The following is a 144179-nucleotide window of genomic DNA, read 5'->3' as shown; positions in this document are numbered from 1 at the left end:
ATAAGGCTACATCTTTTTTTTATTTATTTATTTAAAGATGAAAAAGAACAATTGCATCCAAATTCAAAATCCAGGAAACCTAGATTCTTGTTTCTTACATTTGTGGGACTACATTTATTTTTTATACAAATAATTCTTATTGTGTAAGACTGAAATTATTTGCAGGAGGTAATGTCTTTAGAAGCTGAAATGTCTCAGCAACTTATGGAACTGGATATTTAAAACTTTGTCCAAACAGAACCCTTTCTCATCTAATACTTTATCTCTAAGAAAAATCTGTTTATATGTACACAATCATTTACACTTCCTTTTGATAAGCTGAATATCTTCAGTCTGCAAATAAAGGGTATTTGCCTAGCTCTGAATAATATGAGTCATATTTCTTGTTTCTATTGTAATTTTTCTACAGTTTTTAGGGGTGTGAATACAAGAGCTACATGCAATATTCTAGTTTGGTAATGTATGATGAGGGAAAATATAATCTGTCAACTCCTCTCAAATACTGTCTTGCATTTACACTAACAAGTGATGTTAGGATATCATTCTGAGTGATATCCACACTTGCTTGTCCACAGTGACTCTTCATTTTTCGAGTTGTTGCTTTTTAGTATATAGTCCTCATTCCACATCTTTGTCAAACATGTTATTCCTTAGATGGATGTTCTTAAATAATTAGTATGAGTATGGCTTTCCAAAACTATTTACCAATATTAATTATAAATCAAAATTTGAAAATTATATCTGCAATATTATATGATTTATTCACATTAATTTCTGAAAGCACAGAAGTCACACTTTATATTTAGTAATGTCTCAACAAGCAGCAGCCAATTCTGAGTTAGTGGAACCTCAGAGTCATAGTTTAAGGGGTTAATCAACAATGTCGGCTCAAAAAATTTTACATCCTACATGCCTGTTTTTTCCCAGCCACACACAGGAACATGCTGCTCTTTATATTTTGTCAATTGTATCAGTGAATTCATATGGGGTTAAGATTACTCAACCCATTTTGTAAACTCAGAACCATGACTAAAACAGGCAGTAAGAACTTCTTAAGATGACCTTCCTCTCAAAGCCACTTCCTCTCAAAGTATCATGGAATTGACAATTCCTACTTCATTTAACATATGAATTATTGATATTTCATACTTAAAAAAAACCCTAAGATGTTATGCATATTTAAATTATTTTCCAGCAAATGTGATACCAGTACATAAACTGCATCGATGGATAACAAATGTCAACCCTTTTAGTTTCTCAGAAGCCCCAGAGAAATCCTTCATGGCTAAAAGGCTTGTTCTACACTGAGACATATTAACAAATTAACTTGTGTAAATTTGGACTGCCAATGTATTATTAACCATGTGAATATGTAAAGGATTTTTAGCTTAAATGGATGCTAGATCCTTTCATGGATGCTAGAAAATATTTCCTCTCTTCACTAAGAACAGGAAAATACATATTTAAAGGGTTAATAAGTGAAAAGGAAGGCTAAATGATAAAATTATGAATTACTATGGTATTTCATGTTCCCTATAATGTGTTAATGGTTTCCTAGTAACAAAGATAAAGTATTACTAGATATTTGAAATGGGATAGAATACTGTCTACTGTAATTAGCAACTATTCAGCTTCTTAGAAAATTGAGACCATGAATGCCTACTTCGTTTGTCTGCACTTGACTACTGAAGTATAACACATAATTTAGAGTTGTCTTTTATTCTATTTGCATCTGAAATACTATATGTTCAAATGATCTGAGAAGTTAAACTGCCACAGATAGCCTCAGTAAATGATGTGGAAGTAGCTTCTCTTCCTTAAACTATCATAAAATTTTTGGCATAAGTAATTTTAGATATAATATATATATGAAGTATAATACACATGAGGTATTATATCAAGCTTAAAATATTCTAACCCACTTAGAATGTCTCAAATTAAATGCAATATATAAGTGAATACTTCAGTTTTCTTTCATTTGAAAGCAAATTAAGGGCTTGCAAGAAACAATCTCATTCTGGGTATTTCTATATATATGATGTAGGTAAAGCTCAACTTTATTGAGAGTAGAAGTTCTACTCTGTTTTCTCTGGCAGAATGGTGTTAATATTAACATTTTATGCTTTACAGCATCATAGTACATAAGTTTGAGAAAGAGATATCCAGAAGTGAAACAAGGGCATAAGGATAATTCTACTTTTGGGGTTTTAAGAGTAAAGTCCTCCCTTCCTACTGATAAAAGGTCTTATAGACGGTGATCTCATTGTACTATAAAATGCGTCTGCATTTTCATCAATTTTGCATTTTTGTCCATAGCAAACTGAGCACAATGATTTCTTCATACTTCAGATTCTAATCTTCTCCCTAATATGTCCTGCTATTTACACAGACTCGTAGTTATAATGTCACAGACTATTAAATTAGCTTTATCATTAACACTCTAGTGACTAGACTGTGCACAGCTTTGGCATAGTGACCATACTAAACAAAATTCCCAGAATCCAAGGCAGTATCTATTGTTTTTTACTCCCTTGAAAATGCTTCTCATTTATTTTTGCTACTGTTTACACAGATTCTGTGGCATGTTCATTTGTCTTACCAATATATCTGTAAGGAAGGAGTAGAAACTCATCATTTGGAAATCCCAGAAATTCTCAACATTGGCACTATATCAAAGGCTAGTCTATTTGAAAATACATTTTTGTTCATGATAAAATAGAGGATCAGGGCGGATGATACAGACACACTAACATATGACTGATGAGGATAACTGAGACAGCAAAAAGCTTTGTCAGCTGATGCTTTGCTTTCATGGTTTGTCTAGACTCAAAGTCCTATGCAGGAGACTCAAACTGACTAATACTGACTGTATCTGAATGATAAACCCCCATGACATTATAATTACATTTTTGTGATATCCAGGAGAGGCATTTGCCAACTATGTGCCATATAAGGAAAGCTTGGAATCAGGCTTTTTTTAGCCAACTGTTTCATATTTTGCTATGTGACTGTGGAAAGAATGGCAGATTGCATTACCATGATAAACTTTGCATAAATAGAAAAAAAACCAAAGTGAGCTATACTTTTCAACATTCCAAGTTTTGAGAAAACTGTGAGACTGAAGGGAAAGTAATTGTCTGTGGAGGAGTTCAATTCAGTTGATGAAATCAAATGACTTTTTGCCCTGTGCTTATTTGCTACTTACTGTTCAAAAAGGTAAAGTTTTCACATAAGATACTTTGATTACTCTACTGCAGAGGTGTTGTTTGTGAGGGTTTTTTCCTAATAAATACAGCACTTTTGTTTGTATGTGCAGCATAGTCTTCTCTTTATACCCACATGGGCTGAGTTTTCTACCTGAAAAATTCTCTATTAATTTTTCAGTAGTATAGCAAAACACTATCCTCCTGTGGTGGACGACTGTTTTGACATAGTAGGATGTATTTAATTTTCTTATGTACACATCGTTTTAATTGTAAGATTGCAGAGACTGAATGCTTGCATTTTGTCCTCCATCTTGTTTTGAATCTCCAAATCAACATGTACACAACAGTAGGCCAAGAGCATTGTGAAGCATCAGATGTGTCAAAAGTTCATGTGATCAATAAAGAATTCAACTTACTCAAATGCTGACCCTCTTTGACAAGATATGCCTTAAGTCATGGATGGAAGTTACCTGAGGAAGGGAGGCCAGAAGTCTACTGAAGAAGCATCTGAACTCATTAAGCTGAATGTCAGATGAATACTGCAGTATCATTGCAGTTGGATCCACTGAACGTTGGATCAGACATCTCCCCAGTTTGCAGATGTGCAGGTTTGGGCTGGATAGGGTTAATTTTCTTCACAGTGGCTAGTATGGGGCTATGTTTTGGATTTGTGTTGAGCGCAGGGTTGCTAGTATAGTGATGTTTTCATTGCTGAGTAGTGCTTACATAGAACCAAGGCCTTTTCTGCTTTTCTTACTGCCACACTGGCAAGGAAGTTGAGGGTGCGTGAGAGGTTGGGATTAGACACAGACAGGACAGGTGACCTAAACTGACCAAAAGGATATTCCGTATCATTTGACATCATGGTCAGTATATAAAGTTGGAGGAAGAAATAGTGAGGGTGGTGGTGCTTGGAGTGATGGTGTTTGTATTCTCAAGTAACAGTTACGTGTGATGGGGCTCTGCTGTCCTTGGGATAGGTAAACATGTGCCTGCCCATGGAAAGCAGGGAATTAATTTCTTGTTTTTCTCTGCTTATGTGCATGGCTTTTGCTTTTCCTCTTAAACTGTCTTTGTCTTAACCCACAAGGGTTTTCTAGCTTTTACTCTTCCAGTTCTCTCCCTGATCCTGCTGGTGGGGGAGTCAGCAAGTGTCTGCGTAGGTCTTGGTGGCTGGCTAGGGTTAAGGCTTGACAACAGTGAAAGATTTAAATAGCATGCCTATGTATTATTTCCATTTTTCAGAATGCTCTGGTGCAGAAAGTTTTCTTCCTTTAGGAAATCTCTAATGTGAGAATATTACTGGTTATAGTGCATATCTCCTGAGTGTGTTAGTCCTCTAAAGTACTGAACAGCATGTATTAATTAAATGTTTTTGACTGACTACTCTGAATCGTCATCTCCTAAGAGTAAGCTTGATATACTTGAGATTAAACTTTTCCTAGTGACTGTCTGAAGAGCAATAAGGAATATCTGGAACAGATTTAGTCTTTGTGTACAGCCAAAGCCTTAGAGTAACTTTTTGAAAAACCACACTCAAAAGTCTATTTCAAGTTTTGCATACAGTCTAATGTGTTAAAGGACTCGGAAAGAACTTGATAATAGTATGTATGTGAACATGTCCATGTATTGTGACAACTTAGGGTTGAGTCATTCAATGGGTAGAAAAACACTCTAACAAAGGGAGGTACAAAATATTTTTCACAATCTGAAGTGCTGGAAAAGTTGTTCTTTTCATCATTCAATAGCTCTCTGGTTTTAAAAATATCTCAGGTAAGGCAGATGAGCCTTGAAAGATTTCAGATTATTTTGTTGAAAAAAAATCGAAAGAGTGGAGTGGAAGTTTCACTTTGACATCCACAGTGTGTATTTTTCAATAATCAGATTGTTGATCCTTTTTACGTATAAGGTAACAATGAGAACTATTTGTACAAATATCCATTGATATGTCCAAAAGGAGTTTGGAAAAGATACAGGATGCTGGAGCATATATCATAGTGTTCTGCTGAAGTCTCCAGATACTAAAAGTCTGTTGTGCTTGAAGTGGTGAAAATTTGGCAAAGAAATCCTATACGTATTCTCACTTGGGGGGAATCCATTTTAAGCATTTTCAAATCTATGCCTTCAAGTTATTCCTCTCTCAAGTCAATCAAGTCTCCTAGTTCCCACCTTTTTCCATGAAGGGAAAGCAAGGTGCCACACTCCTTATGGTAGGAGTCAGTTTCTGACTTTTTTTCCCCTTTCGAGTCAGTTTTCATAATTGTTCCTTAAACCAACTAGGCTTCACAGATGTGATGTCTCTTCTCAGTGGGTGACCCTTTTATTCCTTTTGAGTCCTAGTGGGGAGCCTAGGCAGTCACAGCAAGCATTACATACAATTCTACTTCTGAAGTCGTAGCAATATGGTGAAACTGTATATACACTTGCACACAATATTTTTAATTTCTGAATTAAAAGAATTTTAATTCCTTACATAAAATTCTAAAACTTTACGTTATATTAAAATTGCTCTTTATACCTGGTGAGGAGGAGCACAGATGCTAAAGTCATGAAAACAGGATCTGAATGAGAATTCAGGAGTCTTTTTCAGACATATTCCAGCTATACCCAAATCATAAGTTATAGAATTTTTTCAGACTTACACCTTAAAGAGTAACACTTAAAAACATTTGTTATTTTTATTTTTTTCTCTAATAATTTATATCCAGATTTGTAAATGAATTTTAACCAAAAGATATTAATTTAAACTTTTCAACATTCGAATTTATCTACATTTTGTATTCCTTTTGTAAGTGTATACATCATAACGGATTAATACAAAAAATATTCTCTTCTTACTTTACAATACTGACCGTAGTGTTTATTGGCCAAAGGTATCTCCATACAATTAGAATTAAAATAAAAGCACATGGATCCTCCTTCAATCACCTTCTTAGCACTGAAGTGGCTAAAAAGGTATAGATTAGGGTAACATAATAATTAGGTGTAACAGCTTAAAAACAGCTGGAGATGACTTGGAAATACAAAGCATGAAATAATTTATTATAATACTGATTGTGCATTGCATGTCCCCCCCCCCCAAAAAAAAAGTATCACCAATGTTAATGTATACATATATTTGCACATACCACTTACGTGTTTGTATAAAACTTGTTCCTCCAGTCGTTGCTGGCTGTAGCTCTGAGTTGTTTTGGCAACAGAAAGGGTCACTGCTGGTGTCAATAACTTTCTTGACACTGACAGGTCTTTGAGCTGGTAGAGTGTCAATGAGCATTCTATATACACAGTCACCTCTGTCAGTCAATTGCAAACCTGGTCTGTAAAAGACCTACCAAAATTTTTCTTGGGAAACATGTATAGACTTTCCAGGATTTAAGAAATACTGACTGTAAATAATGTCAGCTGCAGTAAGTCCATAGTTATTAATCTATGAAGTTTTAGGACCAAATTGTATTTGCAAGTGAATATGATTTCTCAAAGTGATAGCTTATATTTTTTTAATGACTTATACTATGTTATAGAATGTCCTTAATTTCCCAGAAATAGTTATATCAATATTGTATTTTTTCCTATATAAGAATATCAGGTAAAATACTGTTTTCAGCTCAATAAAAACAAGTGACTGCATTAGAATCTGAGCTGGATATAATACATCTTTATTACTAATGCCTTTAAGCCATCTTCACCATTAGCTGCTGTAAAATGAGTGTTTCTTCACTGCTATCTAAACAGGTAAACTGTGCAAGAATCTGCTTGCTTTCCCCAAGACTAATTTTTTCCCTTGTTTGACCTATTTGAAAGTTCCATGATTTTCCTTTCTGTCTCAAGAGGGTCTCAGAGATGTGAAAGAATGTGCATGTGGTATGAACCAAAATGTATCTTGTATCTTGCCCTGAGGGTGACCAACTCATCATTGCATGATCACAACAGTGGTAGGATATGTCATTGGAAAGGCATAAGCAGAAGATGCACTCATATGAATAGTAGCTCTTTTTTCCCATCGGGATAATAGAGGGAAAAATAAAGTCTCTGAATTGGACTAACATGAAGACTGTATGTTTGATCTTGATTGGCTTAGATATCCAAGAATGCTCTTGTCATCCAGTGTTTGTTAGGAGACAGGTTTCTGTACTGCACAGCAGTAGCCACCTCTATTTCAGACTTGATGGTTGCATTCCCCAGCATATTGTGTTACAGTTGTAACAGCTGAACCCAGAGAATGCAAAGCTGTGCATCATACTGCTCACATACTTTTCACATCAGTATCCACGCTCTGCAAAAATACTTTAAATATTTACAATTCTGTATGACAGCATCCCCCTATTACTTCAGGATTCCACATCCTTCTAAATACCAATTTTCTTTACTCCATTTTCAGGTTTTTTCCCCTATTCCTGTCCCTCAAATACTGAGGGAAAATTGCCTTGCAGGGAAAGGAGAAAATTTGCCAAAAATCTGGATACAGAATCTTAAAAAAATCACATCAATTTATAAGCCAGGCTAAATTTCTCTGACAAAGGCTTCATATACTGTAACATGAATTCAAGGCAGCTCTGCAGCCAGCATGTAAACTTGGATTCCCCTGTTGTTAATACATGAAATATATTGGTCATATTAGTTTGGACTAGCTCAGGCTGACTGCTATCTTTAAAATAACCTAACTCATTCAGTGTTTAAAACAGGGACATTACATTTTGTTTGTCCCTCTTTGCTATGAGGTAGGAAGAGAACTTTTATCCATGCTTTTATTCATCCAATTTATTCGTTAGTTATTTCATGCCTGAGCAAAAACTTAACTCAGTTAAGTTACTATAAACTCAGAGTACACAGATAACTGAAATGTAAGCAAATAACATCTCAAAAATCCATCATTTTTGTCTTAAAATGTGCAGGATTTTTTTTACATAGCTGTAAACCATTACTTGGTTACATTTCAATTTTTCTTAAATCCCATTTTCCTTAAATCCTGAATTCATACCACTTCTGCAGTGAAGAGTAGAATGTTTTGCTGAATTTGGTAAATCCATGGACAGTTTTCCTAATTATACTGCATGTCTTTCAGCAATAACAAGGATTCATAGGTGTTATTTTTCTGTATTTGTATTTTGCTTTTATATGGATGATTAACTGCTTTAAAACGGATGTTTTCTGGGCACACATTTCCAGCATTAATCTAAATTTATGTCTTGTAGATAATGACATTTTTTTCTGGAGGCCCAGAGTGCATCTCACAGCATTGTTGGTGAAAAGATCAGATTCTTATAAATTCCTTTATGTACTAAATTCCATAGGTCCTCTAGGGCCTTCCAAATAAAAGCTTAATGTGCATTAATTCCCCTTTGATGAGAGAGACCACTGATTTCTTACAGATAAATAATTTCTGATATTAGCATGAATTCTTCAGTGTAATATCTAAACCAGCTTTTTCTGTCTAGAAGGCAAGTGTATCACAGGTTGCCAAAGGCAGCTGCAGCACCATGGAGTTTGCATTACTCTGCTATGTCCTGAATCAGTGCAAGGTGATGAAAGGGAAGAAAGCTCACAAGTTCTGCATGAGAGACTGCCTGAATGTGTTCCTGGTGAATGAAACAGCAAGACCCATAGGACTTCATGCAGTGTCTGCCTAGTTTTCTGCTGGAGGACACCACCATAACGAAATTCTGTCAGAGCTGTTGTTGGTTGTATAGCAGAAGGGTTGACCGAATATTTGAACAAAATCTTAGAGAGTGTCATGCAGACTGATCATCCAAATTTTTGCAGGTGGGCTGGGAAACATTTCAAGGTGAGTTAATCCTTTGTGCATGGTGAAAACACCACAATTCTGCACTGCAGAGCTGTGACGGATGTGACTTACAGAAAAAGCTGAGATCCCCTATTAGCACTGGTGTCATTGACAGACTGTCACTCCTTCTAGAAGCACACAGAAGAATCACTGCTATACCTGGAAGCGTTGTCTTGAGTGACTGTGTCAGTTCATGCACACACATACTGGAGGCACTTTGTAGGTATAAACTGGAGCAGGTAAAAACATGAGGTAATCCATACATAGGTAATGGCATGGTACAGTATTGTCTGCCTTGACACACCACTGGCTTCAGCCTTTGGGTGACAGGACAGGGTGCTGCACAGCTGCTGCCTGTGGACTGTTCCCATGCTATCCCCCACCAGGTCCAAAGTCATGTGCTATTGTGACAGAACTTCTTAGAACAAAGTGTTGATTAGGTATTGAAATCCTCTGTTGATTTGGTATTTGCATAATTCTGTATTTTGAATCTATTAAACCATTACCAGTCTTAATTACACCATTACCATGCTTGATTTTCAATAAAATAATTAGTATTTGTTTACAGAAAAAAAGGATGATAAAAAAAATGTTGGCCCAGCTAAGGATGAGTACCGACTTTTTACTTTGACACAAAAGGTACTCAGGTTTTAATATAGTTCCAATTTACTTTCTTTTAAATCACAGTGTCCAGTTGCTCATTCTGTTTCTGCCGGTGGTAGTGATAACATTTCTAAGACAACCTCTTATTCAGAAGGCATATAAGCAGCAATTCATGGAACAAATCACAATTTTATTGCTGATTAGTATGACACAACTGGGAGAGACAAAGGTGTGAATTTAGAAATAATATTAGCTGTTTTTTAAATACCTCATGTGAATGCTCTTGTCTTAGAGGAATTGGCCCATGTTGCAAGCAGAAAGGATGTATCAAAACACATTATTTTTATGAATTTTATTAAAAAGACAAGCTAATCTAGAATTAAATATCTACAACACCGATTAAAGCTACTATTACTGTCTGAAATTAATTAATAATGGACTAATGGAAGAAATAAACCAAGGTAATAATTGAAATTGAATCAATAGATCAATGGTATCAGAATATCAAATCACTAAATTAATATATCTACTTGAATTTAATCATGAATTTGGTAGAAAAAATAAGCATTTGGGGTTTTTTTCTTTAGTTCTACCTTAGAAGCTGAAGGAGTTGTTTTCTTTTACTTGAGTCTTAAAGAATTATTAAAAATGAGCACTAATCTATTAGCAAACTCTTATGATGGAAAATTAACCAAGACAGGTTGTGAACTTAGTTTCACCAGTTTTACAGAAGCATAGAGACTAAAGTGATTCTTTTACCATTTATTGTTACTAGTTAGAACCCACAGCTGCTAAAGTAGTCATTTCACTTCAGTTCAGGTCTCTGTGCTTTGTCTGGTTATTTATTACAAATGTGATTATTTATTATGACTGATCTTTCATGCAGTGGTGGACTTAATATAGCAAATTACCCCTTCTTCCTTTGGAGATCTTGTCAAAATAATAAAAGAGTACCTCTCTACGATGTGGTCTTTACTGTTATAGAAAGTATATTTTACATTATTGAGGTATTTTCTATGTGACTTTGGGACTAAGGAGAAGGTTCATGAATTTTAGATACGGTCTGTCCCAAATCCTACACAGGGAGAAATCTTTGGGTTTTATTTCAATTTGTTAAATTCCACTCAAGAATTACAAGTGAAGTACAAAATCCATTATCAGAACATTATAATAAGAGGTATGAGACCTATAATGGAAAAACTGGAACCAATCTTCTATCTGGTCTATAAACCATGGAACCATTCTTGCCAGCTGTTGGAATTACTAGCAATTTTCAACATGTAGTTAAACGTGATTCAATTACTTAGTTACTTCCTTGCATCAGGTGATAAAATTATGGAAGCCATTATGTGGTTTCATTCAAGACAAAAATGTATGGATTGCTCTGATCACTTTTATCCTAACCACATACAGTGATGTCTGTGTCTCCGTATGGTGGTCCTCCTTTTACTGTAGAGCAAACTTGTCCTTTGCTGTGCTCAAATATGGACTTCTCTGACTGATGTAATGATACAACTCTGTCAAGCTACTGCCAACATGCTAGGCCTGACATGAACTATATAGTCCTAAGGTGAACTATATAATAGAGTTGACTATCATAAGGATGTAAATCAGCAACACATGTGGAAAGCCTACAAGTAAAACTTACAGTGATAAAACTTAGTAGTATACAAGTTTCCTCAGTTCTCTACTGTCAGTTCAGGCCTCCAGGGTTTAATAATTAGCTACATAAACCTTGTAAACAGGAAAGAAACATTGATTTGAATGAATTCAGGCATGCACTGAGGGCATAGAATTGTATGTCCACAGAGTGCTCATTCTTTTTTTGTCTCTGAATCACCATGATGCACACAGAATAAGATGAGCCTCTTACAATGCCCACCTCTACTGGCTAAATTCTGCACATTGCTCAGTCTGAAGTAGTGTGAGGTGGGCCGTGTAGGTGAGGATGAGCAACAGGCTGAGAGCTGTCGTGCAGTTGCTTCACTACCTTGCCTCTATGCATGGCATATCACTAGGCATGGCTGTGATCAGGGTAAGGAACATATGAAAAAAGACCCCAAACATTCCCAGATCATTTAATTGCATGGGCTGGTTTACGAGCTGCCAACTACCATGTTTGGCACATGAAAACAGCAATTTTGAGCTTACTGCAAAAGAACTGAAACTGTATGTGGTTGCTTTCAGAGATATTATAGAAAGCCTGGGTTACAAAATAGCTGAAATTCTCTGCATACGGTGCAATTCAAAACCAGATTTTCAAACATTTAAAACTGACAGCTATGGAAAAAAAGTTCAAGACATATCCTGCAGCACAAAGGGGAACTGATAAAGAAAAGAAGAGCATATAGACACACAATTATATTCATCCTCCTAGGAAACCATTCTCCTCATTAGAGAATTAACAACCACAGTTTTCCAGGAATTACTGAAGAAATTTCTTCTCAAGGCTTTAAACAATAGTGTTTAATAAATGGATTTAATGTATTATGTTGCATCTTGTCCCTGGTTTCCCTTGGCGTAGTGCTGTATAGAGTCCCTCTATACTTGCGCTGTGAATGATTTTGCTTTGGCCTGGAAAATCACCAAGGAATGAAAGTAATAGATCGACTCAAGAATACAGTGGCTTATTCTTACATTTGTGCACCGACACTCACAGGTGACCAAATCCTAATACACAGACACTTAAAAAAAAGAAGATGTGGATTTTTTTTAATCGCATAAAGTGTATGGAAGTGGCAATTAGACAGAAAATTAAACACTTAACATTTTTCAAAACAGTTATGTAAGTCTAAAATTATCAAATCTACACTACTGTCTGGAGTTTCTTATCTTTAATGAAGTACATTCAATTTTATTGAATTATCTTTTTCTGAGAAATTAACTCATCAACCTTCAAATTTCTAAGGTTTATTCATAGAAAACAGTAGACAGTAATTATTGGCAGGTTGAATTCTTACACTAAGCTGACATATGGTAATAAGGTTTCAAACATAGCTGGCAAACCAGAAAGAGCATTACCAAATAAACATCATATATAAGACTTATATGGTTGCCTCGTAACTACAGTGTGGGTCCTCCAGCCTTAGTAATACAGAACAAGATACATTTTGAAGGGCACTGCAGCTTCTACTTCCATTCAATGAATTTACTTCCCAGGCTGCCAATATTTCATGTATTTTTCTCTAAATGGATGAAACTGCTGAGTGTTTTATCTCATTGCCTCAACATGCTGTATAGACTTTTTATGCTGTCATTTTGAACACTAAATGAAATGCACTGTATTTGCCAAATTTCTAATGGTGGCTTTCCTTTCATGAGGAATTGACATATGTTTATGTTATTTTATTAGTGCTTAGAGAATATAGTTTGTTTGACTAGAAGTTCAAAAGCAAGACACAAAACAGACTATAATTCAGTCTGCAAAAAAAATCCCCTGACACCTCAATTTTGAGTTTGCTTAGGAATTGTGGAATTCAGGTCTTTTCCCTTCATATCAACAAAGCTGTAATGGTTTATTTCCACTTTGGATGTAACGGTTCACTTCTGACTTGTGTTTCTCTTTGATAGTCTACTTTTTAATCCCATGTGGTTAGGTTTTTTTATTTGTTTTGTTTTTAAAAAGTGCTTCCCGTTAGGATATACTTTATAAAAAACAGTTTTAATGTCTACAATTACTTCAATCGATGCTCAAAAAAATTGTTTTAAAGCAAAATATGCTAAAAATAAAATGAAAAAAACAAATTCAAATTTCTAAATCAGGACTTAGAAAAGTTATTACATTCCAGATGAAGCAGAAAGATGCCCAAGTAACAAGGAAGATTATAAATTACTTTAATCACTAAAAGGCTCAGTGAGGAAGTTGTTCATTATTGGTTAAATATATATGCTATTTTTCACTGGTCCAGGGTTTTGTTTTGCACATGTGGGTATGCAGACTGGAAAAATCAAAAAAGGATAACTGTGTCTTCACTACCACAGGGGAGACCCAAGCCCCAATTAATTCATATTAATTAAGTAGTTATTAATCATACTATTGGCTATAGTGTAGTTATTATTAGTGGTAACTTAATTATGTTAGTAGGAGAAGGCTATATATAGCTGGCAATTTTGGAGGAAACTTTGCAGTGAGGATGTCAGGCATAACAAATGATGTGGGGTCCTTTTGTAAAGGAAACCATGACCTTTCCTAGGAGCGATTTGATGTGCCGAGCCACAAGAGCAGGTGGAGTTTGAAGACACTTGGAACTTGGTCTGAATTTAAGCTATTTACAAGAACAGTCTGGACACTTGATACAGGATTTTGAAAAAAAATAAAGAAGAAGTACAATGTGATCATTGCTAAGGTAGAATTCCTGCCCACATCTCCTCCAGCAGTACAGTGGAACAGTGCATTCAGGCTTTCAGAGGATTTGGATACTATGACACAGTCCAGTACTAATACTAAATGACAGCGATTTTTGATCTTTTTCCTAGCTCTGTGTGTTCATGTTTCTTTTGAATTTCTATTTGTGTCAAAAACACATGCCTTTTGCTATTTTGGAGTTGTTGCTTCTGTTCACTTGTGAGCTACAGTCTGAGCCTGGGAGATAAATCCTTGGGAGAAGATAGTCTCCCCAGTCTATAATGGAAATTCTTAAAATGCCACAAAGTGATCTTCTGTAGGATGTACAGATACACACCCATCTATGAAATTATTGTTGCTTTTGTCAAAGAATCTCAGCTAATTCCAGGAAAATTTTCAAAATTTTTTACCTAAACAAAGCACACTACTACCCCAATAGACTAAGAGATCATTCATCAAATGCTGATTTCCTACAAAATATTTTCTTACTTTATATTTTAATTTACACTAAAGTGATTGATGCAGTTGTAAATTCTATAAATGCCTAAAATTATTAAAATTACAAAAATTATTAAAACACTGAAAATCAAACCCTTTGTTCTCAGGCTGCTGCTCCTGCTTGAAGAATCACATTATTAAAAATGAACAATTTGAGCCGCATGTCTTAGTACATGCCTGCTTGCTCATCTGCAATGTAATGAAGTTGTTTACTGTGAAGAAAACAAAAATACTGTAACTGGGAAGATCAGTAGCGCAAGTACAAGAGGTCTAACAATTAACTTCTTTCTTTAGCAAATCTTCATAAGAAGGATTCCAGTGAAACTGTAAAAGAAGACCGAGGTGAAAACAAAACAAATGTGTTCACAGAAGCAAAATTAAAAATGCCTGTAGCATGAAATTACTGGGTACCTCTGAAAGCCATATGTCTGCTGTTTCTTTTGGGATTAAAAAATGAAGAGGAAAATGAAACCATTGAAGACATCCTCACTGGATGACTTGTACCGTGTCTGGTGCATGTTTTGTCAGTAATGTAGCTGAGTAATAACTATTTCTCAGTTAAAAGGAGCAACACTAAATGATTCTGTTACAGATTTCCAAGGCTGCATTGATAAACCATTTGCGAGAAGTCAGCCTTGGTAGAAGTATGGTTGACCTCATCATAGAACTGAAGGACTTGGCTTATATGAAGGCAAAAGTCCAATTGGCTGATGCTGAAGATGCCAACATTTTCATACTGAAGCAACAGCAGTTTTGATGCTTTATTTTGTTTCCTGGCTGGATCACTGTATCAGCGAAAATGATCCGCATCTTGGAAATGGTTCTTATAGACATGGATCTGGTTGCAAAGTGGGATATCTTTGGCTGTGAACCTTGCATAAAGATTACCTCGTACAACAGTGCAACAGTTGGCACTGTTATCCATTGGAGGTGTTAATCAATCATACTTTGGAAAGAACAGGAGGGGAACTAGTTGTCACTTGATCCTAAGGCATCCATAAAGTGAATATAAGTATTTGGATAAGCTTTTTTACACAAATGAACAATCTTGAATTCAGTTTCCCATAGATTTTCTGCCTATAAGGATCTAACTAACTAAATCATCTGCAATTCTATGGGGAAGTGGTTATATCTACACCTTGCGTGACATGTTCAAGCACCAATATGTCAATGAAAAGCTGTGATCAGGGTAAGGAGCACACAACCCCTCCCCAAACATTCCCAGAATGTTGTTTGTGACTCAAGATGCAAACAACCACTGGATGCTCAGTCTATTTTGGGTACTAATAAAACGTGATGCACTCTTCCCCTTACATGGAAGTTCTTGTAGCTAAACTGGAGAGCACATTTAAAAAATGTGAGTTTTCACAAGAAACAAGGGAAATGAATCATCCTTAGCTCGACTATCCAAAAGCTGGAAAATCTGCACAACTTAGGCTCCTTTTTTTACTAGTGGAGAGAAAAAAAATTATGTCCTGTGAGCAGAGTTCAAAAAAGAGCACTTTAATCCTTATTTGATGGTGTCTGTTTTCCTCTCTTGATCACAAAGGATCCCACAGAGATTAGTTCAGGCTTAACGTCTCCCCTTCAAATATCTTAAGTTTGATAATATGGTCCCACTCTACAGATCCTCTTCTACAGGCTTTGTAGTATATGATTTGTGGAAGGAAAAACAAGAGATTTTATGCTTTAATTATATTGGTAGCCATATCTTGCACAGGTAGATAATTTTACTCTTTTTGAGGTTTTTCCTTCCTTAATTTTATTTTAAGTTGTATTACAGATGCACATTTTAACTGATTTAAGGCCTTATATATTGCTAATTTACTACTTTACTACAAAATGAAGTTTACATCTGTTCTTTATAAATATCAAATACAAATAAATGAAATAGTAAGAACAGCTATATACTATGACTTTATGCTCTGAAAAATAAAGTATGTATTTTATAGATAACATATACTATGAACACTATTTTCATTTTCCATTACCTCTATTAATGATAACCTGAGTGTGTCATCTTGAAAGTGTCTATCTAGTTTGTGTGCTAGAGAAATTCTTCTAGTCAATAACCAAATCCATCAAAGATAGTGCTGTGAAAAGAGATCTGGGGGTCCTGATCAATGGCAAGTTGAATATGAGTCAGTAGTGCCCTGGCAGCCAGGAGGGCCAACTGTGTCCTGGGGGGCAGTTGAGGAAGGGGATTGTCCTGCTTTGCTCTGCACTGCTGTGGCCTCACCTGGAATATTGTGTGCAGTTTTGGGCACCACAATATAAAAAAGATATTGAGCTCTTAGAGAGTGTCCAAAGGAGGGCAACGTAGATGGTGAACGGCCTTGATGGGAAGCCGTGTGAGGAACGGCTGAGGTCACTTGGTCTGTTCAGCCTGGAGAAGAGGAGACTGAGGGGAGATCTCATTACAGTCTACAACTTCCTCATGAGGGGAAGAGGAGGGGCAGGCACTGATCTCTTGTCTTTGGTGACCAGTGACAGGACCTGAGAGAATGGCCTGAAGTTGTTTCGGGGGAGATTTAGGCTGGATATTAGGCAAAGGTTCTCCAGCCATAGGGTGGTTGGGTGTTGGAACAGGCTCTCCAGGGAAGTTGCCAAAGCACCAAGACTGATAGAGTTCAAGAAACATTTGGACAATACTCTTGGGGACAATACTCATGTGACTCTTGGGGATGATTCTGTGCAGGGCCAGGAGTTGGATTCAATGATTCTTGTGGATCCCTTCCAACTTGGCATATCCTGTGATAGTAATATTTCCAATATTTTACTTGCTGTTTTATATTTCTCTAAGAAACTATGGGCATATGTCAAGTTCTTAGTCATGTATGCAGATGTAGAAATAATACAGCATCAATCAGACTTGGAAATTGAGTTAAAGTAGGCAATTTTACTTTTCTGTGAAGTCATTAAATATTTAATATTTCCTCTTGTCCTTCAGGGAATAAATTTAAAAAAAATTACTTCCCCTCTAAATGGTGTCACTTCTACCAAGTGCCCTAAGTAAGCCTTTCCTATGATAGATTACGCTTGGTTCCACACAGCTTCTGCTCTGTCTGGAGACAGTAATCAGGCTTGTCCAGATGTTTTTGCTTCCTTGCCTGCTTGATAAGGACTCTTTGTGATAAATTTCAAAATAGCTCATTTGCATACAAGGTCTTAGGTGTGTGTCAAAAAGCTGAGAGTGGTATACAATTTTAACAAAATATTTAAATTGAAGTACGTGCAATTATTTCCCTAAATTGTTTTAGGTGCAAGGAAAAACAAGGAATTGAAAATGAATGAGAAAAAAAATGTTTAGCATTATGGAGTGCTTCTCATCTATTAGGACACACATACTATTTACATTTCATTATGTATTTTACCTAGTGTAGACATACTGACTGTCCGTGAAAATATTCCTACTATACGCATTTTATAATTCATTTTTAGGCCTGGTTTTGAGTAAGATTAATCTATTTTTGCTAAACACTAGTATTCTGAAACACTGAATAGTGAAAGATGCAACATTTCAACACTTTCAAGTGTAATATAATTTTTATTATTATTATCATCTATTTTCATAGCTTTCTGTGACTGGAGAAGCAAATTTACATTATATTCATATGAAAGCTCACATAAAAAATCTGTTGTCAAGGTAAACTTAATTACAAATTAGAAAACATTTTGGAACTGTTCCTCCAGGTGAAAAAAATATATCATCCAATAATGCGAATGAAAAACTACAGAGAAATATAAACATACAGTATTAAAACTCAAAGTCTTAGAATTATATTCACAGTCTTCAAATATTCCATGAGACAAACTTCTTTTCATAAAAATTGAAAGAACTATAAATGACAATATCAATCCCTTTTGTTATGGAAACTTGTAGGTGTCCTTTAAACAAGTGGTGGTAAGCCCTGAAGCAGCCGCATGGTCTGGAGAAGAGGAAATTGGTGCCCAAGAACCAATCTTCACACCATCTATCAAGATGAAAGTGGTATTGAAAACTTTGTCTCAGTAGAAAACCCATTAGAGGGAGTCCTTCTTCTGAGTTAGGCATCTATACCATAGAAAGACCAGGAGGGAAACTACTACTCCACACCTTTTTTTTCTAGTCCTGGTTCAACGTTGTGCCAAGAATGAAATACAGAGAGCTCTAGGAAGATTCTCCTCTGTGTCTTGTGAACCTTACTTCCAGGTTAGGGACTATAATACAAGGCACAGAGCAATTTAGACAGAGGGAATTTAGGGTCCACGATATTAGAAAGCAATTCAGAAGAGGTTCATAGAGTTCAGGGGTTCCAGGAGTATCAGATTCACAGATAATGTGTCCTGTTAGTTTGCAGGACTCCTGCCTCACTGAAATTGTTATTTCCATCTATTTGTTCCATAGGCAGAAGAGAGAACTCTTCCCAGACAACCACCACACAACAGGGACAGAACAATTACTGCAGATGCAAATGAAAAAGAAGAAAAATAAGTAAAGGTTTCATATGGGTTTTTTCCAGGGCACTCACTTTGAAAATTCCTCACTAAATATGTTCTTTTTAAAAGGTGTTTTTGTGCCAAAATAGAATGCATTATCCAGTGAGTCTCCATGGCAACTTTGTTTCTTCTTAAATGGAAGAGGAAAAAAGCCTAATTAACTCATATGACTTTTTATTTGTTAAAGTGTTCTGCTATACCTTTAGTGACTCTGTCTGCTGTATATTGAAAGACACCATTTCCCTTTGGCTGTTTTTCTTTCTAAAGAGTCACAGGTTTTTCATATTAAATTTAGATCAAGTGCAAACAGCAAATGGTATATCAAGGGAGAAAACAATGCCTCTCTGCCTCTTGAAGCTTCTCGTAACTTTCAGATGCAAAGCTACTTTACCTTCATGCTGCAGGAATACTCATTATGCTCCTCATTCTTTTCATAAAACCCTAAATGATAGGCTTCCAACAATCATATCTGGTGCCAGTCAAGTCCTGTCCTTTAGACAATTAGTTTAACCCCTTTACCCAGAGAAATAAACTAAAATAAATAGCTTTATCCAAACCATTCAAAAGTATTCTACAGCAAAAATGGTGAAAAGGAAAAATAAAATAAATAAAATAAAATAAGGAAGTTTCCAAAGGAAAAATGGCAAGAAAATCTGTGTGCCTGGTTGTAATTCACACTAGTGACATCTATACTTTTGTAATAGTCATAAGAATACAGTCATCCACTGTATTTGTACATTAACACAACACTGGGAAATACTGCGGCTGCAGAATACTGAAACCAATATTTTTTAGAAATCCAAATAATCTTCAAAGATTTTCTACTTCTACATATTTTAATAAATAAAAAGAAAAAAATAATTTGAGAATAAATGTTGAGTTTAGTTTTTTGACTTTCCCACTCACAAACTGAAAGTTTATAACCCTGTGCCCTGACTATCCTGGCACATTTTAAAGATTTTAACAGAAGGACTTCAGCAGAAAAGTTGAACTTGTGACCTCAAAGATCTTTCCCAACCTTATCGATTCTATGATTCTATGAAAGCTGATATATGGCCCTTAGGAATGCTCAACACAAGTCTTGACAGGGGAAAGCATCATTACCAGTGAGGAGGAGGGGAAGGAAGAGGAAGACATCCAGGCTGTCAAACTAAGAGTACCCCAAAGGAGTTATTCAAACTACAGGCATCTCGCCACAAGCATCTGGGAAACTACTTGGTATTTGCTAGAGACCCATTACTAAGCCAGCAATAACCAACAACAGTAGCAGAACGATGTTCATCCAGGGCATGATACTAAACAAACCTGACAGGCAGTTGCAGAAGAGTGCTTGTGCATCACCTGGAGTAGGGCTCCAGTGGTTCTCACCACAGTTCTCACCACAATCTCTGTCATGCTCCTCTATCCACTTTGGAGGTATTACATCAGTGCTGCTGTGTAAGTGGTTCTTGGACATGACAAGAAACTCTTGTTTTTCAGACAATATTATGTTCCCATTCTTTGCTTTTCTTTAAATAACCTCTGCAGCTGGTATTCAATCTGTGTGTTTTGTCCGAAGGGGCACTGAGGGATTCCCAGTGGCTGAAGCAAACAAAGATATTTGAAATGTCACTGCTCTGTGATAGTGCTTGGCCTAATTGAAGCTGGCTCAAGTAAAAAAAACAGACCTAGGAATAAAATATTTTAGATCCGTTGATTTTAAGTAATACACAGTGTTCCCAACACGAATGTAAGCCTCTCCATTATATCCCTTACATGCTATATGACAGAGGCCAAACACTGTCATTGGTTAAAAGGGCTTATTTTCAGTAAGCTTCACAATGTGAGAAACACTGTGACTATTAGAGCATTTACTTCCCTCCAGTGTTGTGTACAGCTCTTGGAAAATCTGGGCAACTACTTTGCCTTTCTGCCCTAATCCATTCTGTATCCATTTAAAATGGTGAATACAGAATGTGATTCAGATCAGGCAGGACTCTATGAAAGGGTGATGTTACAATAAATGTTCCTGTAACAGCATTTTATAATATTAAAATAGTTCTTACATTTTTTCTTATAAAAGAAATAGTATATATATATATATATTCTATGCAAAATGGTAAACAATTCCACCAACAGTAAATGGCCCTATATTTCAGAGCAATGTAGTGAAAAAGATAGATTAGTAAACAATTGTAGTCTGATGTCCAACAACCTCATCCTAGTAGATCTTGGTTTTTGATAATCATTGTTATTTCCTCCATGCCACTTTAGGTACCACAAGACTGGAAGGAACTCTTGGGACATCAGCTTCTGCCGGTTCATCTCCTGTTATGTATCAATTAACCTTTTTGTAGAACTGAGAAATCAAAAAACCTTGAAGGTATTCTCCCTCAAGCCTCCAAAAAACCCCTTCAGCACTTCACTGTGCTATTTGAAAGTAATCTAATCTGCTGTTAATGTATTCATGGTTCATTCATACCTATGCCAGACTGGATCTTTGGCATAAATACAGCTGAATCTTTCTCTGTTTTTGATATTTATAGACAGCAATGAGACCCCCACTTAGCTTTCTTCCTGCTTGTCTAAGCAAGCCACACATCTTGATCTCAGCTAACAAAAGTGAGAAATATACTATTCATGTTTCTCTGTATATGTGAAAAGGGATACATTCTAGATCTAAAATTGTATTTTCCAATCTCCTCATATTGGTGGACATATTTCCTGTGTGTCATTCTTTTCCCTGAAATTCACCTAAGTTTCCAAGGATAAATTCTAAGTTTGCAAATAATTTCTCAGAGCTATCTCTGCCTACACCTTGTACTATTAATCTACTACTCACTGGTTCCTCTTTAGTCTTCATGGCCATTCAGTTTTCCTGCATTATATTCTGATCTTGCTCTATACAACTAACTTCTAACTTCAAATCACCAGCATATTAGTATACCCCATGTTTTTACGCATCATTATTTTTCTTTTTTCCTTGAAAGTGTTTCTCAGAGCTAATAGTATTTTTTAGCCTCAACATTTTGTTTTTATCAGTGTTGATCAGATTCTCCATTACTTTTTTACAGGGGGTGTCATTTTACTATGCAAGGGGCTCTTACTGATTTAATAAAAAAAATTTGCAGAGTAAGTTATTGCTTACCAAGAATGGATCTGCATTTTACTTGGAATGTAAAAAATGCAATGTACATCTAGTTTACAGGCTAAGCAAGAAGTTACCAAGTACATTGGGGATTTTTTCCTCTGTTCTGCACTTCTGTTCATAAATCACTCTTTGATCAGAAGCAATTGATTCTTCTCTATAAATATATATGTAGAAAAAAAATAAAGTGTCTGAGACTGTGTTTCCCTATAAGCTGAATCTTTCAAGAAGCATTATCGAACAAGACACAGGAAAAAGACAGAGGATGACGTGTGTAAATGTGTTAGAAGCCGATGTGAATTCATTTAACCTGGGGCCTCTAACAATAATGTAGTTGAAATAATTTTAGTTAATACCATTCTCATTGGAGACAGTCAAATACTTTTTTCATTAAAGTCTGTGGCTTGTTAAATGAACTAAGCCAGGTATCTTAAAAAAATGGCATTAAAAATTAATATACCGTCCATTATAAGTAGATGCAACATAGACTATATTTACTTTTTTTTTACTTTGTGCTATATATCAGGGTCCAAACCTGATATACATCTCCTGATTATGTGTTTCAGGATTGGCAAAGTTTGCACAGTGTCTTTTGGTGTGATTGGGAGGAAGGTATGCAGTGCTTTTGTGTACACTTGAAAAGAAAGACTGTAGAACACACTATTTTCAGTGCAGCTGCTGCTCCTACATTTGGTTTACTTACCAGACTTTGCCATCAGAGTACTCATTTGTTCTGGCTGTTGTTTTAACTCGTGCTTTCCTGTACAATGCAGATGCCTAAAAGCTGGTTATTTCCTTTGGTGGTGGTTTTGTTGCCTTTTACTGAACTTTTAGCGTGGGTTGGCTGCTCCTTGGGGGCCAGGAGCACAAGGGCACCTTCAGGGTGCACCTAGGGGCAACAGGAGGACGCTGGTGGTAACCAGTTCAGTCAACTGTCCAGTATGTGCCAGGCAAGTCCCTAGCAGGAGGTACGTCTGGGGTCAAGTCCAGAGGTCAACCTGTGGGTCAGAGTCCAGATCTGGGTCATCAGGTGTGTGGCAAGGTGCAAGCATGGCTGTAAGTGTGGAGTGGCTCTGGCAGTGCCTTGGGATGAAAGCCTCATCTTAATCCAGCTCCTGGGAAAGGAAACAGATTCCTCTCTGGGGCATCTCAGCAGACCTGTTCAGGAGGAGCTTCACCGAGGGTTTTTTAGCAGGGCTTTTAACAACAGCTCTCTTCAAGGCCAAGCACCCACACCATTATCTAAGCTGGCCCTGAGTCCAAGCAGACAAATCCACAGGAGTGGGGCGATGTGCTCAGATGCCTGACATTCAGTAACACTGTACATATTGACTATCACAGAGAAAATGATATTGTTGAGCATGAAGAAGTGCCCCCAGATGGCAAAAAAACCAGTGGTAAAGCTATTTTATTCACCGAAATTAGTTGAATATGATTGCTGTATTCACTGAAATTAGTTGAATGTGATTGCTGTCTGTCACTGAGGCTAAGCAGATTAATTGGTTCCTGAACAGCTATTCTTCTCTTTGAGAGAGGCTCAAAGAAAAAACAATAGAAATGCTTCAATTTAGCTACCAAAATTTTTTGGATGTTTAATTACTTCCCTTGATTTTTGAGACATTGCTTATGTTTGTAATAATGTGAGCATCTTAATGCTACCTTAGGTCTTGTGGTTCTAGGATTTTTTCAAATGTCAGATAACAACAAAGGAGGGAAGGCAGACTGATGGGATAAATTGAAGAGAATTGCTGAAAGTGTCACAGTTCAACACAAATAAAACAACCAGAAGGCCAAGATAAAAAGAGAGAAGCACTCTTGCATTTTCTCAATTTTCTACTATGAAAGGAAGCTATTTATTAAATAGTGGTGAGCTAAGAAGGGAATTGGAACTACAAGCAAGGAAACTGCCTCTGGCTTTTTCATTCCTGCTGTTTTAAGAGTAAAAGAACTTATTCTCCACTGTTCACAAATAAACAGGTCAGCATCAAAAGTACCTGGTTCCACCCATTCCTCTTTCTAACAGAAATAAGCTGCAGGACCCTGAATTTTGAGTAAATGATGCAGTCAAAAGGGGCAGCAACTTTTATGCCTCCTGCCTTGGTATCTGCTTACATTACTGATAACTTTTTCCATGCACTGCACTTGAAAGAAATGTAACTATTTTAAGTCAAAGAATGTTTGATGATTCAACTTTCTCTTCATCACTGCTGCTTATGCTTAGGCTTGGGCTTGGACTTTTACAAGAAAAAACAATTTTTTTTAAAACGCTGCCCCAGTCTTTAAATATTTGCCTTCTCAGAAAGATGGAATATCTTGGTGAGGACTTATGTCAAAAGTATAAGTACGAGCTCAAGTATGTTTTACTTTTACAAATTAAAACTCCTCACAAACATTCAGGATGTAAAAGTCTTTAAATGACAGAATCATAAAGTTACATATTAATGTGTAACTAGAATTGGAAAAAAAAACTATTTTCCTCACTGATAGTCAGACAAAGAGCACAATATTGTAAAAAGCAATGGAATCACTCTACTACAAGTATGAAAAGGACTGACACAGACTCATATAAAAAAATTATGACAAATTTTATAAAAAATACAGGAAGATCTCTAAACAAGAGAACCTTTGGATGTTTCCTATCAGACAGATACTAATTTCCTGTTGATATTCCTATTGATATTCTTATTGATAGATAATTAACTAAATTAAATGCTATATGTAATACACTTTGCTATGAGAAATGTATTTTGACCATGCTATATCGTCACTATTATCTTTTGCTCACCTAACTTTAACAAGTGTTGTATTTCCCTTGTTAGTCAATTGGAGAGGAGTCAACATCTCTGCTCACTATCTTTCCTTTCTTACTTTCTTTTTTTTCCCCTAATTTTATTGAAGTATGGATTGTCTACCTGGGTGATAGTGACTCGAATTTTGAGTAACTATTTAGTCATGAGCCAAACAAATAAAATATAGGGAATTACGCTGCCAAATGAACGGCTGTGGTGAAATCTATCTTATTGTGGTATTACTACATATTTTGCTTACCACATATTTGGTAAGATCTTTTTCTTCACCTTCACCAATATTAATCTGAAGTTCATGCATTAAGAGGAAAAATCTTGTCTTATTCAAGCTTCAGTTTGGTGTAATTGAAAAGTACTTGGCCTTTAAATATAAAATTCCTGTTTCCGCAGCATTGTTATTCTTGTTTAGAGGAAGAAAAAGAACTTATGATGTCCTTGTTCTGTAATTGGACTTTTTTCTGGTATTTATTTCTGTGAGAGACTTTTGTTTTCCGTGACTTCTTGTTCTGCTCTCAAACACATATGATAATCTGCCTTGCCTCTCCTACTGCTACTGTTTTCAAGTGGCTGCAGTTATAAGTAGCTAACCCGCTGAGACATAGTTTATTTAATACCTGAAGCTGTCTTAGGGACCAGACATTCCTACAGAAAACAAACAATTGGCAATGAGCAAATGGATCTAGAAGAAATAAGGATCTAGTTAAACCTTTGCCAGGTGAGAAAGAGTGCCAGGGGATTTTTGTGTACAGTAAATAGTAATCACTGAAAGTGTGTTCAGACTTCATCTAAAATGGAAAGAATTTGAAAAATATATTTCTGGTTGCTCACTAGTTTTGTTAATTGTATTCCTCATAAATAGGGGAATAGACAAGCAAATTTTGAACATTTATATTCTTTGGGAATAGGCTTCTTGATAACATGTGAAGGAAAAATAAGATGGAATAAGCATCTTGTCTGACTTTTCAGTTTAAGTTGGTTGCCCAGAACTGTTAATATTTGAAATATTTTTTCCACTTTGAAATCCCCATTCTTGCTCACTTTGAATGCCAGAACCCACCTTCCTCAGGGTCCTTCTTATTAATTAGCTATTCTTTGAATATTGCTTCAACTAAGGAAGATTATGGGGAGAGATGAAATACTCTAGCTTTCTACCTGTGCCAAATTGTATTTCCAGTTAAAGTCATGGACAAAAGTACATAAGTTCTTGCAGTTAAAACATGCATTTGCTAATATGGCATTATTTGCAGTGTTTGATTCCAGTGAACATTTTGTCCCATTGCACTGTGGAATCAGAATTGCCTAATTTTAACATTTCAAAACCTCTAAATGAAACTCCAATTATCATCAAATCAATTTAAAAGTAATGATATTTCAAAGGTTTTAATTCCTTATTTCAATGGTTTTAATTCCTTTTTTTGTTGTTGTTGCCTGATTGTTAAACTGCCAAGATAAATTGGAACATGTGTTCAAACCTTTCTCTGTATCTATGAAGCATAGAAGCTTTCAATTTTTTTAAATGAAAGCCTGAATTCCAGAGCATTCAGATGATTCAGAAGTGTTGACTATAAGAAAAATATTGCAAACAAATAGAGAGGCACAGAGAAGTCAGTCTTCAATTCCACTCCCAAAGTCACTATCTGCCCTAGAGATGTCCAACTGAGTAAAAGAAAGCAAAAGAAAGTAAAAGAGTAGCTTTTCTTTCTAAATAAGAAACTGAGATAAAGAGAAGGAAAAGCTTCCATCCATTAGCACATTTAAGCCTATTTAATTTGAGAATTTTAACTCCATTAAACAAAACACATACAAGTTTGATTTTAATTGTGTTTTTAAAACCCACTGACTTTACTAATACTCCTCAGGAACTTGCATTTATGCCCATTACAACTTTTCTCTAAACTGGAATCTGTCTCTCGGGTTCAGGTCACCTAACTTTAGACACCTGACTGAGGTTCTGCTGTGAACTCTCACTGCTCAGTAGAAAGCGAACACAGGTGTTAGATGTGTCTGCGAAAAATACTTGCAGTACTGTATGATATATGCAGTCTATGGTCACATGTATTTTGTGATTGTTTGGAGATGTCATTCCAACTGCTTAACCAGAGGACTGTCCCTTTCTGCATGATTTCTAGACATGACCAATTCACTGGACTGAGGAGACAGCAGCTTGTTCAGTGCAGGTCATGGGAGGCACAAAGTGGTGAAAGGAGAAGTTGGGAAAGGCAACGCAAAATATACAGTCTGAGGCAGTGCAAACATAGGACTAAATTCTTTAAAGTAGAAGGTCCTAAGTGGCAATTCAATGACTTCTTCCAATTTGAAACAGAATCTTCATTCTGATTGAATTACATAAATCAATGTGAGGCACTGGCATGGTACAGGCAATGCAACATAACACTGCATATCTAGCCATGCATTCAGTAACACCATCCTTTTACTACAGAGGGATGTCATCTTGTCAGACAAAGTAGTCCTTTATTGCTGTAGGTACATTAAAGAAAGAGTACCCTGAAAGAGAACCAGTTTAGGAATACACTGAGAATTTCTGTGTGTATCTGAACTAGCTAGCAGGTGTTCATGCTCTGAAATATAGCAAGCCTGTATGTAGGTCTCTCAGGTCTGAGTGCCTAACAATGTCAGAATTTCCAGAAACCCTCTAATGGTTCTTGATTATAATCTGAATATTTTTTTATGGCTTATTATTATGCCCACCATGTAAACACATATTTTTAATAAAAAATTCTCATTTTTTTTAAATTTTACGTAAGTAACTGTTCAAAGGGAAAACACTGCCTGCTGAAGTGTGTGCAAAACTGTATGTAAGATTATACAAAATGCAGGAAAAAAGTTTTAAAGTGGAATAATTTATAACCTGACATTAAATTTCAAAATAAAATATTGGATAATACATGTTGTTTCAGATTTCTTAAAAAATGGATCTAGCAAGATTGTGTGAGATTTTCAAGTTTTAAAAGATGTATAACTTAACATTAGTACCAGTAGTTCTTAGACCATACTTCTGTCAGCTAGAAATATGTGTGAGGTCAGGATTTACACCGCTGTGGAATGTGCTAGCTTGGGGGTAAAAAAAGAAAAAGGAAGAATTCAAAATATTGTAAAGATGAGGCAGAAATATGATGGTTACAGAAAAAGCAGAATCTTCTTAAGTAAAAAATAGCTTTCAGGAAAATTGTGAAATATATTCAAAGGATTAGAGGTATTATGTGATATCCAAGAGACTGGATGGGAAGTGGAACAGAGATCTCTGAAATATTGCTAGAAAGAGATATTCTTTGGAATTGTGTAATGGTAGAAGATTTTAACTTCCCACATACAAACTGGAGAACAGAGAGAATAAAAGTGAATTATATGGTAAAGGTATTTATAGAAATGTTGGCTCAAAGACTAATTCACATAAGTACTACATGTGTAAGAAATTATGTTGGTTAAGATTAGGTTTTTAAAGCATATGAGAATATAAAGACCAATTTTAGAATATGATCTTAGACTGAATAATGCATTTTGGCCTTGCGCTGTGTAAATTTACATAGGCATAAAATTAGCTCTTTGTCTAAGATTTTCAGACTCAAAGGAACAAGCTTTAAATACTTAAAAGGTACAGTACAGGATCTGTAATATGCTGTTTGTTTGGACTTTCTTTATCATAATTGCAGAAATCTTCAGAGTTTGCACCTCAAATAAACTAGAAGGATGACGTTTCTAGTTCTAACAGGCTCAAGTGCCACCTCTCAAAAGGCACGAAGAATAATCAGCAGTAGAAAAAGAGACAGAATGAGACAGCAAACATCGTAAAGCTCAGGCAGGAGGCAATTCAGGCTTGCCCCAGGTCAAACTAGTTTAACATTTAAATTTGAAGTTAGAATAAACAGAATTATTTTTTCCAAGTTGTTTAAATGAAGAGATGAGCAAAATACCGGTTTCTGAAAGGTTGATAGTGGCATCTATATTTTCATGTTATTATTTTTATCAGGGCAGATGCTTAGGTTTTTCTTGTAAGGATGATATTGAGGGAGATGGACTTCTAGTTTGAGTTGGTATATTTTTTGCTATGTTTCTAAGAAGGAAAATGAGAGGGGAAATCCTGTACAATAACCATGATATTGAGGATAAAAAAATTTAGTTGTTCCTTCCTGCCATCTTCCCTAGATGCTTCAGTTGAATAAGTATCACAATATTGAATAAGGAAGGGAAGGCAGAGGAAATTCCGGGTATGTGTTTAAAAAAAAAAAAAAGAAATTACCTCAAGCAGAGTAGAAATCTCATTCATGAAACACAATATGCTCCCATCAAAAACTCGCCTTCCCAAAATCTGGAAAAATTATTGTCCAAAATCATGGAACTTGATATCAAGTTTGAAAATTACTCTGTCAGTCCTGGGTGCTGTTTTATGACTGGAAAATTACCTATTTCGAAACAGAAAAATACAGAGCAACATCAGCTGCAGTAGATTGATTTCAGTAGTAAGCAAAGCTTTAGAAGAAATTTGAAAAGATATTAAGCATTGAAATAAATTGTACAAGAACATAACATGTTTTCACCCACCCTAGATAAAACCAGAATAACACAATGTCTCTCCTAGAAAAGAAAAATTATTTTTCTAGACAAGGAACTAGTGTATCTGACATTCATTATAGTGCTATGGTGGCATTTGAAACACTTAGTAATCCTGGAAGAGAGAGAGATGGGAAAGTTTAAGGAAGGTAAACAGGATTGGTTTTGTCAAAACATTGGTTGTGTCAAAAGAGGAAGCACAAAACCCAGGAATTATTCCCAACAATGTCCCTAAAGGATGATTTCTGGCTTTTTTCTGTCAATTTGTTAATGATGTGGGCAGAAATTATAGAAGTTTATTGTTAAACATGAGAATGGAACAGTTAGGGCATTAAAACCCAGACAATCATAGATTTCTGATTGGTACATTCATTCTGAAAAGTCAAGAAAAGTTTGTAAATATGAGTGTAGTGATGTTCTGCACAGCTGTTTAGTAGAAAGAAGGAAGAAGATTACTTAAAATCAGAGATAGGTGAGTTTTCAAAGACCTACTACATAAAGTGATTGTCTGCAATAGCAAACTGTTGTTCTTTCACAACTGAGGATTTCCCTCCCCACCTCATGTTTCTAGACTAAAAGCTAAAAATCAATACAGATCTTAGGAGCTTCATGATGGTCAGATTCAGAAGCCCATTCAATGAATCTCTTTCAAATCAGTAGAAGTTCAGAACATGAAAAAACAACAACAGAGATCTTTTCAAAGATTGCAAATTGCCCTACTAATTTGTTGTAATTAATTGCCATCCCTTGGAGTGAAATCCCCCTGAGAGACTCTGGCTGCAGGCACCTGCCCTGCCTCTCACTCCAACACACAGACCAGAACCTTAGCCGAAATAAATCACCATCAAGTATCCTCAAAGTTCATGTATTAACCAATGCATTGGTGGCTGCTCTACCAGAGTAGCCATTGGTGTAAAAGTATATGTCTAAAATGAATTTTGTCTAAAAACATTGCACTTTATTTTTTGGTCTAGGCTAGCCATTTAGCTCCTTCCATGGCTGGTAAAAGATGTGTGCCTTAGCCTGAGACAATTATTAAAGATAGGTGGCATAAATTGCATTCTGTAAATGCTTGTTCTAGTCTGTCCACTATTTAGACTGCCTTAATGTCCAAGTTGCCTAACTTACAGATCACTAATACTAGATGGAATGAAAAACACATTTTGGGGGTTATTTACAAAGATTTACTGTAGGTGAAGAAGGGCAAGATTTATATGCTCCCTCCAGAGTCAGGGTATCAGTCAGTGTAGAGGACAAGGGAGTACAGGTTCCTAACTTTAGCCCCAGTTAGTTGCTCATTTCTAGTACATTAGTTTGTGGTTGCTTGACCACGTGGACTGAATCCCATCCCACTTGATACGAGTGGAAAGTGGCAGCTAGACTAGAGCTGTCGGCTTTTCTTTCTTTTCAAAATACTTTTGCTCCACATATTTAACTTGGAAAAAAAAACAGTTTGTCAGGAGGCAGGGAGGACAGAGTCCTTTTTGAGGGGAGCTGTGAGCCAAGACTCACAGGCATGCAGGGCAGAGCCTCAGCAGTCGGGCCATCCCACTGCCCACAGACTTGAGCTAGGGGGTAACCAAGGGCAGCCCCAGCCCAGGGCATTAGGCACCTCTCTGGGAATGAGGATAAGCCAAGGCTGGGCCAAGGTGTCAGCCCATGGGTTAGGTTCTGGATCCATGGGACCTCTGGCCAGGCAGACAGCTGTGATGCAGTGCAGCTCTGGAAAGGATGAAGAGCAAGTATCTCCCAGTAAGAGCTCCAAGGCAGAGGAGCTCAGGTTGGTGGTAGTGTCCCACAAAGATATCCCTATCAGTGAGCTGGCCTTGCTGGGCACTCAGATGTGATCTTCAATTCCCTGATTACAGTGAGAAAAAGTCTAATTTGAAGTTCCTAAGAATTAAAAAATAATTTGGTAATTTGATAAATTGCTTATTTCTTTTTCATTTTGGGGGGCAGATGGGAATCCTTTTGTGCACCTTGGGTAAAGGTTCATCAAATATATATCATTGAACTTGTGTATTTTGACTCTTTGCTCTGCAAGAAAGGGAGCTGTGTTTCTTCAGATGCAATTGTGGGATATCATTCATGGTCTGATAACAGTGTTGACATTAGAGCTTTTACAAAATTAGGAAAGGCTATCATTATTTGCCATGGGGATAGTATCTCTCTACTTTTCCAGTTTTCAAAAGTAATTAGATTATTTAGCTTTAAACTTTAAAAAACCAAATTACTGTGGAACAGTAAAGCTACCTGAAAAACCAAATGACACTCCTGAAAGTTGTTATTGATGAAAATTAGACAGTTTGGAAGGAAACTTACACAGCATCAACTGGGGTTTTCAGACCCACTTGTTCTAAAACCGTAATACTATTCTCCAGATGATTTAGCAGTGCACTTACAAAAATCATAGGCATACCCATGTATTAGCATATTCTTTTTCTGTCTAATCAATACACTGTTTTCCTGCTGTGTGCAATGTTTGTTCCCTATCAGAAGTGTCAGGAGACAGCTCCCTTTCCTGGAACATGCTAACTGTTTTGTAGGATGAAATAAGGACAAAGTTCTGCCTGGAAACTGTCCGAGTTTTGTGGAGATCCCAAATATCTTGCTAAGCTGCTTTCCATAATACAACTAAATATTTGTCCGAGTATAATTAACCTCTCTGTAAACACCATCCTTCGCATTTTTTATAAAAAGAAACATTACAGGCTTTCTGTACCTGTCATAAAGAAGCAGAAGTAGAACATTCCCAACATTTTTCCTTAGCAGATCTCCTTGGAGATTACCACACACTGCCTCAGAGCAGTTTAAGTGAACTGAACCTCATAATCCATATTTTCATGTGCATTATACTTTCTTAGATAACAGTAGATTGGGTTCAGAGAACTCAGTGATCAAGAACCATGTTTGGGGTACTGTGTGCTGAACTGGACATTAGGATTTTTTAAGCTTGCATTAATGTGTTGAGTTGTGATTTAAATTTTCTTGCTCTGGAGGGGCCACATGAGGTAATTGAATAGGTAGCAGTGTAAGGATTCAGCCATGAGCTTAACCTGGGGTAGCTGTTTGAAAAACAGTGATTTAGCTATAGCTAAAGAGACTTCTTTGAAGGCTTTCATTGGTATCCTACAAAGCTTCTTCATCTCTTTAACCCTTGTGGTAGACCTTTAATGGGTAGAGACTCATCAGCCTTAGTCTTGCTCTTTTTTTTTCAATGATAAGAAGAGATATCACAGCTAAGTTAGAAATTTGATAAAGAAACTGAGATTTAAGATAAAATATATTTTCCAAATATTCCAATTTTTTGTGTAATGTAAGCTGTAAAAGCAAGAGAATATTTTCATATCCTGTTTTGAGAGACAGAGGAAATTGAAAACTTGATGAATGGAAATGAATTAGATTGACTCCTGGTTTCCCTTTCTTAATATAGCTATTCAATTAACAAGTTCCTCGTTATAGTTTTTCTTTTACTAAATGCTATTTTATATTCATGTGAGCTGCTACAAATATTTAATTAGCTTGATTAAAGGAAATATATGTCTGCTGTCACACTGGTCAGCACTATTTTTTATTTTCCTCATGCAATTCTTTGGATTTGGATTTTTCTCTTGACAAAGAAATGAGGCTTGGAGCTAAAGACTTCTGGCAAGGCTTCCTCAATGATTTAAAACACTGAATTGGATTTCTAGTTCTGGCTCACGCTGGGGCTAAGTCTGTTTTGCAATGGTTTGCAGGTACCTGGCATTGTAACAGGAATGAGAAAATGGTGGTAATCCCAAAGAACCTGGGTTTCTCAATTTGTCACCAGCTCTGAGGGCCTCAAAAAGGTGTCAAATAGAAAACAGGAGGAGCAACACATTCCTCCTAACCCTCTCCACAGCTGAGTCTCTGTTTCTCTTGTTCATTTACATTTTTGACATTTTGTTATTACTTAGTGTTGCAATGTCATAAGTTAACTCTTGTTAACTTGTCAAGGGTTCCAGGCTCCAGTGAGGGAATAAAATAATGAAGAGCTTTTATGTAGTTGGTCAAAGATGGTTAAGTTAAAAAGAGTTTAAAAGTAACAAAGTGATTTAAGTTTGCAATTATTACAGAACCCAAGTGGTTAGTTAGCAGAGTGCAGCTAATGAATGTGACATAAAAGCAGTTCATAATCTATAGCACTGTAAAATTAAGAAAAAAAAAAAACCAGGTTCCTGACTAGAAATTGTTTCAAGCATCACTGCTGTTCATTTCAACATGCAGCACTATACTGGAACTAATCCAATAAAAACTCTGAGAGTTCACCTTCATACTCCTTTACCCTCAAGGATTTCTCTCTTGGCAGAATCTACTGTGTTCACACTCTGTTTTGCCACAGTTGTTCCCTTCATTCAGATCCTTTCCTAAACTGGAAAGTGTTTCTCCTTCAGAACTGCAAAAATATTTGTAGCTAAAATTCCACCCAGACCTACTGTTTGAAAGCACCTTGTTTCACTGATGTTTACCACGCAGTGCCCAACCTTCAGTTTTTCACTTACCTTAGAGAACTACTCTGGGTTTATTCCACCTTCTAATTGTATGTACTTTGGGAAGCCCTGCTTTGCAGAAGCTAACTGTCTTGGTAGCGCATTCAACACTCTTCATGTATCACGGGAAAGTCCCTTTGCACTCTAGGCACAAACTTATTTAAAGGACTGAGAAACTTGCTCTTCTCCCCAGGATTATTCTGTGTCATCAAGTTTTCACAGCCTAAGGCTGTATAAGCTTTATCTGGTTTTCTCTTGTCACATTACTGTAATTCCCACTGAAAAAGTCTTCTGGGAAGGTTATGCAGTCCAGAGTTAGGTCCTCCAGGGAGAAAGAGAGTTTATTCCTCAGTATCTCTAGAGACACTGCTGAGAAATACCAAGTTCAGCTAGTAACCTTCACAGTGCTGAAAAGCAGTAAGGGAAAGAGGGACGCTGCTGAGACTTGCAGGATACACATTGGAGAAGGCTTTTAGATTTTTAGATTCTTGAGAAATTATGAAAACTTCTGAAACAGAAGTACTATTTCCAGAATAGATAGGTTCATTCTTTTCTCTCTTTCTCTCCTTTCTCTCTTCCTTCCTTCCCTCCTTCCCTCTTTTTCTCTCTCTCTTAGAACAACAAAAACCACCATAAAAATTAAACAAACGGTCTTGGTGAAAGGTCAAGGAGCCAGTAGATGCAGATGAACAATATAGTTCAAGTTGATGAAGTGTGTATCCTAAAATAAAGGAGACAACAGGAAATTATGAGCAACAATCACAATAAATGAATTCCCATTTAAATAGGGTACTGAAGAAATAAAAATTTAGTGCAGAAAGTATAAAAAACTAATAAATAAAAAGAGGAAGATTGCATGTTTTAATCTACCATATTCTGCTATAAACATGAAAATGGGAGGAAGATAATTAGGGGCACAGTAAGAGAAATGCATGAACTATATAGGAAATACAGCACAAATTGTAATGTATTTTATACTATATCTTATGGTAATAGTCAAATCAAATAAGTAAGTTCAGTGTTTCAGGAAACTTTGAAATCCTGCTGGATGTCTGAATATTTAGTTCTAAATAGGAAACATTTAGTAATTTACAACTAAAGTGATAATGATTTTTGTGACCTGCTCAGAGCAAATCATCAAACCAAAAGGCCAAGAAACAGAAGAATAGCAGAGAAGGGTTCACTATGCTCTCGTTTAAAGAACACATCACAGCAGGGGATGATGCCAAGACTAAATTTTTAAATGTGATTGGCTGACCTGTAGAGCAACTGGTAGGGGAGCATGTAGGAAGAGATGCAACTTGTGGCTTGCTCCTGTGCTGCGCATACATTTTTTACTTAAAAGCTCTTTATAAAGTATTAGATCCAGGATTTTTGCAGGGTTAGCAAGCTCTGTGGCACCCAGTCTGCTGCCCTACTATTTAATGTCAAAAAGAAGACTACATAAGCATGACAGAATGGTGATTCTTGTTTAAAAAGAAGATATAGAGGAGAACCACAGGGTAAAATAAATTTACGTGACATATAAAATGCATTAAATAAACAACATATAGGATGTTCACAGGAAATTCATATTACTTGAGATGTTAGAAAGACTCAGAAAGCACTCAAGACAAAAATGACATCCTAAAAGAGTTCTGATAACAAAAAGGATAGCAGACTACACAATTTCCTTTGTCAAGCACTCACCAAGCACTGTTACAGAAATAACTCACATTAATTAAAAGGGAAAGTTCTAACATGGTAAAATATAGGAAACCAGAGCAGTAAAAAACGCTCTTCCCGGAACAGGGAGGTACTGAGCTACCGTTTCCCACTGTAAATGGAGATCCCCACTGCAACTGTTCAATATATTCACAGATAATCTGTAAACAAGAGAAAATAATTAGGTGACAGTTTGCTAATATAAATAAATTTTAAAAAGACATATCAAAAGGAGAACTGATTAACAAAGTTTGCAGAAAAGGCTGGGGATAGTGAATCACAGTGTAATAAAATGATGAATAAAATCCAATATAAACGAAGAAGAAATTGATATTCCTATCTAAATGCTTGGCAACACTGAAAAAAATAGAATATCTGGGGGAAAAAAGAAAATGAAAACAAAACCAGAACAATCCTTCTCTGTAGGCTTATTGTATTCAGTGGTTTCCATTCCATTTGTAATTCTTCTACTCACTGCTGAGAGATGATGTGGTAGAATTAGAAAATATGTCAGTTACAAGTTGTGTCCCTGGAAGTGTTCAAGGCCAGTGCTTTGAGCAACCTGGTCCAGTGGAAAGTGTCCCTATCTATGGCAGTGGGTGTTGAGCTTAGTCATCTTTAAAGTTATCTTCCAATTCAAATAATTCTGCAATTCTATGATTCTATGAAACATGCTTTGTAGCTAACTGTATTAAGAAAGGAAAATGATGAGTTGACCTAATGAATTTCCATTCATCAGCTGTTCAATTTCCTCTCTCAAAACTGGATATGAAAATATTCTCTTATTTTTACAGCTTGCATCACATCACTTGATGTCAGATATAGGAAACAGGCCGAGGCTTGTTTTGTTTACCAGTACAAATGTGGTCTAGATTGGCTCTGGGAAGTATTGGGCTGTCTGACCTTGCCTTACACAATATAGTCTTGGTAATACCAAAGGCTTATAAAATAAGATGACAAAGAACTTGTTGTATTGAATTTTCATTTTGGAGACATCATAAAAAATATTGGTTTACATTTACTTTATTCTGACATTTTCCTGGAGGTTTTTAGTGGAAAGGAACGGTAGGGTGGAGGAGAGAGGGGAAAGACATCCTGAAACTTCTGTCCTGATGGAAAATGGGGAAAGAGCTCCATGGAAATTAATTCCTTCACATAGAGGCATTACTGTCACACAAAAGAAGAAATCGGTTCAGCTGTGAACATGTTCTTGTTCTGGTTAAGTTCCAGTCCTTGCAAGAAACTCAGGATTTACCTATAAGTCTTGGATATAATTAAATTCAAAAGTCAATATGGGTTAATCCACTGTGTCTAAGTTTTCAAGCTATGTGCTCTAAATGTTAAAGTAATTTTCTCCATTTTTAATAGTGCTAGTTTCTCTGAAACATCTTTCATCTGACACCAATTGTCCTGTCCCAATTAGACTTTTTACTTTATCTTTTAAAATTTTAAGAGTAACTCTGACCTAACCTATTTCTGAGATCTGGGCAGAGTAAAGAGTATTTTTCTGGAGCCATTGTCTGAATTTTGTATGAATTCACATTTTCTATGCCTTGTCATCTACACCTTTAAAATTTTGAAGTAATTCTAAGCGCATGCAGGTTCATCCATTTTTTAGAATAGGTGTGAAATTGACATTATGTTCACTGTGATAAAATCTCTTTAGTATTTTTGAAAGTAAAACTCATGCAGTTACTGGTCTGGTATTTATAAATTTGGATATTTGTTTAGTTGTAAACGTGCAGTAATTGAGCATTTATGCAGAAAAGAGAATCACAGTGACTACTTGCACAAAGTAATAGAGAAGAAATTTGCATCAGAGATGTTCTTGAAGACATTTTGGAACTATATTTTTTTTATATATAACTTTAAATATTGTTTCTTACAGCACTTAAATAATTGAAATGAGATATAAGAACTATAACATGAACTTCACCACAGAAATATAGAAAGTATGAACACATAGTATGAACTATTTGCAAAAAGTGTAGAATATATATCTCACCTCAGAAACTACTGTAGAATCTACAAAAAGTGTCAATTACAAAAAAAAATCAGTTATTTTGTGAGCACATGAACACCGCAACTATATTAATTATTTGAAGAAATTTATCAATGCTATTTTTCACAATGTCTCATACATTTATGTCAGCTTTATTTTCTAAGACCAAACTGATATTTTATAGTAAATATTCTTGATTTTGTTGAGAAAACAATTCGATAAGAGATGTATTAACTAAGCTCTTAAATTTATACCTAGACCCTTCTCCTTTTCTTTCCTTGACACTAATACCAGACGACAGTGATTTGCTGTAAGATGGCAGTGGCTAAATTCTTCTTCCAGTTGTTGATCCAGAATTATTCCTCCTCTGGCCTGCAAAGGCTAAGGTAAATAAAACCGCGTGATCCCATTTAATAACCTAAGCCCTTCATACATGCTGGCAAGACTTCGGTGGAGTGCTGTCTGTGTAACTGGCACTAGACACTGGCTTGCAGTACTTTTGTTCTGTCTGCCATTTTGGATGAGTGAACACACACAAATGTCAAAAGAAATAAAACTGTGGTCTCTTTTAACAGTGATTATTTTGTCTCATGCCCTTTACATTGCACAGCTTAAAGTATCTCTCATGACTTATCTTCCTCAGAAGAAAATTTTTCTCATTTAATATATGCATTTAAAGAGCACACGGCCCCTTAACACAGTCCTCCATCCTCAGTGTGTCATGTCTGTGACTGAAGTTCACATATCCCACAGTTACTCTTGTTGCAGCAAAAAACCCAACTGATCAGTAAAAGACAAGGTAAACCCCTATAACCTGTGAGCTATAGCCTATATATATGAGCGATATAACCCATGAGCTATACCAGAGAACAGCAGTGACTCGTGTTTCCTGTGTCAGGTGTCTGTGCCACCCTGCTGAGACAGTCTGGGGACTTAGTAGAGCAAGCTTGTAAATCCTGACTAAAAACACCAAGCTCTCATATTTGGTTAGAAGCTTACTTGCCTCTGATATCTGTTTGGACATCTTACATGCCACAATTCCTTTTATGAAAAATAAACCAGCTTTTATTGCTGTGGGGAAAGCCTCTTGTCCAGGTAGAGTTTAGTGTCAACAGCCTCCACGTCTGTCCCCATCACCAGATCTTAGGATCTCCCATCCCAGAAGTGTCCACCACTGCTGAACCTAGATGTCATTTTGTAGTTCAGTTGCAAGAGGTGATGTACTTCCCTATGGACAGACATGACTGAAGCACTAGTATATATATGCAGGTTAAAGCCCAATGTAATTTAGTTAGACTCTCTAGCCTATAAGAACACAAATGATGATTCAAAGTGCCATGTGATCAATGGATACCAGGTTGTGTTCATGTTAATTTGTTAATTATTTTAAAGTTGCTGCTTATATAATACAATGCTGCTGAGTTTGCAATGTAGTGAATCCTGTACTGTTAGAAGATATAATTAAGCAGTGTACGTATGAGAATGGCTACATCATGGTTATTTTGAAGAGACCTCCATTAAACTTTAATGCTCTAGATAGCCTAATAAACATATTATTTACTGTCATAGCTATTATTGGGAGATTCTTAGCATTTAATTTCATCTGATGGAAGTCACTCTTTTATATCCTATTGGCTTTTGGTTTATGCCAATACCTTTTTTAGTTTGTGCATCTACTAAGGGATCCAGTTACTGATCCAGTGTTCACTGAAGTAATTGAAAATGTTTTCATCAATTTCAATAGGAGATAAATCAGATCAGAAATGAAGACCAGTAATAAACAAGGACAACATTTCATTCTTAAATTCATATTCTTTTGTTAGATGTGTTATTACTGTGAATCTTTTTTCTCGCCCGTAGGCTACTACTCTTTATTACAAGATCTGATGTATAGTTTAATAAATTAGTTGTTGTTTGAGGGAATTTGAAGATTTTGGTTTTGAGACACAGTTAGATCTTTTATTTTTCAGTATTTATATTCTAATTCCAATAAGAGAGCATCATGACATCTTTATAGTTCTTATCACTAGTATAACCCTAAAAATATTTCAGAAGTTAAGCATACAGTATGTAAAGTAAATGAACTATTAAAATATCTGCTATTAAAAAAGGATGACTTTAAAAAAGTGAATAGTTATATGTTTTTCAAATTTTGTTATCTCATTTCTTTAAGTTGTTCACTGTAGAATAACTAGTGTGCTTCTTGTTCTTAAAACATTTTGGTGTACTAAAACGTTGGCTCAGTTGTGCTGTAAAAGTCAATAAATTGTGTGTGTATAATATTTATATTGTTATCAATTATCATGGTTTTATCATGATTGATGATATTGCAAAAAGTACATGAACCCCTGAATCTTCATTTTAATTAATTACTGGAATTTTTGTGAATTAAAACTTCTTAATCTTGGTTCTAAAATACAGTTTTCTGACTAGATCAATATCACATCCTTGTGGAAATTAACCATGTGCAGAATGTATCCCTTAAAGGAGAAATATAATCCTTTTATATCCACTGGAAAATACACTCTGTGGGACAGGACTTGGAGTCTGGCCAAGCTGCAATGGTGCAGGGGAAATTGTTTGCTAGGGATGATAAAACACTCTTCTTAGATCTTCTTAAAACATACATGCAGGGCAGAGTTTAGAATGCCTGGATATCCTAATGCAAATCTGTTTATTCAAATGTCCATCTCAACAAATAATTACTTAGAAATAAGTATTTTTTGCTAAAATGTAAAAATTTATCTGTAATCTTCTGCCTTTTTTTTTTTTTTTTTTACTTTGTAGTACATATATACATATTTGCTTAACCTTGACTTTAACCTGCAGCTTTAAAAGGTTTTTTTTTCCATCAGCAACATACTGAGTTTGAAAAGGTCCATAGGGTAATAGAAAATGTATAGTGGGGATAAGCAGTAATTTCACAGTTAACTGATCATGATGTTACAAGATGCAGTGCACCCTCCTAATCTTTCCTTACTCTTACTCTTTCTCTTTCCTTTTTTTTTTTCATGGTAGCCTAATTAGTATTGCTTGGTGGTTTTATACAAACTAATGAACCGAAGAAATAAAAGACGTGGCAGTGAAAGTGCCTGGCCCAGATTTCCAGCTGTGGTCAGGTACTCACTATACTCAGAAAGACAAGAGGATGTGTCCTTCTGAACTGAATCTAACACATCTCCAATACCTTACATGGCAGGTCTTGAGATGCAGGGTTATCACCTTATATACTCTCAGGGAAGCTTAAAGTAAAAATGTTTTATTCTACTGTTGTAATTGCCTAGGACTATGTATGCTGACAGATACCACTGCAGAGCTGATGAGAGGTTACTTGTTGCGCTGTTGTAACATTACCCTTTGTATTCATCTATATATACCTCAAATCTCAGAACAAGCTGAACTAAATCTTCATATGTCTGGATTTCTTGAAAGGAGAAAAAAAAAGTGTAGTTTTTTAGAGAGCAAATTGCTCAGTACTAGGTGAAATTTCTGAATGTGTTGGTTTCTTTTTGAACCTCAGACCAGCAAGATGGCATCTTTGAAAGTAAGACTTGGAGAAGGATGCCTCAGGAAAAGCCCAGTAAAAAATTGACTGTAAATGACTGAAATGAGTATGAGTATCTCAAATTCATTTATTAAGCTTTAGATCATGCCCTGATTCAAAAGGCTGGGGAAATATTACATGACTTTTCTTTAAATGAGTGAAAATATGATCAAGAAAGCATAGAGCAGATCAAAACCTATTGACCTTCCTTTTTAGTCTATGTATAGCTGCACTTTATACAGACTATCACTTCCTTGACTTTTAAAATGAGGCTTGCACAGACCTTAATAGGGCATTCAACGCAAAATGCAAACCCAATCAAAACTACCTGAGTAGTTTTATAGCATCAGGATTTCCTTGATAGAGCTGATTCTTGATACTTTGATTCAAATGATCAGTATTTTTTCTTCTGGTAGGTTTTTTGTTAGTTTCATTGTTTTTAATCTCAAAAGTGTACCATTCTTTTCAGTATCTGCTTTAGGTAGACAAGCCATTTATAAAGATCCCTTTGTGACAAGCACCTTGCGTTTTAATACAAAAACGGCCCAATCTTAACTACACACTTCCAGTAATATTTTCTCTGTGCCTCTAATATGGTGAATGAAGTGGAACTAATTCATTATAGCAAAGTGGATGGGGCTTAAAGCTCAAGAAGAAATAAGTCAGAGACACCAGCACTGCCTCAAATGAGTTTTGCCTTATCTGTGGTGGCTTTGGAATGGAAAGCCCCTTCTCTGGCTCAGGGCACAACTTGGATTCTCACCTGATCCACTCAGTGAGTTGTCTACTAAAATGCTCATACTCTCCATATATTAAACAAAGAAGAAGATCTGTTTTCCATGCCCAAAGTGATTTTTTAAACAATTTTATTCTTTAGTAGATTATTGAAAATTGTTTGATTTCGCATCCATTCAGTAAGAAGCCATGAAACAGCTGGACTGTTCTGCAAAGAACTCTGTATATTGCATTGTGCAGGTTGCATTAGTCAGGAATTCAAACATTTTTTGAGACTTAAAATGTTCTCACTGATTATATTTCTATTTGAACCAGTGCATGTAACAGCAGAATCTGCCTAGAACTTTCAGGATAAGATGCATTGTCCAGTTCTAACAGTCAGGTAATCCAGGTGTTATTTTTTCTGTTGCATTACACACAAACAAGGTTTTAACTCAATTAGGAATGGTACTGACTTAAGATTTGAGGAATGGGATTCGTTTGTCCTAAGACACCTAGAAGTTATACAGAAGGCCTGACTTATCTGCCTTAGGTTCCATTTCCACTCAGTGGAAAGAAGCAGAGACCCACTATGAGAGGCTCATTTTCCCTTAGAAATGTGCCTAGAGCAAATTGACTGTTTGGCCTATTGGGGCTGTTTATCTGCCTCTACTTGTTATGAAGGGTAACTATCTCAGACAACCAACTTGGACATGTAGTAAGCAATCATGATAACTGAATATACATATCTCATGACATTTTAGGTGCTGCAGGATAACCAAGGTGTTTAGGTGGATATGACAGATATGGCACAACATTTTTGCATATTGACCTTTTTAAGTTCCTTTCATTTAAAAAGTATACTTTTATGTTGCAATGAGTTTTTAAGAGAATCTGAAACAAGGTTAAGAAGCCAGACTGATATACAGATTTTGGAGACCTGTTCAAACTTAACAACCTAATATGCTGCATATGAGGAATCAGCTTGGCTAAACTTGATTTAGGGAAGTAAGCAGACACCATGACTGCAGAGTTACCACTCATACCATCTTATCCTCAATTTGTTATCTTCTGTGGAAGTACAGAAAAGATTGCTAAATTTACCTTACTGGCATTTCTAGAAGAGGGAGATGGAGAATGCATCAGGACAGAGAAAGTTTTGGCATCCCTGATGCTGATGAACCAGTTAGAAGGAAAATTACATGTAATATGATTTCTTTTGAAGTTAAAAATTTCTCAAAACCAAAAAAAAATTGAAGTTGGAGGGTGATAAAATACATTTAAGTGACCAGGAATAATATGAACTGCTTTAAGTTATATTTCTGAGAAATTTTTGTTTTTCCCCATTCTTACCATTTTTAGTCATTGCACAGCTTCATGGTATTATTCTCAGAATTCATGTAGAATAGAAAAGTCGTATTTCCTGGAAACTAATCCTGGCTATCACAAATCAATCTAGTAGAGTAAAAGCTGTTATTCGGAAGCAAGTAAAAATGCAGTAAGGCTTAATGACCAGTGCTTGAGCCTTCATCTCCTGTGTTTATCAGACTAAAATTAATGCAAAAGTTCACCAAATAAGAATAAAATTGAACATTCATGCTGTACAGTTATTAATGGAAACAGAATGTAATTAATACCACTATTTAGCAAACATGAACTGACAGCTGAGACTAAACCTAGAAGAGGACTGAGTTGCACACAGGTTACACATTGCAGTGCTTTACAATGGTAGGGCTTGCTCCTGGAGCAGTCAGGTCTGTGCTAGATGTCTATTTGCCACATGGGGAGAATTTTCTACCTAGAGGTGGGAAACCAAAATCAACTCTCACTGTATTCTGGCATAGAGTAAGGCCTGGATATCAAAGATCAGTACAGTGCATTTCTGACATTTAGGAAGTGCTCAGTAAGTTAAATTTTTCTATGTAGCCTCATACTTATTGCACATGGCCAGAATATCTATGATGCATGAGCTATAAACCTAATGCCTCCAAAAAATCATTGGATCTGATGTGTTGCACACCATCCCAGAGCACTCCAACATTTTCTGCTGTTACATAGGTCCAGCACTCCCCACTGAGCACGTGCACTGTTGTTGCTGCAGGGCTGTACTGTTCCTGGAGACAAGGAGCAGCACGCTGCTGGACATCTGGAACAAGTATCAGTTTCTTGAACCACTCCAGGATGAGATTTCTGGGTTGCAAAAGAGAAAATGCTAATACATATTTTAGCCTCCTCCTAGAGTTATTTAGGGACTACTGAGCTGCTAAGGGTTCATTTCAGAAATTCAAGGCTCAGAAAGAAAAGGCAGAAGAAAACTCTTGATTCCACAGCTAGTAACGAGGGTGTTCACCCAGGCAGGAAGCATATGAGACAGATACAAACTGTTTCAAGATATTGCAAATAGGGAGGTTTTTTTTTCTCTGCAAAAAGAGCTCAAAGTTCCAAGGCGGATAACTCTCCTTTTTCATCTGACTTTATTTGTTCTCTTTGTTTCTAATTGTAGAAATATTGATTTATTTTTTCCCCAGGCGACGTTGGAACTTCAAGAGGAGGGGAAGAAGATTCATGCACTTAATCTAAGCCGTAAGTGTCTTCTTAGGGCAATGGTGGTGAGAGACCAAGATCTAAACTCCTCAAGCTGACAAGGGACCAGAAATGGGTTCCCACTCCCTGCCAATCAAGAGTTCAGGAGAGGTTGGAAGAAACAGATGGTACTTGAACGTACCTTAAAATAAGTGAGCAATGTTAACTGCACAGTCAGTAGAGACGATCTCTTGGAGGAAGCCCCAGGGCCAGGCATGCTGTCCTCATTGGGAATCCCTCACTGTGAGGACCAGAGAGCTGAAGAGGAGGTGGCTAGACCAAGGCAGTTGCAGGGTTGTCTTCCACTTCTGAGCCCATTTTTACACTTCCTCCCAGCGTGATCTTATGATCAGAAGTCTCAGAGTGAACATTTTGCTGTCTCCTGTGTCCTGTCTCTGGCCTCCTTGACCATTATCTTATTCAATCACACACCTTCCTACTCCCAAACTCATGTCCTTTCCTAGTGGATAGTTAAGTGTGTCTCCTTACTGAATTGATGCCTCTTAAGCTTGCATCTCTCAGCCTTTGATACCAGGCTGGTGTCCAGATACTTGAAAGTTAGTCATTGGAGCACCTAATTAGCAAGTGGTCAGACAGCTTCATGGCATGTATTTATAAGTATCTCCTGGTAATGAATTATGCACCTGATGTTTCAGATGGGAGTAATTCTGCAGAGTAATACCTGCAGAGCAAGCTGTTGGAAATCAAACACAAAATATGTCCACAGTTGGGTGGAGGTTTAAAGATTGCAAAGTAAGATTGTGTGGTACCAAAATCCTAGTTTAAATGCTTCAGCTTTTCTATGGCTATAGCCCACACCAAAGGACTCACCAGTCTTACAGGATACACCCACCATGGATAATAATGTAAATGTTAATGTTTGCATGTAATATGCTTCTTCCACATAACAGCTGGTTAATTTTGTGTATATGGGCATTCAGGTACTTTAAAACACTTAGGATCATTTGGTTAAAAATTAGTAGAGCTAGAGAAAAAACTTAATAGTCTTACTCTGTGAAAAAGCCTTTCAGATATTTTATACCTTAGAGTTCAATAAGATATCTAAGAGAAAACAAAAAAATCTGACCTATTTACGATTGTTTGTCTTTAGGACAGTGGTATGCTCTCCTCTGCTCACTGGTATTCCCTGTATTTCCTTTAAACTCAGTGGAGAGATACAGATGCCCCAAAGAGTGACTCATTCATTCCTAAAATAATTTTCCAAGATTTGTGAAATTAATATCTCCGTGGAGTTGTCACTTTCTCTTCATGACTATGGAGATAATCCAAGCAGTTAACACAGCCTACATATCTAGCTTTTATGTGTCCCAACTTAGGTGAAACTAAATTTGCCCTATGTCTTTATTCATTCTTCCCTTTTTTAATCCTTTCCTTTTCAATTTCACACCCGATGTTCTTCCAGGGTCTATTCTGCCTTCATCTTATAGCTCATTAGATATAGGAGTATCCCATATATTTTAAAACTATTTTAAATCAATAAGAACTAATGGCATTCAGCAAAGTTAGCTCGAAGTCAATGAAATTGACTGTATGAGTCAATCTGAGCACAAGCAACAGTGCTTGTCAGAGAAGGTTCCTTATTTATTTGTCCAGCTCAAACAAGCTAGCAACTGCAGATCAGCATCTTTTCAGGATTGATTTTATGCCTCAAACTGGTAATATTTACATGCCTCAATTCTCTGATGAAAATGCTTTCTTGTACCAGAAGATTGTCTTTCACCGTTCCTTGAATGTAGAATAAAAAAAATGCAAACAAAAAGAAAATCAAAACTATTAAAAAACCCCAAGAGTTGCAGACTTCAGACCAAGTGTATTATCTGACAGCCAATAGACTTACATTAATCGGCCTTTTTCTGCTTTTTCGGCAGAAGAGAAGAAAAAGACACAGGGCAGAACCAATTTCCTGTATTTAGTCCATTTGTATGTGTAGGTTCTTTTCCCCTCATTCTTCTTGGTCTTGGAAAGAGTTGTTGATGCTAAACATATCTTAGAAAAACCTTTTTGCTGTTGGCTTTGTTTAGCACAGTCACTAGATTCCCTGCCATGGTCAGTTCAGTCCAGACTGCACTGTCTTCACCTCTATTCACAATACGACAATCAGTCACTGAAGTTGAATACATGTCATCACAACTTACGAGTTATCCCAGCAGAGCTTTGCTTTTTGCAGCTGATAAAGATTTTTTTTGTTATATCATGTACTTGTAGTTCATCACTTGAAGTGTGTGATGTAAGGGAATACCCATGGATCTCAGCCTTACCATTAAACAAACTGACAGAAAACTGACAGCAGTATCTGTGGGATGTCCTGGAGTGGCTGGCTGGCGAGGAGGTGCTATGATCTTACGTGTTAATTTTACTGAGAAGAGTCTGCCATTTTTTATGTTTGCATTAAACAGTATGTCAGTCCTCAAGGCCTGGATGGTGTCAGATATTGAAAAAAGAACAGCTGTCTTGGATGTAGTCAGGAAATGCTCAGAAGTACCCAACCTTTAAAGAGGTAATTAATACCTTTCCATTACCATTAGAATGCCAGCTATTCAACAGTCACTAAAACTACTCTGGCCTAGAGTAGATAAACAAGGAGAAAACTTCTTTGCCTTTTCCCTATCCAGAAAAAGAGTCAAAATGTCAGGCAGTCAAGGAACCCAGCCATTTATCAGTAACCTGCCCTCACTGTAATAGAATTCAGACTGACCATGGATGCAGAAGAAACTTCAGGTGGTGTTGAGGGAAATAGAATATTTGCTAACAAAAATGTGATGGGAAAAGCATTTTTTCAGTATTGGCTCCTAGTTAAACTGCATACTAACACTCACTTTTTGCATTTTAAAACCTTTGAGAGGATCAGGCTTGACAATCTCAGATGAAGTTTTACCATGAGCTCAATTCTTGAAGAGCAGGGCACAGTATGGAACGAGCCCATCAAGAGAGGCTTGCAAAAAAGCTTCCCAGATAATTCAAAAAGGCCTTTCAAATTCTGTAATAAATAGGCATATAAACTTCATAGATGAACAGTTATGCTGAAAAAAATTTAAACCTGACTTTTTTTGCAGCATGGTTTTCAATACAAGCAGGTTTATCAAAAGGAAAAATAAATCTCCTTTTTAATTCATGCTACGTTATATAGATCACAATGAAGTTTGGCCTTACTTGTCAAAACAATCAAGGCAGACAGTGAAAAGCTTAAGCAAAATTTGGGGTAACTCCACAAATCTGCAAACCGAGTAACATGAAAAGAGAAAAAGAGACACTGCCATAACAGCTGTCATGGGGAAACAGTGATTGATGTTTTGTGTAATGGAACACAAACCTCATACTAAGTAATAAGTACTCAGTCATCATCCCACTAATTACTCAAATCTCATTATAAAGAACACCAGGACCACAATTAAATATTGTTTATTACCCCTTATTCTAATTACATAGCCCTTTTACTTGCATTGTAAAAGCAATATATTATTTAATTATTTTCATTTAATGCATTTTAAAACAATATTTAAAACCTCATTCAACACCCTAGGGATTTCTACTAATCATTAAAATCCCTACTCATGTGTACAGTAGCAGTTTTGTAGCCACATAAAGCTAGCATCTATTTCAACTTTATTTATAAAAATCGAACTTTGAAACCCACTGGCTTAAAAGGTCCTGACTCTGCCTGCCAGAGCTTTAATGGGATTTCACAGATGTAAGCCAACCTTAATTATATCTCCTAAGTGTAAAAATATATCAGGAGCAAATCCTGGCCTCTTCTCTCAAGGGTTTTCAGAAAAAGCATCTTGTTCAAAGAGTTCCACAGGGACACCTTGTAGATGCTGTACTGGTTGCTAAGACTTTCCCTGGGAAAGGTGGAGACTGTGGGCCTGAAAGGTCTCATTGTTACAGATATAAGCCTAGGGATATTTTATTGACTACTAAATGCAAAGGATGCTGATGAGACAGAAAACTGAGAGGCAGATGCAGCTGATTTTGTGTTGCTCATTCATCTAAAATGCTCAGAAACACAGCAGTGTTTGTGGTGCCTGAGAACACACCACGGAATTCCCACGCTGTTGTTCCCACCAAAATGAGTGAGTTCATAAATGAGATCACAGAGTCAGAGGTAAGCTGTATGGATTGAGGGGTCCAAGCATTTAAGACTAGAAGACAAAAAATGTAAAGGCCTATCAGCTTTCTCTTTCTTTCTGATGGAGCTGGAGATTCAGGAAAAGCTGCTAATATGTATGTGCCTTATCTGAGTGAAAAGACACAGCAGAACTTTAATTTTGGAGAGTTTTAGGAAATTTCAGTGGAGTTTTAACTTGACAGCCAATATTTTTTTCAGCTATCCCAAACTGTGTGGTCTACAGAAAATACAAGAACATTATCTGTCTTGACATTTAGTGATGGCAAGTATAGTCTAAAAGAAGTAGACTGTGTATTTAATCAGAAAAGGTTATTTAATGGTGTCATCTTTTTTAGACTACTTACTTTCATTAGGTATGACCATATGGAGCTCACAGATGGCAAATAAAACAGTGACGTCCTGTTCAAATAAGAAGGAGGTAAGAACAGTAAATAAATTGCTGGCAAAATCAGGATGAATGATGCATGTGATATATATGTCATAGAGTACCCAAAATGTCATCTAACAGTTGAGATTGGAATGATTTTCAGTTTGAACATCAGGAGCTGTTAGATTGACATGGGAGAATAACCTTAGAGATTAATCTTAGGGAAGGGAGAATAACTATTTAGATCCTTGAAAATGTGAGAATGAAGGCTACTTTCCACTCATCAGCTCTATTTCCACTTTGGTTCTTCCATGCTGGGTTTCCTCTTTTCTTCCTTCCCTGAGGGTACTGTCAGGGTAATTTTCTCTTTCTTTGACTCTTTCTCTTTCATCTTTTGTAAGGAAGAATTTTTCTCCGCATTTCGTATTGCACCTAGGTTAACAAGGAGACTTTCTGTGATCAGCATAACCCATTGTTTCTGTCTACACCCAAAGGTACAGTGAAGAATTGGCTGTACACTATGCATTGAACCAATCTTGCATGAGTTAGTCAGAGGGAGCACAACCTGAGGACCATGAAGTCAAGTACAATTCTTGCTCACTAAACTTGGATAGCTATTTGCCCTTGTCTCCAAAGCTTTACCAAAACCTGCTTATTAAGTTATACATGAAGTTGCTGAACAGAGTTGTGGCAAAGCAACATAACAAGTTAGGATGCTCTGGTGATGGGCTGAAGTGCCACAGGCAGAACAGTTTCAGCACACAGCTTCCACAAGATGAAAGGTATTTCTCCTGTTCACCATCTCTGCATTGAGACTACTGATCTTCATTTCTTCTAATGCAAAGGCAAGCAGGGGAGCTTAAGGCATAATTACTTGTAGGCACAGGTGGTTCCAATTAATTCCTTTAGTTTGGACAGGAGTAGAGCATAAGTGACTCCACAGCACAGGTACCAGTTCCGCTGGCGACAAACAGCACTTCTTCTCCAAGAATCCAGCTCCTACTGCCTTGTACCTAAAACATGTCTGAATATCCAAACCAGCTGACAATGGAAGGCTCACTACACAAGCCTCTGAAATGAAAAAGCAAACATTCCCTAAGTCAGGTAAACCTCTGTCTGCTTGAGGGTGATGCTTTATTCAGAAGAAGAGTTTACACACAGGTCTTATACAAAGAACATGGAACATTTTGTAGTGTATGTCTTATGAGGAGTGGCTGAGGGAGCTGAGGTTTTTTAGCCTGGAATAAAGGAGGCTCAGGGAGACCTTATTGCTCTCTACAACCACCTAAAAGAAGGTTGCAGTGAAATGGAGGTTGGCCTCTTCTCCCCAGCAACAAGTGTTAGGACAAGGGGAAATGCTGTCAAGTTGCACCGGGGAGGTTCAGGTTGGATATTAGGAAAAATTTCTTCACTGAAAAAGTAGACATGGCACTTAGTGATAGGGTTTAGTGGGTATGGTGATATTCAGTTGAAGATTGGATTTGATGATCTTGGAGGTCTTTTCCAACCTTAATGGTTCTAGTCTATGATTCTGTGATTGAGGTGCTGACTCAGACCCCATGAGGAGATGACAGATATTCTAGGAAGCTAACAGAGATGAAGTTATTCTTGTTCAGAGAAACTCAGTAGCATCTATTTTCCTCTTTTGACTCAGACATCTCCAGCTTAGCCTAACACGAAGCAAACTAGGCAGACCTAGATGTAAGTGTATTGTGTTCTTTCAATTTAATACAAAATTTTGAAATATGGAAAAAATAGAATTCGAGAATGCTGTTCATCTCAATTTTACACTTGTATGACAGTAATACTTGGCCACCACTTGGCTGCTTTTTTCTGGGGTCAGAATAGTAGAATGAAAATCTTCACTGCAGGCAGGTAAGGATACTGAGTTCTAACATTTTAAACTATGCAGTCGAAAAGACAGAAGAAAGACTAGGGAACTATTTTGCAACTTCAGAAATATGAAAGAAAAGTTACTAACTGTTTTTGTGCTGACTTGTTTGTATTAATCTACTGTAAGGTTTGGGTTTTTCTGTTTTACTTAGCTGGATGTATTTTTGAAATGGGGATTGTATTCCTGTTTTCTCTTTGTGCAGCACTGTGCACTCCAAAAATGCTGGGCTGCTATGTCCATAGGCACTCTAGTAATATATACAATAACAGGAATGATACTTTCAACTTTAGGATTCATTCTGATAGGAATATCGGGTGGACAAAATTAGTAAAATAAATATGAATATTGTAGGGACACAGATGTGCTATATTTAACAAAAGGTTACTAGTAATTTCTGCAGATTTTGTCAGACAAGTGGAAGATTTACATTTTCTAAGAAATTATTAAAAGCAAAGAGGGCTTAGCCAAGGGGATCAGAACTGTGAGATGCCAAGAATGTTTCTTCTCACCATAGCCGACTAATTCTGGCATTATGCAAGACTTTGAAACTGGCATTATGCAAGACTTCCTTGGCATTCTTTAAGATATTCAGTGTTCAAATTAATTCTCCATTCAAAAGCATGAGCATGCACAATGGTGGGATACATTAACACAGTGCCATTTGATACTCACTCAAAAACTGGATATGGTTTGAGTTAAGAAAGATCAACTAGAGAAAGAACATACCCAGAGAGATGTGGTACTTAGCAATTACAGGCCAAATCCAGAGAAGGATTTAGATGGACTTTATATCCAAAGTCCAAAACTGAAACCTCAAATCCTCTCACGCATTAACTGCTTTACACCAAAGGTCTCTAAATACCAGCAATTCTTCACTGCAAATCCGAAAATTGCCTGAGGTGTCCCTTCTTCATGTATGTACACATCTACCTGGTCCTAACAGATTCTTCATTCCTTGTAATCTCTTTTGGAGTCTAGAAACTTTTCAGAGGCATAAAGTGTAGCTGTAGCAGTGGATGTACTGGCAGACTGTATAGCATTCTGACAAAAATATAATAATCATTCAATAATTTAAGTTGGAAAAAGATCTTCAAGATCATCAAACCCAATCATTAACCCAACACTGCCAAGTCCACCACTAAACCATGTCCCTAAACATCACACTTAGACATCTTTTAGATGCCTTGCCAAGGCATATAAAGACTTCACCACCTCCCTGGGCATCCTGTTCCAATGCTTGACTCTTTCAGCGAAGAAATTTTTCCTAATAGCCAATCTAACCCACTGCTGGAGTAACATGAACTCATTTCCTCTTTTCCTATCACTTGTTACCTGGGAAAAGCTTATTTCCTGTTATTGTATGAGTTTTCTAGTACCCTAGCTAGATTAGTTCTTAAATGCTAAAGTTTGTCTTCTAACTGCTTTAGAATTTAAATACTCCTTTAAAAAATAAAAGGCAACTTTTAAAAATTGAAAGACTTGCATATTGTTGAAGAGGATGGATCTACACACCAGAATTAAACTAGCTAGGTGTAAACTCAGTGTAAACTCAGGTCCATTAAATGGTATAAGTTAAAATTAACTAGCTTTCAAATATTCTTACAGGAGTTAACAAGGTTTTTGTGGATATTTACTGTGATAGTTCTCTAGTAGTACTTCATTTCACCAGTGCTTGTAGAAAAAAAACCAAAACCAAATCCAAATCAAAACAAACCCAAAAAAACCAAACAACCAACCAAAACTTTACTAGCCCACATCATTTATTTATTTAAATACACTCTCAAAAATAAATAACAGCCAACCTTCTGATTATTTTGTGGATGCTTATGTGTACGCCTATGATTCACAGTAAAGTACAGACTTAAATAAAGTGGATCTTATGCATAAATTATTAAAATATCTCCTGATCTCTGCCTCTTTGCAAATATCCTTCCTCAGAAATCTCTCAGACAATGTCTTGTCTCAGGGTCCTCCTTCTCCTATTTGAACTAGTAATTTACCTCAAGGAAAACAGAGTGTTCTGGGAAAACTTTCATATATGAAAGAACATCCTCTCTGCAGGCTTAATCAACAACCATCGAAGTTGGTGGAGAAAGTTCCCTTTGATTTAAGTGGGAATTGGTTTGAAACCTTTAATTGGGTATAAATCTTAATCAGAACAAAAAGCTGTTCTGTGAGGTCTCTTGATTGAGCAGATATTATTGTCCATAAATGAATAACCCTTCACTAGTTTGCTCAAATACTGCTTCTTTTTCCTAGATTAATCACACCACAAAGAAATAGAAATCAATCTTGATCAAGAGAGTTCAGTAATATCTGTATTTTAATGAGACCCTTTTGGTGTCAAAAGGCCACTGCATCTTTTCTAACAAGGCAAGAAAACCAGCTTCCAACAGTCCCCAGAAAAGTCTCTTTGTTCTAAGACTAGTTAGAAAGATTTATGCCTCTTATTTTTTCATCAGTCCTACATGACTGCTGCCAATGTACTAATCAGAAATTAGGTTAATAAAGACAATAGGGTGAAATTCAGCTTCTGAAAAATATTTGAAGTCACTGACAGGTGTGATGACTGGACAGAAATCAGCGAACTAAAGCAAAATCAGTAATTGAGTAGAAACATTGACAAATAATAATAGTAGTAATAATAATAATAATGCTCACACTCAGAAGTTAATCCATTACTGTAAACAGGATGGTGGGTCGAAGAGTTTATCACAGGCTTCTTGAACAAAAATATGTGACTTTAACTTTTGACTTCTTTCTAGCCTGTAACATGATTTTTGGCTCATAGACTTTACCACATACCTGGGAAAAAAGTAGAAAAACTTATTCTGGATGGGTAACCATATTTTAATTTTATATATTAACTTTGGAAAGATTTTATGCAAGTGTGCTCCAAGATAGCTTTTTTACCAGTGCTAAAACGGTGGCTAAGTTTATTCCCAGCAGGCAGAGGACAGGCCTCTTGAAGTTCCTGAGTCTGACATCCATCCATTGTTGGAGTGAACAGCCATCATTAAGACATTGTATAGCATAGGGATGTCAGTGACAGCACCCCTTTTTCATGTGTCTCTGCAGTTTTTTTAATGAGTGAACCACCAGCACTCACAAGGTGTGTGGGTTGAGCAGAAAGATTTGGACAGTGAGTATCACATGTCACACACCATGTAAGTGCCTACCTCAGTGTGGCGAGAAACACGCCATAAGGTCCTGACCTTCACAGGTTCCCACCTAATGTGCCTGTCTCTGAGCTGCAAGCAGATGCTGGGGTCCAGTTCCCTCAGGATGGGTAAAAATAGGAATGGGGAAGGATGGATGAAAAAGTAATGCACTCTCAGGTTAGAAGGTCTAGTACCCGTTCATCCTCATGGACACCTTGGGCATAAGAGCTTTTCTTTACACCTTCCAAGATCTGTGACCTTAATTGTAGCAAGGGTTCCTGCTCCCCAGAAGTTAGTTAAGGAAAATGTCATTAAAGGTGTTTTGGTTTATCTTTTCAATGGTGCATAGGATTCTACACAGGAGAAAACCTATTGTAAGAGTCTTAAAACCAGGGAAGTCAAGAAAAGTCACCTGGGGTAGTGTCCTTGGGCTGAGGCAGAGCTTGCAGGTAGATAGACCAGCCAGCTGCAATGAAAAAAGGCCATGCTGCTTGGGAAGACTTTACCAGAAATGCACCAGAAATCAGTGGAGCAGTAATCTTATCCTCAGAAGCTGCTTGCTTTGGCCTACATTAAGAGCCCTTATTACCATGCTCCTCAATAAACAATTACACCAAGAAAAATCATGAACATTGGGGGATTTTTACTGTCTTATTTTCTGCCAGGCCTCCATTATCACACTCATCAGAATGAAGCATTTTAGTACAAAGTTTCAGATATTCTTAGTTGACATGTACTGGCAATTGTATTAGACAGACCCAATCTGTATGTTATTTTACTATTAATTATTTACAACAGTGCTTCTTCAACTTTGCTGTCAGTTTTGCTCTATGGTTCAATGGAGACATTTTACTGATTTCTCAGGTTGTATGTATGTATACGCTGTATATGTGAAATCCTTAGTGGGTTATTATATGCATAGAGCTACTGTGTTTATTGAAGAGTGAGTTTAACACCTGCAATCCTCTTATCCAAATAGTTTTTTGTTTGGTCCCTGTTATATCCGAACAGTTACACTCAGGTTTTGCGCAGGTGTTGTGCCTTGCACAACGAGTTGCACTTGCACAAAACCCGCAGGTGACACTGCACTGTGTTAAAGCCATGCTACTGATCTCCAGAGTTGGGGAGACGACGATGAGCATCCATCTGCATATACATGTATGTCTATGTAAACACAGTGGGCAGTTGCCAAGTGTGAAAGGGAAAATGGATTTAATGCTGTGGGTATCAGTGCTGTGCTGCATTTCCCATACAGTTTTTTGGGGCAGCAGGAGTGAAGATGATAGGGAATGTTCAGTTGTTTCTTTCAGCTGGAGGCTCCACGGCCTCGTCATATTGGAAAGCCCCAGTAAGTCAAGCACATGTTTTTTGCTGAAGGCCAGACCCTGGCTTTGCCTGGAGCCATTGCTTAGATGTGGAAGGTGTTATAGTATATGAGCAAATAGGGAAGAAAAAAGGCAAATTAATAATGAAGTAGACTGAACTTTAACAGCCCTTCTGCTCTATTCCTTTCTCAAAGGATTAAAAAGATGGTACTGAGATGGTTTGTTAAACAAATCTATTCAGCTTCTGACCTTCACCACTGCTGAACAATTTTCTTCTGTTATAACCTTCTCTCTCACTTGCAGAGAGAGCAATTAAAAAATGTATGCAGTTTATAAAACAGGGTGTATTGTTTGAGTGAGACACGTGCTCTTTGTGACATGGGTGACCTTGAAGCATACAATACAGGACAAATGTAGCTGCAGGGAAGCTCACAGCCAGTCCTGCCTTAGTCACTGTCAACACGAGAAATGCTGGAATGCCTTCCAAGGCACTCTTTCAGTTGAAATAGCTTCACATTTCAGAGTCACTTTGAATTTTCCTTTTTTCATTTAAGGCTTTGGTTGATATTCCAAAATGTAGCACTGTACTAAAAGAATGTTTCTGCCTGCTTTCTTACTTTCTCTTTTCCCCCTCCCCTCCCCACCAGCTATTCTATTTTCCTCTTCCATTCCCAGCTCTAGTATATGCACTTTAAAAAAGCTGTAAGCTGGCTCCTAGCTCTGATCTCTTCCATTATTGGAATGTTTAAAGTCATTGTCAACTGCAACAGAAGGATAAGGAAGGAGGTTATCTTATGGCCCTTTTGTGCAGCCTAAGATATTAGATTCAAAACCTCTAGATAGTAGCTCCCCTACAGGATTACACAAATAATAAAAAAGCCTTAGAATTCTAAATGAATAGTCAAACAGGACAAAACATAAATGTGAAGGAAAAATATCTGATGAAAACCCAGCCTTGGCCACATTTCTGTAGGAATAACAATTTTTTCTGAATTGACTTTAAAGCCAATTCACTATAAACATTGAGAGTAAACACAAGATTTTCAGGAACCACAAATCAAAATGCTTTAAATATAAATTTTGCAATCATTTCCAGATCACAATAAGGAGAAAAATTGTTTTATTTGACATACAAAAGGACATATCCATCCCTGAACCTCCATTGAAACAACCAGATAGTTTGTGTGTCTATTTGCAGCCATGAGTCAGAAACACCCAAGTCCCCTTTTTGGGATGACTACCTCTTCTTCTCCAAGCTCCTTCTGTTACAGTGAATCCATATGTGTCCTAGACAATGGCAATTCATTAACACATATAAACCCACCTACATGTAGTTTTTGCTAAATTCAAAATATTGAATCTTTATATCTTTTCCATCACTTGTTTCCATCACCCTTCAAAATATCCTCGTTACTTGCTAGTGAAATATAGAAGTCCTGGTCCTGCAAAACTGATGGTTATATGCTTAAATTCACACCTGGACCTCTCTTCAAATGGGAAGTCTCAGATATGTGTGGTTATGGTACAGGGACTTTCAAGGATGTCTACTCAGTGTCAGAGTGCATTTCAGAACAAAAAGATCCCCAAGGTATATGTGTACAGAATATCTCTCTTCTTTTATAGAATGACTTTTATTTGGAATGTCCTCAGTGTTAGCCTGTACTTTATTCAGGTGTAAAAAGCCTGGTTTCATTCCCAGCATCAGACTGTGTTTCAGCGGACATTGAGACTTTCAACAGTAAATTCAATTTTAGGGTAAGAAATACCAGGTCTGAGATACCACCTTCACATGATGTAAAGAATTGACTTGGTGCAAGTTAACTCAGCCAGTTGAAACTCCAAGAAAATTTTTGAAGGGGTAACTTGGTCCCATCATACCTTTTGCTGGATCAGGTACCCGTCTTCATGCAGCTGACACAGAGCCAGCTGAACACTTCACAGTGTGTTCTGGCTAATCAAAAGGAAATGCAGTTTTCCTTTGTTCTCACACATGGTTGTCACATTTGTATGGTGAGTTGTCTAGAGCAAGCTGATCTGTTATTAACAGACAAGAAACCAACAATGTAATTAGAAGTGATATTAAAAAATGGGACATTTTTCTCAGAAACCTGGAGAAATTTTCTCTGAAGCCTCAGACCCTCCAAAATGTGCATCTATTTTAGAAGCTGAGGAAGAAACCTCTTTTCTTGTCCTGAGGACTGAGTGCCATATGTTCATATTTCAGCACTCCTGGTAGAGTTCCCAGCCATTCCCCCAGTCTGCCGCTGAAGCCACAGCTCTGGGAGCACTGCAAGAGAATGGGGAGCCCAAAAAGTGGACTACAAAAAGCTTTCTAATGAATAAAATGAAAGGACAACTGGATAAAAATAAGAAGATACTTTTGTAATTAAAAATTATGCTAAAAACAAGGATTAAAAGGAGACTGTTAAAAGGTTGGTCTTCAGAGAGTTAAATATTTTAATCTAGACATAAATAGCATAACAAATCTTTTCAAAGTGAATGCTTTTGCCACTTCTGTAGATGTTTTGAAATTAGTTCTTTTGTTATATCTCTAAGCACCTTTCTAGCAAATATATCCTACATCAGACTAACTTTGATGATCTTCTCTATTATCTAAATAAAATGAACACCTGATTGAACCCTGAAGTGGCAACATTGATGGATCTTTCATTAGTTCACAAAGATGTATGTTGCTTGTCCCTGCTGTGGGAACAGTGTGGGAAGGATGCCAGTGGAGGAGGATGTTGATATTAATACAAATTTGACCAATCATGTTGGTAACTAAAGGCTGAATTCAAGCAATCTCAAAGTGAATCAAACGTATCAGAATAAATCAGTGAAATTCTGATGTCTGAGATACCTTTGAAATGGAGGTGGATTTATTCATTTTAGCATTAGCACATGGTTTATTTTACTGAATGTACAGATGATTTATATATACATCTGGATTTGGACTTGATGATCTTTATGGCTCTCTTCTAATATGAGATATTTTATCATTCTATGATATGCATTTTCCCTTCAATGAACAAGGTGCTCTATTGTATGGTATGACAGGTATGTTTTCTAGAGTTTTCGCTGAAATTTCCTTTGTACTTTAATAGCAATATGATTTATTAAGATTTTGCAGTGAGTTTAGTTCATATTAGTCAATTAATAGTGTTAGAGAGCAGAGCACCAATAATGGTTTTGAAGTTTAATTTACGTTAAGTGTGTTTAAAAGGTTTTGCAAAAGGCTTGGAACTATTTGAATTACATTCATAATGTTTCAGATATGGCAGTTTTAATGGACTTGCACTTCACTGAATTGTTTAATAAAGTCCAAGAATGCTTTTGTTTATTCCCTTTTCTTTTCACTGAAAAATTCATAAAACTTAAAATTTGTGAGAGATGTGGCAATGACAGTGATGTGCCACCATGTGCAAGTTCCGAGCTGGCTTCCCGCCAAGCCCCCGAAACCCGACAACAAGGTCCCGTTCCCCAGAAGGGGAAGAGAAAAGAAAGAACCAAAACAGCCAAAGCTTTAGCAAAATATATATATATATATATATATATTTTTACATATGAGACAGATACACAAAAGGGGAAATACCACACACCGGGGGGGGGGGGGGGGGGGGGGGGGGGGGAAGGGAGAAGGACAAAAGGGGCAAGGACCGAACAAGTCAACCAGCCAACCGAAGGCAAGCTAGCAAAAATCTCACCACTTCCCTTCGAACAGGCAGGATGGCTAGACACGGCCCAAGGCTCTCCTCTCACGTGTGGCAGATTACGGCAGTCACTGTAGGCCTCGGCTCCAGATAAGCCAGACTGAAACAGGGACCCGCCGTTCTCGAACCTCGCCGGAAAGGAAGAGAGCGAACTATCCTATCAATGCCTTATTTATACCCTAGGTTACGTAATGGAATAGCATGGAATACTTCCTTGGTCACCTTCCTAGTTCCTTCCTGGTTACAAACTGGTTTCCAGGAAGGCCTAGACTGAAACCATCACACACCATATCTTGTTTTCACACTGCATCTGACTGTCCTATTGAGAGTGAAACATAATTTCTCTCTGTCTTTTACCTCCTTCTGCCTGCCCCAGAGTGCCTTTACTTACATATTTCAAATCCTTCACTTTTGACTTGGGGAGAAAAAAGTGTCCCTACAGGAAACCTTCTCCACTTCCTTTCATGATATTTTCTTCACTTACTTTATACAGTGGCTTTTGTCACAAAGAAATTAGTAAATATATATTTGTCAAAGAAGAAAAAGGAGCTAACCTCTGATCAACATAAGTCAATATTCTTAAATGTCTTCCATGACATCATGGAACATGGAAAGTGTGACTGCAGAGATACATCTCTGATAGAAACAGCTTCATCATCAATGAAATCCCATCAGCTTTCTTTGTCTTGGGTCTGGTCTTGTAGTCTCAGAATGATATCCCAATTTTTAATGAAAAAGAAATGTGATATATCCTTGAGTCTTATTCTAAAGGCCTCTGAAGATTGGAAAAATATCTTTAGCTTCCATGGATTGTGAATTCTCTTAGTGCTCGGCTTTTCTTACCCAATACCACCACGAATGTCAGTGAAAGTCTGCCACAGATTTGCCAGTGGCCTTGATCTGCATAAAAGGGTGGAATGAGAGAACCTGAAATTAAGAATTGGAACAAATTGATGTACTAATAGTGAAAAATAACTTTGAATTACACTTTGTCTAGAGAGCTTCAACACTGAAATATTATTTAAGTTTTCTGCAAGACAGCTTCTAAGTGGACATGCATTTTTTAAAAGGTGGAACTTGAAGCAAAAATGTTAGGGAACAACAATCTCAAGATGTAGGAATATTCACTAAAATTAAATCCTGTGAAGAAAAGCAATTCTTGATCGTTACTAAAAGCAAGTTTTTTATTGTCATTTGCACATTAAAGACACCATATGGAAAGTCTATACTAGCTAGCTACTTCCAAACTGAATTCTGAAGTACGGACTCTGGAACATTTTCTAAGGTCGCTAACTTTCTTTTTTAGATAATAGCCTCTGTTTCTCTGGGCTGAGAAAAAAGAGTGGCTAATTACCAAATGTCAAGCTAAAGGTTACAGGGAAAAACGATGTCTTTAAGCCCATAGTAATGTGCGGTTTTAGAAGTAACACATACTCCATGGCTTACAATGCAAAACTTTCTTCTTGGACTTTTCTGTGACATGAGACTGTTAGGTTCAGGCAATTTGTTTCCTCTAAGTCTTTCAGTGTAGGCTAAAATACCCCCAAACAATTCAAACCCCAAAAATCCAAACTTAGTTCTCTTTCAAGATCTTTAAAGGATCTTAAAGTAAAAAAAAAAAAAAATAGTCTGACTGAGAAAAGATCCATTTCTTATGGCATTTATTTAGTTTCTCATAAATAAGGTTCTGCAAGCAACATGTTAAATATTTCATGATAGCTATTCAGCTAGTTTTATCCTCTGTAATCAGAGGGAAAAAAGGTCCACTCTGTGTTCACCTAGGGCAGAGACAGAACATGCATTGGTTCTGATGCTTACAGGGCTTCCTATCTTGCATTACAACTTAACTTAAATGAAATTTCCTTCTGTTTTGTCTATTAAAATTCAAATTCATTTAGCTGCAGCATCATGGACTTAAAAAAAAAAGGCAAGAAACAGCCCCTGATTTGAGATCTTCTCATGCATTTAGAAGACCTTGGGTAATATCTGTTTCTACTGAAGCCAGTAACTCTGTTAATTGTGAAACATGGCACAGTTTTACCTTCAGTGTCTTCACCTCTGTATAATAACGACTCATCCAACCTGTAAGTTAAAGAAGAAAAATATATCAAAATCAGAAAAAGTGAAGAAACTTGGTCCTCTCTCTCCTACTGACAATATCATACTGCTCTCTCTTCTCTTAACTGAATGTAGACTTTCCCTCTATAGCAGCTTCTTTCTATTTATTGACATATATATGAACATTTTTAGCATTTAACACCTCATTTTCCACTTTTTAATTCCATAAACTAGGACATTGTCATGCTGTCACTACCTTCATTCCAGATACTGAAACTGATTTCCTGTTCTTCGTTTCTGACTAGAGTCTAAATCCTTTTCTTCCATCTTTAGGATAACTAGAGCAACCACTGTTGTCTTTATCACTGTACTACCCATGGCTCCCTCGTAGACTCATTTCTGTAGGTAGTGGAAGGGAGGGGGATTATTTCCCATAATGACTGTACTCAACTCCAATCATCATCATATATATAAGGTAATATATATCCTCTTACAAGGTATAGTACATGTCTGATAGGTGGATGATAAGGCTGTTACTCCATTAAGGACTTCTGATAGTGAGATGCAAGTTTTTAGCCACATAAGGCAATTGGAATATTTCACTTAGTTTGAGCTGCTATATATTTTTCACCGACTTCCAGAAGCTTAGCACTTTTATTTTGAGAGTGATTTATAGTCCCCAAAGTGTAAAAGAGAGTATTTTATTGTATACTTTTATATAATTTTCTTATTAAGTACCCTCTGAAATTACTTTTCTGTTATGACATCCTGAAGACTAATAAGCATGCAAGTAGTGTTTTATAGTAAATTTTTCTGTTGATTTTGGTATAAATAATTTGTGATGACATAAATATTGGATTAATAATAATAAGGTTATGATGCTTCACAGTGTTGTTCTGTATATAAAAAGACCCTATACTATCCCATTTTAAAATAATTCAGGATCTCTGGCCTCTGTTGACAAGTAATTCTCAAAAATTTATCAGATAACATCGCAGTTCTGTCTTAAATCTTTTCCATTCTCTGCTTTTACCATTTCTGTATAATTTAAAAATTATATATTTAAGACTATTATCTCATATTGATAGTCATTTTATACTGATATTATTATTTTATGTTGATAGTTTCCTTTAGCATTTTTAATATTATATCCTACCTCAGTCTTCCTTTTCTGCTTTACACAGTCCTAGTCTATTTTGTTTTACATCAATTCCAGCCATGTGGTCATCCAGTTTTCCTTTACTTAAAATTTATTCATGTCTGTTTCAAACAGCAATTATCAATGACTCTATAATCATTAGAGTAACTGATGATAACTAGCATCTAGTTAGTCTAAAAATGTCTGAATAAAGCTACTTTTCTCCTGTGTTTGTTATTTTTCACTAATGCTGTCAAAGTCAGGACACCTGTGTGGCAGGACAGCAGCTGTGAGTCTGGGTAACAACTTCAGACTTTACAAAGTTTGGCTTTCCATAGCAGAGGTAAAGATTCAGGGACTGGAAGATCAGCAACACAGAAGACCACATTTCTTTAGGCATCACATCTGTCCCAGCAGTGGCTAATATCCACTGTGTGGCTCTGGATTGGAGTTCCTGTCAGAGGAAAAAGACAGAGTGGGCTGCACTCTGCACAGAGAACATACTAATTAAGAAGAAGTTAAGGAGAATTCAAAAAAAAAACCCAAACACACCAAAAAACCAAACCCCCACAAAATTAGTAAACCCACAACCAAACAAGGTAAGGTAGGTACTAGGAAGAGGTATGAGTGGGTTTGGTGGGCCTACAGAGTGGGTGCAAGAAGACCATGTCTGTTATTTTGCACAGAGAGAAATCCAAATAGGTCAGGTACAATAAATCTCACTTATTATGCTAGTCACTGGATTCTTCTGGCAACATACCTGTAGATGACAAGTCACAGAGGTTTCGGAGCATGAATTAACCCTCCTGTGTCACATCTATGCAGGATGACATTAACTTGACAGCAGTCTGCAGAAAACATTTAAGTGTCACAGTGGTCATGTGTGTATCCGCTCCATGTTTGATGTATGCTGTGCTGTTTTATGTAAACTTTGGCCTATGTGGTTAGCAAAGACTTGGCTGCTAATTCTGGTGTTTCTGTGGGAACATGGTGATTCACAGGAAAGAAGGGTGATTCGCTTTGTAGTTTGAATAGTCATGTGAGATCACAAGCACAACAAGGTGGACATCTTATCTGTGGACAAGATATGTACCTCTAATTTTGGGAAGGCATTATGTTTACAGACAGCAATGATGCCTGTCATGCTGCGTCCTGTGCTGAGCGTAGATGATACTGAGTAGAGTCATCTTCATGACAGTGTTGGTAATGGATAGCCTTGCTTTTCCAAAGTGGCTGTCCAAGATTCTCATTTCATGTTTCCACAGTGTCTCACTACTCATTTCTTGACTGAGCAGTGTCCTTCTTCCATCCTGCGTCTTCCTGTGATAGAAACCTCCATTGCTGGGAGGAACCACATTGTTGAAATGGAAACAAAATCAGGTCTTCACAGTTTGTAACAGTAACCCTGTGCAGAGAAAGGTTTTTTTAGTCCATTGGAGTCAATATCATATTTCCAGCCTGGTATGGTCCCATAAGTGTGCTTCTAACCTAGACTTGTTTAGGAATGGATGCATCCTTCCAGTATCCATTCAAAGAAATGATGTTCCAGCTGTACTCTGTGTTTCATGCTTCAGAGCCTTGAAAAGCTCCAAGGTAAGCATATTCTGGGCTGCTGGTCAGGTAAAAGAACTGTTGCCACCAGTAAAATGCTGAGCTGAAAGAAGGAGGGGCTAAATTTTCAGTCAGGTGCCCCACTTACCCTTCTCGTTTCTCCACCATGCTTTTCAATCTTCGCTTCCACTGCATTTCATGGTTAGAAAAAAGAGCCATAGGAATACCAAAGTCCTGAGCTGCTGATAGACAGCAACATACTTCACATAGGCATCAGGGAAGACAGTGAATAAGCTGGAGGGTGGATGTTACAGGGCTGGTATAAAGCTGCTATTTTGGCTGCAGTGTGAACACAGGTAGGTGTGCTGACACACAGTGAATACAACTTATAACATCTCGGTATTCACCTACTAAAACAATGGTAATGCAGATAAAAGGACTTTTGTGGGAGCTCAATCAAGACCATGCTTTTTGTAAGTGTAAAATGAAGCTTTTAAAAATAGTAACAGATAATGTTTTAAGAGCATAAATAAATAATGGAATCGCTCAGTTAATAGAAATACTATCATTATAAATGGTAGGAGAACAAATTAAAGCACTTAGTTTTGCTCCAAGTTAAACCATGGCTTTACTTATGTGCATAAAATTAAATGTGTGCACAACCTGTAGCTGAAAGACTGGACACTGACACTTAAACCTACCCACACATTCTATTTTCAGGTGCAATTCAGTACAACTGAACCACTGCTCAGGACTTCATGGACTCCATTAGCCTGTCAGTAAGGTATCCAAGAATCATCTATGTAAATTGCTTTAAGTCAGTGGTTGTGGCAGTTAGACCTCAAGAATGTAACTGAGATTTAAATACTATCTGTGATAATAATGTCCATGGTTTTGAGTAGGCTGTCTGGAGGGGAGGAGAAGTCCAGAATAACAGGTGGTTTTTTTTTATCTTTGCCTGAACAACATAATTATTCTTCAAGCCTCGTGTTCATTGAAATGCAGGTCAAAATGAAGCAAATAGTTAAAAGCACAAAATATGACTTGCTGGGTTTAGAAGGTAATAGAGGCTTGCTTTATTAAACTCCTCTGAAAAATAAAAGCAAATTTAAGAACAACTCAGAATATCATTAGATGACTGAGATAACGTTATATAGCATCCTTTTAGCATCCTTTTGTGCAAGTCTGCTAGTGCTTCAGCTTTCATTCACCCCTCCTACACTGTGTGGGACTGGCAAATGACAGGCCTTGAAAGTAATCATTATTATGACATAACAAATGAGGGTTTTTTGGGGAAAAAAAGGAAGGTAGCCATTAACAATTTATTCAAGTTGATATTTCTGCTGTTTTCATTTAAGTGTTACCTTCTCTATGGCAAATATAGAAATTATTGAAATAAGAAATTATTTAAAGTGCAACTTTCAGACCAAGCAATATTTTTTTGACTGCATTCTTTCCCTACATGCTGAAAAACTAAAATCAAGTGGTATAAACATCTAAGATGAAAAAGTACAGCTTGTACTCATTCTACAATTCTGATTATCAAACACCCACATATAACAAATATATCCTTTATTTAATGGCAGGCTGGATTTAAAAAAAAAATAGTTAAAGTTTAGTTTTAATTCAGGCAATGGAAACTGTCTTGTTTTATTAGACTAAAAGGGAAAGTTTTTTTGCTTAAAAGAAAATTTGCAACAATCAGTTTTTGTTAGATATCTGAAAGCTTTCTGGATTTTTCATGCAACTAAGGGATGACAACTAGATCTAAGATCCCTTGTAGCATGTATTTATTATCTTCTTATATTCAAAAATTCCTTTAAACTTAAGGGTTTGAGTCTTACAAAATGTTTTCTGGAAAATCCTGGCTTAGAATACAGGTATGTTAGGCCATTTGGATCAATTTTTCATACTCACTTGGGTAGAATTAATTGCTATTTAACAGGAGAAAGAGGGTTTGAATTTATCCCCCACTGGAGATCTGTCTACACATATCTTACTTTACAGTTTGACTTTCCAAGGTTTTTACTGTAACTAAAGCCTCTATTTCACAATTCATATTCAGGAAAGCTCCTGACCGTGTACTAGGTGTTAAATGCTTTCTTAACATGTGCTAACAAGACTGAAACTTAAATCTATGTGCGACTACTTTCCCGGAGAGGGTTGTGCTTTGTTACTTGTTTTGAAACTTTGCGGAACAAAGATTCAAAGCACATTAAGTGGCAGAAATTTTGCTTATGCCATCCTCAGCAGCTTAAATTGGTTACAGTTATTTTATCTCACTTCAAGCTGAAGTATATGCTGATAATAAAATATTAGAGTACATCCAATATGGAGAATGATGATATAGCTCTCGAATTCCCACGACCCTAAGAATATGTCCGTGATTTGGATCACTTTAAACCATCTGAACTGTGGGCAAAGAGTCTTTATTCCCACACAAGTCCTGAGCCAGATGTAGGACTCTGTAGGTGCCTTTTATTATACTCAGCTCTGTCTAGTGCAGTTCTGAAGGTCCATTTTTCTTGAAGACTGTTTCAGGGCGATGCTCATCATGCCTCCAGAAGGAGGTCAGTGCATCACATATGCTGTGTCCTCTCCATCTGTGTAACAGTTTGCACCGGCTGCACCACTCCCTCGAGAGATGCGCCACCCCCTTGAGAGATGCCCCACTGAACAGAAGGGGCTACTCAGAGCCTCCACTACTTGAAGTCCTTCATCTCTGGTGTCTCTCATTTAGATCAACAGTGGTAAAAGTAGCTCAAGCAAATTTGTAAATTTCAACATTCCTCTGAGTTTAACCTTTCTCCAAGTCTCCTTGCCATGTGTGTGAGATTTTGGCTTATATATGCCTGTACTGGATCAATACAGCTAAGCTGGAACTCTACATAGCTTCTAAAACTGATAATTTTCTGGATGGTTTTCTGAGGAAAATGGAAATATAGGAAATATAAGAAAATAGAAAATATAATAAAATATGTGATCTTTGTATATTAGTATGATTTACAAACCTAACATTCTTGTACTTACACTTCACTACTTCAGAAAAATTGTCATAAGAGTCAGATTTTTGGTTTCTATGTGGAAGGTCTCACCTTTAAAAAGAAAAATACATTTAGATTCACTTTCCTTTTTACCTGCACTGTAAATACTGGATTAACTTTTAAACATGGTTATCTTCCTCTTACTTTGCCATAAAGGTATTCCAATTTACCTATAATTCTATCTTATGATTAAATTCAGCTTTACTGAAAAATTATTTCCTCTATCAAAAGTAAAAATTTTTAGCAAAATTGTGCATCCTCCACCTGTTGTGGGGGTGGATAGAGATTGAATTCTGGGTGGATGAAGAGGGAGTTCTATAATTTAATATTATGTTTAATTTACATGAAAATGGTATAGGACCTCAGATTCCCATCTGCTTGACAAAGACAGAACAAAAGGAGTGTCTGCTGTTCAAAGACCTTATAATTTAAAACTAAGAATGTAATCTCCTGCTCTGCTCAAGAGATGACCAGAGATTGGGACAGGTCTTTAATTTTCTGTCCTAAGAGAAGAGTATTCGCAGTAAAGAGTTTTGAAACAGTTTAAATCAAGGATTAAAACCAAGGTAAAGATTTGGATAGTAAATTCAACACTCCAGCCTGCTAAATTTTCCTCCTTAAAATGACTCTAAAATTTCTATTTATACAATATAATGGAACTTCACACAAAAAAGACATCCCCATAACAGCACTTACATGAGAAACCCTTAGGTGTCCTGCTAGCAGTACATGAACTATATCTCTGTGTTAACTTTGTCAAAAACTTCCACTGATTTATTTATTTATTAATTCAATCTTTCCTCTGCTTTCCTTTAAGAGATTTCCTGTGTGACAAGCAGTGACAGTCTGAGAGGCAGAGATTGGTGTCTTCCCTTTTCCCCTGTAAAAGGCATGATGCAATGAATACACGAGTTTCCACTGTTGAGCCTTTGCGCTTCATGTCAGATCTAGGAAGTTAAGTACTCAAGGTCAGAGGGTCTGCTTCCATGTAAGCAGATGTAATTCCACTGATATCATATCATCAGCCACACTTGTTGGTTCTGATGGTAACTGATTAGATGAGTCAATTGAGATGTGGACAGACATCTTCAGGAAGCTGACTCAATATAATTCATTTTATGAAGGCAATTGCACTCAAATAGGGATTTCCAGGTGTTTTGAGATAAGCTCCTGCATTTGAATTAGCGAGTAGAAATCAAAGACAGGCTGAAAATCTCTGCCAAAGACACTGCCTGCCAGGAAGAGGTGAGGTTCCATCACTCTTCACACAGAAGAAGAGGAGCTGGGAACTGAGATTCTTAGCAAGGCAGGCAGAGCCAGTACTGCCACCATCCAGGACTGTCCCACTGTCCCTGAGCCAGGAGTCTACTGCAAGGTTGTGAAAGCAACCAACATCAGACACAGATCAGCATTCACCCAGCAAATCCATGGTGATGAGACAAGTCCAAGGTAAAGCCAGGAAGTCAATGCAGAAGCTGGGAGTCAGAGTAAGGATCAGGGAGGCACAAGATGGAGGGAGCACAGTTAAGGCTACAGAGTAGTCAAAGTGCAGCTCAGGTGGGCACCAAACACAAGCGCCTTGGCTCCAAAGCAACTCTTAAGAGAAGGAGAGAGAGCCTCCCCTAAGGTTCTTCCAGCTCTTGCTGCACAGCAGCACTGATCAGTGACCTGGCCTTGGGCATGACCATCCAAATTTCTAGAGGGGGAAAACAGTGCTCCAGACCTCTAGCATGCCCATCATCTTGTATCCTAGTGATGCAGAATACCAAAAGGATGGACTGGGAGAGATCCTGGACTTGTGGATGCAAATGAGCATCCTGACTCTGTACCGACTTCACACTGGGGCAAGACCTGGGTGTGCTCCAACCCCTTTCCTTCGTGCCTGGAGTCATCACAAATGGTGTACCATGATGTAGTGCTAATGAGATGACTGGATGTCATCCACTTTTATTTTTTTTTCCAATGAGTCTTATATTTGGGGAAAAAAAAAGACAAAAAATATAAGGCAAGGTAAGGCAAAGTAAGCAGTGTTGAAATAGATGCAATGACGTGATAAATTCAACCTGGATTTGCTAAGTTTTGGTCACTGTGAAAATACTGATAATGCTAGAAATGTCAAAGCAGTTCATTCCCACACTTTCTAAAGTATATTTACATGGACTTCTCCCAAGCGTCTTAATTTCAGACACTACACAGAAGCAAAGACACAACAGGTTGCCTCGACAATGTTGTCAAAGCGATTCCTTTCTATTAATTAAGAAGTCACACAGTCTGAAGATGGTAGATGAATATCCCTTATTTCTTTCACATTTACAATATCCTAGCTACCATGTTTTTAAGGTATTCTGAGTTACTCTCACACATATTAAAATGTGTAGTGAACCAATGGCAACATGCAGCATTGTGATGGAAACACTGGTAGAATGGCATGCGTGTATTATGCCTGGGTATGAACTCAGGCACTTGTGTCCTTCTCATTTGTGCATTTCTGGCTCTCTTTTGGAGTGTTTCAATCAGGTCTCAAGTATTTTGCTATAGCAGGAAATACTGTAGGCAATATACATGTGAACTGTCTGGTGCCACCTGGCCTTATGGCTACATAGTGGTCCAATGGTCCAGTGGTCCATATGCTCTTTTGTTTCTGAGTGTGGATGTTGCCAGAGGAGAGATAGTGAGGTGTTCTGATATCTCATCCTTCCCATCTTCCTAGCTCCTCTCTGGCTGTTCTGGGTTTCTACTTGCCTCACAAGGGTGGACTTCTGCCTTCAAAAGGCTTGCACTGTTTAGCCATGTGCACTCATTCTGTGACTCAGAAAAGTGCCTACAAAGGCAGATGTCCATTTCATTCATTTTACACGTCCTATAGGGAATGCACTGTCTCACATTCTCTTACTAAGTCTGAATGAGAGCACTCCTAGCTAAGGACAGCTTTGGCAGGATGGCTTTCAGACATACTGAAGCACTGGACACTCCAGTGGGAGCTGGGAGAGATAAGCAGGTTTGTTGACATAAGGAATAAACCACCCAGACACCTTCTCATTCTCCTCATTTCTCTTGTTTTGCTATAGTCCCTCCGTCTCCTTTTAATATGTCAAACACCCAAGAACGAATAATTCTATCGTAAATTTAATACCTATGGGGTTTTGGTTTTTAGTTTGGTGAGGGGATTTTTTCCATGTTTTGGTTGGGCACTCAAATGGAAAATGTATTTGTTCTTATACCCTTAATCCTTATGTCTTTGTTGCTCATATAGAATGGTGAATGAGCAAGTAGTCATGAGACAAAAAACTAATAGTGTGAAGTATTCAATATGTTTTACATGCACTGTTCTTTTGGAAGCAAAATTTGCCAGGACAGTAGATGAAATTTAGTGCAATTTAGTCAACTTTGTTGTCCTTTTATAATGACATTCTCAAGTCAAAGGGAAGCAGAAAAAAAATTCAGAACACTCATTCTTAAACAAGAGACTAAAACATATTGTAGAATATACACTAAAGATTAGAAGGCCAGAAGAAGTCATTAAGATCTCATATTCTTACCCTTCATGTAGTTTGGGCAAAATTTTCCCTTCTTGTATTACTGTATATTTGAGTGGGAAACACAAAAAGGTCTCTTTTATTAAAACAAAACAAAACAAAACAAAAAACCCCAAACAAACAAAACCAAAGACAAAACAAACAAAAATCCAAAACAAAACCAAACCAAACAAAAAAAAAAAAAAAAAAAAAAACAAACAAACAAAAACCAAACAACAACAACAAAAACAAACAAACAAACAAACAAACAAACAAAAAAGAATAAAAAGCCAGTTTTAACATTTTCAGCTATTTGAAATTCAGCAGAGGCCTTAAAAGTTAAAAATTTGTAGCTTGTCTGTGAATTAGTTTTTCATTCTTGCTTTTCTTCCAAATATAGATTCTCATAAACTGATTTATTCGTCCTTGAACTTTCTCTCTGATAAGGAAAACAGAGTGAGTTTCAAAGAAGAACTTCCAACCCTTCAATCTTTGTCATGGCTCCTCCCTGAACTCTAATTTTTCAGCAATGTTCTGGACACCTAGAACCTAAAGAGGAAGTATATTCTTGCCACATACGCAAATATATTTTTGTCCCCTCGTACTGGAAATTTCCTTTGTTTATGTGTCCTAGGATTGTTTTAGCCCTTTAGACAGCGTCGACCTAGGTTTTTATACTCAGATTGTCCAGTGTGATCCTCAAACTCTTTTTGGACTGCTATCTAGGTTACACTCCCCTCACCTGTATGTATAAGCTACATTTTCTATTCTTGATTATGAGTTTGTATTTATCCATCTTGCTTTGCATTTAGCCTAAGCACTGCTTAACACCATTCTCTTTACCAGTTACAGAGCCTGTTTACTGTTCCCCATCCTTAACATTGTGATCCACAAATCTTATCTGCAATGATATAGTGTTTCCTTCTAGGTCATTGAGAAGAATATTACACAACTCAGAATGAAACTCCAGTCCCAGGAGGGATCCCAAGAAGCAACACTTGAAGATTATTCATTTACAGTTATCTTTTGAGATCTATCAGCTCACTAGTTTTTGATCCATTTACCATGTGAAGTTTTAAGTCAAATACTTTCTTCTCTGCTGATGTTCGATCAACGTTATCATCTTTATTGACCAAACCTCTATTATAAAGAGATACTAATTTAGCTGAACAATATCTATTTTCATGATTTCAGTGGGAAGGCATTAATAAAATTAACCTCCCTTGGCGGTGCAATTAGGACACTCCATAGCAGAAGCTGCCTCATTCATATCAGTGGGAGCAGACTCCCACATCTCTGTTTTCCAATGGGCAACAGATCCCATGACAGTAAATCTACCAGTCTCATCACAACTTTTCTGATTTACTCCTACCTCTGCTGCCTCTAAAGTAGCCAACAGAGTGGGAGTCTCTAAGGTAGTTTCTACTAAGGTAGAGTTCCAAGCCCTGTGCCTGAGCAACTCAGGTTTTTCCTGTTCTTCCTTACTCACTAAAAGCATATGGATCCTGCTACATCTGATGATGGCAGTAAAACTGCTCCTTTGTCAGTGATATACAGCATCAGCCTAAAGGCATGAGGTGCAGAGACTGGCTAAAAAGTAAAGGAAGAGGATTAAGCTATTATCAAGAGCACAGAAGCTGACCTGTAGAATGAATGCATATGCTCCAACAGATAGACCGAAGGACATTTTGCCTGGGTAGAGACTGTGAGATAATCATAATATAAATATGCAACCAAAGTGCCTTAAGCAGCATGAGTCACAGACTGTGAATGAACAGAACTTTGACCTTGAGGATTACAGAATTCAATTCTGGACTCTTAATAAACTTTTGTTAAAGGCTCTTTCTTCTATCTTATTGTGCATACTGGTTCAAAATCTGAAGTGTTTAAGGGCCAGTTTAAATGTAAGCACAAGAGTAGTGCCAGTGTTGTCCATGGGACTTTATCTGTCATCCTCGCATGAATAGTCTGCTAGAGCAGAGGGAAAACGTTCAGCTTCTTGTAAGATCAAGTGTTATGACAGTGTGTGGCTTCCAGTGAGTTGTAAGTTTAATCGCTCTGCAAAATATTTCTCTTCTGGTACCAGTTTCAGGAAAGCTATTGATTTCACATCTTTCAAAAGCTTTTTCTACTGTAATTATGACTGTACTTTCTTGTTCATCTGAACATAACATGAAATAGATATTGCCAGGACAAGCATAAGTCGATATAAGATATCATCATTATTTTGTTAATTAATTTCCATGCATTATTTTGTGGAACATGTATTGTATTATAAATATCTTATAATGTGATGACTTGCTAGTATTTGATTAACCACATACTATTTTTTGGTTAAAAATTGATTTTACATGCAGGCAGGCTGCACACTGTTACTTGTCTACAAGTGATTGTTCCTCAGGAAGTGAACTACTGTACTAATTTTTCTTTGTCTCAGTAATCTCTTCCTTTTGAGATTTCTTTCACTGTAATCCCTTGCTTTATACATTCTATGGATTAAGTCTTCTTTTCCAGCATGACAGACTTCAAATACCTTAATGAATATATTATAAATTGCCTGTAATATAAATTGCTTATGTTATAAATAACAATACGTGGACACTAAGAATGTAAATCAGCATTACTCTTGTTGTTTGTAATATTAGAAAAAAATCCACAATTGAATTACAGCCTTATGTTCAACCATAGACCATGAAATTAGTGGATAATAGAAACATATGAAAACTCCTACCCTTTAGAAAGGATCAGGACTAGAAATGGTCAGAAATGTGATTTTATAAAACTGCCATCCATGTGCAGCCTGAGTCATTGTTGCACCACGTAGAAGAGAAAAAAGTGAAAAGTAGAATTTACATTTTATGTTGGCTGGTTATTCAGTAGTGTAAAAATTCTACATTTGGTCTTTAAATGGTAAAAAAACCCACAAAAACCTACTGGGTAATCTCTTATTACACTTTTTCCATTTTTTATGATAACTTTAATGTGTATGTTATTGACTGTTACTGCTATGTCATTTTGATAGAAAGTACTTGCAGAGAGGGGTGAGAACTAAATCGGGTTCATTTAAAGGGTGTAAGTTTCAGATAACACACGACCTCCAGGACAGTGCTCCAGATGTATATAAGGACAACCCTACGCAGGATTGTGCTCCTTATTTTGTCTTGCACCATCCTGATCCCTCTCAGGGTCAGCTTCAACCCCGCTTCGCTGCACAGCAGCCTGACTGCCGGCACAGAGATATAAGGTGTCCACCGATACAAAAGCCATAAGTCCAGAAGGGTGGGAAGCTGGGGACAACCTGCCACCGAGCAAGGCTGTCAGGCAGTCAGGAATGAGGCATGCGCAACCTATGGGCCAGAACTGACTCTTGAAGCATGGTGTGCTTCCTCGTCTGAGAGCAGTGGAACTTCTGTTCTCTCCTCCACTCTGTGATTTCAACAGTGCAGCACCATACTAACAGAGGGAACCCTTCGCTGATGGTGATGAAGATTCTAAATGGCTCCTAGCTGGGGTTAAGCACTTACCTCTTAGATACCAGGTTTAGTGTGCATGCTGAGGCCACTCTAACTTCAGCTCCATTCTTGCCTTCCTCCTAGAAGTATTCCCTGGTAATGCCCTATTAGTCATATGAATGAGAAGAAACCAACTGGGATTTATATGTAGTTTACTTGTCTTTGATTAGCACATTCTACTAGAATCCAGCATGGTCTTTCTTACTCTTTCTCATTCTTTTGAACTTGGTTCGTTTTCTTTATTTTGCATGGGCCTAATTTATAGTACCTGAGGCTGTTGTCATCCTTTCTGTACACATAGTAGGCACTGTCTAGTAGATTGCTATGAAATCCCTTCCTTTCCTTATCTTTGGAACCTCTTTTAGTAACTTGAAACAAGCACTATTCATCTCTAGAACAGGTACTATCTCTCTCTTTTTTTATTTTGTATGTCATTGTTACTCCAAAGACTAACTTTGTAGCTATTATTTTTCATACAAACATGTCTAAAGGAGGTATAGTCAGGGCTTTACTTTAACCTACTAACATGAACAAATCAAACATCAGTCCTAAAAATTAATGGGAATAAAATATTTAATTGTTTCTAAAATATCTCAAAGCTTTCTGTTTGCATGGTTTCACCAAAGCTGAGATACACACAAAATGTAAAATGAAAGGATTAGAGAAGGAGGACTAAATTTGATGAAACCATAAGATTCAATGTGCATAAATCTAAGCCAATTTCTAGAACAAAACTAGAGAGGACAGAATTGAAATACAAATGTTAAAAATAATAGTATGGTATTTGATGCTTCTATTGCTATTTTTGTCCATGGCTCTGAAAGCACTTTCTGAATAGTGATTCTTGATGTCTTGAAGGAGAAATTTTCCTCCTATGTTAAGCCCAAGTAAAATGAGGCACTGAGAAGTGACTTGTCCAAGTTCAAACATGGAGTGATAGATACCAAAAGCAATAACTCTACAAGCTGAAACTCTCCACTGAGAGAGGGCTAGGAACCGGGAGGAGGGACAGGCAGGACAGTTGACCTGTACTCAGAAAAAAGGATATTCCATACCATATGGTGTTCTACTCCACAATAAAAGCTGAGGGAAAGGAGAAGGAATAGGAATATCCATGATTATGGTATTTGTCTTCCCAAGTAACTGTTACAGGCAATGAAGTCCTGCTTTTGCAGAAGTGACTGGACATCTGCCTGCTGATAGGAAATAGTGAATAAATTCTTTTTTTGCTTTGCTTTTGTGAGTAGCTTGTGTTTCCCTATTGGACTTCCATCACAATGCACGAATCTTTTTACCTTTATTTGCCTCCTCGTCTCACAGGAGAGGGGAGTGAGTGAGCAGCTGTGTGGGTGTTTGGCTGTTGGCCAGTGACAATCCACCACTGGTGTGTGCATTCAGTGCTAGTCTTCTGCTCCCAGAGAACTTTAGCATAATAAAATGTTCTCTGGACTACCAGTTAGAGAGTATCATATAGGTATGATTCATGCACTTGGAATAAAGTGGTATTTTCTCTTTTCCTTAAATTACAGACAAATAGCAAGAAAAAAATCTATAATGAAGCAGTATTACTAATCTAGTCTTTACCTGAAAACACACAATAACACTGAAGTAAAAAACCGAAGTAAGCAGTCAGCCCTACTATGTTTCCAAGAGAAAGGCAGAAGTGTGTTTGACATTAACTGCTCCCTTAAAATTCATCTCATTCTTCCAAGACGTGAGAGAATGTGCATAATTCAGTTTTAGATCAGAATGTTAAAGGGACATTTCCAGCCTAATAAAAGCAAACATGCCAAAATGTTCCTCTTTGAAAGTGTTTCAATTTTATCATTATGATACACTGTAACTGAAAAAGACTCAACGTATTATATTCAACTGATTTTCTTCAGGTTATTAGGAGTACCTTTGGTTTAATTATTTTTCCCTATGTGAATATATCTTTCTAAACCCAATGTAGAGTTAATAGGTGGAACAAAGAAAATCAGTAATTTTCCTTTTCCCTGTCAAATTTTATTGCAAAAATAAAATCCATAAATATGGCAGGAGGACTGTCAAGTAAAGGTAAAATTCCGTTTTAACTATTTTTTGTTCACTGTGTTTCAGGCTGACAGTACTTGAACCTGATTATTATTCTTAGATAGAAATACTTCTCATTTTAAGACAAATTATATAAAAAACCCCTCTATTTAAAATACTGCAGCACCCTTTAAACAAATGAACTAATTATAAAACATTACAACACATATTACATTAAGCTTTGATATATAAAATGGTTAATAAATTACAAAGGTAATAAAAGGTAACTTTAAAGGTAATTTTAAAGGTAACCTATGCCATTTAGGAACAGAACATCAGAATCATCAAGTGATATTTGGAGATCAGTTAGCAGTTTATTTCTGTATCAATATCTGAATACTTTTATACATATGCATATAATTACAGAAAATTTTACAAGGCAAAAAAAGTAAAGCAAAAAAAAAAATGTTCCCTTACTCTGTATAACCTTGACTTAGTGAAACAGTTAAATTTTCCACAGATTTTCGGAAGCTCCTTTGATACTCACTTCTCTTGCTCTTCCACTGTGTCTGATACACATTTTGTCACAGTGACATGAAAATGGCTTGGACAAAGGTTTCTGCTGCACTTTTTATTCTATGATTCTTGTCCTCATCAAAGCAGAATACCGTTCCTAATTCCTAGTGCCATCCCTGGGGATTCAGAAGACTTTTCAAATCCTGATAACCACTGAGGCTGCACCCAGAAATTATAGTAAAGTGGCAAGTCCTCTGCATAATGCATGATGAAGTTTATACTAGACGGTAAAGACTTAGACATAGAAGCAGCTCTAAACTAACAAGAAAGAAATACAGAAAGGAGAGCTGTGGGCTAAGCCCTTCTTGACAGAGTTAGTCAGGTACCTTATGGTACACCTCTGGAAAGATCTCCCCTTTGCTGGGGGCTTATAGCTATGAAGCCTTGTTCAACACATGGATCAGTCTGATTCCCCTGGGAGGAAGACTTTAAGTATGGGGTTTTCAAAAAATATGAAGTTTGAATTTAAGGACCTAAGTCCTTTTGTAATTGTTGGATAGAGAGGAGGCCAACCTGCTTGGAATGAGAAATACCTTTGCCAAAATTACAGCTGACCATAATAAATCAGTATGACATTCTGCAATTGAATCTTTGGAAGCAGAAACAACATTAACAGGAAGCACTTCTCATTTCTGGTGTAAGAATAGCAATGGCTGACACTTCTGTAGTCACGTGATAATGAAAGAAATGACAATGGGCAAGGTGGAACAACTGATGTAGTATCCAGTGAACTTTCTCAAGTGGCTGCATCACACACCTGTGCAATTCAGATTTCTTTGGAGACATCTAGTAAGGCAAGTATGATTCTTCACCCCGTTTTGCAAGTTTACTGTTAGTGAAGCTCCAATGACTTTGACTGAAGAAAATAAGAGGATAATTGAGTTCAGGTCCCTGCTTTGAAGACTTAACAATCTAATTTTGGACCAGAAAAAAACCAAAACAAAACCCAATTAGGGAGGAAAGGAAGACAAAGTCCCTCAGGTTATGCTCATGCCTTTACTGGATCTGCTGTGTGTCTTTAAATAGAAGCTCTAAATCACCAGTTTATGAACATCATGAAAGATAGGTAAAAAGATATTTGCTTTTATTGTATGCCACTAGAGCACAAATACCTAATTTTTGTATCAATACCATAGCTGATTTTCTGTTCATGTGTGATAAAATTAATAAGCTGGCATTACTGGAGACATTTGCAAAAACATCTGTGATTGATGCTCTTTTTTTACCAAACTAAAGCTAATTATTTTATTTGTATTTTGTAGATGATTGTGCACCGCCTTCTCTCAGAGTCCAGATCACTCCTACTGCCCTCACAGGAAGTACATGTGAGATCTCATGTACCTCATATCTTAACAGCTACCATTGATGATTTTCTCTCTAATGGTACTGTGGCTTATCATTATTCGTGCTGCTCTACTGAGCTGCACTTGGAAATGGATATTAAGGTAAAACCTCTTTATTAATATGCATCTTCCCTTTAATCTCGCACTACATACTAAGGTAAAACCTTGTGCATTGCACAGGCAGTATAGAAGTTACAAGGAGAAAATTAATTCATTTGCTTTTAATCACGGACAAAATTTTTCATTTTAAGATTCAATCCTCCCACTTTAGCTCAAAGCCTTTACAATTTCATTCCTGGGTGTGATACTAAAGTTTAATCTTTGAGGATGTTGAAATGTGTTTCCTGCAAAATGTTATGGGCATAACGGGGCACTTTCCTGAAACAACAGACAGCTGCTGGAGTTGTGAGATTTCAGTTGTGTTTGGCTTTAATGTTAATAGAGTAAGCTTGCTTTGCTTTGCTTTGTTTTGTTTTCTTCCGTTCTTCAACAGCAACATTCCAGCACTTCAAAGTCAATAGATTTCTGGCTGTAAAGCTCACCATGTATCAGGTTCATCTTCTGGAGGACAAGCAACAGAGGGTCAAAGGTAACAATTGTTGTAGCAACAGACATTTCGCTTCATCCTGTGTATTCATACACATGAATGCTTCTTTCCCAGCTGAAGCTGTTAATGTACTTTATCCAGAGCTTTGCGCACTCTACAATATTTCTTATAGTAATGAAAAAGGAATCTGCTGAACCAAAGAAAATAAAATCCTTTCAAAAGGTTGGCATTTCACTGGCAGATTTTTCAGCGAGCTGAATGCTAGTGCTCTGGTGTATACACATTGAAAGTAATTTCTATTTGTGTTTGGTATTTTTCCCCACAGAATATCTTTCATAGGATTCATTCTTTCTTCTCTTTGTCTCTGTCTCTGTCTCTCTCCCTCTCTCTGTCTCTCTCCAAATCAGGTGCTTCACAGAGCTTGGGCAAGGAGGTAAAAGAGGGAAGGAAGTAGGTTTAATATTGATTTGAATGTTTTTATTTAAACCTAGGTTTTAGTATTTAAATATAGTTGGAGTAAAAATATTCCAATGTTCAATTATTTATCTGTGAGATTAGGACAGCTCTGAATTTGTTCTATGTACTTTTTATAGTATGATGTTGTCAAGTTCCAGAGATACGAATTTATTTGTCCCAGGATACACAGAGGCTTCAGACTGTCTTTCCATTAATATTGGATAAGACCTAGATTCTTTCCTAGCTCAAACGGGGCACTTTTTTTTCTCCTTTTTTTTTTTTTTGTCAGCTCTGTAAAATGCAGATGGAAAGAGAGAAAAAGCTGCAAAAAGCAGTTCTACCTATGTTAGATCTGGGTTGTCCTTTTAAGGTGCCTCACTATCACAATACACTACTGATCTTAAAAGCACCTCATATAAGCCCAGAGTCCAAGACGTTTTTTCTGCATAACATATACATTAAGCAAAACTATAGTAGCAGTCCAACAGATAGGTGCTTTGAACTGTTTCACACAATGGGTCTTTTAGATTTACTCAGAAGATGAAACAAATCATAGATATTCCTATAAAGATAGACATTTCACACTCAGTAGTAGCTGTGGAAGACAAAGAAAATGACTAAACCTGGATGATTGCTTGTAGCAGATATGCCAGACATGTATGGCAGTGACAATGAATGTTTAACATCCCTGATCCCTAAAAGGTTGTGAATGACATGTGCACTTAAGTGCTCCAGGGAAAAGATTACAGATTTGTGAATGGAAATGAACTGATTAGGAAGGCTAAGGTTTTTAAGAGGCTCAAGGTACATTTCTGCATATGGGATCAGCTGTGACTTGGCCATTGTCCTAAACACACAGATATACTGCTGTGAAACAGACTAGGAACCAGACAATATCCAAAGGTTTTGCTTGTTATATCCCTCTCCTGTGGCTGTACAACTGAATAAAGTGAGAGGACAAGATCCAGGTAATCCTCAGGTGCTGGAAATGAAAAATGCATTAACAGGAGGCACTTAAATTCTAAAGATCAATCAAAAATACCTACCTAGCCCCATTAGGCACCTAATATGCCATTGTACTGAAACTTTCCTTCAAACAAAAAGTGGTATTTATAAGACCAAATTTTGATCTATGCCTTTGTTGTTAATAGGATGAACAAGCAGTTTTGGAAAGTGTTTCTTTTCATGCTTACCTACATTTCTAAGATAGGTAAGATGAATCACCTGTCATAGAAAGGCTTATGTAATTGATTAAAAAGACAGTGTAGGATGACCAGCAATCAATATCAATATATCAATGTATTGATTTACCTTGTAGACATCCAAGATGTAGGTCAAGCTGAACCCTGCCTAAGGTGTCTAGAACCTGGTCTAGAACGTGTCTAACACAATCACTATCTAGAGTGATTGACTCTAGATAGTCAATGGGCATTTCCCATTGACACCAATGCCAGATTCTGCACCTGTGACAGACTAACACCGGGCACAAGTGCAAAGTGAAAGAGGAGTGGCTGGAGAACAGCTCTGCAGAGAGGGATCTGGGGGTGCTGGTTGGCAGAAGGCTCAATATGAGTCATCTGAGTGCCCTGGCATCCATGAGGGAAAACTGCATCCTGGGATGTGTCAAACATGTACGTGTGGCGCATAGAGGTATGGCTTAGAGGTGGACTTGGCAGTGCTGGGTTTATGGTTGGACTCGATGACATCAAAGGTCAAATCCCACTGTATTCAGTGTTAGTGCAGTGTCACCTTGAGTACTGAGTGCAGTTCTGGGCCCCACAATTTAAGAAGGTTGTGAAGGTCCATAAATGTGTCCAGAGGAAGGAAACAAAGCTGGTGAAAAGGTTGGACAGCATGTCTTATTGGGAGTAGCTAAAGATTCTGGGTTTGTCTAATTTGAAATAAAGGAGATTGGTCTCTACATCTTCCTCAGGAGGGGAGGTGGAGAGGGAGGTGCTGAGCTGTTCTCCCTGGTACCTAGTAACAGTATGCATGATAATGGTTCAAAGCAGTGCCATGGGAGATTTAGACCTGACATTTGGAAGTTTTTCTTTACCAAAAGGATAGTCAGACACTGGAAAAGGCTTACTAGAGAGATGGTCGATCCCTCGAACCTGTCAGGGTTTAAGAGGCATTTGAACAATGTCCTTAACAACGCTTTAACTTTTGGTCAGCCCTGAAGTGGTCAGGCAGTTGGACTAGATGATCACTGTAAGTGCCTTCCAACTGAAATATTCTATTCTATTCTATTCTATTCTATTCTATTCTATTCTATTCTATTCTATTCTATTCTATTCTATTCAAGGTGGGGCCCATGAATTCGGCAAGCTTGTATGAAAGTCTTCCAAATTTCATGATTTGCTGTCAGTCCAGATTTTCAGTGCAGACAGCCCCACTAATGGTGATGACATTTGGCCACTTCTTTGTGCATTTAATACCCTGAAGCATCAAACCTATTAAAGGTCTCAAGTACTTCATACGGGTATAGCATATGCAATGAAAAATGTTACTGTTGTTCAGTTACATAAGCGACTGTGTATAATTGGATGAAGAACTATTCAAAAGACATTTAAAATGTAACTGAAACACTATGTCAGGCATCTTTATTTCAGTGTATTTAAATCATCAAAGAAATATAAGACCAAAGTGAAAACCAGGAATGACAGATGTTATTCTGATTTATACCATTCGAGGATTTGAAGTCATTAAAATCGATCTACCAGAGTTTCGGATGAACTGATGAGATTTGAAATACTCCTGGGTTTTTAAAGTGAAATATCATCAGAAAATTGCAATAATGATATATAAGTATTCCTCCATATCTGGAAACTCTGAATGAAAGTACTTTACCGATGATAATCTAAAACATACTGAATCCTTCTGCCTCTACTTCAGATGTTTAAAGCTGAATACTAATTAATAAAATTAAATCCTAGATAAAGAAAGTGTTTTATGTTGAAGACTAACAGCACTTTTCAAATTTCTCTTGGAGAGTTTTGCTGTAGTGGGTTCTTCTGTTTTTTAAAGAGCGCTGTACATTTTTAGGGTCCCAGAAGCTCAAGGTGATCTGAAATGGGCAATAACGATTGCTCAGAAGGATTCATTTCTGTTATGTATTGCATGCAGTTCTAGTGCTCCCAACATAAGGACATGGAACTGTTGGAACAAGCCCAGAGGAGGGTCATAAAATTGATAAGAGGACTGGAGCACCTCCACTATGAAGACGGGCTGAGGAATTTTGGGCTGTTCAGCTTGGAGAAGAGAAGGTTGCATGGAGACCTCACAGCAGCATCTGAAAGGGACCTACAGGAAGGCTGGAGAGGGACTCTTCATCAGAAACCGTAGTGATAGGACAAGGACTAATGGGTACAAACTGAAAGAGGGGAAACTTAGGCTGGTGGTGAGGGTAGTGAGATACTGGAACAGGTTGCCCAGGGAGGTTACGGATGCCCCAACCCTGGCAGTGTTCAAGGACAGTTTGGGCAAGGCCTTGTCCCTATCCATGGCAGGCGTGTTGGGATTAGAGGATCTGTGAAGCCCCTTTCAATGCTTAACATTCTATGAAATTCTCCTAAAGTGGCACATGTATCATCTAGATTTGTTTACACCTATAAATTTCATAAAATTCCAATTACTTCCCTAGCAGAAGGTTGAACTGTCTCACATATTAAAGCAGATCAAAAAATCCAGCAAAAGCTGATGACCCAGAAATATATGAAAGTTGGCATCAGACTCTTCACACCTAGGCTACCTTTTGCTGCATAGTCAGTAAGGCTTGCACCCTCAGCTCCCTGCAGGTCCTAACTGTCCTCGTTTTGGCCCAGACCAGTGGGAGGGGATGTGGCCAAGACCCTACTTTTATTTGATACCCCCTCAGGTCATTGTCGGGGAGGGGGACAGGGACTGTCTCTCTCTCTTACATTTCTTCCAATCGAACAAGGGAAGCCAGTTTCATTGTCTCAGGGTTGGTGAGAATTTTGCATGTAAACCACCTTCTCTTTTGTGCACTTTTTTCATTAGTATTGTTACTGATAATGTTTGTTTTCTTATTTAATTGTTGTTTCCAGTAAATTGTTTTATCTCAATCTGTGATCTTTGCCTTTTGTGCTTTTAATAGTTTGGGGGGGGGGAAGTGAGCAGTGGTGCAGTTGCAGTGAAAGCACTAAATTGGGGAGTACCGTTTCTAATTGACAACACAAGATAAAAAGCAACTTCAGACTCACCTACAGCACACTTGTGCTACTCAGGACTGGTCAACTGCTGCCAAATACAGCTGACACTTTGTCAGGGTTGAATGTGATCACAGGCTGAGATGAATCCACTATGGTCCAGTAGTCTGGAAGATATCCACAGCTTTGTTTTTTTTGGACTGCATTTGTCCATCCTGTAGCAAATGATTCCTTGGAGAGGTTTGAAGCTGAGGCAGTCAGAAGCCCAGTACTGTGTATCTACAGTGTCTTTTCCGGTAACCTGAATTTGATCCCATTTGAATTCTACCTACAATCCCCACTGCTCTGCAGAGGGCTGTGCCAGGGCCCTTCCAGGAGACAACATCATTCTTGTTTGCCTGATGTTGTCATTGCAGATGAGCAGGAGGGCTAGATGAAGGTTACAGGGAGTTGGACACAGCAAATTGGCTCATAATTAAGCCACAGAGCTCACATGAAATTGTCTCCAGAAGTGCCAGTTGGACAATGCTACAGCCTGAGCTAAAAACCCTCTGAGAGATGAGCAGTGTCAATAAGCATCTAAGGTGGCTTTGAGCCCACACTCAATGGACTATGGAGCTGAAAACATGGGTCATGGTGTGCTTAATCCCACTCCAAGACAAGTTTGTTATGCCGCAAGTACAGTGTAGTCTGCTTCAAGGTCACTTGAAAAGAAACATAGTGACATTTGTGAGAACTTGAAAACTATTTCTAATGTGAAAGCCTTTATATATCACATGGTGATTCCTGCCTCCACTCAGTTCACTAAAACCTTCTTGGTTTCAACAATGCTGAAGTTAACCCTTTGCCAGCTGTAAGACCAATGTGGTGGTCAGAATGATTTCTGGATATTATACTGCCTGACCTTCAGAAGTGTAATTATGACATATGACTTGCTCTGCAGCTGCAATGGTTAGCACTTGGCAGTTCCTTCAGTAAGGGTGGGCTGATCAGTCTTCCCCAGCACCAAAGACTGTCTCAGTCAGAATGCTGGGCTAATAATGTACTGTGTGGACTTACTGCAAACATGTCCAATAGCTCAGGGAGCTGTGTGCTCCTGAGGGACCCAATGTCCTTCATTGGGTAGTAGAGGCATGCTTCAGTACAGTGGTGATTCCTAATAAATCTACTGCCTTCTGCTACATAACCAAAGCCTCCAGTCCACTATCTGAGATCTAGTTATATCTTCTTTAGAGTTCAGAACTGAAAATCTGTCCTGTATTGGATGGTTGCAATCTTTTTTTTTGGCTTGTTTTCTCACCATGTAAGGCTCCTCTGTTGTTATCCCTGTGCTACTGTCCAACTTCATTGCAGAATTTTAATCAAGATGGAGGTCAGAAGACAGCAGGGGAGCAAAAGCCAGCCCTGCAAACAAAATAGGGTTTTCAGCTGGAGGCAGACATATTGAGAGTGTCCCTGGCTTCAAACATCATTCACAGGGTGTAGGTAGACACTCCCAGCTTCCTTTCTGGTGAGATGCTGCAGCTCACCGCACTAAAGCAATCACTTGGGTCAGTAAGGAGCAGCTGGCCAGAGATGAAATGTGGCCACAGCACCCAGCAGCTGGGAGAATGTTTCATTCTTTAAAATCTGTGCTGAAATTTAACATTTTGATTTAACGAGCGTTAGTCGTTCAGTTAAATCTGTGATTGCACTCTATAAACAACTGAACAGATCTTTGTGCCTCCTGTTTCTCTTCTAAGCATCTCTTCTGTTTGTTAATTTCCTTGTCCTAATTAAGGGAGATTTGTCAAAGTGGTAACTTCCTAGTCTATCTTCTCCTTAACCACTGCCACAAAACACCATAGCACCTAGGAGTTTTCTGCTGAACTCCTCTTGCTGCTGCCCCAGGGACCAGCTGCAAAGGCCGGGATTGCACTTTTCCCTTCCTTGCCCCATCCACCATGGAGCAGGCAGTGGAGTCCATACAGGAAAGGACTGACACGCATGGAGGGATGAATGCCAGAGAGTAGTGATGGCGGATATCAGGGGCTGAGGTTGCCAATTGCATGCATTACAGCTCTGGCTTTGGCTGTTCTCCCCACTTGTATATAACAAAAACTTTTGCATATAGCTAGTATTTCACTTCTGAAATTGTTATGCTTTACTGGAAATTACAGCATTTTTCTTATATTCGTATCTACTTTCATATTTTTTCCTATTTCTGTACCTATTTCTTCAAACAAGTTCCTGCTAGCAGCTATTGCTACAACATTATCTGTATAATAAACAGGTGGATTTACCTCTAGAGTCCTTTGTTTCAGTAACTGAATGCTGGTATCTGGGCTTTATTAGTGGAACTGAAGTGGACTCCAAAGTCTTTGCTTTCAAAGAATTTTATGTTTCTATGTTCAGTTTTGAAATAGGCTGTCTCCCAGAAGAGAAGAGAACAGTGTAGCTTCAGAAAGCTTCTGGAGAATTTTGTGTTTAAAACTGAACTTTTAGAAAGGTAATTTCAAACAATCACCAAGAGAGAAAAGATCCTTTTCTTTCCATTTGTAAATGAAACCAAACCACAACTAGACTGACCAGATGGAGTCCAATAACCAGACTCTTCTGGAAACTATTTCAAGTCTCTATTTACTGCTTACAAAAGGTTTATGCTGTTTCTGTGTTTGTCTCTACAGGAAAAAAACCCAAATAAAAACTCCCAACTTGATAAGCAGAAAACATGTAAATTAGATTAAAGGTAATATCAGTGACATTATAAATATTATAAACCCCTTGAATCTTCCCACATGGGAATTTCTAGTTTTAATGACACATTCACGCATAGGAGATACACAGATTTAACACGATCAATCAACAACATTTGTAACAACAAAATAAGCATATATCTGTCTCAGCATCAAGGACCTCTGGCAACATCATCATCATTCACAAAGAATGTCAATTCAGACCTGTCAATGCAGCACTTGGCTACAGAAGAGACAGAAATGTGAAAGGTGCCATGGGTAGGTAGCAATGAGTGGATCTGAGGGACTCAGTATTTTTCTGTGTTTTCAAAATTGACTGACATTTTGTTAAATATCAGTCCAAAGGATTCCATGCTGGCTGCTCATATCAGCCTGAGTTTTGCAGACAATTTCATTTAAATCCCCCAAATAAAATCGTGGCAATTGTTTTGGCACCCCATATTTTGGAGCCACAACTAGGCTCCTAGTTGGCCAAGACCAATGGCATGAGCTTCAAAAAGATCAAGTGTCAGGTCCTACACTTTTGTCACAATAACCCCATGCAGCACTACAGACTGGGAGCAGAGTGGCTGGAAAACGGCTCAGTGGAAAAGGACCTGGTGGTGCTGGTTGACAGCTGGGTCAACATAAGCCAGCAGTGTGACTGTTGTGGTTTAGACCTTCTTGCCAAATTTTTCCATGCCACCTTGAGGTTTTGGGTAGGGACAGTGTGCGGAGATGGCTGTGCATGGGGCCAGGCAGCAGCACCCCTGCAGTGGCCCCAAGCCTGGGCAGCCACCCAGGGATGGGGAATCTGTGCTGCACCTCACGCCGAGAGTGGCACATCACACCAGATGCCACTTGGATGGTGGTCATGGAGTGAGGCGGGGACGGCTGGCAGGGGAGACAGGACCCCTGAAGGGAAAACACCATGGAAACTGAGATAAGATCCCTTAAAGTGAAGGTTCTACAAGAACTGAAGAGAATAAAAGAAGCCAGCATTTTTTGCTTTTGTCCTAGTACCTCTCTCTCCTGACATGGAATGAGCCCTCTTGGTCCTGGGACTGCAGTTGAGAGAGAGTCATCAGCAGCCGCAGGAGACCTGAGGCTGCACCACACCAACTCCTGCAGTGCCAGGTCCTGCAGCCCCCCATGCCAGCCTCCCACCATGGCCACTGCTTTCTGCTGCTTTTAGACGGCCAGCGCAGCTGCCACTTTCTGCTGCTTTTTGCTGCTTTTCATCAGTGCCACCTCAGCAGTACCTCGCCACCACTGCAACCGCATTGGGGAGACTCGGGAGCCCCCTTTGTGAACTTCTTCACGTGTCACCCACCTGACATGGGAGCGGCTCTGCCCCGGCTCCATTGTGATCACGTGACCACACCAAGGCTGTGGTGTCGTCTCAGCGGCACAGAGGTGAAAGGGTTATTTTTGGATACATTTACTCTGTTCTTATTTGGTTATTGTTTTAGTAAAAATTGTTATTTGTTCCTGGACTTTGCTCAAAAGTCTCATAATTTCAAACTTACAGTAATTTGGAGGAAGGTGTTTCTATTCCATTGGAGGTCCTGCCTCCCGGTATACATTGTCTTTAAACCAAGACAATCCCCAGGTAGCTAAGAAGGCCAGTGGCATCCTGGCCTGTATCAAGAGTAGTGTGGCCAGCAGGACAATGGAAGTGATTCATCCCCTACACTCAACGTTGGTGCAGTTGCACCTCAAGTACTGCGTCCAGTACTGGCCCTTCAAATCAGGAAGGATATTGAGGTGCTGGAATGGATGCAGAGAAAGGCAATGAAGCTGGTGAAGTGTCTGGAGCACAAGTTGTCTGAGGAGTGGCTGAGGGTGCTGCATTTGTTTAGCTTGGAGAAGAGGAGACTCAAGGGAGACCTCATCACTCTCTACAGCTACCTGAAAGGGGGGTTTGGTCTCTTCTCTCAGGCAACTATTGATGAGACAGGAGGACATAGTCTTAAGCTGCACATGGGGAGGTTTAGGTTAGACACGAGAAAGAAGTTCTTCACAGAAGGGATGATTAGATATTGGAATGAGGTGTCCAGGGAGGTGATGAAGTCACCATCCCTGGAGGTGTTTAAGGAAAGACTGGATGTGGCACTTCGTGCTATCGTCTATTTGATATGGTGATGTTTGTTCGTAGATTGGACTCAGTGATCTCAGAGGTTTTTCCAGTCTAATTAGTTCTGTGATTATGTGACTTGAAACAGATCCTCAGAAGGTGCAGTGTCTTTGCCACCCTGGTGGCATCAACTTACTACAGCTAGCTGTCACTCCAAAAGTACAAGGGGACACTGTGTCCCATGAAAAGTTGTATTTGTGCACTCCTTATTGAAAGGTGTGGGGTGCTGGCTGCTGGTCTCACAAAATTGGAAATTCATATCTTTATGAACCCAGATCCTAGATCAGGGCCAGGAGCAGGGGGTGGGAAGAGTAGCAACATGATTTTACAAAGTCCTTAAGAACTGTCGGACCATAACAAGTTAGATTTTCTTCTCTTTTTATTTATAACATAGAATTTCAGAAATAAACACATCATTGCTGATGAATAGAGGCCTGATTCTTCTTAACTCTTCCATGACCTTCCCAGTCACATGCAAACATAACGTCTTTGGCTCAACAAAGCTGTCAGCTACAGGCTTCAGAGTATTTGATCAATATCATAACATGTTCGCCCTATTTGCATGCAACAACCTCTGCTATTGCTCGCTGCTGGAGACTGGATACTAGGTGAGATCCTAGGTTGAGCTTGTTTAGCCCTACTAGCACCATTAAACTTTTTTTTTTTTTAATTGAAATGTATCATTCATTCATTTTTCAGTTATTAAAGGAGATAAATAAAATGGATGATTGAAGCACCTTAAGAAAAATAATACTTTACTAACTACACAGGGACAGAAGAAAAACATATTGGCCAAAGTGGTACAGCAGTTTTATTTTTCTATCTGAAGCACTAGTTAAAAGGCAAGGGAACTATCATATGTTTAGCATTATAATTGGAACTATAGCTCTTGAAAGCACTAATTATGCCATGTTTCTATAGTGCTGAACCCTTGGTTAGATGGAAAGCTAGCAGCATCATTCCCTGCAGCAGTACTTTCTTTGCAGCGTTATCTTTCAGGAAATAGAGTTTCTGCCTTAATTTTACTGTGTTAATAGATATGGATTAATTTTGAGAAATGTACACAGACGTAATGAATTAGAAAACAAAATCTCATCTCATTTTGGAGATAGTCATGAACTTGATGTAAATCATTGTGTTATCGTAATCAGCTTTTTTCTAATAAGCGGTTTTACTCAGCTGAGTACTTGAAGACTAAGACTGAACTTGAACTCTCCACTTTATTTTTTCTCCTGATGAACCTACATGTTCTAATACTCCTGGCTATATGCCCAGCTTAAACAGAAAGGAGGAGAGTTCCCAGTGTATTAATTACATTTTTCCCCCAGGAGAAAACAACTCTGGATTTAGTGTTCCCTGCTCTGAATGAAACAGGTCTAAAAGTCATATGTCTTGTTTCTTAAGCATGTTTATGACTCACTAAGCTCTAATGTAGGGGAAATCTGAACAAGGTAAGAATGAGACAGAGTTCATGGTATCCCACACTGCATCAGGTGGCATGGGATCATGCTCACACTGTTTTAAGACAGTGATAAGGCAAAAGCCCAGGAACCTTTCTGCCAAATCTACTCCTGTTTGTGCATAATACGACCACAATGTAGTCCCACTCTGACTCATGAAAAAGAAATCTTGAGATCAGGAGGGATATTTAAACTGTAAATCACTGTATGTAATTAATCTGGCAAAACACAGTGCCTGCACCTGAATTTCTCTATTCAGCTGCCTTTTTAAAATGATGAGGGAAACAGACACTAAGGCATGACCTTTCTTAAAGGTAGATGTCTAAAGGAAATCAAATTAATTCTGCCTGAAATTTCTGAGTTTTCTCTGCTCATTGTAAAAACATGAGGTTGACAAACTCTGATATAGGCTAAGCTGGGATGAATCCAACCTAGTGTCATGGAGGCATTGGTTCTTCTTCCTTGAGATAGGTGTCACAGGAAATGGAGAAGAAAGACTTACCAATATACACTTCCCCTGGAATTTTCTACTGACTGCTTGAGGTATCCTAATCCTTACGTATCCATTAAAAAAAACCCAAACAAAGCACCAAAAAACAAAATCAGAAAAACCTCCACTCATCTGTTGGGTATGGATTATGAGAATAATCAACCTCATGAAAATTATCACAGTGATCTCCTGTGATAATTCAGAGAAGGTTGTGTAAATCTTAGCACTCCCTGGGGTCTGACAACAGCTCCATGTGCAGTGCAATTCTTTCAGATAACCTAGCTCATCACCTGGGAGTGTAGTGTAGTTTAAATGATGTATGTCTTTTACTCTCATGGTGAGTTACCTATATTGATCTTCCCAAAGGGGACACTTCAGTGGGTATGTATCATGAGCTGTGATGTCACTGATAACTTTTCTAATTGTACAGCCTGAAATAGGTTAATATACTAGATTTACCGATACTGTTGCTTTGTTCGCAGCTCCCACATCTATAATTTCCATCTGGTGTGCAGAAAGGAAATTTGTTTTCCTCTAAATATGTCAGGCTGTTAAACGTATGTTGCTTATGATCTTGAACATAAAAGGCACATTTATCATCAGTAAAATGAACAACATACCACCAAACCTTTTGTGTGAGAGCAGCCTAACCAAAAGCTTTTGTTGTACTAAAATTAATCTGGGTTCTTTAGGGAGACAGACTTTTATATTTATCTTAGCAAGGTTGCCCTGGTTTGCCTAGTATATTTGCACTGTCATATTGAGCATGGCTATCACCACACGAAAAGCACCAGGTTTAAGTGCTGCAGGATGCTAATTTTGAAAACTACTATAGTTTATGTATTAGAAATGAGGCCAGGGTGCAGGAGTGGAATTCAGATCTAATGGAGATTTTAAATCTTGACTCCCTTGAATTCAGATCTAATGGAGATTTTAAATCTTGACTCGCTTGAGGTCACTGGTGAAACTAGTTGGGTAGGGCCGGAACTGTAGGCAGGGCTTTGCATTTGGTCCTTTTTGAGATAACACAACTGGGAGCAGAAGTTGGATTATAGCACAGTTCTGGGATGGTTCACAGGGATTGGAAGAGGCCTTCCTCTAGGAATCCTGTCTTCAAATGGAGGAAGAGTGCTTTGAAGACTGTTCTTACTATGCAAATCTCATTTTCCATAGCAGTCAGGAAACAGTAATGCCAAAAGCTCCCAACAAAAACAACAAAATGCTCTCATACACGCCTTGCAGTTATTATTTTTTCACCTACATCTTGAAACCAGAGAAAGGGGCACTCCTGAATGCTTATTTTGTGTTCCTTGAGTTACAGTAGAGCATCTCTGATACCGGAAAAAATATTAAGGACGTATTAGTTACAATTAGATATTAGATATCACAGAATAGGTAGGAAACAGAATTGGACCACACAGAAAGTAAGGAAAAGAGGGAAGACTCAGCTATATTCTTCATTACCAGCGTAGTTCAAAAGTCCTGGGGCATCTTCTTTCTTCCTCACTCTGGAGAGCTGGGATGAAAAGAAAGAAGGGCAATGCTCTGCTCTTACTCCTTCAGGACAGACTTGGATCAGACAACACATCCCAGCCTGCCTGAACCTGAACGAAAGAGGGCATTTCATAGCACTTGATTTGTTCTTCAGCAGCTCTGCTTTGTAAAACTGACTCCTGGGTCAGGGTTGCTTCTTGCTCTGAGTGTACCTTTTTACTCTATCAAATATATGTATTTGGTAAGGCATGCCTGAGATAGTTTTCATTCCTTTCATATCTCTATCTTCTTTTAATGATGCAGCTGGAAGTGCTGCTTTGCCTTGCAGCTGGATTACCTGAGCTGAAACATACCATGGCACAGACATCAAGTAGCTAGGGATTCAGGGAAAATAGCAGAATTGTGCCATGGAGATCTGATGTTATCAGTGCCAACCAAATGTCACCTGTAGGCACCTTCCCTCCCTGAAATAAGTTGCTAAAGCTACTCAACCAAGATATGAGCTAAAACTCTAAGTTTGCAGTTAGGAATATGAGTAAAACATGACTGTGAGCATATTCCTGGGCCACTGACTCCAGCCTTCTGTTGTCATAGTAGTTCAGGTGCATTAGTTGACTGCATTCTTTGGGTGGTTGGGATCCATTTGAGGTTATATGCTTCCCATTCTTCCTTATTAGACTTGCTGGAAGACTCTTCCAGGACTTCTCTGGGTTAGCAATAGAACCTTTTTTCCAATATCCCATTTTAATTTATTCCTTGGGCAGTCTATGTCTCTTTTGGCTTCTAAGAGCACTTTCTTCAGAATAAATAACTCTCTTTCTGATGTATTTTTAAAAATCAATTGCATCACCTCTCTGTCACCTTTGTTTTGTTAAACTATCTGGGCACCATATTTTTACACGAAATACACTCTCTACTCCTATGATTGATAAAACTGTTCTTCTCTGCACTTGCTTTAGGCTGAATTCCTCTTTCTTGAACCAATCTACAAGGATTTCAAAGGTTAGATCTACAAAGGGAATTGGGAACTTTCAGGTACTTTATTCCAGGAATGGAATTTATAGTGCTGAATTTGGCATTAAAACTACTTTTGTGCCGCACGTGAAAGGTTGAACATCTAAAAATGAGCACAAAAATAGTAGAATATATTACTGTACCAAGAGGAAGTGTCAGAAAGGGAAAATTATGATATTTTATCCATAGTTTAAGGTTATGATACCTATTTGTACTCTGAATATGCACATTTTTTGCCGTCTCTTTCCTGGTTTAATATTTATGTTAGTCTTGGTTTAAAAGAATTTGAGGAACAAGTTTGCTTTTGCTTTAACATCTCTGACCACTGATTGAAAGCTTTGAAGCAATGGCCTGTTCGGGAAGAACATTGCTAACTGTAGGTGTCATTTGATTTTACACTTTTGCCAGCCATCTGGGTTGTTTTGATTGGCATCAGTGGAAAGGAAAAAAAAAAACAACCCCTTTTGTGCCATACTTCATTTTCAATAGACTACTAAAGGGTCGGTTTGTCTTTATTAACTGCAGGAGACTAAAACAAACATCTACATTTCAGCAGTCAGAAGTTGCGTGAGGTGAAACCCACCCAGCATCCAGCATAAGTCTTTGGCCATAAGGCCCCTACCAAGGAAGACACCCAGCACCAGTGGAGAAGTCTCCTAGTTTATCAGAAGAAACTTCTCTGTCTGACACTTTCAGAAGTGTTGCTTTAATAGTCCTGCTGTATATCTCACTGCTACTGCATACTATTGACAAATGTGTTTAATTCCACACTTCTTTACCACAAATTGAAGACAGACATAATGCTAAATTAGACAGAGTAGAGAAAAAAACCAAAAGTCATTAAACCAAATCAGAATAGTCTACTGGTTGACATAACTGTGGGTTTATATTTACTTCCGGTAAGCTCTTAAAGGCACTTTTCCCATATGTGCCTTAAAAAAAAAAGCACCACATGCAAGATGACTTGGAAACTAAACTCAATGGTTGATCTTCTCCCATTCTGCTTCTTGAGAATTTTGACCCACATGGCTGGTTGGTGACCCGGGAACTAGAAATCATCATGTCTTTGGATTTTTTGCCAGACTGCAGAGGAATCAGTGCCTCTCCCCTGATTCTTTCTCCAAATGTCCTAGCAACAAAAAACCAGTGTCATTTAACTTCAGATGTAGCTGAGGGTTTGATGAAAAAGAGAAAGCTCCCTAAATGTTTTTTTTCTGTATTGGCTTCACTATGGCACCTTTGTCCTTGTCTTTCTCTCAGGTACCATCAGATAGACAAGTGTGGGCTGTGGTGGAAAGCTCTCTAGTTTGCTGAGCTGTGACCCTGAAAACCTAGCTTGGCTCAGTCTGTGCTTCAATTCCAGTTCTCCAGCTGAGGCAATGGAAAAAAATACAGACATCATCTTAATAGAACAGGGGTTAATGGTTTTAAACAGAAACAGGGAGGATACAGATTGGACATAAGAAAGAAATTATTTTTTAGGAGCTTGGTGAGACACTAGAACAGGTTGCCCAGAAAAGGTGTGGATGCCCCAGCACTGGAAGTGTTCAAGATTAGCTTGCATGGGGCCTTGAGCAATCCAATCTAGCAAAAGATGTCCCTGCACATGTTAGTGGGTTTGGATTAGAAGATCTTTAAAGCTTCCTTGAGACATTCTATGAACATTTCTTTTTTAAATTCCCATCTTCCATTCAAATGGAGTCATTGCATGCATAAACTCCTTTCACAGTGATGGCACCAAGTTTCACAAAATATTTGAACTTTTTACTGAAAAGCCTTAGGAAAACAGTAGGAACTCATAATTCACTTAAATTCTTATCACAGAATTATTGCCATTTTATATTTCCACTTATAATTTTTATTTTCCCCAGGCTCATCACAAATGTGGCTCCATGTTCTTCTTGTGGAAAAATATTTCTGTATAGTCTATACCAGATGAGACCTAATTAAGTCTCATGCAGTGAGACTTAATGCAGGGCATCCCTCTGGGTTGGTTCGTAGACTTGACGGAAATTCAACTGAATTTACAGATTTCATTTAAGTGTGAAGGACTACTCAAAAAAAGCATCTTAGAGAACCCATCTGAGTTCAACTGCCTCTCTAAAATGCACAAAATGCTCAATGTTCCAAATAAAGTATAAGAAACTAAGATAGCAAGCTATTATTTGGAGCAATCCAGTAGGTTCAGCTATCAGCTGGGACTGTCAGATTATAACCAACATTTCATTTCATTCATCTTGAAGCAACAAGAGCACAGGGCTGCTTCAGGGAGAGAAAACAAAATCTCCCACCTTTACCCTCCAGCACAGGCTGCTCAGTTTCAACTTCATATCCAACATAGACCAAAACTCACTGTTTATTGCTTGTCACACAGGAACAAATGCATAAGCAGAGTGTATGTGGAATAACCCTTTCAATGCTTTCTCACAAATCAAGCAAGATTAGACAAGGATAATGAGAAGCAAAACAAATCTTAAAAGCACCTCACTCCTTTCCAGCCTCTATGTCCTCCCCTGCAGCATTGCAGAGAGACAGGGAATGGGGGTGATGGTCAGTTTTATCACATTTCAGTCCTTCTCAGGGAGAGTAGTCTTTCGCCTGCTCAAGCATATAGTCCCTCCCACAGGAGACAGTCCTCTAGTATGAATTCTTCCCGTGGGCTGCAGTTCTACAGGAACAGCTCCAGCATGGGTCCCTTCACAGGGTGTGCAGTTCCTCAGAAACAGCGTGCTCCAGTATGGGTCCCCTACGGGATCACAAGTCCTGCCAGCAAACCTGCACTAGCATGAACTCTTCTTTCCGAGAGTCCACAGGTCCCTTCCAGGAGCCAGCTCCAGCGTGGGCTTCCACCAGGTTAACAGCCTTCTTTTGGGCATGCACCTGGTCCAGCATGGAACTCCTTCATGAGCTGCAGGTGGAAGCTCCTGGGGGAAGGTGTTTTCAAGGTTTGGTTTACTTCTCATTATTCTGCTCTGATTTTAATTGGTAATAAGTTCAATTAATTTCCCCAAGTTGAGTCTGTTTCGCCCATGACAGTAATTGGTGAGTGATCTCTCCCTGACCTTATCTCAACTCATGAGCCTTTTGTTATATTTTCTCTCCCCTGCTCAGTTGCAGAGGGGAATGAGAGAGTGGCTTTGGTGGGTGCCTGTTGCCCAGCCAGGGTCAACTCACCACATAGGGTAAGGGAGGAATTGTCATGCTAAGAGATCCAGGGCTTTCTTGGTAATCTACCCATAGAAATGTAATAAGCACAGTTTAACTAAAACTATTATTATAACTATTCATCTCAGCTGTTTTTTAAGGAATGTGTCTGTAGACTAGTATTTTCTATTGAGAACCAAACTCTCAGTTCAAGTGCAAGTAATGTTCTGCCATAAAATCTGATTTTAATTTTTTGGGTTTTTTTTTGTTTTAATTGCTAACAGCAGTCTGACTCATGACTTAGATGTTCTGTTTTTCTTTCAGAGTGAGCCTGGCTGCATTTAGCCATAACATGCAAGCAGAGGACAGTCGGCAAGCATGCTTCCACTAGAGACCACTGTTAGCAGAAATGCAGGCTCAAAGCATGATTTGTTTTAGGGAACAGAAAGCCCTATTATTCTACAAAAATGTCAATTTCTCTCTCTTACAGCAAGTTATTTATTTTAGAAATAACTTTAGGAGCTCATAGTTCATGAAAATCCTGGAGGAAGAAATCCAATACCATCACTATGAAGTGGTAAAAGGGGGTGATAACAATTGCCTAACAGCATACTGTTTTAAAGTATATTCAGAGAACACATGAACAAGAATATTCAGTGCAAAAGAAGACTCTTTGTTCTTAAGAAGTGCATCTGTATGCCTTTTCTGATGCACAGTATTGCTGCTGTGTATAGGGCTGTACATAACAGTTTCAGGAACTCTAAAGTGTAGCAGCATTTTTGGAAAAGAAAGCAGCTTCAGAACATTATTTCTGACAAAGTCATAAATTACTATACTTGTAGAATAATTCTTTAATATTTCCTCCAACCAACTCCTGCAGAGTAAATTACAGAACTCCTTTTGAAGTGATGGCAATGGCAGAATGAAACTAAAGCAAGACAATTTGTTGCAAAAGGAGAAAGCTGATATAAGACCAATAGACATCACTGGGAAAAAAACTGCCAAAACTACAGAGAGGGTTTTGGCCATACAACCTTTCTTCGAGTCTGAAATCTGAAAGAATTTCAGCTCTTCAAATTTTTCTTTCCTAGTGTATCGTAGAAAGAAATAAAGTAGATTAAAACACATGGGAAAAGAGAAAACATGGGTCCCACAACATCACATTGAGATTGTGATGAAAACACTATGTACCGTTGTATGTACCACTGATCATTTCTGAAAGGCTGTGGTGGCTGTCAGAGTTTCCAGAGGACTGAAAGAAAAACTCCACTATGGTCTTTGAGAAGGGCAAGGAGGACACCTGGGGAACTGCAGGCTGGACAGCCTCACTTCAGTCCCTGGGAAGATAATGGAGCAAATAATTCTGAAAGCCAACCACCTCCCAGACTGCATTAGAAATAGCATTGCCAGCAAGCCAAGGGAGGTGATTTCTCCCCTCTACTCAGCACTGTCAAAGGCACATCTGCAGTGCTGTGTCCAGTTCTGGGCTCCTCAGAAGAAGAGAGAGATGAATTTACTAGCCAGAATCCAGTGAAGGGCGATTAAGATGTCTGAGGGACTGGAGCATCTGACAAACAAGAAAGGTTGAAAGTATTGGCATAATTCAGCATGGAGAAAAGAATGTAAAAGGGGATTTTATCAATGTGTCCAAGTGCCTGAAGGGAGGGAATTAAGAAGATGCAGCTTGACTCTACCAAGTGATGCCAGTAAAGGCACTCGAGGCGATAGGTGAAGTTGAAATATAGAAAATGCAGTTTAAACATAAGGAAAAACAAGTCACTGTGGGAGTGATTGAACACTGGAAGCGGTTTCCTAGACAGGTTGTGGAGTCTCCATTCAGGGAGATATTCAAAAGCCAACTGACCACAGACCTGGTCAGTCTGGAGTAACTCACCTAGCTCTGAGCAGCAGGATTGGACTGGATGATATCCAACAGTCTGTGCCAACTCTGATTCTGTAAAATACAAGTATATATAGCCGTGGTCAATAGTTAAACATTTATATCTTTTGTAGCTTGAAATTAGTATTTTGAAATATACAAAATCTTAAACTCTTTCATGGTAATGAACTATCAATTTACTCTACTCCTGGTAAAGAGCAAAGTAATCGCACAAAAGCAACTTTTCACAAAAAAATTTGATATTTTATATTTATAGTTCATGCTTTGTTTGCAAAGGATCTAAGATATGTTTTGACTGCAATAATTGTTATAAATTGTAATGAAAAGAGATTATAAAAGAGTATAGATATTTTCTGCTTCTTCCTCCCTACTTCTGGGTGAAGGGAACATTCCATTTTAGGTATGATTTTTTTTCAAGTTTTCAATTAATGTGCCCAGTTATGAGGGAGGATTTAATTTTTCCCTGCATATGTCACCTGTGTCCAGATGCCACTTGATATCCTCCAGAAAATAAAAATTCCAATGAAGTGTGTAATACTAGTTGTTGCTATCATGAAATGCTATGTGGTCCTTGTCGAATCAAGAAAATTTAGGCTTTGTATCTGAAACTTGAGGACACATTCTCTTTTTCAACTTCCAGAAATATCATTGTCACGGGCCATGCTATAGAAATCTGTAAATCTATCTATTTCTCACTGATGAAGTGCATAGTACCCTGACCTTCAGTGGTTTGCTCACATGCTCAGGAGAGGCATATGTTTACATACACATTGAATCAAGTCTTCTGGTGGCAACGGATTGGGTAGAAAAGCTATTTCAACCCATCAGCTACAACCACACAGATGACAATATTAACTATGAAGTGTTTCCATTTCCCTTCCCACCTCATCTAGAGTCACGCCATGTAGTCTACTCAATGCTTCTGTCCTTTCTTTGTTTTTCCTTTACTTCATGTTGTAATTATTTGCCTGCTATCATTCTGTAATACCATTAGCATTACGCAGTATAATGCAGTTGCAGAATATTGATGGTGCTCTGAAATGACCCAGCAATTACTGTGGAAAGACCCAGAAAGCTACTGTACATTATAAAAGCATTAAAGTGTGAGCACTATGCGATAATGATGGAATTATCCTTATTTACTTCCTGCCGCTTTCTGAATGTCACACACAAATTGAATACCAGATAATCATATTCCTACCTGGTCACTTTCCACCTCTAGTCTCTATACCAAGTCATAAACAACAGTATCCTTTTATGGCAGCAGTTGCGTGAGCTTGACTAACAAAAGCTTGCATGAAGAATTAAACATGTTAATATGGGAGAATACTTTTCCTGTTTTCTTTTTTTTTCTCACTTTTTTATGAGCAACATTTTTATTCAAGTTCTAATTCATGAATTGGAAGAGAATTCAGATACCCACTCAATGTGATCATTGCTAGATTCTTTTTTACTTTTTTGGATAATTTGTAATGAAGTAGTTGAAGTCCAGAGAATATGAATTGCCTAACACATAGCTGTATTCACATCAGACTGAAGATAAAAACATAAGAACAGAAAAAAATGCCTGTCTGGATCAGACCAGGGGTTTATCCAGCTACCTGTTCTGTCTCTCCATTGACAATAGGAGATCTGGTTTCAGCAGTGCAAAAAAACCACACCATTTTCTGCTGTCCCTTCTCCTTGTACTCCTCACGACCCCAGCTGGTGTGTCAGGGATGTCAGAAAGTAGTGTCTTTCTTCTCCCTTTAGTATTTCTTTATGGACCTATTGTGCATGAGTTGTCTAATACTTTTCTGAACCTGCTGATATCATCTGTATCCACAAACTCTTATGGCTGTAAATCGCAGAAGTTCAGTACCCTCTGGAGAGTTACTTTCTTTCAAATGTTTTAAATCAAGCTCCTACCGGTTTAAAAACCTGTCTGTAATTCAAAGTGTAGACAGTTAAGTGAATAACAGGTCTACATTATCTTATCCACTGTTTTCATGGCTTTACAAACCTAAGTCATATTCCATCCAAGTTTCCTATCTCCAAAGACTAAGAGACCAAATATCTAGTCCCAGCCTTTTTAGTCTCTTCTTGGTCTCATAAGGCATCTGCTCTAGCCTCTTGATCTTTTAGTTGCTTCTACTGCATTTTTCTAGAATGGAACACTAGAAGTATATGGACTTCCCTATACTTCTCAAGCAATGGCTACACCAGTTTATTCATACCAGTGAAATATTGTCTTCTATTTTGTTATCAATGTTCCTCTTGGTGAAGCCCATTACTTTCTTGAACTCTTCTTGAACTATGTCAGTTCTGTGACCACTTCCCTGGGGAGCTTGTTCAGACACCCAACCACCCTCTGGCTGAAGAACCGTTTTCTAATATCCAACCTAAACCTCCCCTGATACAACTTCAGGTCACTCACTCGGGTCCTGTCAGTGGTCACTGTAGGGAAGAGATCAGTGCCTGCCTTTCCTCTTCCCCTCACGAGGAAGTTGTAGACTGTGATGAGGTTTCTCCCCAGTTTCTCCAGGCTGAACAGACCAAGTGACCTCAGCCACTCCTCACACGGCTTCCCCTCAAGGCCCTTCACCATCTTCGTTGCCCTCCTTTGGACACTCTCTAAGAGCTCAATATCTTTCTTATATTGCAGTGCCCAAAACTGCACACAATATTCAAGGTGAGGCCGCCTCAGTGCAGAGCAGAGTGGGACAATCCCCTCCCTCAACTGGCTGTTGATGCTTTGCCTGATGCCCCCCCAGGACACGGTTGGCCCTCCTGGCTGCCAGGGTACTACTGACTCATATTCAATTTGGCATCAGTCAGGACCCCCAGGTCCCTTTCCATGGCAATGCTTTCCAGCATCTCATTCCCCAGTCTGTACATATATCCAGGGTTGCCCCATCCCAGGTGCAGAATTTGCCATTTTCCCTTGTTGAACTTCACATGGCTGGAGATTGCCCAGTCCTCTAATATGTCGAGGTCTCTCTGCAGGGCCTCCCTGCCTCTGAAGCAGCCAACAGCTCCTCTGAGTTTTGTGTCATCTGCAAAGTTGCTTAGTATCCCCTCCGGTTCTGTGTCCAAGTCATATACGAAGATGTTGAAGAGCCCAGAGCCTAAAATTGAGCCTTGTGGAACCCCACAAGTGACAAGTCACCAGTCTGATGTTACCGCATTCACTATTACCCTCTGTGCTTGACCGTTGAGCCAATTGCTCAACCACCATGTGACGTGTTTATCCAGCTGTGTGCTGGACACTTTGTCCAGAAGGATCCTGGGAGAGACAGTATTGAAAGCTTTACTGATATCTAAAAAGATTACATCAGCTGGCTTCCCTTGATCAGCTGGGTAGGTTACCTCATCATAGAAGGAAATCAGTTTTGATAAGCAGGACTTTCCCTTCACGAAGCCGCTCTGGCTGTGACCAATGACAGCCCTGTATCTCAGGTGTTTTTCAATACCTCCCACAATACTCTTCTCCATAACTTTACCAAGCACTGAAGTGAGATTGGCAGGTCTGTAGTTTCTGGGGTCCTCCTTGACCTTCTTGAAAAGCAGGTAAGAACTTCCAGTAAGCTGGGACTTCTCTGGATTCCCAAGACTGTTGCTGCTGCACACTGAGCTAGTGTTTGGATGCAAGCTGGTGCTGAGACCCATTCACAGGAGAAAGACTTGAGCCTCTTTTACTGTTCAGTGTCATACCACCTACCTCCAGTGCAGATGAACCAGTCAAACAATGTCCTTTGTATCCACTACATGGTCCCATTAGCACTTACAGTGTCTTCATACAGCTGATATTGGATATATGTAATTTGTAGGAGCTTTCTGAGATGGACTCTGCCATATACTGCTGAAAAGGCAACGCAGATTTCTAAAGATTTTTTGCCCAGTTTGGCTTCGCATGTGGCAGATGTGAATGCAAAGCTATATGCCCTGTTCTGGTCATGGAGACATCTCAGGGAGCACACTGAGGTTTAGCTCAAACCTCACTCCCTGGTTCAGCTTTGTAAGTTATAGACCAGAAGAAACCCTTCTTGCGCGCAGGGACTTGTCAACTTGAAGTGCAGATACAGAGCTATTAAAAAGGAAAAAGTGATTTTGAGATGTTACCTTGAAAGCAGTGTACATATTGCACTCCCCTCTCAGATCAAAGCTGAATACAGCCGGGTGGAGTAGGTCAACTGACCTCAAGACCATAGCACAAATAAGAGATGTATCAGCTATACATCTTGAATTCCTGAAAATCAAAAATATGTTGACCTCTTTTGATTTTGTGCAAGTGTCACTGCAAGAACTTTTGAAACCAGAGCAATCCCTCTGTCCATCTCTACCCTTCAGAAAGGAGAACAGTTGGGTGAATATGAGTATGGGCTGTTATTACCTTGTACCGCAAGAGATGAGCATCAATTGCTTCATTTGGTGTGTTTATCAATTGCTAGTATTTACTGCCTTTGCTTGTGTTTGAATAGGCTGTCTGAGTATTTTGGCAGTGATTTATCATTTCAGGCAGCTGCTTCTTTTGTGTTGAGGTTTTTAGGGATGTTTTTCTTCCTGGCTATGGTATTGGTGGTTGGATACAGACCTGCCAGCCTTGTACTGTTCCCACTAAGAGAAGAATAACTGCTGGCTTGAGGGGGAAATTGAGGTAATTTCAACAGACCTCAAGCACGTTATTATTTCTGCATTTTATGGCTGTTACAGTTTCCTTTAGTCCACTTGTTATTCCAGATGCGGATTCCATTCTGCCTCTTTATTTTTATTTGTAAAGCTCTGTCAGTTTTCAAGGATAATAGCAACATAGTTCTTTATAACTTTTCACTCTTTAATTATTAATTAATTAGTTCTCTGTGATTTCTTTACAATGTTCTTTTCAGACCTTCCCGATCTGTAGATAGGATGATTTGAGTTGTCCTCTCTATAGCTTACTGGGATGTATGTTTTCTGATATGCGTTGATGAAAATGGGCATACATAGCTACTTTTACATCTCATTCCTCTGGATCTGGTGTGATGGGAGTGCTGAAGAGGTCATGATACATTGAATGTTACTAGAATTAGTTGATTTGTAGTTCACATCAGTTTTGTAATCTGGGTTGTTGTTTTCTTCCAGTTATTGCTGGTATGAATCCTGCTAAAACACAGCAAACTGCGAACTAATGAGAAAAGACTTGGTCTCAGCAATGCTGTTGATATAAGGAGTGGCAAATTCTGTCCTTCTTGTCTGGTAGAAACCTTTTGATTATAACTGGTTCCAAGAACTAAGTAGAGAAAAGGATGTAGTTTAAAAAAAAAACTGAAGAAAGATTTAACTCTTAGATTTAACAGATATTTGCTGCAAAAGTATCCCTTGTGACCTTGCATCAATTAGAAAGTGAAGACCTAAGTGACAGATGTAGAAAGTGGTCATTTCTGTAGTAAAACAGCAAGAAGAGCAAGCTAAATCTGTGTTAGACAGGAAGTTCTAATAGGAGAATCCCTTCATATTTAAAAAATAAAAATTACTACACAGGTGGCTGCTGGCTCACTATTTCATATCCAGCATTGGCAGGGTAAGGCACCTTAATGATTCTCTGAGATCACTTCCTACCTTATTTTCTATGACTTGCAAACCAGAGTCTTTCACTTTAATGTTTAGAGAACACAACTAAACATTCTGTAAAATATTTCTGCCTCAAATGAAATGCCCTCGGGTTTTCCAACAGAACCTAGCCTTTCATTCCCAAAAAACTGAAGAATCAAACACCATCTAAGCACGTGGATAGGATTTGCTCTTTCTCTTGAAGAGGAAATTATTATTACCGCTTTTTTCACGTGGAATTGTAAAAAACCTTGAGATTGTTTAACTCAGTTGAGTTCCGAAGGTGCAGAAAATGTTTGTTTTGTCATTCAGAGATGACTGTAATGTTCAGGTGATGGTGCAGTGAGTTCTTGTAACACAAATCTAACCATGAGCCTGAAGGGACTGGTTCCTTTGCAAACATTTCAAATCAAACTACAGCATTCAGTCTGCATACAAATCCCCATGGAATTTATATGATTTCTAAAGCCATTGTTTTGAGCAAGTGAAACAAAACCAGAGTGTACAGACTGGATAAAGTCCATGGGAATATGATTATCTACACAGTCTATAATCTACATGCTTAGATGTGCCTGACTCAGTTCTGCAGTTCCACATAACAAGGGTTCAAGGCAATTGTAGTTAGACTATAGATATCCCCAGTAGTAATAAATCCCACTTTCTTAAACTTGAGTTTGCTCTTGCATCATATAATATCAGGCCTTTTATAGAGATTAATTTGTCTACTAGAAAGTAGCTATGTGGTACAGCCACAAGGGCAGCTGTTTGTTTATAGTTGAGTCAGACTTGGGGGTTCCAGCTGTGGAAAGAAACACACAAATTCATGGTCATCACATGATAATGCAGATTTCATCCATATTCTGTAAGTCTAACATGATTTAGGGCTCAATAGTATGCTTGCATCCTCATATTTTTGCATGTATCTATACATCAAGTATTGCATCTTCTTTGTTTGGCAGAACTAGGTGATGAATGGAAGGACCTATTTTGTGCTATCAAATCTTTATTGGCTTCTAAGTCTATTATCATCAACTGTAGCTGTCAAATCAGTCATTCAAACTCTCATGGTGTCACAAGCATAATAAATATTAACTGGTTTTTCAGAGCAATGTTATTATGTTACGCTCTTCAGCAGATGAACCTTTCTTGGTGTAGTGAGTAATGCATGGTCATTACAGATAGAAATGTAATATAAGGATTGATAAGGATTAATGTGTTTGTTTATTATGCTGGAAATTATTTTATCCTGAGCCCTTTTAACATTCTTGTCCTGAAAAATCACTTTTCAAGGTTCATTTGCAATGATGTAAAAGTTAGATCTCTGAATCTGAGCACGTCACCTTAGATTCCCCCTGTACAAAGGCACTCAAAAGGGTGATCCTTAAGACACACCTTTTAGAACAGCTTTGCACTGCCTCCATTACCACCCTAGGGATATAGCCCTGAACCAAGTGTTGCTCAGTGCCTGAAGTACACATTGCTGCCACCTTTCCATGAAAACTGCCCACGTACAGGTTTGACCAGGCCTTCTCAAGGGTCTTCCATGGTGCCCCATAACATAATGCTCTGAGGGGTGAGAATCAGCTCAAAGCAGCTAAAATAGTTAGGATGGTAGTTTTGCCATGCAAACGTCTTGTGTGCCAGCAGTGGGGTGCAGGGTGACTGTGCCACATCAGGGTGTGAGGTCTGCCAGGGTGTGGGTCTGGGATGACTTCAGGTGCAGCACAACATACTGCCTGTTCAGGCAGGATCATCCTGCTGAAAGCACATGGTGCTTACTGCTGAGGGAGCTGGCTGGCCCTCAGAGGCAGGTATCTAAAAGAGATGGTCTGCATTTCATGATCTAGGAATGAAATGGGAATTGACAGTGCAGATACCAATCCTGGGATGAGTTGTGTCACCTCCAGAAATATCTATTTCTCCACCAACTATAAAGACAGACCAGTAAAACTACACAGACTTCGACTTGTGGTTTCCTAAGCTAAAGCAGATTAATTTCTCCACAGACATTGTTTGGCTTGTGTCCCCTTAGGGTCATTGTGTAGTGGTGCTAAACAGGAGGGGGGCAGGCAGAGATGCAATAGTATGGACTGGCTCATGTCCATGCTGCTGAGGAGGAGCTGTGTTACACCAGACCTCTCATGGAGAGAGATGGCTGAAGTAGTTAAAATCAGCAACAGGAATTAAGCTGCATGGGTGGTCACTGTCTGAGCTCACGCTTTCACGTAACACTCTTTTTAATGCAGCAGTGTGCACCTAATCCAGGCAACATTTGGAGCATGCAAGATTGTCATCCTTACAAGACACAGTGGTGGAAAGAGCTTTCTTTGGAAACCATTGCTAAGGAGGAGGCTTCTTCCCAGAAGGGCCAGATGGCTAGAGCTCTCTCACATACAGTGGAGGATACTTCTACTTCTGAAAGGTATCCAAATTCATGTCTGCCAGAGTGTACCCTGAACACCAGTTTGGTCACAGACTTGTCATAGGGGAATTTTGCACAGAGGACTTTTCAACCTGCTTTTGCAGGCTAAGTCTTTCCCGAGGCAAAACAGTCAAATTAACTCCATCTCTCACATAATGTCAAGCTATTTATGAAGATTTCTATTTGGCTTCTGTTATCTGCTCTTAGTAGATGTGCAGTGTAGGCATTGTAATCTTGGTGGCAGTTTATCAGTTGTTTGAAAACTCCACCACTAACCTTGTTTCGTAAAAAACAGCTGTAGGTCCAGTTTGGTAGCAAACTCAGCCTGGTTTTCTGTTATCAAGGCACAGTTCAAACAAAAATACTTTGTCAAGCAAGGTATTAGCACACACATGACCATGACAAAGCTTTGCCAAGTCTCCATGTCCAAAACCTAAGCTGTAATGTTTATACATTGGTCAGAGAAACATTTCAGACTAGTCTTGCCTTTTAATCTGATTGTTCATGTTTCACCTTGATTCACCCTCTGTTCAGTTAATAGACTTTTTTTGCAGGAATGTGCATATTGTTCCACCCTTCCAACTGAGTTAGCACAATCTTGAATAGACAATGTGTCTATCAATCACAGCTGTCTCTGAGGACTGCTTTGAGTGGTGCTTCGGTGAAGTTGTTAGATGAGTATACATGGTGATCCGTCCTCCAGCAAGGCCTGCCCATTATCTCCTCTGCCTGAACAGTGATCTATATTTCATTTTAAGGGAAAGAAAAAGCAGGGATATGTGTTTGCAGGACAGACTCCTGGTTGTTAACCACCCCGTGGAATAAAATATGTTTTCATATTAAAAGGAGTCTGTCATTATAAAAGGAATCCATTTAACTAAAGCAGGGGTTTAGACTTAGGTGCTTAAAATTAGGTCTTACAGTGCCCTAACTGCAATACTATAATTGTTTTGCTATCCAAAAAAATTAGATTCATTACCCAGCATGCAACAAACCAATAATTACACACTTGAGAGAGACACTGATTATTTATTTCATAGTTGTGCAAGCCTGGGTGCTCAGTGGTATTCCACAAATCAAGCTCGCCAACTATCAAAACTTTTTATATATTTTAACAAACAAAGGAACTAATATTCTTTGGCTAGAAGTTATGTAGTTCTCTTATTAATTAGCATTCTATCTTCTACTGGTTAATTATTCTCTCACTTCTCATGCTAATCAGTCCGCATTCTCAGACTGTCTCTTCTTTTGAGTCAGTTAGGTTGGTGGTCCGTGAGTCAGTTCTCGTGATCTTCCCCTGCTGGACCTACCTTTTACCCAGTCAGAGGTGGTCCAGCACAGTTGCTGAGTTGGCTTTATTATTTTCTTACACACGGTAACTTGGAGTTCTGGCTCTTCAGCACCCAAATAATTTGCCTAGTTTGCTCCAGCACTTCTTATATCTGTAGAAGTGGGTAGAATACTGTGCATCAGTCTCATCTTATTATGTAGATGGAAGGGTGCACATGCAGGTTAGGGAACTGGGAAGCACTTTTGGTGGTAGTAGTGTAGCTAAACTGGCATGCAAAGTTCCCTTCAAATGCTTCAAGTGAACATACAAATACTGTAAATACAGCATCTTTATGGTCTTGAACTGCAATGTCTTGAGGAGTGGAGAATATAATGTAATATAGTTGGAATAAGAACTTTCCTGATCACTTAGTGATTTGCCAGTTTAGAAATATAGAAATACAGTATATTCTAACTTAAGGAATTCTAAAAAGAAAGTTAGAGGAAGATAGAAATGCCATCAAAGGATAATTTGGGAAATAGTTAACACAGTCCACAGTACCTACACATTTTTGGGCACAACTTTTAAACAACTGATTTAGTACCAGATCCTCCCTATACTGATAGATATGTTCAAACAGTATACATCAAATTCTTCTTACACGCATGTAACCATATCAAATCCCTTCAAATAACATCATGTTATACTCTTTGTTCAGGCTTGGATTTCATAAGCAGGACTCAGAATTAACTCAGAATTACTTTCTCTTGCTGAGGTAAGTGAATTTTATGGAGCCACACAAAGTTGATTTCACCTGGAGGCAAAAACTCATATATGGTTGCCCTGGCCTACTTCACTGGTCTCTTTTGTCAACTTAACGAATGCTAATGATTTAAATAAAAACTATTTGGCATAAATAATGAAAGATATGCTTTTCTTCACATAAAGGTTATTATAGGTGAATAGTGTGAGTGGTATTATATCCACCATTTATCACTTCCCTCTACCAGGTTACATGAGTCAAGTGACAGCACCAGGACCTGGTCACCCCATAAATACCACATCAGTGGCTTCTGGTCTCAGCTACATGAATAAAACCAGATCCTACTGTTGGTTACACTGATGCACTTTTGGAATTTCTCTATTGCCAGCATTGTGCTCTGGGTGAACAGCAATGATTCTGTAAAGGCTGAATGTCTCATATATTTTTTTTTTAAAGTAATAGCTCAGCTTGTGCTTAACCACGTAATTAATATTCTGAAGACTTTATGCCTGTAATCAAGATTACACTGTATTACAGTCCTAGAAAGAGGTAAGTAGGTATTCCAAAGGTTAGTTATTGGCCAATACAGATTTCCATATATAATACATTCCTGGATAGCTTTGTTGTCTCTCAGATGAAGAGAATTACCTAGTAACCTCTAGATGGCTGACTTTTTAAAGCAAACCTCCCTGGTCTGTCACAAAAGTACTTACAAGAAAGACTGGGATATTTTCTGCACTGAAGGTCCTGACAAAACTGATTGCTCACTTCACAGAAAGCGTTCAGTATCTCTGGGCTTTCTAAACAGTTTAACAAATCTGTGACTTTGTAGTTGCAGATATTGGTAATGTATGAATCTCAATATTTTCACTCTATTTACTTCAAAAGGGGCTTTATACTTGAGGAAAGGGAAAGGAAAGGAATGAAAAGGTTTATTCACTCTAGGCTGGATAGAACAGCACATCTACTTCTGGGGAACAGGATGCATCTGTAGAAGAAAAAAAGAAGAAACCTAGACAAACAAACAAAAAAACAACTCAGAAAAAGAGAAAAGGGAGGAAAATAATTTAAAAAAATTATACTTTTGTGAATCCCAGACAAAAAGAATCCCAGACAAAATGATGTAGGACCATCTCTGAGCACAAATAAAAATATCTTTTATGTTTTTCTCTAATGCTGGGACAATGGGAGCTTTTAAGACTCTGCCAGTACTATGCTGCATAAAGACACAGAAGAATCACAATCCTCTCCTGTGCTAGCTGAAGCCAAGTTCTGCTCTAACACACATAAAGTTCAAATCTTTTATACCTCTTTTCCAGAGGCTGTACTTTCAATGAAGCTGTGTCTGATGCCATTTTTCCCTAGGTAAGTTATATTTCTTACAACTCGGTTATTGTAATTTTCAGCCTTATTTTCAAATCTGAAATCTCTGTGTCTTACATCGCTATCCTAACTGGTGCACAACTCCTTCGAACATGAAATCAATGGTAAAAAGAAATGCTGTATATATTTATGGTCTCCTGTGATGTACAGGACTCATATAACATGCAAGAAAAACTCCAGGAAGATCTTAGAAGATTATATTTCTTCCTTTCATACATAGTGTGTTTCTTTTTTAACCGGTAGAGATTGTGATTCAGGAGTAACTTTTAAGGTATCCTCCTGACACATAAAGTGCTTTATTTTAATGTATTACCAAAACTTTCAGGTGTTGAATCAGATATAGAATCCCCAAATGACAATCTGTTAGGTGCTGTTTGTAAGGGCTGACTGATTGAAGTAACAGGGTCTCCTTCCAGTTTGTGTTTATATATGGGCAGTCTAAGTACCACTAAGTGGACAAGAGCATTTCCCCGGGGAACTTCAACCCTCTCTGTGTGTATGTGAGCACAGCTATGACAGTTCACATGTGAACTTCAAGTTAGAGCAGCAGCAAGAAGAATAAGAGGTCTTGGGGCCAGGTACCAAACAGATACAGGCCTGGGGTTTGGATACTCAAGAGCCCAGAGGTCTGAAAGCCAACTACTAGGAAGATATTTGGTGTGGACCAGCCTGTATATGGTAGTAAGTGGAAGCAAAGGTGCCAGCAAAGGGAGTGAGGTAGCAAACCTTGGTGTTTGGCATGGCCATGGGCCAGCACCTGCTGGGGAAACCAGGGACCAGGAGTCCACTAGCAGACTTCACTCTAGATGAGCAGAAGAGGAGGAACAGGATGAAGTTGTCTATGTGGGTGCTGTCTGTTTCCTCTTGGTGTTGATCAGTGTGGCCAGTCATACACAAATATGTTTGTGTAGGTGTGCTTGTGTGCCTAACAGGGTACATGTCCAGCTTCACTACCAGATGGATGGACCTGAGGATGTGAGTAGATCACATTGGTGTACCATGTTTGGCAATTCCTAACAAAATGCTGACACTCTCTTTAGATAGATGCTATCTTGACCATCTCCATTGTCACAGTAATCAAACTTTCCATATCAACTGGATCTTGGCAACTCCACTATTTAGTGTTTCCATTACTACAGATTTACTAAAACCATAAACTTGGGCCACTTTGAAACTGGACAGATCTCTAGGCTACTAAAGTGTGATTATCCAAGTATTGATGTGGGTGTGGTTCTCCCCCTGCAAAACACCATTCAGTACCAACACAAAACCTACTGTAAATAGTTTTTAAATTTAGAGAGGATCGAAGCGGGTTTATTCTTTTATGTAATACTTTAATTCTATTTTCATTTAAATTCACATTTTAAAACCACTGTTAAAACTCAAACCCAGGAAGGGTGGCAGATGCTAATGTTCTTTCCATCACAGCAAGATATGATATAACATTCTTTCTAGATTTACCTACCCTTCCATTTGCCATTCAATGCTTCTGTTACCATGGAACTCAAGGCAAGGTTTGTCATCTAATTCATCTGTGACATTTGGAAACTGTCTAACAATGAACTGCCTAGAAAACCGTTTCATACTAGGAAGGCATCATTTGTTCTTTCTTTCCCGTCTGAGAACTCTTTGTGTTGTTCCTCTCTCAGAATGGATGGGACAAGGTTTCAGGATTTGTGAGGAAGGAAATTATGCCTTTCTTTGAATAACTCTTCTAAGTGTTTATCTCTAATAGGAGGAGGTTCACATGTAATCTGAACCATTTCAGTGTCATCCTGTAATTAACAGTTGAAATGCTATTTCCTGTCTTATGTTTCTTTTTTTTCTGTTTATTCAGTATTCTCCCCTTTTTCTCATCATCTCCCAACGGGTCTGTTCTTGAGATGAGCATAATAAGTAGAAGTGCTCATTGAGTTCTGTGTTGGGATCTGCTGTAATTAGTTTGTAAGAAATGACCCTGTAACTTACAAAGCACAGCCATGTCAATGTTTTTTTCAGAAGGGAAAGACAAAAAAGAGTAAGGCAGACAGTGGTTGGAGTTTTTTTAGGCAATTCAGATGGAGAGACAACTTCCTCTGCACTGGGAAGTGAAGAGCGTCAGATAATGAATGAGTTTGAGTGCTGAAGCCCATGAACATCAAAGTTGCTTAATTATTACCATGGTTCTTGCTCTCTTTTGGACTGTTCAGATGAGCTCTGGTGGGAATTTTATTTGCCAAAATGTTCATCAGTAATACTTTCTAAAATTCTGATGAAAGAATAGTGTTCTCTATAACAAGGACATGGCTTTGAAATATTTCTACTGAATTTTGCAATATTTTGATGAATTTATACATTTGTAATGTCCTAATTATGTATTTACTACAAATTTTCAGTTTACATTTAGGCTGATTAATCTAAATCATCAGTACAGAATAATAGAGCTTTATCTCTACAAATATAGCAGTATTAATAATATTTCTTTCCTATTATCTTTATTCAGCTAGTTTGGCTTGATTAGAATTGCCTATAGTAATGTGGAGCTTTTCATGTTCATTTAGTGCTGAAAACACTTCTAATAAGAAAGGAAACCTAACCTAGTGAAGCTTACTTACTGTGCTGAGTCTCTAAGAACACATGGATGGACACATGAATGTAAACTGCCTTTGAGCAAGCGTGGGGTCATTTATGGTAATGAAAGTGAGTTGAAGTCTTAGAGAAGGATCTACACTGATGTAAGGAGGAAAATATTTGTACTCTTCCCTACTAAATATGGTTCACTATATTTAACATAAGCATGCATGATGTTCACATGAATACCTAAGTTATATAGGCATCCAGTGAGGAGAATGGGAACTTTTATGTTATCGTTCATTTGATCTTTTTCTGACATTCACATTGAGTTTTAAATGGCTTTTGCCCTATGTATCAAAAGGCTTGTCTCCCTGAACACAATGGAACACACAGGAACAGTGACAGGCAGAGGAGCCTCAGTAACCTAATCAGAGAAAATGAAACACCCTGACTTGGCTCATGCCAGGGCTGTAAGAGAGCATTAGCCTGATCATCCACAGACGACATCAATCCATGAGTCAATAGGAGATGTTGTCTCGATCACCTTTACGGACTGAGGGAGGTTACTACCTACAAGGGTCTGGGACACATTATGAGGTGCAAGATTTTGTATGGGGGATGTTTAGGGAAGGACAAAGGTGGGGAAATAAAGGGATCCAAGTGATTTGGGGAGGTATCAGAGGGGGCAAATAGAACAGTCTGAAAGTATTCCATAGTGTGCAAGCACACGTCTCCCCAAATCAGCAGCCCAGCTGCTTCGGTAGGCAGTGGCTGGGGAGAGATCACTGCATCGGTTATCCACAGCCTGGCCACAGAGGTTGTGTAATGTGTTGTTCTCAACTCCAATGAATAGTACTTTTGAATTAAAGAAAAGTGAAGGCTTACAAAGGCTTCCAGGCTAAAGTGCCATTTCTGTGTGTGCAAACAGTTCGCACCCAGTAAGATGTATGTTTTTGTATGCAAAAAGCCGTGAAAAATTAACAAGGGCAGAGTATATGCAGTCCCAGGGATCCCTTCCAGCATGTATGCTATATTATTTCCATAAGCCAAAACATATTACCTTTCTGATGCATGGCTAACTGATTTTGCTCTAGGCTATTAACTCTCAAATCCCCTAAATGTTGGAAAATTCTGGATATTTACAAATGGAACCCATTTATTTTTGAAACCTTGGGACTGGATGCTGAGATACACCACAGTGAATTTATGATACTCCTCTAAAGTGAGAGGGCTGAGTCTGGTTTAAATTATTGCAAACTGAAATAGAAACTATTATATAGATCCCAGTTTACAGAATGGTATTTTCACATCAGTTTTCTATTAATTCCTTTTTTCCAGGCACACAATGAACCAATAATTAGAGAATGATTTTGAAAAGATTACTGATTCTCAGCTGAGAGACACTCCCATTACAGTCAGCAAGAAAAAATATTCTACTATGTAACTCATAAAAAATAATGATTTTTGCAGGGGAAGGGAAAGTACTTTGAAATGGGATTTTTACGGGAATTCTTGAAAAAATGCTTTATATCACAAGTAAACAATTTATAACATTTTACTTCTTGAGCACTAAGTGTCTGTCATATAATGGAAAACCTTGTGGCAAAATTAACTTATATCCTGACCTTTCACTTTTATTTTTTTCTCTCCTACTTGACTTACTCACAGCCCCAGGATCACTGTATGAATATATCTTTAAATTCCTTAGCATTACAGGTCTGTTATCTAAACAATATTTGTTTACCTGAATAACTGGGGCTTGTCTAGACCTTTGCCTTGTAAACCAAAAAATCGATTAAAATATACACTATTAAAAATAAAAAGACTAACATTTAAAATGTTATCTAGTTACAGAATAATTAACAGAATAGGTAAGGGAGAAGGAATAAAGTCTGTTAGACGTAAATTTTGGCAATACTGCACAGAAAAAGGCAAATTAATAAAAAGGACATGTTATCATAGCACTCTACTGCATGAATTTGAAGCATTGGATATACAGCAAGTATGCTTTTAGACACTGGTTCTGTCTTGGATCTTTATATTGCGTTGACTGATCATCTTCTGCTTTAGCAGAGGCACAGCCATCTCCCTGTCTTACTCAGAAAAATACCTCCTCTGTGTTAGTGGGATAATTTTCAAGATATCAGGAAATGTTATATACATGAAGAACAGCCCGTGCTCAACTGCTTTATATGTTTCTGGAAATCATTTGCTAACATACCACACTTGCTTCCATAGAAATTGTACCCTTCCCTCTAGTTAATTCCTTCCCTCCACCCTGTTCTTTGTCTTACTGTCAAACACAATGGTCATACCAAAAGGATATTGCTAAATTGTCAATAATTTGTTCTTTGTTGTTCACAGAGGACGTGGCCTTTTTTTTTTTTTTTTTGCATAAATCATTATATGGTACAAATATTACATGTGGTGCTCTGAGTTCCTTCTACAGTTATTCAAGGCAGCAGGACATGATGTCCACTTCCTGTCTTTTTTTTGTGACCAATAATGCAAAGAAGCAAAGAAATAGAAAGCAGTCCTATAATTTGAATATGCAGATAGCTAATGATGCTGCAAATTATATATTGTTCAGATATTTTGACACCTAAGAAGTCTAACTTTTACCTAACTTTTTTGAACACAAGCAGGCAATTTCTGAGAGCTAGTTGGTATACAACTACACGTTGTTCATATGAATACATTAGGCTTGTCACAAGTAAATTGAGATAGAAAATACCTGTTTGGGCAAATACATTTAAATTTAAACCTTATTTGCTGATACCTATGGGAATTATGAAAGTGAAGGGCTACAAAGACATAATGAAATGCAGGAAGTAATCGGTGGCATCAAAGCAAAACCTTCTGAAACCTTCAAATTGGTTTCAAATGCATGTCCAACTCTGTAAGTGTTTTATAACTCATTCTCAAGAGAGAATGTCAAGCTTTTGGGCTCACAAATAAGACATGACAGCCCATAACTTCTGCTTCTGAAATATTCTGCCCCTTCATTAAAAGGAAACTACTGAAAGTGGAACAGAGCACAGGAAGAGAGATAAATGGGAGGTGAAGAAAGACATCATATGGAGGAGAATCAAATCTCTTTATTTAAGTTTAGGATGTGTCACACTCCATATTTCTGGTCATTCACTGTTCAAACAGCTCAATATCATTTTGTACTGCTGAAAACATTTTTCTTTTATTAATAAAATTAAGCAAAAGAGATAATGGAGCAGATGTCATTACTTTCATGACCCCACTTTTTTCTTACTCTCTAGTTCACTAAAGTTCAAGAACTACAGGAAAAANAGAAGAAAGCAAAAGAGATAATGGAGCAGATGTCATTACTTTCATGACCCCACTTTTTTCTTACTCTCTAGTTCACTAAAGTTCAAGAACTACAGGAAAAAGAAGTTGGTCAGTAAGTATTGTTCACTTATTTTCTTTCTTGAGGAAGGTGAGATTGGGAGTTAAATTATAGAGCTTTCTTTTCCAATCTGCTCCACAACTGGAATCTCACCTAAGAAGAAATAGAAGAAAGACGAGCATCGTGCCGGTAATAGTTTAGACAGATATCAACAGAATGTTTGTTGACCATTGTGGCTTCTCCTTATTTAATACTCTGAATAAAATTTCTATCTACAACACACTTCCCAAGACATGAGTGTTTCCTTTTCTGAATGTCCAATACATCACAACTCTTATGAGATGTCTGTATCTCCGGAAGCGTAGGGACGCATGTGAATGTGTTTGAACACATTGGACAGTAAGACATGATCAATAATCAGAAAAAAAATTGAATATTAGGAAGGTTGTTGATGAAGTCTACATTTAGCTGTAAAGATCTTAAGGCTCCTTCTGTATACCAGAGAAAGATTTCTCCCAGGGACTATTCAAAGTGGGAGCCCAACTCATTATTCTGTGAGCAGTGTTCTGTAGCAGCCCCGGGCAGTCACTAAGGGCCAAGTCAGAGAAGATGTGCATCCTGTGGATTATTTTCCTTGTGGAACTCAGCTCATTCATGTGTGGGCAGGTTCTCATCCCTCTACTGCACTGAAAGGGACTATCAAAGAGCAAAAGTGATGCATAAGTTTTTCTCTGTCAGTAGAACTGAAATCTATTTATCACTTCTTAGAATATAACTTAATTTGTTAACTTAAAGCATGATCTTTAAAGGTGATTACATGTTAATTTTAGTATATAATCCACAAAACTTGGAAAATTAAATGTACTTTCAAATTTTCCTCTATACCCTGTTTTGAATGATGATTATGACTTAATTTTTAGGTCCTTTTCTAGGACTAGTCTCCTCATGTTTTGAATTATCGGTACCCACAAACCTTGTTTATACTTGCATGAAAACTAAGTTCAATTAGTACAGTTTTCTTTCCTTTTCCATATGAGACATGAAACTCTCAAATTTCTTTTATTAATTTTCAAACTGTTCAGATTTTGTTTTCTTTTCCCCCAGTACTATAATATATCAGAAGGAAGCCTGCATTCAACCAGACACAGACTGCTGTGATGGCAGTGCTGACAGTGACAAATCATGAGTGGCATTTTGGCATCGTGTCTTAACCTGACAAAGTTATGTCTATTGAACTGTGAACCTGACAGCTGCCTTCTCCTGGAGAGGTGAGAAACCCCAACCTTGTAATGGGGCACTTCAGATTTTATTAGTTCTGCAGTGTTAGTTCTTGATTACGCCCATTTCTAGCTGACTGACCTAAAGAAATCACTATTTCTCTTGGTCTGCAACTGTCTCATCAGTTTGTTGGTAGCTCCTGCTTTGTTTGTTGGTCCTCCTATGCACAACAATATGTCACTGAATCTGAGTGAGCAGGACTCCAGAGGAAAGGCAGTGGTGCTAATTTCTTCAGCCAGCAAAGAGGAAATGTGATTCTTGTCTCATTCTACAGTTGCGTACAAGCAAGCCCATGCACGTACCTGCAAGAGCCATGTAAGAAAGAGTGTTTCATTTTTCAAGTTGACAGTGTTCTATCTTCAGAGGATCCTAGGTAAAGGGCTGGCATTTCACTGTATGCCCTCAGGTCTAGATCTAAAATACATATTTAGACCAAAATGGCTTTAAAAAACAGAATTTACAGCTGTGTCCACTTGCAGCAGTAATAAGGCATGAGTTGCGTGTTTCTTGTAAGCTGGCTAGAACATCTAGCACATTTAATAGTGCTATTACTTGGCTTAAGTTGAAGGTGTTTTTTTTAAAGTTTGCCTCTAAAAGAAAAAGCCAAATAGCTCTCTTGCCCTATAGAAATCTGGCTGACATTTCTAAGCTTTGAGCGAGCTGGACTCACTTAGCCTCATTATTGGAGTCTCCTTAATTTATGGAGTGTGACTTGGAGCATATTTAGGCTTGTGGGTCAACTTATGTCAAATAGGGAAGAATATATACAAAGTGCTACTAAAAAGACTTAATATTCTGGTTAGCCACATTCCCTGACTAAATAAAACCATGTTTGAGTCATAATCTGGAATCATAACATACTGAATTACTTTCATAATTTCAATTTGATGGAGTAAACCTGCAGAGTGTTTTTATGATTATTAGTACAAAAGATGAATAAGCAAATGTACATTGAAAGCAGGACATTTCTAAACTAAGACTTAGTGTAAAATTATGCTTAATGCTTAGCTTATCTTTGAGCACAACTTTGCCAAGCAAATTAAGAGAGAGGAAGTTAAGGAAAACTGATATTGAATAAGTTAGTAAAAGTTTCATATTTTAAATGGCCACATCCATAAAAATTATTGCAGTACTGACAAACTGAAAAATGAATCGGTAACTGTGATAGGCACATTTAGTGTTAGCATGATCTTGTGAAAAAATCATGAAGAACCAACTTCTTTTCATTCTATCATAGTGAATGTTCTACCTAGAACAAGGAAGCAATGGCCTAAATGACAGACATTCTGATAATCTCTACATAGACATTTAGCACTTACAGGATGATGAAATACTTCTGAGCAATCAACAGAGAAGCTATCTAATTCTAAAAGCTGTTTTGTTTCATTTAAAGGGCTTTTCATGTAAATATTTTCTTGGGAGCTCTGAGGTATTATGGGGATAAACATTAATGGCAAGGACCCTTGTAGATATTGCATATACCCGAGGCAAGACTTTGGATAGCTGTGCTTGAAATACTGCTGGGCCTTTACTTCACCTCTGCAGACAGCTAAAGTGCTTGATTGGTTCCTGTAAGGTCCAAGGAGCCTCCTTCTCTGCTTTTGGCTCTGAGTATTTTCACATGGGCATGAGAGGCAGGCACATGACATTGACCAAAACCCCAGTAAGATCCAGAAACACAGGCAGGTGTTGCCACACTCCATAAGAAATAGGTGCTGTGGGTGCTCTGAGCAGAACACACAGCAGAATTTACAGCCTCCACTTCTAGGATCATTGCAGGCTTTTATCACACACAGATTGCAAAAACCCTGGGAGCAGAGAAACTAACCTGTGAATTTACATGTCATCAGTGCCATAACAAGCAGTTTAGAGTCACAGCTGTCCTGGCCTGTCGCTTTCTGGTTCATAAGCACCATGGGTTTGGCTGTACTATCAGCCATAACAGGAAAATCAAGGGTATCTCTACAGAGTTTGTCTTCAGCTGGAGGTGACATTAATATAAGAGGAGAAGTAGGATCAGATTATAAATTTACATCCAGATCTTGCCCTTCCTAAGAATGTATACTAACCAGAAGGGTGTGATACAAAGGGTAAAAGTCATCAGCTTAGGCATATTACCTTATTGTTTCTTTTTATTAAAAAAAGCTGTGAAAATTAGATTCCAGTTGTTACAGTTCTGAAGAAACTCATCCATGACTCATTCAAACTACACATGACTGTGCAATCTGATTGAAAGCAAGAAGAGTAATTCTGTGAGATTTGAACTTCTCCATTCACTTCAGCAAGGTTCTACTCAGCTGTCTCTTGGTCATTTAAATTTTGGTGTGAACAACTGTTCCACTTCTCAGGCTAATAAACAAACAATAAAAAGAAGAAGGCAGTGGATACAGGGGCAGGGGGAAAGCTACAATTCCTTCCCAGTTGAATTGGATTCACATGCTTCTAAGTTGAAACACCCACTTGCAAAAAGACAGTATTAAGTCAAAGATCTGAAGAAGTATGCTGCTCTGTAACATCATTGCCTTAATAATTTCACATCATTAATTTAATTGATAATGTTCACATTTTCCTGGACTTGCTGCATGCTCTGATCTTACCCAGTAGAAAGTTCAGTATTGATCCTTGATCCTGCCATGACCTTCCAGTGCCAGACTGGACAACCCTCTTATTTTCTCTGTGGTTCAATTCCCTTTATGAAAAATTCTCCTTATGAAAAATGAAGATAATATTATTTCCATGATTTCCAAGCCGTGTTGAGGCTAAAAGAGAAAATGGTAGCACATATAGTAATAAAATATGAAAGAAATTGCTTAGTATAAGGATACTGAGACTAATATTGCTTTTTGATTAAGGGAGAACTTACAGCAAAAATACATAATGCAATTTTACCTCTAAGAATGTATGAATTTCTGGCTTCAAACAAGACTTAATGGATTTCTGTGAGATAAAACATCAGTAATCCCAATTAAATCTCCACAATTGCTACTGATTCTAGGTAAGCACTGTAAAATCTTAGTTGTATGAATTACATTTCTCTCAAAAGCCATTATTTTGTGAGAAACATCTCAAAGCTGTGGTTTTTTTCTAGCAGAAAAATACGTTACTAAAATCTCATTTTGAGTTAACCACATGCCTAACATATTAGAAGAGCAGTAATGCCAGTGTGTGAAGTGCTTTGTGACAAAAAAAACCTCCAGTACATCTCAATCATAACCAGTCTGCTACTTTTGAATGTCTTATTTTGAATTTCCAGGGGGGAGCGTATGTGTGTGTGTGTGTGTGTGTGTGTGTGTGTGTATGATAAATACACATGACACAAGTAGATATAATGAATGTCTAAATGTACACTTAGCCTAGAAATGTAGTGGTCAGGGGTTTTTTAGTTAGATCATTCTAGAAGTGGATTCAAGTGACTATTAGTCAGTCAGCAGCTATGTTTAGGTAAGATCAAGAGTCATATTGTCCAGAATGATAATGTTTGTACACTAATGGGAATAGAGAAATGGAATACCAAATTATATCATCTTTTCTTCTCATATTTTGTCTCTAGCACTCACTGGGATTTTGTAATAAAATGTAGCCAACAATTAATACAATAGTCTACTCCCAAAAAAGTTTATCAGATCTTCACTAGTGAGCATTCACTGTATCTGTTGTCCTCTCTCAAGTATATAGCATGCACTTTTATATCTGTATATGAAGCGAGTGCTTTGTTTCAACTGTCATTATTCTTTTAATATATATTCACTTCTAATTTTTTCTTATTTCAGTCTTGCTAAATATCTAACATGGTTATACTATGGAAATAAGTTTCCTATGGAAATATGCTAACTATACAACATATTTATTTATTTATTTATATTTTTTTTATCAGAAATATTGTAACCAGAAGGACTAGGGCAGTGATTGTCCCTCTATACCTGATACTAGTGAGGCTGCACCTCGAATCCTGTGTTCAGTTTTGGGCCCCTCACTACAAAACAGGTGCTGAAGTGTGTCCAGAGAAGGGCAATGGAGCTGGTGAAGGATCTGGGGCACAAGTCTTATGAGGAGCAGCTGAGAGAACTGGTGTTGTTTAGCCTGGAGAAAAGGAGGCTTGGAGATCACTCTCTACAATTACCTGAAAGGAAGTTGTACCAAGGGGGAGGTTTCTTCTTCCAGATAACAAGTGGCAGGACAAGACAAAGTCACACCAAATCATGCCAGTGAGGTTTAGATTGGATATTAGGAAAAATTTCTTTGTTGAAAAGGGTGGTTAGGCATTGGAGCAGGCTTCTCAGGGAAATGGTGAAGTCATCATCCCTGGAAGTGTTCAAAAGATGTGTGGATATGGCACTTTGGGACATGGTTTGCCATGAACTTGGCAGTGCTGGGTTAGTGGTTGAATTCATTGATCTCAAAGCTCTTTTTTAATCTAAACAACTCTGTGATTCTATGATATAAAGTAAAATCAATTTAATCTTGTATTAAATTCAGGTAAGTCTTACCACTCTCCTTACTTTCTTTACTAAGCTTAGTTTCTACCAAATTCTCTCTCACTACTTTTTCAGCCTATTTACTGTGTGGTTTTTCGTAGTCCTTCAACATCCAGATTCCAGCTAATATCTCATAATACATTTTTTTATCAAAGTCATTTGTCGTATACTACTTTAGACATGATTGTGCCATAGCAGGTATTATCCTAGTCTTCTACATCATTTAGTATAAATTAATATGCTATTTGCAATCGAAAAAAATTATACTATCAGATCAAAAAATTTACTGGAGATTCAGACAAATATTCATATTGCAGATTGGCAATAGGTTGGCTAAATTTAGAATAACTTGGGGCCCCAAGCTGAGACAAATGAGAGCAAACATTCCTCCTGTATCCAGGGTTAAAAAGTTAAGTCCAAAGAAGATTCCTGCTACTTAAGTCTCTCCAGATATTTCCTAGATTTCACACAACCTGAAACCTAGGGAGGAAAGTTTTGTTGGATGTGTATAATTCTGATTTCTTCTTTCTTTGCTTTTTTCTTCTGGAAATTTAGAGCGACTGAATTCAGTCACACTCTTTCCTGTGAAGCTTCTTTTTCAGTCTCAGTGTTTGAGAACCTGTGTTGGGTACTTTGTTCAATGAATGCATTAACTGTTTTGTTTCTGCCTATCATGTATACTGGTAGAATGGGCGTCCTGGTGTGTTCACCAAGAGGGGTAGCTTGGGACATCCAGGATCAAGAATTTTTTCCCTGCACACAGATGTGCACAGCAAAGCATGGCACTGCTGTCAGACACCCAATTTGGTGTCCCCTCCTAATTTGGAAAGTGCCATAATTTCTTCAGTGCATTTATTTTCAGTCTGTACTTCCACCAACACCAGTGCTGTTGTCTACCTCTGTTGCCTGAGGTAGAGAGGGTCTGAATCTTCCCTGCCTGCACTGACAAGCCTTTGGAAGCCTCCTCTGCAGACCAGACAATTATTGCTCAGTACCCCTTTACAGCATTTCAGTTTCTGTTCAGATTGTTGACACACCAATTTGGATGCTTAGAACACGGCATGTTGTTCTCATTATGTACCTCCAGTCACCATTCTACAAGTGTGGGGGTGTCTGCTGTAAGTTCAATTTTTTTTTTTTTTTGAGAGCTAGACAGAAAATAATAGAAAATGTAATTCAGTCCTTTTTTCTACCCCACGAGCCTCAGCCTTAGCTTCAGCCTGATGGCTGCTACCTGTGCTGAGACCATATCCTGCTCCCACCCAGGTTGTTTCTGGGACTCTGGCAGTGACAGAGTCAAGACAAGGTGTCTGCATTTGTTCTGCAGATCTGATGGCTCTCCCACTCTCAAGAATGAATCCAGTAGTAAATAACCCTTTGCTAAAAGACAACCAGCAAAATCACTGAAGCAGAGACCAGAACACTGTACACCCTCTCTTAATAAGGGCAATTTACCTCTTTTAGTTCACTGTTGTTCTCCATCTCTTGCTTGCTTGCCCACTGTCCTCTGTATGTTGTCATGTCATGTCATATCCTTTTCTCACACTGTTCCCACATCTCTTTGTATTTTTTTTCATATGCATCTCCCTCTATATACTTCTTTTAAACAGTGTAATCACAGTTAGCACCCCTCAGACAATTTGGTTCTAGTTGGAGCTCTACATGCTCCAGCTAGCCTAGCCTGGATTTCATGTGCCATCTGAGGAAAGCACAAACAATTTCTTTCCCTTTGCCTCAGTATTGATATTCACATTATTATTTTTATATTTTATGTGTGAATAATGTCCTTAGTATCAGAACTCCATTATATAAAATATGGCACAAATATAATCAGGAAATATATAGGTCTCTATACCATATAGGTCTCCATACCATATAGGTCTCCATACTGTTATTTAGAGATGAACTGTGTAAGAAAGGGAGTTCTACTCCTTTCATTTTACATATGAAGAGGGGATAAAGAATGGAAATATCCAGACACCTACAGAAAGAAAGCTTGCGGGACTTTCAAAAGTGACTCACAAGAAATTTGGAAATATCTGTTTTCTGAACGTGACCTACTTCTCTGCTGAAAGAGTGATCTTATTATATCTCTTATGTACCTCTTGCTCCACTTCCCTTGAGGTTAAGAAGCTCTTTGCTTTCCCTTTAGTCTTTGCCAGTAGAAAATGTCTATACTGCTATCACAACCAGCTGTAAATATTAATGGATATACAAATACATCCTCTGGAATGTTAACATTTCCCTTATTAAGATGACTTTTATTTTGCTGTGTCAACATGCAACAAGTAGATATCATTTGCAGGAACTGACAACATAGGAAAGCAATAGCATGACTATAGTAGTATTACAGCTTGTCCATCCAAAAATCTAAGCTTTGTCAGAAATCTGAATGATAGAGTTGCCATTCTTTTGGAGCTGAACCCAGAGCTGAGACATAATATTCCTTAACTTTCTCACCAGTAGACCAAACCAAAATATGATTTCAGCCTTTGAAATGCATAGCTATGAGCCAGGTAGCCTAAACTTGTTTAGCTACTGGGAAAATTTCTTAAACTTCAGATTATAAGCACTTGAAGTGCTTAATACAGTAATCAAAGCAGGTCAATATGGATTTTTTAAGACCAGTCACATCACTCTAGTTTCCTCTTTCAGTGAGGTAACACGACATAGTGGAGAGAGTAGAAATAGTGTGTATGTACATCTTCTCGTTAGTAAAGCTTGTGACACAGTCCTTACAACATTTTCACATGCGAATTTGGAAAATATTGTTGAAGTGGTTTTATCAAGGATTTGCTTTCATAAAATGAAGACCCTGACAAATTATGAGGCCCTGCAAAAGTCTCTTCTCATTAATAATCAATATAAACCTTGAATATTGTGGTGATGAAATGGGGGGGATAGTCCCATGAAATCTGCACATAACGGAAAGCTGAGAAGTACAATATGCACTTCAGTGGTCAGAAGCAGAATTGAGAATGAACTTGATAAATTAGAGCAGTAGTCTGAAATCAATATAATGAAATTTAATAAGCTAAAAGTTCTCTGGAAAGAAAACAAAAATTAAGTTCATAAATGCAAAATGAGGAAAAAACCAGAGTAACTGGCTAGCTGGCAACAATGAAAGCAAGGCTAAGGGGGTTCACATGAAATGAGTCAGTGTTTGAGAGGCTGTCACAAAAGAGACAATTCTTGTTCTGAAATGCCATTACATACAAGATTTATTGACAGTTAAATACTAACCCCCAAATAATTACTAATATACGATATAGTTATTACGCTCCTTGGAGCAAATGTTAGATATTCAATGACAACATTATGTCATTTCAATATTTTGAAAACCATCATTAAAAATCTTGCAGATAATCTGAAAGGAAACTCCAAGTGATGAAAAAAAGTGATAAGTAATCTAAAAAATTTGCAGGAAAAGCTGAAGAAAATGTTCAGTCCAGAAAATAGAAGACTGAGACAGGACAGTATAATCATTTTAAAAGATTTGAGACTGTTAGAACAGTAATCAACTGGTCTCAATAGCAGTGATCAAAAAGCAAGAGGAAATAGGCCTAATTTATAACAAGAGATATTTAAATTAAACATTGCAAAAACTTCTTTGATGTCAAGATATTTGAACATTTTATTTAATTTAATTCTTTAATTTAATTATCTCTGAAGATTATGGAATTCTCAGAACAGGAGATTTTTAAGAACAGGTACAGTTAGGGAAGTATCTGCCAGCAGTAGCCCAGAAACTGTATTAGACTTTGTTTCCAAGCAAGGGAATGAAGACAAAGACCTTCTGAGGTCTCCTTCTAGCTTTTGGGTTCAGTGAAGTCTGTGATTTCTCTTTAAGCTTAAAGAAAACAGAAAGTACTACCACATTGTTAGGACTTAAAGAGCACAGTTGCCTATCTCAAACACTGTCAAGACCACAGAAGGCCGTAAGATAAGCCACCACAGTGGGAACTTAAGATAAGCACAGAAGGGAGGAATTTGCAACAAGAATGCATTAATTCCAGACCTGGCAGAGGTGACATCTGGTTAGCATATCCTGGTTAACGTGTCTGGACAGAAATTCCCACTGTGGCAAGCTTTGGGAAAGGAAGCAACAGTTCATACGCATATCATCCCAAGTTATGGGAACAGCATCTGCAACCACCCTGTGGATACCCAGAACTTGGACTATATAAAAGTGGTACCCCCAGAAGAACGACTCTGAGACTCCACCACCAAGAAGCTCAGAGTGAAGAAGGACCAATGGGATGCTGCTGGATTCACAGATGGTGACTATCTTCTGCTTGATATCATCTCTCTCTCCTCTCTCTCTTTTCTATTTCTTTCTCTCTCTCTGCCTCACACTCATTGTTAAATAAAGTCTGTATTATTGACTTTGGTATATGGTCTCATTTGCACCTTAATTTGAGCAGAAGCATCTCTCACTAATCAGATCTTAACACATTGTAATGAGTCTGGACGAGATGGAGTTCATTTTCCCACAGCAGCCCTCACAGTGCTGTGCTCTGCATTGGTAGGTACAAAGGTGTTGATAACACACCTGTGTTTCGGCTGCTGCTGAGCAGCACCAGCACAGCATCAGCACTGTCTCTCAGCATTGTCCCCGCATCAAGGGGCAGGGGGTGGGCAAGATCCTGGGAGGGGACAAAACTAGGCCAGCTTACCCAAATTAACCAAAGGAATAGTTCATACCATATGACATCAGCTCAGACATAAAAGCTAATTGAAGGAGAATGAAAGAGTGCCATTTGTTATTTACAAGGTTTTCCTTTTGGGGCAACCTCTACATGTGCTGAAGCGTTGCTCCTGGGAAGTGGCTGAACATCGCTTGCTCATGGGAAGTAGAGAATAAAGCTTTTTTTTTGGTCTTTGCTTGGGTGCATGCAAACTTTTGCTTTTTTTTAGTAAACTGCCTTATCTCAATGTAAAAGTTATTTTCCATCTTATTTTCTCTCCCCTGTCCACCCAGGAAGGGGAGTGATAGAGTGCTTTGGTGGCCACTTGGTGTCCAGCCAAGGTCAACCCACCACACACACATACATAGATGTCCTTTCATCAGTCAAGCAAAAATTTAAGAAAGATCTGGCACAGACAGGAGAAATGTACATCACCCAGTTGCCGGTATCTATGCTCTGCGTGACTAATGTGTCTGGGTTTTATTTTGGATCAGTTTGCAGCATTTCCAACTGCACATCCTGATTCCAGGTCCTTGATGCATAGTCACCTGCATCTTTCAAGGGCCACTGGTTCATTGGTTTAAGCCAACTCCCATCTGTTCACATTTAAATGGTTTACTGCCTTGAGTGGTTTGCCCAGTCACAGTAGTACAATTTATTCAGATATAATTTTAAGTAGGTATAGAAGCCATAAAATATATATTTTAATCCAATACCGTAGTATAAACATTAATCACTTGTTCTCTCTTCCTCTAGTGAAAAATGAACTTAATAACATTTGAACTCATGTTGAACTTCTGAACTCTCAATTTTCAGGTAAGCTGGTACATAGCTGACTACAGAGGATTGAACAATACTCTGTCACTCAACCCTGACAATTTTTCTGTAGCTCAGGACCATGTTTCTGGGTATTTTGAATAATAATGATTCCTCAATCATTATTTCCTGAAGCTACTCACTTAAGTAGTGGCCCAGCTATGGCAGAAATGAAAACTATATTTAGAGTCTCTCATTTGGAAAAAAAAAAAAATCCTGAAAAGGAAAGAATGGCAAAAAGATCAGTGATGGGAGAACATTGACTGCTCTCATTTGTAAAAGATGCCCTCATTAAGTTGACGCAGAGTGAGCACTGAAGATATGTCCTTAGGAAATGTAGCATTAAAGAGAGCTCAACAGAAAAACCAGGGTACAGTCTGTTGATATGAATAAATGTCTTTCTGATTATGAAGATTTTAACAAATATACTGTAGCATAGATGGAAGGTAATAATATATTATTATATTATTATATATCTATATATAGATCATTCCCAGGGATTTGGATTCATAGGCTGTTGAAATCTTCCTTCACTTTTCCTTAAAAATATGGTTTTTTAGAGAAATGTACTGTGCCCCTAAACTCTTTATTTCAGAACCTCTTAGACAATCACTGAGATCAAAGAATGTATGAACTTTTACTGATGTATTAGGAGAGTTGTCCCCTAACCAATGTTACTGAACATCTCTATCCTATGCCTAGCTTCAGTAAGTACCATCCCCAATGTGCTACAGGGCATTGCACTTCATCCCAGGATGAAGCTCCCCCAAAATGCAGTTTTGCTTTTCTCATTTAATTTTTAACTACAGGGATGAGATGTGCATACCTACGTATTGCAGAGGTATCGTTTTGCCACACCTTTTTGTATCTTCTCTGCGAGACATCATTGGTATTGTCTTATATCTTTCAGTTAATGACTGTTTGTTAAAAGTTTAAGAATTCCTGCTTTAAAGAGGATTTATGTGGCTTGGCTAGCAAAAGCTGGGCCAGCTCAGAGTTGCTATACATCATATCAGATGGGGACACAAATCTATAATGATGTGCAATGTTTTGTGTGATTTATATTTCCCTGAATGTATTCACTGTGGCATAAATCCTAGTTTATACATCTCTGAAAAATACAAAGGACTCATCGAGTAAGAAGGTTGACCAGATGATTTTGCTGCTGTGCAAGTACATGTTCACAGATCTAGACAGCTCCTTTGTGTTGTGAGGAATCAAATCAAAACAGAAAACAATAATTTATTTTTTACAAGCAAGTAATCATTGCATAATTCAGCACAATACTTAAGCACTGGCTTAACTTCAGTTGAAAATTAGATTATTTTCATTTGGAAAAGGGTCGAGAAATCCACTTACTTACAGACCCAATATATTAAGTCTATAAATATCCAACAGAAAACTATTTCTTATCACAGGTGTTTATGTATAGATGAATGTCTTTCATTTTAACCAAACAAGTTTCAAAATGTGGTGTGACTGAATGTGAAACTAATTGGTAAATTTGAGTATGAATATAGAAATCTTAATACTATAAAAAGACCATAATCCCTGCAATAAAAATGTAAAACAGCATCTATTAAATTTTATCTCTAACTGAGAGCTAAGATCTTTCAAACTTCTTTCTAAGCTCCTGAGTGAGACAGATTCCAATATTTGTCTTCTATATAAACACTTCCAAATCTCTTCCTTAATGTCAACAAGAGTAAAAATATTTAAAACAACACCAAAGTAAATAGCAAGAGTCAGGTACATCAGTTTTTTCTGGATAAGTGGTAGGACTGGTTATCCAAGGTGGGAGAACAAACTACAGTAAGCAACATTGAAGATAGCAAGAAATGTTGAGAATGAACTGGAAGTGTTGTTCTGTTTAAATATCCATGTCTGCTCAATTTCACTATCAATAAGATACTCATTATTCTAGTTCTGTTTTCTGGATTGTAAGTAATTACATTAGGGATAATAATTATTGATAACCTCCAGATTCCAACTGTGACAGCAGTTTAACAAAAATGTCTCAAAATCTCATATGTCTGAAAACTGAGTTCTTTGCTGTTGTTTATTGCCTATCTATAGCCTTTTTGAGGAACCTTCTGCCTTTGGGGTTTCAAGACACCATATTTTAGTAAAAACAGAATAAAAAAACAACCATGCAAAACCCCTTTACAGCTCTAGGAAAAAAAAACAAACATGGAGGTAATTCTGAGAGCCACAAACTGTCAAAATGTCTACACATTTTATGTTATTTCATTTACCCATATCTGTCTGTGATATTTACACAAATACATGCTGTGCCTAGCAAAGGCTGCACCTGTTGTGGAAGAGTGACCCACCCATAGAAGGGGGGTTGGAAATAGATGATCTTTATGGTCCCTTCTAACTCAAACCATTCCATAAGTCAGTAACCTCCTTGGGTGCTCACTGCTGTTTGTGCAACATCTATACAACAAGATATAGTACCATCTGAAGGTACCAAGTGTAGAAAGGATACCCACTGTGGTTAAAATAACCATTTAAGTCAAGATTTGGCAGAGTTTATCTTGGCGTTTGAGGTTGCCATTGCATAGATATATAGCTATATATCTCACCAGGCATCTTTCAGGACAAACACCCTAAAAGGGAAACGGAGAAAGGATCTTGGGGTTTTTTTGAGAGTCTAAGAACTGCTAAATTATCTCCCCGACTTTCTTCTGTGTGCAGAGAAGGTTTGTCTGAAGGGGAGAGTAGCTACCCACAATTACCTACAGGCTCCAGGAAAAGCTGTGGTGGCAGTGTCCCTGGTGAGAGTGGACATCCTTGTCCATAACAGAACCCCCAAGAACACTTTGGTTACTGCAATACTGCACGAAAGGTGTCCAACCACCATGTCCTCCTTCACCTCTTCCCAAAGAAACGGAATGTTTTTTAGGGAGCATGATCATGTTCAGGCATACTTGCTGCGACCTGAGAACCTTGGTCACTTTAGCTCCCCCAGATGTGGAATGAGACAAGCCCAGATGTTTTCTGGATCCTGGTTGGGAACCATCATCTCTGCTGAGAGGAAGCTGTGGCCATGCATATATGGCATCCATCAAGTGAGTTGTGGAACCACTGCACTGCCCAGAGAGAGAAGCCTGGGTCTTCACCATGGATTTCAGTGCATCAATTGGAAAGCTTTAGCATGATGGTATTTGGAGTAATATCCTGTCAGGACCCTGGCTTTTGAGCTTTTGCTGGTATCTTTAAATTTTCCTAATTCAGGTTAGTTGGCCTTTGTTCATAGTGTTAAACTACAGAATGCAAACCTGAGATTCTTGTTTTGGCAACTGAAAACAAAACCCCTTACTGGCATACAACAGATGAAGAACAAAGGTCTGACTTCAAAAAGCATTAATAATATCAAATGCCCAATATGATTGACTTGTAAATTGCACAGATATCAGATGCAGAGAACCTTCCTCAGTATTCAGTAGGCATTTGATAAAATAAATCACAGCATACCAGATTTCCTTATTCTGTTTAACTGGAGTCATAACCTCAGCTAACTGGATTTTCTCTACTTTCCAAGCTTGACTGTGGAAAAAAATGTGTGAAAATCAATTAGGTTAGAAAAACTTGCATGAAATAAATAATTGACAGAAATAAACTGAATAAGAAAGGTAACAGACAGTTTTTCTGTTGGGCAGAAAAATGAGAAACATTTGGTATCATTTCATAAAAGGAATGATCTCTATAAACAAACAAAAGATTATTTTCTGAAGAGCAAATAGGCACATTGCAAACACATAAAAACCTGTGAAATCCATAACTAAAGTAGATGTTGTTTTAGGAAAATCAGAGATTCCTTAAAAATGTAATTAATAGTTGGGAAAAATACTTGCTCCTTTGTAATTTTAAATAATTTAATGACACATTTAATAAATTGTTAATGATAACTAGTGATTATGTTTATTTCCATCCAAATATAATATATTTTTTTCTTGTAGAAGTGGAAAGCCCAATTCAGTCTAAGGATTTTACCTAAGTAAGAATATTGTTTCATTAAAATAGAAGAATCTGATTGACCAATTGGGAATTAAAGCAGATGTATAGGAACAGATATACAAAGCTGTTGAGGAATCAAGCATCTATTGAAATCAGATTAAGTGAAGGCTGCATATAAAATTGGAACTCTATAGGTCACTTTGGGGAAGTTAACAAAAAGTCTAAGTTATGCTAATGACCCAGCTGAAGTGCTAAAAAAATCAAGCAATCAAATTTTAAGAAGACATAAGAGCAGACAATAACTCATTCAAGTCCTGTCAGTGCCAACTCATTTAATTGGAAAACCTCCTAGACACTAACAGAAACCGTATCCATTCCTAACATAGGTGCTGCAGCAAAATGACATTTGGGAGCTGCCAAACAAGAAAATTACTATTCCTGCATGAGACCTTGTATATGCAAAGGCTCTTATTAACCAGTGGGAAACCAGTGCCACTGCTTAACTAAACAGTTGATATTAACAATCTTGTTTTACAAAGATAATAGTTATAAAGAATTACAACCTTCAATATAAATTGCATTAAGAAGGCAAGTTGGCTATTTGACTGGTATGTGTATAAAAAGACTGGTGTCGTCTAACAAAATTCTAGCTCAAAATCTGCAGTTTCTACCTGTTTGACTAGAAGAATACATGGCATATATTTACTTATTTTCCTAGACTTTTTTCAGATAAAGTTACTTTTTTTTTTTACTGTTGTGGAGATAGATGCAACTCTTTTGAAACTTTCATTTAGCAGAGTAAAATATTAATTTTCTTCATTCTTTTACAGAAGCACCCCATATCTTGTACTGAGATGTGAGAGCTAGGTCAGGGTACCAGTGCTGTCTACATGTGTAATACTTTTCTAAAACAGCAGGAAGCCCTGCAGCACTCCTGCATGGGTGCAGTTCAGATATTCCAGCTGATGCAGGCTTACATTCATCATGAACATCCATCCATACATCTTGAATGTTGTCAGAAGGATTTCTTGGAAGATGTTCTTGGAAAACTGCTAACCCAGTTTTCCTATTGTATCAACTACTGTACTCTCATGGGTCTGAGTTCTCTCAGGAGTATTCTTGGGGGGAGTTACAAGACAATACTGAGAAACTTACACCTTCTGATGGTTGCACCACTCACGTGTGATTGCGGCTTCTTTGTCCTGCTCATTATTGTGTTCACTTACCAAAAGAAATTGCTAGGAAGGTTAGAGATGTACAACTGAGCTTTGCACCACCAAACAGTCTTTCAGAGATCTGTGAAACTCTCTTGGAGTCACAGGAAACTAGTGGTAATATTGACACTCAGATGGTTTAGCCCACAGGTTTGTTGTAAAATAGGAGGCTTCCATTTCATGTCTGAGACAAGCTTTGTGACCATACAGAAAAAGTACCAGGTACATTGGGCAAGCTGTACAGAGAAAACAGTTTTATTTTACAGTGGTGGCTTGAACCATTTCTATAAGAGGGGAAAAAAGGATCCCTGAATCTCAAGAAGTCTTTCTGTGTCCTATTTTCATGACTTTTAATGTCAAATGCAAATACATTTTTGTCAGTAAAGATGAGAATCAAGCCTCAACCCAGTGGTCCAACCGGCAGTTATTGTGTCACATTCCTAGCCAGCAAAATCATATTTTCAATCACGCCGTTGAAGTGATAAAACATGCACGTCTGGATGCTTCAATCTGAAAATGGAGTTGAGTTTACTTCCTAAATGAGAGGTCTACAAATCAGGCTATTACATAAAATTTCAGGAGGGAGGAAAAGCAATGCCTCTTTCTCATACCAGTTATTAAAAGAAAATGGTATAGAAGCTGATAGGGGAGTTTACTTTCACAGAGTAGTAGGCAGCCTTTGAAAACCTGTCACAAGCTGTAGAACTGGTGATGTCAGAAATTGCTACAGCAGTCACAGTACAGAGATTAGGACAAGGAATTTTTGGGGGGGATAGATGGCTAGAAGGCAAAGTGGGGGAAAGAGGCTGACAAAAATAAAGATAGGGAAGGGTCATGGGGTTTTGGATAAGTACACTGAAGGAAAGAAACCAAAGACTGAAAATAGCCATGCAGGAAGTCTACTTTTAGGGTGTGAAGCCCAAGCAAACAGACTTAGATGATATGAACACAGAGACTGAGGTTGGGGTGGGATATGCAGAAGGCAGGACTGAGATGTATCTGAACAGAAATGATCACATAGGTGTGAGAAAGGCAGATATGGTTCTGCACACTCCTTTCCAGAGCTGGGAGTGGAGCCCAAGGCTCCTGGCATTGGCCACTCCTTCAGTGCTATCTGGACTCTCAGTGGGAAACTCTGCAACCCAATATTCTTCTTATACCCATAGAAATGACCCCCTACTATTGCCATAATCTGCTCCCTGAGCTTGAGTGGTGGAGCTCTCTGCAATGATTCTAAATCTTCATCCTGTAGGATGCTTGTTCTCTGAAAAACATTATTCTGGGCTTTGGAAGTAAAAGACAAGCAGTAGTCATGCTGGTGTTGTTTGTGTGTTGAACACAAATGTGGAATTTTGATTTCCTTTCTTTTTCTTTTGGTGCGCAATAAATATTATACGGATGTAATTACTGTCTATGGAGTTAATAATTGCCTTGCATATCCAAGAAAGTCAATTTGCTCAAGAAAAGGTCAGAAAACAGATTGTAGTATTATTTCTTCTGTCTTCTTACTTTGAACAGAAAACACTGTAAGATTTCTGTAGATCTCATTAAGCTTCTAAATTCAAATCTACATTTTTAAAAAGATGGATTTTCACAAGTAAGGCTATGAACTTTTTAATTAACCTGCACACACATACAGAGAAGAGGATGGCAATGTTTACTAAAATCAATGTGATAACAGTCCAACTCATATTTCTATTATAAAACTGTTTCCCTACTCCAGACACAAATAAACCTCTACTGACAAATTTTCTCATCTTAATTTCACACTAAGGAAATTTCTTTTTTCCCTAACTGTAAACCATAATTGTTTTAAGAGAGCTCCAAGAAGTCAAGTGGCAAGTGAAGACAATCCTTATTGACTCATACTAGCTGTTTTCTTTCTGCCAATAGGTAATAATAACGTGCAGGAAAACAAACAAACAAACAAACAAAACCTCAGAAAAAAACAAGATAAAGTCCTACCTTAATAACTTTAAAGGGTGAAAGCTGTGTGGAGAGAGTACTCTGGGACTTGATGATACTCAATATTTCATAGGACTACCAGACTTAACAAGTTTGGGGAAAACTCATTTTGACATGGGGAAAATGCTTTGTTTCTACATGGGTATACTGTTTTGCTTACTTTGCTTAACAATTAAGATAGATCACTTTTATTTTGACATAGGGATACTGCTTTATTCCTACCTCCTACCCAGCTCCTGCTTTGCTGTGTCTTGTATTTCCCAAGCTCTCAGTGCTCAGAGCCACCAGCTGAGCTGTCAGGCTGTTTCAAGTTCTGTGGGGAGCCTCCTGGCCAGGAGCAAAATGTCAAGGAGAGGGGAAGACAAAGCAGCAGCCGAGGTGAGGAAAATGGTGAAGCCAGTTGATTGATGAGAGTCCTCTGCTCACAGTCCTCAGTCAAAACCCCATAACTGCAGTCACACATCGAATCATTTGCTTTGACAGCTCAAGCCCTGGTAGCCAAAGAACATACAACACTTTTCCAGTGGTCATTGTGATGATATAGCACTGTTCCTTTTCTGCCAATTAGGATGGAATCACATAATCATTTAAGTTGGAAAAGACCTCCAAGGTCATGGAGTCTGTCCTTTGGCTGATCACTGTCTTGTCAACTAGACCATGGCACTAAATGCCACGTCCAGTCATGTCTTGAACACCTTTAGGGATGGTGACTCCACCACCTCCCAGGACAGCCTGTTCCAACACTTGATAACCCTTTCCATGAAGAAATTCTTCTGTTTGTCAACTCCATATCCATACAAAAGCTCAGATAAGCTTGGAGGATACCAGCTAGGCTCAGTAGGAGGGCAAAACAAGCAAGAACAAGTAGACATAGTCAGAGCATGAAGCTTTGGGATGACATCTTTCCCCTGTTCCTCAAATCCCAGGGATGTCACTAGGGGTGAGTAGGACATGACCAGCCCAGTGGCAGCAGGCTGGCCCCAGCTGTGAGACTACTATCAGCACACAATTGGCCTCACTGATATGTACTCTTTGACATACACAGCTCTGTTTCCCCCCCTTGCCACAGCCCCCATGGATGGCATCATCTTCCCTGTCAGCTGCAGTCATGGGGAAGGCTTTACCACTCTCCCCTGCCACTGGGCAAGTACATGTTCCTAGCTCATGCCATGGGAAATGGGACTAAAATGGGACAAGAGAGGAAGGTGGCAAAACCCTAGGTATTTTCTTCTCAGTAGAAAACTTTCATTTTCTCAATAACCTTCTGGGCCTCAAATTGACCTTGGTCTCTGAGCTATTAGTCAGCAGCAAAACAGCTTTGCTACTTTAGTCAGCTTTACAGACACTGAAAGAGGAAAAATTAGTCACCTTCAGGAAGAGCAGAAACTCAGCTGCAGACTTGGAAATGCCAGCATTAGCCTTAGGCGCCCAAATAGCTATGGGAATACTATCCTCAATTGCCATAGTTTCCTCATAATGATAAATACTGCTGTAGCTTCACCCTATGGTCACATGGAATGGCTGTCACTGCACTGAACACACTCACAAGCTCCAAGGGAGCTGTGGATTTTACCAGTGACTTTATAAAGGCATTTCTAATAACCATACCCCAGTTTTGAAGATCCAAAGTTAGAGGGAAGAAAATATCAATTTCATGGTAGCATATGCTTGTTCATGAAGTTATATTTCTTCTCTTTGCTTTGGGGATCTTTGTCATAGAAGGCATAACATGCACTTTTCTTGCTGTGGTGGCATACCATGAAATTCAGTTTAGGTTCTTGTGGAAGATCAGGTTAAAGACCTACTATCTGTGGAATTTAAGTTATATTATTATGATGATGTTAAATTTGATAAAAAGGTAGATTAAATTAAATTAAACACCAGGGTTTGCAATAGAAAATAAATCAGGTTCAATTACATCATAACTCCTTAGTGTAAAAACAGCGTAGTAATGACATATTTACAATCTGGCCAAGGGAATTCACATTCCATGTTAAAACAGCAGCTTTATTTCTTCTTTTTTTTTTTTTTCAGAGTTTGAATCACATTTTTAGTGAACTGCAATCTATCTTGGAGCTTCAATACATATTTTAAGTAAGTAAGCTATGTGTTAGTGGAGAAATTGCTGTGAAATACTGTACAGTACCCTCAAAAGCTTCTGTTTCATCCTGGAAATGTAACATGGCATGGAAATGGCAATGCACTTCAAAACAGATTCCAAGTAGCTTAGAAAATGTGAGTTCATTTTTGCATATCAACTGAATATTGATGAATTTAAATGTCCACTCTGATTCCTTTATGATTGTTCCAGCACTATATATTCTTCATCAAGGCCTAGTTGTAAAATCAACTGTGTATTTATAATTTATCAGAGTACTGAGTGAACTAGATTTCCCCATCCCAGGAAATGCAAAATACCTTCATTCCATTGCCTCACTGGGAGCTGTAGGAGTTCAGTACGTCACTGTTTCTTTTTCTTAATGCAATCTATTTGAATTTGTGTTGTTTGCTTTACAAGAATAAGATAAGCTTCTAAATTCTTGCTCAAACACTAAAGAATGATAATTTTTGCTAATATCCCTCCTAATAGAGGTGCTGAAATAGGCAGAAACTAATATGAAATCAGTCAGTCACACTTTCATAAATCATTTATGTAGTAAGCAGCTGGTGGTGCAAAAGTAATAGCACCCTCACTGCTACCTAGCGGATAAAATCATTTTGTCTTCAATGTTGAATTTCACTCTACCTCTCTTATAGTCAGGTAAGATATCTACCCACAGCAAAAAAAAGGCAAAGAGAAATAGAACAGCCCTGAAATATATGGTTAAAAAGTCAATAATTAATTTATTCTTATTCCCTGCTATCTTTTATTGTAATACAAAGCCTGAATTGCTGCATTAGGTGAAAATACAAAGTAGGAGACAAGGGTGGGGGTGCAATGGCTAAGCCAGGAAAAGTTCTTACAATCCATGTTGTTCATGCAAGCACAACAGCTCTCAGGTGACAGGTACTCATTGACTCCTCTGCAGCCCTGGAAAGTCTGCACCACCTAGACTTTATGAGAATCACACAGTCAACACGTATACATTTCTAGAGTCCGTGTAAGACCCAGCAGACTCTAAAGTCAGCAGGAAGAATTTAAACATGGATTTCTGTGCCCTATGCTGCTATGGAACATGAAGAGTGTGTTCAGTGTCTGTGCAGAAAAGTGGGGTTAGGAGGGGATGGTCCTCACCTCTCCTTTCTGTGCTTTCTTCCTGCTGGCAGAGCCCTGGAAATCTGCACGTTTGCAAAGACAGGGGAGAGGGAAAGACCCAGGGAATACAACAGCCAGCAAATGAAATATATAAAGATGTACAAGTACCAGAAATGCAGAAACAGCAAATAGAACAAGATAGCAGCAAATCTTTGTCTTTCTCCCTTTTTGTACATCTCCAAAAAGCACTAACAAGATACTGTGACAATCCTTTTTTCCTTGTTTGTTTGAAATGCTCCTTAATTTTGGTTAAACATAAATGTTTGTCTAGAAAAATATGCTACTCTCAGAATATGAGAGCCCTAGATACAAAGATTAGCCAACAGGAACTGTATAAGGAAACTTCTGGGGGTTATTGAAGCAAATATTGCTGATTCAGATGTCTTTCACACTTCCTCAGGGACTTGACCCTTTTATGAAAATTAAAAGGTTTTTGTCTATGTGAAAAACACTGACATGCAGAAAGGAGTGAATAGATGACCTGAAGCTATAGTTTCCATCCCTTCTAACTGCAGCAGTGTATCAAATGCAAGGAAAATGCACACAAACTGTTGTCAACGAAAAATCACTGTAAAGCAGCAAACATCAGTAAGAATCGCCTCTTTTCTCCTTCCCAGGTTGTGCTTGCATTCTTCCAGTAGTTTCGCTTTCAGAACCTGCTGATTAAAAAGCCCCCCAAAAATCCTGACTCAAATGAAGAGAAGGAGGACAGGGAGGAAAAAGAACGGATTATATTTATGATTAAGAATCTCAATCACTCCAGCATAAATGATGAACTTAAGATCATTGGCAATAGAAATAGTTGAGTTAACAGATGGTAGGCAGCTCCTTTCAGAGGAAACCATTTTGAGCATGAGCTTAATTGAACGGCTCAGATCTGTATAAATTAACATGTTTTAAATCTCTGCATATTCTTAACTTAATTTTAGTGAAAAACTTGTTGTCAGAGGTTGATTCTCAATTTTCAGATGCTTATTGGTAAAAAAAAATATACTATTATCTATCTTTAGAAAGCAAATTCTTGGTAATGCAAGCTCTTCTCTGTTCCTGGTGTTCATGATCTTAAGTGTGTTTCTTACAAAAATTCTCTCTTTTGAGTAGTTCTCAGGGGTGAACATCTGCCTATAAGAAATTTTATTAGGTAAATAATTTGAATATACAGTAATTGCTCTGCTTGATGATCTTCTAGTAAAATAATATTAATAATTAAAAAAATAGCAACAAAGTTTCTCTACAATAACCCTTTTCTTTAAATTTTCAGTTTATCATGGATTGCTGTGCATATGTTACAGGACATCAGTTCAAAGAAATTGTTATGAACTCCCAAATTACTCTTAACACCAGAATGTACCTCAGTACAATTCCTCATGAGAGCTGTTAACAGATGCTGCACATTACACTGACATTTGCAACACAAGTGTGAACACTGAGTTTCCATGTATTGTGGTACAAATAGTGTGCTATTCCTGCTAGATAAAGAAGGGAATTCAATACAGGTAGAACAGCAGAAATGGGATTTATTGCTTAGAAAAGTAAAGAATAGTGAGTGTCCACTTAATTCATCAAGTTTATAAAAATTTGAGAGGATAGGTTGGTACAATGGTGACGCCTATTCTTCATTGCTCTACACTGTGCACAAACAATCCCCAGGCTGAATAATTCCATGGAAATAAGCATTCAGTGCAAAAGTGGAGTCAAAATACCTATCAAAATCCCTTATGCCAAAGAGTTGTTTCATTTCAGTGCATTAGTATCTCATTTCAGACCAAGTAAATCTGCAAAATACATCTTTATTAAGTTTGTGCACTAACCTGGCCCTCTGCACATCTGTGAGCCTTTTAATGAAGTACATTTCCAACTGCTCTGATGTCTGTTTCTGTCACTAATACCTCACAAATACTCATTTTTCTATTATTTTTGCCAAGGTCAAAATCGCTTGAGCTAGGTATGACAGAGCAGAAAAACCGGTCTTCTGCCTGTATTTTGACATCAAGCAAAGAACTTTTTTGATTATGAAAGGTGATTCATATTAATTGCAGGTGATGGTCCAAATTCCCTACCGGCTTAAGGCATTCCAGTTCCATCAGCTTCAAGGCACTTATGTGCACATCTATCAGTCCTGCATTTCTGAAGAAGCTATTGTGAGTTGACAGTACTGATTCACAGGGTATGTGTTACTCTGTGCTAGCTGCCTCTGTAGTTTATTCAGTCCTACAGCCACCTTATTTCAACAGCACTACGTTTACTTTCAAATGTAACTTTATATTTGTAAAATCAAATTGTAAACAAATTTCTCAAACAAATTGTAAGTTCATGTAATATCTCAGAGGACTAAATACTTACTTCATGTGGGTCTTCACTAAAATTGGATCAGATACAGTACCCAGTTGTACCAGAGATCCACACAGCCCAGTGTAAATAGCATGAGTGGAAAGTAGAGGGTTGTGGCATGACTTTATATGAGCCAAATATGAAATTATCTTGCTTTTTCTTCAGAGCATGTACAATGAAAGGCATTTAAAATCACAGTGGTTCAAAAAACAGACTTATCAGAGTGGAAAAAAAAAGAATAGAATATCTCTTTTAATGACACAGTCAGCAGACTAATGCAGGTTAAATTAAAAGGCTGGAAGATAGATATTGCTCCCCACCATGCTCTTCCAAGAGGCTTCTTCCAATTTTGTTTCCTAGTCCAGTAATTTTCAGCATCTTCCTGGGCTACTGTAACTCCCCAGGAAAGCCAGAGGCATACTTTTGGTCCCTGTATCCTGCTCTACAAACCAGTCCTGAATTCCTCTTGGGAAACCATGGATTGTCCCACTGCAGCCATCCCTTGCTGACAGTGTTTCCAGCTCTTCTATTGCCCTAGGCAGCACTCTGGCTGCTGCTCCTAACCAGGCCTACCTATCTGTTCTCAGGAAAGGCTAGACCAATCTCCTCTTCCTGCTACTGAACCCTCTGTCCTGTAGTCGAGACAGTGTAAGCAGTCATCCTACCTCCCTATTGCCTGGTTACACCTCCTAGCAAATCATAATAGATGGAATATTTACAGTAAACTGTGCCCAAAACCAGTTCTGCCATCTGTCACAGTTGTGAATAATGAGTTCTTCGTACTTCCACAGAATTATGCATTCAAAGAAAGATCTCCCTGTAATTGCAGATAATAATAGATGTGGACATCTGGCATCCCACTGATGCCTGTATTAGTCCCAGTTAACTGATGAGTAAAACAGGTTATGAAAGTATTAAAGGTAGATTTTTACCTCACCTAATGACAGCTATCTAAATATAAGGCATCTTGTCTACTCTACTTAGATAGGTTCTGTCTTTAGCCTATAAAAAGAGACAGGCACCTCCAGAGGGCCTTATTTATCACACATTCTCTGGGTTCCAACCTTTGGAAATAACTATCTTCTGAAAACGCCTGTCTGTATGCATTGACTACACAAGGAGACTTGATAACCAAACCTTCCATGAAACAGCTCCCTTTTAGATGTCTAAAATTAGGTGAGACGTTTTCATACCAGAGTTACCATTAGGGAGCTAAACAGTGAGTTGAACCCACTCCACAGTTCTGGGCTCAAAGAACAAGCAGGATGGTCACACCACCTCATCTGGAGGGCACATGGGAACAGGGTAGATCCCAGCCACTGACACCTGAGCAACACAGATGGGATGAAAGAACATATATTATGAGGAGTTTTCACTTCTGGTATAGCTGCTGACAACTGATTGTGAAATCTAGTCTTTGGAAATTGGTAACTTTTTGGTTGGGGGGTGTGAATAAAACTGAAGGGAACAAATTAAAGAAATGAAGTTAAAAGGAACTGAAGAGGACCAAAAAAGCACAGCAAAGGTTTCAAAGAATACCAGATGAATGATCATTGAAAGTCACTGAAAACTTTTTATTTCAGTATCAGATTGGTTTTGTAGATAGGACAGGTGGCAAGTAGAGCTGTTCAGGTCAGTCCTTACACCTGCCTATTTGGAGAGAGGCACAGTCCAGCTGAGCTGGTGCCAGGCTAAAACTTGGAAGATTTGATGTCCAGCTCTGTCAGTGACCTGAAACACAATTGCCACAACCAGATCCTTTTCCCTTTTCATGCTTCCCTTCCCAATTTATTGAGTGAGAGTAATTATTCTGTAAGATCCCTTTATAAACTATTTCCAATTGACTAAATGGAAAACCTCCCTTCCTGAGTTATAGGTTATTATTTATACCTCTAATACTGTCTGCTGAACTCACTTGAAAAAAAATATTATTTTATATTTTTAGAAATGGTAGAAACCTATAAATGTAGAGAAGATGAATGACTAAATACATACACCTATGTAAATTGTATGTACAGTTAGATCTTGCTACTACAGGGAAACTTCATTACACAGTAATGCAGAGTTCAGGCACTGTCCAGGCGAATTGAGCAGCAAATTCCCACCTGTGTATTTAGTGTCAAAATTGAACCAACTGTGAGCTGTGTGGTTTTCTTTCAGCAGTGATCAGTGCCAAGGATAACAATATTTTGCATTGTGATTTTTGGTAGAATTAGAGGAATTGGATGACTAGGTAACAAGAAAATATATCGCATTTGGCCCTGCCCTGACTTCTCCCACGTTCTCCCTCTAACAATGTGCAAACGTCCCTTGGCTGTTATGTGCATAGATTTATCATGCACAGATTGAGTGATCGGAGCATGTCACTGAGGCAGTTATATTCATGCAGTGGGTGTGTTTAGGCAGTTGCTATGACTCTTAATTTGTTTACCAAGTATATATTTCTCATCCTTCCAAAGAGCCTGTTTCAATACAAACTTGCTAGCAACAGCTTCACTTAGGCACTATAGTGTCTAAGAACACGTGAGTCCTCAGAACAAAATCCTTTCCCCTGAGATCAGTGTAAAGTTTACCGTGAAGGGAAAAATCTTTACTTTTTGTTTTTGATACTGATTTCATCTAGTTGCATATTTGCCCACAGTATTTTCAGACCAGTTTGCAAACCTAAAACAAGGGAGAAACTTATTTTTGTGGAATCCTGAGTTAAGTCTTGAAATTGTACTATAATATGATCTATGGCCTTAAGATGATGGAAGGTAAGTGTAGATTAGATAGTAGGAAGAAGTTCTTTACCTTAAGAGTATCACGGCACTGGAACAGGTTGCCCAGAGAGGCTGTGGATTCGCATCCCTGGAGGTGTTCAAGGCCAGGCTAAATGGGGCTCTGGACAACCTGGTCTAGCGGAAGGTTCCTTGCCCATGGTAGGTGGGTTGGAACTAGATGATTTTTAAGGTCCCTTCCAACCCAAACCCTTCTATGATTCTGATTCTATCAGTTTCCATAAGGCAGAGCAAAATACATATGACTAATTTGCATCTCCCAATTTTCAGGTTATTTCCCAGAAGATTCTATTACTGAAGGTTATGGCAAAGAATTTGAAGAAGGCACGTGCCCTCTGGAACTGCAGATGGAGACAAGCTGCTGCATCTCAGAGCAACACATATAACGATAGAACTGTTTGAATGGTCACCGAACCACACCCTAATGTTAGGAGTCTGGAGATGAATCCTACCCTTAGTAGGTGGCATTTTTATAGGACAATAACACAGAATCACAACTTGACCACCAAAAAATTATCAGTCAAGACTTCTTCTTAAAATTTCAGGAAGAATGCCATACTTTCCTTATAATTTAAACAAAAGTACAAATTGTAGTCAATCACTGGAGTTTTAAAAAATTCTGATAATCTTCCAAGAACCCACCAGGAGATGGAGAAAGTTGGATGAAATTTCTGTTAGAAGCATACTTATTTCTAACTTCATCTAAAAATGGTAAAATTGCCCTATTGCTTCAAAAAAATGTTTAAGCAAAGTTTTTCATTGCAATATCTGTCATGTGTATCCATAGTTGTGATGGAGCGGGTAGTTATCTTGTTTACTTGCATAAAGCAAAAGGCTGACATTTTTGGTACTAAGCAGCATATAACTTTGTTTAATAAGGAATCTTTGCAGTTTTTTAACTTTATGCAAATGACAGTATCACTATAGAATATAAGATTAAGCTTCAATTACCGTTAATACATTTGGAATCTTTAAAATACATGGTAAAATTGCCTTTGAAGCCATGGCATTCAGAGGTTGAAAGCCTGGCAGTGGTAAAGAATTTAGTATGCTCTGAGATATTAAATTGAAACTAAAATTTGGTCTGAAATAGAATTTATTTGATCAGAGTTGCCATCAAGACAATTATTTTCCATTAACTCCTGTACAGAAGTGCCAGGAAAACATGGTGAGATCCACTTCACTGCTAATCTCTCTCAGTCCTTCTGCACCTGGAAGAGTGTGCTCTGGAGGTGGTGGGCAAACGAATATAAGGAAAAACCGTGCAAGATCGTTGATTTTGAGTGTTTGAATTTTTAGGGGACACATACAAAACTTGAGGGTTTAGCCACTTACCCCTGCTTTCCAAAAGATGGCCCACACAACCCACTTTAGCTGCCTAGATCATCTAGAGGTTTTGTAGAGAGATACTGCCCATAAAGACTGGCACTGGTACCACATAGGTGCGGTCAGAAAATCTGCAGAGATCAGAAGCCTTCCCATCCTCTCTGAAACTTTGATTTTTGTTTTGTGCTGAACATATTTTCCCTTTTCACACAGATGCTCAGGTGATCTGACCTTCTGTCTTTTTAAGGCTGTCAGATGGTTGTGCTTATGCCATTTTTTATGACAGACCAATGATATTAGAGCAGTGCTTCAGGAAGGGGGTTTCCAGCCTCCTTCAGATGAAGAGGGATCAGACCCTTATTGCCGGGGTTGCCCCAAAGAGCATATTGCAGATCTTTCCTGTAGAGTGTTGTGGGAGGGAAAGATGATACCTGGTGTCCTGGTTCCAGCCCAGATAAGCCACGACATTGTGCTATTTGATACCACATTATGTCATTGCCAGGGACAAGGAAAAGGGACTCTTTCTCTTGCCTCTGGGAAGGAGGAGCATCCCATTTCTGGACAAGGTAGCAATCCTGGTGGGTATAGGGTTTGTCTGCCACTGTTCATTGTCTGGGCTTGGTGAGCATTTTGCATATAAATCACCCTCTCTTTTGTACACTGTTGTTATTAGTATTGTTGCTGTTACTGTTCATTTTCTTATCTCATTGCTCTTTCCAGGAAATTGTTTTTATCTCAACCCATCACCCTTTTGTGTCTCCCACCAGAGGGGGATGGGAGAAGCTTGTGGTTTTCTTTTTAGTGGGAATACCATCCCTAAATGACGACACCTGGCCAGACCTCAGCGCGGCATGCAAGATCCACATGGTTAAAAGAAAAACAAGCAAGAAAGAAATAGCACAACCACAAGGTTTCTGTTCAAATAACAGTTTCTGGTCCCTCTCTTCTGGATGATCGCTCCAACTGCAAGATCGCTGTGCATAAATCATGCACTGATACCAGCTTCTCTGAGGTTTCAAGTTAGCGTGTACAGTGCATAACTTCAGTGCCTGAGAATCTTTTGGGTTAGCTGTAAGGTGCCTATTGATTTTGAACTGATAAGCACTACTCAAGGCTGCACTGCTGTCGAGGCAGAGATGCTTAAGTTGCATATAAATGCAATTGTAGCCAGGATTGTAAAGGTGTGTATCTAATTCTTTGTAACCAAAACTTTGTGTCATAGAAATCTTTTAACACCAGCATTTACTTTAATAGAAAAAATACGCAACTACAAAACAAACCTTGCTCTGGTGCAGGTAAACCAACAGAAACAGTCATGCAGCTTACTGTCTGGCAGGAAGAGAACATGCTGCAAACACTGTTGGCAAATACCAAACACAGTGAAGTACAAAGGAGTATATTAATGAAGTCGAAA

This window comes from Lepidothrix coronata, unplaced genomic scaffold (genome assembly GCF_001604755.1).
Source record: "Lepidothrix coronata isolate B3197 unplaced genomic scaffold, Lepidothrix_coronata-1.0 Scaffold69, whole genome shotgun sequence".
Taxonomy (NCBI): Eukaryota; Metazoa; Chordata; class Aves; order Passeriformes; family Pipridae; genus Lepidothrix; species Lepidothrix coronata.
Note: the sequence above shows the minus strand (reverse complement) of the source record.